This window comes from Pelodiscus sinensis, chromosome 13 (genome assembly GCF_049634645.1).
Source record: "Pelodiscus sinensis isolate JC-2024 chromosome 13, ASM4963464v1, whole genome shotgun sequence".
NCBI classification, from domain to species: Eukaryota; Metazoa; Chordata; order Testudines; family Trionychidae; genus Pelodiscus; species Pelodiscus sinensis.
Window position 1 is genome coordinate 16,967,984 of NC_134723.1, and position 144,179 is coordinate 17,112,162.

At 44.4% G+C, this 144,179-nt stretch overlaps 2 protein-coding genes across 2 annotated transcripts; both read right to left on the minus strand.

Moving 5' to 3' along the window:
- Positions 1 to 4,325: 4,325 nt before the first annotated feature.
- On the minus strand, positions 4,326 to 28,556 carry LOC102452661 (transmembrane protein 182-like). Its single transcript, XM_006130451.4, has 5 exons — positions 28,310 to 28,556; positions 25,001 to 25,118; positions 22,122 to 22,220; positions 16,591 to 16,728; positions 4,326 to 9,826 (listed from the first exon to the last, which is right to left on the minus strand). Exons 1-5 carry the CDS (start codon positions 28,460 to 28,462, stop codon positions 9,597 to 9,599), a joined length of 738 nt encoding a protein of 245 aa, XP_006130513.2. The 5' UTR covers positions 28,463 to 28,556; the 3' UTR covers positions 4,326 to 9,596.
- A 24,835-nt stretch (positions 28,557 to 53,391) lies between these two features.
- On the minus strand, positions 53,392 to 120,912 carry LOC102454649 (sodium/hydrogen exchanger 2-like). The gene is made up of 13 exons (XM_025188353.2): positions 120,565 to 120,912; positions 117,231 to 117,694; positions 114,467 to 114,717; positions 106,905 to 107,122; positions 88,072 to 88,268; positions 77,365 to 77,454; positions 69,072 to 69,142; positions 68,290 to 68,454; positions 66,885 to 66,996; positions 65,528 to 65,662; positions 60,778 to 60,844; positions 58,386 to 58,518; positions 53,392 to 54,869 (listed from the first exon to the last, which is right to left on the minus strand). Exons 1-13 carry the CDS (start codon positions 120,839 to 120,841, stop codon positions 54,845 to 54,847), a joined length of 2,205 nt encoding a protein of 734 aa, XP_025044138.2. The 5' UTR covers positions 120,842 to 120,912; the 3' UTR covers positions 53,392 to 54,844.
- Between the last annotated feature and the right edge of the window lie 23,267 nt (positions 120,913 to 144,179).

Here is a 144,179-nt window from a genome sequence, read left to right on the forward strand (position 1 = left end):
TCACAGGCCATTGATGCTATCCAGCGCCCACCCACTACACCCAATAACCAAAACGAGACCACAGTATTCCAGCCCACAGAAGACTAGACTCTCATGTGCCACAAACAGAGGTAAGGAGAATTCAAGGTGCATCACTTCCCAGAGCCCCACAATGGCAGGGAAATGACTGATTGAGATACACCTACGTAATCCTGGCAATTGACCTGCACCCACAAGCTGCAGAACAAGGCAAAAAACATCCAAGGGATGTATGGTGTAGGGTTTTGGTTTGGTAGGGTTCTGAGCTTACATTTGAGAAGCTACAATGAAGAAGTGTGCCTTGCCCTTGGAGCAGAAGGCAGTGATGTCTTTTAGTTCCCTTGGGCACTGGTTCCACAGACTTGAGCTGGCCCTAGGGGGCTCTGTCACTTGCACAGACAAGCTTTGCTGTGTGGTAGTAAGTTCCAATGTGCCTGGAGACAATGGTCCTCATTCCCCAGCGCTGGGTAAACTTTTAGCTATCCCAGGCCATGGAGTGCCTTGGATACAAGGATCAAGATCTTGCCCTGGACTCTTTTCTGTGGGAAGCCAATAGGGACCAAGTCTGTTGTACGTGCAGTAGCCTGGGTTGCTGAGAAGATGTGCTGTAGTGTTCTGTGTTAGCTGGAGTTTCCTAAATGTTGATGGCTTGGTGTATCACATTGTGATAGCCCAGCCAACAGGATAAAAGCATTAAGTCCTTGCCGTCCAGGACAGGGTGAAGGCCCTTAGCCAGCCAGAGATGGTAGTAAGAGTTACTTGCACACGTTGTTCTGTGAGCATCCAGGAGTACCCTTAAATAGACTGGTTAGTGCTTCCTTAATTTCCATTATTATTAGAAGGTGTAAGCTTACTTCTGATATGTGATTACTAAGACATGCAGTATCTACAAACATGAATCTACATGTTGAACATTCACCCACAACCTCAAGCATTCACCCTTTAATTGCAAACTAGACACACTAAGCATCCCTGATGTGACACCACTGCTCATCACAAGATCTGCTGTCACAAGCTGTGTAAGAGCTGCAGCATGTATAAGAGCTGCAGCATATGATTGGACAAGTCTTGCAGCCTGCATTCTCCACAGTATATTGAACACTTTTCTTTCTTGCTTTGAGAGATTTTATGCACAATACAATAGGCAGATTCTGACAGACACATTGCTAATGACACAGTCATATATTGTCACAGTGATGGAGCTAGTGATACCTCTGTCCCCTTCCAGGTCTCACTGAACACACATCCCCCCAGATGGTAAGCCTCTTGCCCAGAGGAGAAAGGGAGTGGGTGTGCCCTGATAGGCGGCTCCCACAATAGCTGGCTGAACTACAGCAAGAGCTGGAAGGGAGTTATCTAAGCAGCTGGCAGGGACCCAGGTTGCCATAGGACAGTATCTGCAAGAAATGTTAAATTATTTTCACCATTGCTCTTGCCCTTATCTTTCTTGGGACAGAATCTCTCACCTCTTCCAGCATTAGGAGAGGCTCTATGCATGTAGCTTACCAACAGCTTATTGCCCTGCAGGTCTGAGTGAGGTTCAGACACGTGCATTTCCTCCCATCAGAGACTTGCAACCAGTGAGCAAGCTTGAGCAAAATCCACTTTAAAACCAATTACTTATTTAACAGTTTTATTTATAAGATTTTAAAACAGAAACCAATCTACATGTATAGTTAGTCCTCTAGTCCTATGTTTCCCTGCCAGAGAGATAGGCTTTTTGTGTGTGTTACAGGAATGGAACTGAACAAAATCCTAAATAGCAAACAGGAACAGCTAATAGGGAGTTTCATGAAGGAGTTCTCCAGGGGAAGGAGGAGCAATTAGGGGCTTTTGGAACTGTCTGTAGTGTGTGTGTTTATGGGTTACATGCTGGTTGCCTGAAAGTTGCTGTGTGCTGAGTTTGTGTTTGTCTGTTTGTTTGGAGAGCCATGTGCTGAGCTGTTTGTTTGAAGGACTGTGTACTGAGGCTGGCAGTTAGAAGCTGTGAGTTTCTTAACAAGGATTTGAAAACTAGAACCCTCTGTTCATTGGTCAAGAGGATGGGGCTATCAGGAAGGCTAGGGCTGTATAAAGCCCACTAGTGAATGATCAGGGAGCTAGTGACCAGGGGCAGCTAACAGGGAGTTTAGAGGGGGAGTTGGAAGAGGGCTAGATACACCTGGTATTCTTTAAAACTTTTAAACTAAACTAAAACCAAAACTAGTGATTTAAATAAAAACCCTATCAGTAATCTATTTCTCTGTAGGAGAGAATGCAGGCAGAAGCCCAGCAGCAGTCTAGGGGTTATCCTGTTTATTGCATCCAATGTAGCATGTATGATTACCTGCCATATGGACAGGTGGCATATGTGTGCATTCAATGCAAAGAGCTCCTGGCCCTCAGATACAGGCTTTGGAGGCCAGAGTGGCTGAATTGGATGATCTAAGGCAGGCAGAGAAGTACATAGATGAGGCTTTCCAGGACATTGTAGAACTGTCCCACCTTTAGTCAGACAGGCCCTGTGCTGTTAAGGAGGGTGAAAGACTCAGGGAAGGAGAACATTCAACTGGAGCAGAGGGACTCTCCTTCCAGATGATGTTGTAAGATCCTCTCACACTGAGGATACATCCCTGGGAGAGGGGACCCCAGCCATTAGGAAAGACAGGTTGTAGTAAAGGGGTGTAGGGGTTAATTGCAGAAGAACTTTGTAAGTGCAAGTTTAGGGGTGGTGAGGCCTGCATTCTTTCCCCCCTTTCCCTTTTCCCTATATCTGATGAACCAGAAGCAAGTCTTTTGGAACATACGCCATTTAAGATAAGCGTTCTTGCCAGTATAACAAGAACAAGTACAAGATAAGGGTAAAGGGCAAGAACGCATAAACAATTCTGTTTACTCTAACATACTGATCATGTAAACAAGGCCAAAGAACAAGTAGAACTAGATCAGAACCAGATCAATAACTAACAGTTACATCAGCATATAATGAGTAACCCCTGAAAATTTCCAAACTGCAAAACAAGGCAAGAGAACTGTATTTAAGGCTGCACCAAAGCACAGCAGTTTGGATCTTACTGATGGGCTTTGGGTACCGGTGCCTCAGAAGCTGAGACAACCTCCCACTTCATCTGCAGCTGCCTTGGGATCCCCAGCTAGCAGGAAGGGACGTAAGATATGCCACTTCTTTGTTATGTTGCCCTTCTAGTTAAGGGATGCAGCTGTTAGCTATCAGGAAATAAACTACTTGTGTTTGACAGATACCTGTGTAGCGTCCTTTGCACTTTGAGAGCCTAGTGTCAGACATGAGACTTACTCTTGCTGACAACAAGGGGGATTCGATGATTAGAAATATTGACAGCTGGGTTTGCAATGACTTGGAGAACTGTTTGGTGACTTGCCTGCCCGGTGTGAAGGTTGCGGATCTCTTGAGATAGCTAGGTAGACTTATGTGTAGTGCTGGGAAGGATCTGCTGGTCGTGGTAAATGTAGGTACCAATGATACAGGTAAGGATATGAGAGAGATTCTGGAGGCCAAATTTAGGCTGCTAGGAAAGAAATTGAAATCCAGGACCTCAGTGGTAGCATTCTCTGAATCTATAGTGGTAGCGATAGTGACTATGAAATGCTAAAGGAGATTAGAGAGTCTATCAAAATTAAAAACTCAATAATAGTGGGGGATTTCAATTAACTCCATATTGACTGGGTACACCTCAGAACAGGATGCAGAGAAAAAAATTATTGATACCTTAAATGACTACTTCTTGGAGCAGCTGGCTCTTGAACCCACAAGGGGAGAGACAATTCTTCATGTAGTCCTATATGGAGCACAGGATCTGGTCCAAGAGGTAAATATAACTGGACCACATGGAAATAGTGACCATAATGTAATAAAATTTAACATGTCGGGGGGGGGGGGGAGACACCTCATCAGCCCAATGCTGTGGCATGTTATTTCAGAAAGGGGAACTACACAAAAATGAGATTAAACAGAAATTAAAAGGTACAGTGACAAAAGTAAAATCCCTGCAAGCGGCATGGACACTTTTCAAAGACACCATTACAGAGGCCCAACTTAAATGTATACCTGCAAATTTAAAAACACAGTAAGAGAATCAAAAAAGTGCCACTGTGGCTTAACAACCAAGAAAAAGAAGCAGTGAGACATAAAAAGGCATTGTTTAAAAAGTGGAAATTAAACACTAATGAGGAAAATAGAAAGGAACATAAACTTTGTCAAATTAGGTGTAAAAGTATAATGAGAAAAGCCAAAAGGAGTTTGAAGAACAACTAGACAAAAGCTCGAAAAGCAATAGTAAAATGTTTTTTAATTGCCATCAGAAGGAAGAAGCCTGCTACACAACCAGTGGAGCCACTGGATGATCAAGATGTGAAAGGAGCACCAAAAGACAATAAGGTCGACAATAGAGTCATTGCAGAGAAACTAAATGAATTATTTGCTTTGGTCTTCACGGCTGAGGATGTTAGGGAGATTCCCAAACCTGAGTCATTCTTTTTAGGTGACAAATCTGAGGAATTGTCTCAGACTGAGGTGTCATTAGAGCAGGTTTTGGAACAAACTGATAAACTTAACAATAACAAGTCCCTGGGACCAGATGGCATTCACCCAAGAGTTCTGAAAGAACTCAAATATGAAATTGTAGAACTATTAACTGTGATTGTAACCTATCCTTTAAATCAGCTTCTGTTCCTAATGACTGGAAAATAGCTAATGTGACACTAACTTTTAAAGGGGCTCTGGAGGAAATCCTGGCAATTTCAGACTGGTAAGTCTAATGTTAGTACTGGGCAAATTAGTTAAAACTATAGTAAAGAATAAAATTGTCAGACACATAGATTAACATAATTTCTTGGAGAAAGTCAACATGATTTCTGTAAAGGGAGATCATGCCTTACTAATCTGCTATAGTTCTTTGAGAGGATCAAGAAACATGTGGACAAGAGGGATCCAATGGATATAGTATACTTAGATTTCCAGCAGGTCTTTGATAAGGTCCCTCACCAAAGGCTCTTAAATAAATTAAGTAGTCATGGGGTAAGAGGGAAGGTCTTCTCATGGATTAATAACTGGTTAAAAGACAGGAAACAAAGGGTAGGAACAAATGGCAAGTTTTCAGAGTGGAGAGAGGTAACTAGAGGTGTCCCCCAAGGGTCTGTCCTGGGACCAATCCTATCCAATGTATTTATAAATGATCTAGAGTAAAGGGTAAACAGTGAGGTGGCAAAAACAGACTGTGAAGAGCTTAAAAAAGATCTCACCAAACTAAGTGATAGGGCAACAAAATGGCAAATAAAATTTAATGCTGCTAAATGCAAAGTAATGCACATTGGAAAAAATAATCCCAAATATCCATACAAAATGATGGGGACTAATTTAGCTACAACTACTCAAGAGAGAGATCTTGGAGTCATTGTGTACAGTTCTCTGAAAACGTCCACACAATGTGCAGTGGCAGTCAAAAAAACAAACAATGTCAGGACTCTTTAAAAGAGGGATAGAGAATAAGACAGAGTGCATCTCATGGCCTCTATATAAATCCATAGTAGAGAAATACCTGCACCTGAATCAGAATGGCTAGGGTAGATACAATGAACCTCTGGCACTTTCAATGGAGAAATCCTGCCACGTAAGTGGTTCAGATCTCTAGCGTGGACTCAGGCTATTGCAGAAAGGAGCTCTACCTAGTGGTGTGCACAGCAATTACTCTGCCTTGGCTATTACAGAGCAGAACCAGAAATATAATTGAAGTATATCACGTGCATTTGGCTCTAATACACAGGGTTCCTGTATGCATGAAAGAGTGCGCAGACTTCAAGATAAAAGTCCTATAATGGCCTAGTCAGGAATGTTCCAGTGACCTTTGGGCACCTCACTGGCTGTTTCAGTAAGTAATAAACTTAAAAAACAACAAATAGTCTGGTAGTACTTTAAAGACTAACAAAACATGTAGATAGTATCATGAGCTTTTGTGGGCACAGCCCACTTCTTCAGATGAAACTGACTGATTTTTTATTAACCCCAAATCAGCCTCTTAGTCTGAAAACTTACAACCGCTCATATATAACCTTGCCTCCTGATGATGATCAATACAGCCTGTATTTTAACACCTAGGACTCATTAATATTTCCTGCAGACTGTTGAGTGACTAGAAAATAAAGCGGGAAGTGTCCCAGATGTTAGAAAGAGAAAATGGAATTATTCATTGCTTACTAATGTCAAATGCTAATGGAAGAAAAGCATCCTTGAAGAGAACCTTGACGAAAATTCATTAGAGTGATATGAAATCACCAGCTTAATTATGCATTTTTGAAAATGTATTTATTAGGTCTGATTCTGATCCATTTATATCAGTTTTATACTCTTGTGAGTCCACTGATTTCACTGGAATTGTTTCTGATTTGCACTGGTTCATGTCAGATCAGAATCAGACCTTAACTTTGTCTCTATACCACTTCATCTTTTTGTCAACCTCTGTCAAATCTAACAGATAAAAGAGATTGAGGCACCCATCATTTCCAGACTATGTCACTAAACCCATTAGGTTAACTCTGAAAATTCCTCTTCAAAGGAAATGAATTCTCAAAGGGTAATTTTGTGCAAACAAGTTATCCTCAGTTTAGGAATACAAGCCTTGAGAAATAAACTAATCTTTTCTGTAGCCCAAAAGAATGACATGTTCACTCAATAGATAAGCCAGCCATAAATGTTGCATTTTAACACAGGATTTAATGAATTGCTTTATCATGTTACTCTAGTGTAATTTGCATCTATTGCCATGGTATCATGAGTCATGATGCATGCAAAACAAAAAGTTTTAAAACCCAAGTTATTGTGACATGACTCTAAGTCATGTGTTCGCTAAAAGAATGATTGAGTTTTAAACTATTGCTTATTCTAGACCTGATCCAGAATGAGTAGGTCTCCAAGGGACGGTTACTCCCCACGGCATGAATGTGTGATTAAACTAAATGTATTCCATAAATGCCTTGATGACATTAAACTAAATTTTTTAAAGAACAGATGGAGAAAGTTAATAAATATTTCATTCTGTGATATAAAATTCACTTCTATATTCACAACTTCAGGGATCCTTAGTTTTGTAGATATCAATAAGTCTGATGGATTTCTTGCTGCATGCTCGTACTTCTGCCCTGACGTCTCTTACGGGCTCATCATTTCTGCATGCTTGGATTGTTTTATGGGATCAGCGAAAGGCAAGTGACTGTAAATCTTGACCTCTCCTGCTCCCAGATTACATACTTTTATTCTTTGTGGCCATAAGTGTTCAGCTTCACATTGAATAGATAATTAAATGACAAAAAATATCCAAAGAGAGACAATTTATAGTGAGAAATTATCACCTGAAGAACCAATGGAGCATAGGCATAACTCTAACTGATATAATTAAAAAAACCTTTAAAATTGACAAATAAAACATTTAAATATCTGTGTATTTCTGAATGTCACAAAATTTCTATTCACTGGAGTAGTATAAGATATATCGTTCATATCCATCCTTATTCAAACAAAGCTCCCATTAATGGGGATCAATGAGAGCTTAACATAAGTGAAAATTACAGACTAAGTCTGTTATTCAGATGAAATAAGTATTCTTTACACTGGAATTACAAATTACCATGCTATACATTACATACCATGGATTTTGTAAATGAGTAATTTGAACTTGCTCCATTGACACTCGTAATATTTTAGAAAGTGAAATAATACATTATTTATACCTTTGACAATTTTCACTGTATTCTACAATAGATTTGCATTACATTATTAACTACATATAGTCAATAGCATAGCATATAGCTTAAAGATATATGTTTAATACAAACAATGGCATTCATGTAGTAAGCACACAATTTTGTGAGTTTGTTTCAAACATTATGCAAATCATTGAAACAAGCAAGGACTAAGCAAAACTTACTTCAAAGCATTGAGATCAAACCCTAAACATATAAGCTACGTCTACATTGGTATGATCTTGCGCAAATACTCTTTAACGCAAGAGTTCTTGCGTTAAAGTATTTGCACAAGAGAGCGTCTACACTGGCATGTGCCTTTGCGCAAGAGCATCCGTGCCAGTGTAGACTCTTTTTTGTGCAAGAAAGCTCCGATGGCCATTTTAGCCATCAGGCTTTCTTGCGCAAGAAATTCATGTTGCCTGTCTACAGTGGCCTCTTGAGCAAGAACAGTTGCGCAAGAGGGCTTATTCCTGAGCGGGAGCATCATAGTTCTTGTGCAAGAAGCACTGATTTCACACATTAGAACGTCAGTGTTCTTGCGCATGAACTCCCCGCCAGTGTAGACAGGCAGCATATTTTTGCGCAAAAGCAATCGCTTTTGTACAAGATTGCACCAATGTAGACACAGCCATAGTGACAGCACTAAATCTTATCATTACTCCAATTTTTTACAAATCCTCACATATAGTACAAATATAAACTAGTTTGCCATTTGAATCTCAACAGTCTTGCATATAGTGCATTCAAATTAGCATGTTTTATTGTTACTAACTTGCAAATCCTATGCACTTGAGTATTTCTAGACACTAAAATCTTTTATCTTCTTATTTGGGACTGTTCCTAATTCTGTTTGTACAGAGCCTAGCACAACGGTACCTGTTCTCAATTGGCCTCAAGGCACTACTAAAACAAACACACACAAATAATAATATTTTTGTGCCCATTCCCATTTCTCTACATTCTGTCCACTTCTTTGTCCTTGAACTGTGAAATCTTCATAGTGACAATCTTTTCTTTAATGTTTGTTTGGAAACACCTAGCACACAGTGGATAATACTGTAAATAACTGATAAATGATAGCAATCATATGATTTATTATACATGTAACAGATGTAACAGTTCACATGTTTAAAGTTCAGTATATGCATTTGTATTTGCAGGTTTGGGACCCTAAAAGAGCCAAAAAGATCTTGTACCTCCTGATACATCATTTTCCTGTTGTATTTGAAAGCTTTATTTTAGTTGTTCTTTAATGTTAATGAGCGCTTGCATGCTCAAATATCATCCTAATTGATTTTCACAAATAGACATTACAGAATATATCATTGCAGCCAGATTTTATTACATTTAACAAGAAATGAGGTGCTAGAAATTTCAACATAACATCCCTATCTCTCTGAATAAACATTGCAGCCCACAGCCAGTTTTTAGATGTACTCAGTCTATTACAAAATGAAGAGTATTATATTGACTTTTAAGCGAGAATTGAACCATCACTGCAAACTTTGGGTTTGAATCTGAACATTTATGTTTTTATAGGTCTGCATGTTTGTATTTGGACCTTTGGTCTTTCCCGTGGTAAGGATAGAAAAGATATTAAGTCCACATGCACATCTGAACAGCTAAATTTGGATATTTTGGCAGTGGGGTTTTGGTTCAAAATCATCTCTATCTGAAATGACTGGTTTTATATTTCCAGTGTTCCTAATCATCATTTGACCATGCACCTAAGCTACAAAAATTGTCTAGTCCCCAGAACAGTTATGTCCTCGCTTTCAGGTGGTTTCAAAGATCTATTCAGAGGGATGCTCAGCCACACAGCTTGTTTATTCCATTGCCTGCAGAATGCTTCGGCCAATAAGATAAAAGAGAAGTCCAGAAAGTAAAACCAAAGGCACTCCAGCTGCAGCAAACATAAAAGACCATCCATAGTACACAGTTACAGGGACATCTACCATACATTTTTCACTTCTTTCCAGAAGTATGTATTTTTGGAGATCAGCTGCAAACTCCTTCCACATCACAAAGAGAAATATGAGCAGGAAAAATAAGCCTCCTGAAAAGAGACAAAGATCAATTATTTTTAAGTGTGATCAGCATATGCATTAGTGAAATTGACAAAATGTTGTCTGAATCTGTACTGGCTATACATCTGTGTTTGTGTTTAAATAAACTGAATATGAAGAACTGGCATCTGCACTTATCAAAAAATACAACAAATTTTGTAAAGATTTTCTTTTCTTTTAAACAGTGTAGAATTTTATAAAAGAGTATATTTATTTTTTAAGATTATACGATTTTATAAGAATTAATCATGTTTCATAACAAATATAAATTCCCAGCAATGTTTTTACACTGAATCAAAGGAACATTTACATAAAGTCACCCTCACCACTGAGTTCTGATCATTCAGGCCACACTTTTTGGCTCCTTTATATTGGAGAGTATGGTGCTGGATGAGATCTGAGCCTACTCGCCAGGGTGAAATTCACCTCTGTGCAGAGCATCTTGTAAGTGATGCATAATATGGTCTTCCCATTTAGGTTCAATCATTGACATTGCCAGGCTCTTATTGATTTCAGTGGGAATAGGATCTAAAGCCATGTTATTTTTGAGAAATCAGTGCATTTTGTAATATTTTATCCAAATTTGGAAAATGTGTACCTTTTCCATTTTCATTAGAGAGTTTTATGTCTGGCAAGAGTGGAATGAAACATGGGCCAAGATGAAAAATAAATACTTCTTTTTATCGTCTGAGAGGAGGGAAAAAATCAGACATTGCAGGCAATACTGACTCTCCTTTTCACAAAAAAAGCAAAAATGCAGGGGTATGAATTTGAGGATGGTGAGATTCATTGTGTATAACATTGCTCTGTCGTTACTTCAGAGACCAGCTTGAGCCAACAGAATTCATGGTGGTTAGACAAGGTGCAGTAGCTTCTGAAACTCTGGTGAATGGCCTTTTTCATCCTGTGCAGTGTTTCACAAAGTGGGCTCTGGACCCACTTTGGGAAAACTGCTAATAGGCCCATGCCACTTTGTTCACCTAAAGGGTCCATAGCCATGGAGCCTCACATCTCCAGTTCACTGTTTCAAAAATATCATAGAAACATATTACTGATGTTAATATAATTAGGGCAGTGGTCCCCATTAGACAGTCAACATATCACGCAGAGTTTTGTAAAATATCACAGATTTGAAATAACCTACACCACCACAAATACTGCTGTATGCTAACTGCAGTAAGTGGTGCTTTTTCAATATAATAGTTAGAATAATAGGTAAAAGAATTAAATAAATAAATGTAAAGAGTCAGATTAAGCTTCGGGGATTTCCTGTATGAAAGCCTAATAAAAGGCCTATATGAAATATACAGGAGCCAAAATAATCTTTGGCTAAGTCATACTGTGTGTGTGTGTGTGTGTGTGTGTGTGTGTGTGTGTGTGTAGGAATGAAAGCTAAGTAGATAGAGTTGTCTTATTTTTATTAAAATTGCAGGCCAATCTCTCCAGGATCTGAGAATTATACTTTATGAACATACTGTATGTCACATTGTTCTATTTATTCCTGATGTTTTAGACTTACAAAGAAAAATTCCTACGTCTACTGGGAATGGATGTCAAGGAGTTAAATGCTATCTGCTCTAATACCCATATGTTCATTATAATTTTTGGTAGCACTTTAAATTAAGTGTCGCAAATAAGTAATTTACATGTAATATGACAGTTTATGCTTAAAATACCAATTATCTTGCTATAAGGAAATTGCTGTATATATAAATTAATAGTCACACATTCTTCACAAAATACAATATATTGATAAGAATGTAATTAAGTCTTTATTGCTAATGTAATTTAAAATTAAATTAATTGGATTGCAACTGTACCTCAGTAAGCATCCTTCTTAAGATCAATTCATACCTCATTAACATGCAATATCTACCCTAATACACCTAAATAAAAAAATATATTCCTGAAGAACATAGAACAATGATATGATAATATGTATATTTAGATCTGGCATGTATCTACTCTCTTTTATATATATAAAGCTGAAAGAAAAGAACTATCAAACTATCACCACCACAGGAAGGAATGAGAGGCCAATGAAGAGGAATGACTTCCAACATTCAGGTTCCCAGAGTGATGAACAGGAAAATGTCTTATTAGGCCTCACTAGAAAAGCCACCAGCTCTTCACACTTTGGGATTTGTTATTAAACAGAGTACTGGAAATGATGGCACCAGTGTAACAATGGAATCTAAATTAAGAACAATTTCACACTCATTGAATGTGACAAAAATTGAGTAAAATAAGCAATTTCTCCACTAGAATAATTACAAGTGAGATAGAGAAGAGTCCTGGCATTTACACCATCACAGGTGTAAATGGAAGAGGACAAATTGAATAGGAAAATAGAAGAGGAAGTGCAGAGAACTGAAACAGGAGTTAATAGCCCTACTTCAGGATGGCATCAAAAGGTCCAGCAGGGTCATGGGGATATTGAAGTTCTAAGATTTTAACTGGAATGAATAAAAATTGATCAAACTCTTAGTCCCTTGATATTTATGCAAGTGTCTATAAAACACTGTATGCCTCTTGCATAACAAATGAAATGAGGCACACAGCTATGCACTGGAGTGAGCAAAGGACCCACTTTGGGGGTTAGGTTAAGGACTGGGGATTGCTTTGTGCTGTTAGGGTTTTTGTGAATACAGTAATAGCTTTGTGGAGATGGGCTGGCAGAGTGCAGGGGGAAGAGATTACTAAATCAAACCATCTTCCTGCTTACATATATGGTTGTGTTCTTTCTGCTGTTGTGTATTGCGTCCTGGTAAGTATAAGCAACATGCTTGTCAAATGAGACAGTCTATATATTCTTTCTAATAGCTCTGTGGTTTCTGCTGGCTAGAAAATTAGCAGAGTGATCGTTTTCTTTGTCACCCTGTCTCCATCTGCCTCTATTCATTAGGCTGGTATGGAAAAAATTAACTGTGAAACTCAGTCGCAGTACTGATGAGGTCAATGGCATCTTCTGGGGAGTGGCTAATTGCAAGAAAATTGAACTTGTGGCATTAAATCTTTCTCCTTCATACCCTGATGACACAAGCTAGGGGCTAACTGCAAGACAACTAATCCCTCACTCTGTCTTCCCACTCTAAAGGATAGTAGCACCTTAATTGTGAGTAAATTGAAGTCTTACTCTGTGTCTTTCCTTCTCTTGTTTTATATGCTTGTGACACCTTTATAGCAGCTAATTGTAGGGGCAGATGAATGAACTCAGTCTCTAACTTTTATTCCTTGGAAGCTAAAGAGTCTTGTTCACCTTCTAGACTACTAGCTTCTTAAAGAACCTTATTGGAAGAAAATGGAGTACTGTTGACTTTCACCTGTCTTACATGGTATATTGCATTTATAAACAAAATACCTGGTGATTGCCAAATGTGGAGCTGTCATTTTGGAAAAAAAGGGATTGGAGTATTATATATAAAGAATTGTAGCCATAAGATTGGCATAGAGTTTGTCCTTAATTTTGCAAGAAGCTAGTACAGATTAATAAAAGCACACACACAAAACCTCAGACATCCTGTTCACAGCAGAACTATCTTGTAACATTGGAATGGTTCCTCTTAATTGTAGTCATTTGTAGAAATGGTCTGCTGTTAAAATATTCAGATCTGAAAGGGCATTTGTGTAAAAATGTACCAGGCAGGAATCATACAACAACATTTGGAATGGAGAAAAATGCAGACATACTAGATTATTTGTGTGCTGTTATGGAAGAGCTGGTATTGGCTCCTATTTTTAGGGTGCCTAATACTTTCCATTATAAAGTATTCCTAGTCTTTTCTTTGAGAATCTCAATTCTATTGTTTGCAGCAGGTCTTTGCTATTCCCCCAACAAAGCCCTCCTTACCTCTCCTCAACTCGACACATGGTCAACAGCCAGGTCACATGATCTCTTAATCCCACCATTTTAGAGCCTGATTCAAAGCCCACTACAGTCAATGGAAAACCTCCCATTGATTTCAGCGGCTTTGGATCAGGCCCATGCATTCTTACTGTTAAGCTTGCTTGCTAAATTATACATGGGAACTGAAACAGAAGGGGACACAAACACAGTCAAAGTCAATTCATTTCAAAACATAAGTAATGTTTACACAAAATATTTTTCAGTATTCACCCAGCCCCAGTAGTGACACAGTAATTATAATTAATTATATCATTGTCTGACATTCACTGAAACAAGTGAAAATTAGCCATTGGTTAGTATTTTTCCCATAGGATGCCTTTCAACTATCTACAGCATGTCAAATTCTAAAAAGAAAGATGATATCCTGGCTAGCTGCTCCTGTGGTTTAGTCATTTTTGGAAGCAGGTTGGCAAGGACAACTGGTTACTTGTGGGGCAAAGATCTACAAGTGAAACTAGCAATAAATGTCAAGTAGTTTCCGATTCCACCTACTGAGTTATCCTTCAGAATAAATCAAGCAAAATGAGCTGGTTCTTCTGAAAGAGCTCTAAGAATACCACCCACAGAGCACAAGATTTGTTATGGTAGCTGGCAGGCTATCAGACTCGTCCTCTAAAAGTACGGTAAATAATGAGAGGCCGTTCTTGGAAAGCTAACCCTAGGTATCCAATGGGGGGATAAAAACTTCGCTCTGTAACACTGAATTTCCCCTGCAGTGGAGGGGGATGCAGTCTGCTGGTGCCAATGGAATAATTTAGAGATGGGGCTTCAACTTCAGTGTCAGCACTATCCTCAAAGAAAACAGCAAAGCCATCCTGTATGTTCTCTTTCCTACAATGAGTATTTTGAAGTATAGCGTGCAGTTCTGTCGGTGATACTGATCATGCAGATTCCATTTTCTATTAGTTGTTAGGGGTATCTAGAATGTGGGACAGTTACCTTGGCTTTTATAGTCCTGTCAGTCTAAATAAATAATAAATGTACATAATAAATTCTCTGCTTTCCAAGGGAAATTTAGAAATATCTAATTTACAAAAATGTGCTTCCAGCATATTTCTATCTGTTATGTTAGGAATCTTCCAGGAAAGACTTTCACAGTGCTTTACAACAAGCATAAAGTAAGCTTCACAATGCACCTCTGAGGTAGAAAATTCTTATCTGAGTAAACTGAATATCACAGAGGTAAAGGATTAAATAATAACTTTCCATTAGTGGGAAAGGCAGGAATAGAACTGAGGAGTCCTGATTTCTAAACTCAAATCTAATCACTAGACTACATTCCTCTCTATAAATTACAAAAGATTTCACACTTCCGAGAAGAGGTAGCATTTGGGGAAGAAGGTTAATTAATATTGAGCTTCAGGCCACAAGTAGAAGGCAATGCCAGCTTCCTCTTAGATCATCAGACCAAATCCCACCATTCAAAGGCTAGAGAGTCAAAACATAGGGTATTTTCAGAAGAGATTATATTTTATGGAAACAAAGAAAATAACTACAGAGCAACGTATTCCAAATAATTTAGAGACTCGGTTTCAATACAAATCCAGAAATTTGGATGTTTATCAAAAACCATCTCATGAACTGCTGAGTAAATCTTTCTGGAAATATCAAAAGAATGATGATTTTTGCAAGATTTCCCATTTTTTCTATTCTTGTTTGTATCAAATATATAGTGATAATCGCTTAACAAGATATCTTCTTACCTAAGATAGCCGCCAAGGAACGGATTTAGTCTAATGATAGTTAAAAACAATGACTGCTACTTAAAATAATGACAGCATTAGCACAAATTTTATTCAATAGGAGCACCTTTGGCTAAGGCCAAGAGGTTATGTGGTGCACAATTGGGTATTTTAAGAAGTATGAAATTCTATGTTCTGTTTTTTAATTAAAAAGTTGTAAAAATAAAGATTAAAATAACACACCATTAATTAAATGTGGTGACTCAGTTTTATTCTTCTTTTTTAAGTACAGAACTTTATTTCCATGAAACCCACTGAACTTTTTTTTTAAACAGTGTATTTATCAATGACTTCAAATGGCTACTTGCTTCAACTTATGCATGTGCTTAAATGTTTTATTGAATTTGAGCCTTAAAAAGGTGTCCCAATTTAGACAGTTCCACTGTTTTTCCCTGATCCTACGAGTGACATACATATATTAAAAAAGTTAACCAAACTTTTGTTGATCAGGTTCATGTTTGGTTACAAGATTTTTTTATTTTTGGTCAAAGGTTTAAAACAATTATTTATTTCACTTAAATAAATTTACCAATCCCAATAAATCCCCCCTAAAATAATCCCACCAGTATCAAAAAGAGAAAGAAATAAAAAAATGAATTTTAATTCTAGGTGCTAATAACACTTCAGTGGAGTAACTAATAAGATTATCATGAAAGATGAATAAATGGATGTTTCAAGTTCATTTTCCTGACTTGATGACCCTTTATATAATTTTCAGATTTGACTATTTCCCTTACTTTTTACTTCATCTAGGCTCAGAAGTCTTTTTCCAAGTGGATTGCATAACAAAATCAGAGCCTTCCACAAGAAAAAGAAATGCATTTCTGAAAAATAAAGCCTTTTGTGACTAAGCAGTATACTTCTAAAACTTAATTTAAAAAAATTCATTTTTTAGATGGGAGGGAAAATAGAGTTTCTCCAAAGTCAGTGCTTATATCCTCATACATAATTTACCAGAGCGCATATCTTTCTACTGTTGTTCCTTATGGTTAGAGTTCCTATCCTTTTCACACACACACACACACACACATATATATACAAAGAGAAACTTGGTTTCAGCATTCCAGGCACTAGTATATCCAATTACCATGATTTGGCAGCTTACCAGATATGATGAGGAATCCACCTCCCACTTTATAGAATCTAGCATTGAAAAAGGGCGCACCACACACCAACAGGAATCCCCCCACCAGACTGGCAGCGACAGCTAGTATGATGAATGCAGTCCAGAAACCTCTGTACACTGAACAATAGGAAAGAATAAAGTTATAGGAAAGGAACGGAAAACCACATAATCAGATCAATTTTCAGAAGTCTGTGTGAAACTAATGCAAATAACTCCAACAACTCAGCAACCATAAAAATAATAACCTTGCTGTAATGAATACCAGGATTATGAACAATTTTAAAATATTTTGTTAGACTTACGGAATTGGCATACATGTTGAGAAGAGCTGTATCGGGCATGTTACTAACTCCCTAATATGTCCTCAGGTATACAATATGGCTGTGTCTACACTGCACCCCTTTTCCGGAAAAGGGATGCAGATTAGACCAGTAAGGATTACAAATCCGCGGGGGATTTAAATATCCCCCACGGCATTTGCATTTACATGGCTGCCGCTTTTTTCCGGCTTGGGGATAAGCCGGAGAAAAGCGCCAGTCTAGACGCGATTCTCTGGAAAATAAGCCCTTTTCAGGAGGATTTCATATTGAAATCTTGAAAGCAGGAATAAGAAATCCTCCAGAAAAGGGCTTATTTTTCGGAGAATCGCGTCTAGACTGGCGCTTTTCTCCGGCTAATCTGCATCCCTTTTCCGGAGAAGGGGTGCAGTGTAGACACAGCCTATATGACCAGCCCTTATAAGGATCACAGCCCTTATAAGGATCAGCTTCTGGGTCACATACATCATACCATAAATAATAGTCCTAGGCTGAATAGCAGAACTCTGATGTGTGTGTCAGGAAGGCATGACACAAAATGGTTCTGATTGCCAGGGTAAAATATGACACAAGCTGTCTGGGAAAAGCAACAAGCTTGGGGCAGGAAATATGCCAAAACTCATCTCCTCTTTTCTCTCCCTCCCACCACTTCCACTTAGTGATTGTTAAAAGTGCCCCAGTCATGAGTCTGGAGAACTGAGTTATATTTTACTATAGTACAGGTGAAACACAGAAAGCAGTAGTGCAAGTTTTTCAGTGTTCTAGGATGCCTTCCCTACTGACCTAGAAGGATCACAACTAGTGAAGGGGATTCAAATTCTTTGGCCCATTGAGTCTTGGATTTTCTGCTATGACTTCAACCAACAGGGCCAATTGGTATCAACTGTGTGTGGTGAGCACTTTCCAGCTAAGACTGGGCCTGATCACCAACTTATTTCACTGAACATTATCTGATGAGAATAACTTTCTGTGAACATCACCAACATGGGCCATATTCAAATGGGTGAAAAGGCTCTTTACCCTACCCTCAGTCTCTTCAGCTACCTTGGCCCCCTCATGATATCATCTTCCACTTTGTGTGTCAGGTTCATGATTCTGGAGAACTGAGTCATATTTTCCTACAGAGCAGGTGAAATGTGTGAAGACTCGAGCATGGGAAAATGGGCAATTATGTCATGATTCACATATGAAAGAAAAATTATATATGGCAGACACATTTTATTCATTTTAAACCAGGCTGACAAGGAATCCATTGAGTAAAAGAAGCTTGAATCTTTCTAGAAAGTCCATGATGCCTTTACATATCTTAACACCACATAATGGGGCCAAATGTTGCCTTTAGTTACATATTATTGACTATGATATGGTCCATAGTGAGTAACTCTTTCCTTGGGCATCCTCCTCTCTAAGATATTTTACATTTGAAATAATAATATTTCAAATAATATTTGAAATAAAACAACAATACTGTGCACTTTCTGTGTGCAGATCTTAAATATTTCAGAGTGAATTAATGTAGCTTCCCCAAACCCTTTTGGAACATAAGGTTTATTACACCCTAATAGGAATAGTGTTGTAAACCTGGATGTGAGTGGTCATATAATTAAGGCTAGCTCTACAGACAAGCAGAAGTGGAAGGACTTTGTTGCTGCCCTATGCGCCATTGGCGTAACGGGCAGTAAGTAAGTAAGTAAGCTACAGACAAGCAAGCAGTAATGGAGTGGATACTAAAGAGGGGTTAAGAACTACAGGGTTTGGGTTAGCGATCTATGCAGAGAACGTCCCCATACCACCACTCAAGCATTATCGCTGTGTCTCCTACAGAACAAAATGAGCTTACAGGCTCTGTGGAGGGTAACACATTCCTTTCACATAGGAGAGGGTATTTTTTCATATAACTTTTTGCTCACACATGGCACTTTAAGTAATCTAATGGCCTTTCAGAAGTCAGTCTCAGGAAAGATTCATAAGAGGCAGCTGAAAGCGTTTCATAGCAAGGACTGACAGGCAGGAACAGATGGCTTGAGAGCCCTTTATTTAGCTCAGAAAAGTTAGCCTGTTTATTAGTAAAATCATTCAGAAACTGGTAACCGTGACTGTCTCTTATAAGTAAAAATCCCTACTATTGCTGAACTAGCTCTTGCAAAATGTTTTTTTATACAGAGTCTATACTGGAGCTTGAAATATGCTACTCACTTTACTGTCAACAAACACATCATATCCATTTTATACCATGGTGTACTCCCTGGGGCAGAAATCATACACAGCACAGAAAAAAAGACAATTTTTAATGAATTCTCCATAAAAAACGACATTGCTAAAGGCTAAGGAAAAGGTCAAGATGTTTGTTTGTACAGTACACCTGCCCCAGGTCCCACGAGGCAAAGCAGAGTGATGTGTACTATTTAAAGAAATCAATTAATTTAAAAAAACACGGTGGATTAATTCTATTCGTTGCCATCAATTCAATTAAAATTCCAAATGGCAGCTAATTCATTGCAGAAATCCAAAAATATATGGAGGTGGAAATCAAAGGAAAACACTGGTGGGAATTTGAATTAGTTGATTTAACTGACTTTCTCTGCTTTAATAACAAGCTGATTTTGCTTTGCCAAAGTAGGCCTTTTAAGAAGTGTTTTTAGTCCTTTTTCTTTGAACAAAACCAACCAAAAACATGACAGCCTTTCACTCAATGGTAAGTCAGACACTTTGAGAATCATCCAGTGCTAGACTGGCATAAGCCCCACTGGCAGCTCTCTTGGGCAGAGCCCCCATCTCTCTCTCTCTTCTGACTGGGATTTTTCCAGGCTGCATTTCCTGGCCTACACTGTGATGCACCCAACAAGTCAGACTGCCTAACCAGCCCAGCACTTTGCTCTCTCTTCAGAGGCCACAAGCAGCATAATTTCCCACCGTTGTGAGTTGCCACACAACTCTATGCCAGCACATTTATTCCTAAGCAAAATGCATAACAGAAAAAGCATGTTAAAAACAATAAGAAAGAACCTACCCTCATGCCAATCACCTTACCAGAGATCACTACCCCCATCTCCCCAAAGGCTCTGGGAGGATTCATTCCTTCTAACCCCAAAAAGAGGTTTTCTGTGGTTACAAATACCTAACAGTGTTAGGCAGTGCACACCCATGCTTACGTTAACTTTGCCTTTAAATAACTCGGGTCTTTGAGCTTCACACTCTGGGAACAGGTAAGGTGGAGCTGCCAAATGCTGCTTTTTTGCATATCTGGAGGTGGAGAATTTGCATAGGGGGTGCTAGAGATTCCCCAGGCAAACCACTTGACACTTTGTCCAACAAGTCCCTTTTTGTCTGGCCCACTGCTCAGTGTAACCCTTTGAAATTCATAACACTTTGCAGGGCTCACATCCCACATCCTAGAGTGTCATATATAATCCTGAAACAAAAAACAGGACTGTGTAGCACTTTAAAGACTAACAAGATGGTTTAATAGGAGATGAGCTTTCGTGGGCCAGACCCACTTCCTCAGATCAAATAGTGGAAGAAAATTGTCACAACCATATATACCAAAGGATACAATTAATCCTGGCCCCCAATAACAAATGACCTTTGCATTTAATATGAGGGACTGTAATGATGCCTAAACTTAATTCAACATAATTCTTCAGAACTAGTGAAATTGCCCTGTCTGTCACCAAGGAGGACTAAAGTGCTCTGCATAAAGGGGTGCAGTATTTTCTCCAGGGGGAACGGGGAGAGGCAGCAAGTGGCTAATAAGTGATTCTCTGTCATAAAGTTCTTGGCCTGCTTCTGGAACAGGTCAGTGACAGTTGCCTGTCACCATGACTCAGAATGGTTCATAAAATCATGGTCTAACCCTCAGTCCAGATTCAGAGCCTTCTTTCTAAGGAGGCCAGCATGACCCAGGTCTACAACAGGCTCCCACTAGTGGGAGTTTGCTCCTAGGGGCTCAGGAAAAGTGTGCAAACAAAACAACAAGCTGCTCTTTTGTTGCCTGCATTCAGTTGCACTTCTTTCATCATGAATTCTAATAAACAACAGACAGTTTCCAGTGACCTATCCAAGTCTAATCTAGTGTACTTTCTACCATGGTGTGTTAGATTATCCCTGGTAGAGTTGAGGGATTAACAGCAAGAGAGCTAAGTGCCTACAGAAAACCCCCTTCACAAAGGAGGGCTAGATAATGATTTTATCATGTAAGACTACTAAGGCTTTTGTAACAGTGGGTGTGTATCCATGAAGCCACAGTTGTACTGGAAAGAAGTAATTTACTCAGAGCCTTCCTTACACATACACAGAATATGCAGATGTGTAGAGCGCCCAAAAATTTGGGGCACCGCTGGATCTTAATGTTCCCCACCTTACTTTTCCTATCCCTGGTCTGTGACTCTGCTTCCTGCAGAGAGGATCTAGTGAAAGTGAAAAGTCAGCCAGACCTTTTAGCAGAACACTGAACATGGGAAAGAGCCATTCAAGTAGGGTTGCCAGGTGTCCAGTTTTGAACCAGACAGTCCAGTAGTTGAGCTTTCTGTTCAGGAAACAAATTGAGAAAATAGAAATGAGAAAATATAAATGGCCAGTATTTTCTAAATAAGATATAATGTAGATTGTGATGTAATGTCAAGAGTGTCCGGAATTTTTGTTGAAACCATCTGGCGACCTTACATTCAAGTGGTAATGAAGCCATTTAACAGGCATTTGCCAACCCCAGGTATATACTGTCAGTATCTGAATTTACTGGATTAGTCTACAAGACTTTCGTTTAAAATTTGTTTTAAAAATATTTCACTAGTGTGTTGCTAAAGATTATAAAATCACATCTCTAATAAATCATCATCCTTCCAAGCTGCCATCATGCACAGGGACACTAGTTTAAGGATGGCCCGACATTTATGACACTCCATTGAAGGGTGTAGGATAGTTGTGCAGCATGCACATTCTTGCTGTCAGAAGGAAGCATCTGGAGAACAGTCCCCTTTGCTTCTTTCAATTGTGAGGCTGCAGCTCTGCCCAGGATGCATACAAGGTCTACAAAGGGGAGTGTGTCCCTCCTTTCTCTTATGCCCTATGCAAGTTTGCAATGGTTGGAAACAAAATCAAGGTTACCAAGGTAATTACAGTACAGATCCACACAGCACAGCACTCTATTGGATCCCTGTGAAAAGAAGAGGTGAACACAACTGGTAAGGTACCAACCTGCAGTTGCATCATAAGAAGGATGTGGGGAAGGTCCAAGAGCAATGGGCATAGGAAACAGGTAGCCATGCATGCAATATTTGGGATGTGCTTGGCTAGCTGAAAGAAAATAGAAAATAGATAGTATTTCACTTTTATTTTATGCAAAATGACAACCTTTTTACTCAGATAAAATGTACAATCCTGCAAAACCTGCTCATTGGTATTAAAGGGGACATGAAATATAAGTTGAATATGTTTTAAATGCAAAATGAGATAGACAGCTGGATTTGAGAACATTACAAACATTAACTTGAGCCAGACCAAATCATAGAAATAAGAATTTATTCAAATTAGAATAATTATTCCCATGTCTGAGTTGTTTCCCATTCTGCCTAGAAGTGACTGAAATATTTGGATACTAGAGCTACCTACCATACAGCATCTCCAGTTTCTGGGAGAGTAAAGCACAATTACAATGGAAGTGTCACATCCGTATTAATACCATTGAGGCTTATCAAGATTAATTTAAATAGAATTAATGTTAAATAAATTAATTAATGATTGGCCACTTATTTTTAAACATTCCCCAGTTCATAGGATAGTTTAAATAAGTGAAGACTAGTTCATGCTAAATTAACTATGGAATATCTATTGAATTAATTAGTAGATCCACAATAGCAGCAAATTAATTTGCCATGATCAATCCAATTATAATACCTAAAGAAATAATACAGATTTGCTAGTTATCTAATAAATGTTATTAAAATTATTCTAAATTATTATTAATTTCATCATTTTACTTCACATAACATCATATTACATAGTGAATCTCCATATAATGCTAATGGATATTAAGTCTTCGCAGGACATTTTTTTGACCAAAATAGTTTAGCAAATACAAATTTTATAATGGAGACAATCCTATCCTAAAATACGCAGTAGTTTTCAAAGATTAGGAATCATCTGAAATATTGATCATCATGATGTAAATTTACTGTGGGCTCCTGTCAGAGCTGAATTGTCAACATTATGGCTATATGGTAAATTTGCTATTAAGTGATTGCATTTTGTGGTGACCCCCACCATATGTAGTTTAGAGAGGGACAGCCATAAGACTCAGCACTTCAGGAAATATCAGGCACAGATGAACACTGAATAACTCAACTGAAAGTTGGTTGCCTGTTTTGTTGACTCTTCTGAGCCTTTGAATGCCAATCAGTTTCATTTTCTCTGATGTTATTCCATAATCCTAATGCAGTACTCCTGAAAGTGATACTGCTGACTCAGAAACAGACAGGCATATCTTGGTGACATTCGGTGCTTAATTGGTAAAGAAAGTGGTGCCACACCTTATAATGGTGTCTACTACACAGCATGACCCCTCACACACTGTACATGCCAGGTCATGCCTTGTACAGTACTTGAAGAGCTGCCAGGGCTGTGGTCCGGCAAGAAAAGAAGCCATCCAGGAGTCAAACACTCATAACTGCTCATCTCAGCCATTTCCTGAGCTCCAGCAAGCCACCACATGAATGAAGGTCTGGTGACATCACTGCCTGAGGGTTTGCCATCCAAGCATAGATATCACAGAAAATGGTGGACTTGACAGCCATAAGACCCATCACTACCAGAATAAGTATCATTTAGTAAGGCAGGGATGTGAACAACAACAATGTGGATGATTGGGAGACCTTAAGAAGCCTGGCTTTACACAGTACATAGATGTTTTACAGAGATTATTTGAGTGAACTCTTGTTAGTGCTTATCTAAGGTTTTGAAAGCTTCTAATTATTTACAAAGCAGGTATGACTGGGGCATCAGCGGTAGAAGTACTGCCACACCAGTGCAACCCAGTCATCTGTAGGAAAGAAAAAACAATTCAGTTTTCATGTTCCATTCAGTCCGTAGCAACTCTCCTGTTAACAAAGGGGGCTAGTATCAGCTGTGATGGCAGTTATTTCAGTTATTTGTTAGTTATTTGTGACTGAGACCACTAAATTCACTTCACATGGACCACCTCACAGCTATCAGACAACCTGGATTCTAACTGGCAAATCAGAGGTTTGCAAGATAAGACTTTACCATTCTGCTTAAAATTGTTTTCTAACAAATCAGCGTACTTCCAAAAAAGGGGGATTTCACAATCATCTGTGTTTACTAATAGTGGGTGTGCTGATTCTCCATAAAAAAGTGGAAATAGACATTACAGTAAAATAAGTGTCCTGGTCGCATTTACACACAGATTTACATAAGTCTGATCCTACTTAGCACCTCCTACATTGGCCTGAGTGCCTCCCGCAAACACCCTTCCCCTCCGACCCCCCATTGTAGTCAATGAAAATTGAGGGCACTGGACACCTCTTAGGATAGAGATGTTAATAGGGATAAAATGGGCAAAAAACCACAGGGCTGTAATCTAGCAGGCCCTTCTGGTGCCTACATGAAGTAGCAATAAGGCTATGAGTATACAATAAGGGTATGCTATTTTAAAAGAGAAAAAACGAGTGAGTCACTACATTTCTATAACGTTGTGGGAGACCATCTGAGACCAAATATTTCTGAGTTAAATGGGGGACAGAATGAGCTCCTGATCAGGGAAGTGTGGGATAGTATTGGTTTTGTCCTATTTTAAAATGGCCAAGCAGATCCTGTGAAACATAATATAAATGTAAAGCCAGCTTGCTCCTCAGTTGGGAGGGACCTCCTTCACTGACTTGCAGCCCAGATTTATTTTTATAGATCAATTATAATCTGGTAGCATTAGAGCTTTATAACAGAAATGCTGACACCAACCTAATCGCAGCAATGTGGACACCATAATAAACTATCAAGGCTGTTGGATCCATCTCCTTCAAGCATTTCTAAACAAAGCTGTAAAATGCATTGATAACACTCACTAAACCAGAAATTCCATATGGTCTCCTTATAATCCTCGCCAAAGAACCAGCATCTCCAAAAGAAACCTTCATGGTGAAACGTAAGGATTTCTTTCCTGAACTCTCTTAAAACCTCATCCTGTAAGAGAATAAAGAACAAGTCTATAAAACTGGAATACGTCTTTCCTATTAGCTTAGTTACTAGCAGGCTTTTTCGTTTGTTTTGCCTTTTCTTCCTTTCTTCCTTCCTTCCTTCCTTTCTTTCTTTCTTTCTTTCTTTCTTTCTTTCTTTCTTTCTTTCTTTCTTTCTTTCTTTCTTTCTTTCTTTCTTTCTTTCTATTTTTGCATTGTCAAAATTACGAACAAGAGTAACTCTCTATCTAGCACTTTGAATTGGATTCCATTAACACAGGTCTCCTTGGCTATGCAGAATACCATTGACAACAAGCTTTTTTCTGGGGTTTCTCTAACTTTCTGATAAGTAGAAAATTTCTTCAAGTCTCTGAGAAGTTAAAATATTATTTATCCTGTGCAGACCCCATCTTGCAGTCTTTCTGTACCCAAAATTACTACCATTTCTAACTCTCGCATTAATTAAACCCTTCTACTGGATGACCCTAAAAGCTCCCCCTCCTGGTCAAACCAATGTGAGCTGTGTTTAATTTCTCAGACAGAAGTTACGCCTTATCTATATCAATCTCCTCCTGAGCTCCACTATGACTGCTGAAACATACCTGTCTAATTTGCAACAATTTCTCATTTACAGTAACTTGCATGAAAGTTCTGCAGACATGAGGCACTAGTCACATTAGGAGCACTGTGCTGTCTATGATGTGAGTTAACATGTTAGGAAATAATTAAAACTAATTAAAAATATCTATCTTTATCCAGTACAGTTTGATGGAGAAGCAATATTACTGCTAAAGGGCTCACACCTTCTGTAAAGTATCACATGCACTGGGAGTTGAGGCACTCAGCATCTCAAAGATTAGCCGTTCCCCTTACTTCAAGGAGATGAAGATAGTTGTGGCCCAGCAGAGAAATATCAAGTCATTTTGAATTCCAAAATGCCAATACATGGTGTGACTTTGCTCTCCCCCTCCCCTCATGTCCATACAAAATACATCTTGTAACATATCATTAGAAATGTGATTATTTGTACTGAATGAGTATATTTTATTTGGGTTCATGTGTCATTCCTGTATTGAAGTTAGAAATATGAAGTATAAACCTGTTTACTAATCTAGACTTGCTAAGTGGTGGCCATTAGTAGTAATCAAGGAACTTAATGGCCTGGTACATTGATTAATGAGCCATGAATAGTCTTGTTTTTCCTTCAAGAAATGTGGCCAGGTCACCAGATGCTGGAACCCATTTTGGACGCTATACTTTTCTACTGGAAACATGAAAAGTTTAAGCTGAACACAAAGGATTCCCACCTTTGGCAAAAGAAAGATAAAGATGGAAAACCAAACAATAGGAGTGGCTGCCAGACACCTAGACACCTCTGCTTAGCACCCAAGATGACTGCTGGAAAAATCTAAGACTGACCAGGAAAGATCAGGCCCAAATTAAGAGACTTCCCAGCTCATGAGAAACGATTATTAGAATATTGTTAGAGTAAGAAATTGCATGAAAGAGGTTTTTGGACTATTAGGCTTAACTGGTATTTTTGTTTGATTATTGACTTACTTTGATCTGCTTGCTATCACTTGAGACCACTTAAATTCTACTTTTTATTCTTAATAAAATCACTTTTGTTTATTAATAAACCCAGTGTATATAATTGTTACCTACGAGGTAACAACAGCTGTGCATAGCTCTCTTTCATTGATAAAATTTATCACATAAATCATATCATCATAAATTTGACAGAATTTATAAGTTTGCTCTGTATAACACTTTATATATCAGAAGATGGATTTATCTGGGGATCTCCATAACCAAACCCGTTACACATAAGTCCTACTGAGTTGATCAAAGACACACTCCACTGGAACATATGGAAGAATTGCTTCTTTCAGAATCAGAGTTCAGCCTTTGACTGCCATGATATGAGAGACACACACCTCATCAACAGGATGCCTTTGCTGACTTGCTACATGTATATTAGTTTTAACTGCCAGTTCATAGCTAAGATACAATTAAAATGCTCAATGGACATATGAGGCAGATCCTGCCAATTTAAAAATGGGTAAAGATTGTGTCTGTGAGTGGAATTGTATGCAGCATAGAGCTGGGAGCAATAAACTATCAAATCAATTATTAAAAAACTCAAAAAATAATAAATGCTGCTCCAACAGGTACTTTCAGGACCCTGTATCTGTGTCCTATGCTAGACAGAGAGTTGGCCTAACTACATATCTCCATATCCCTTCTAGCCTGGATCCTTTTTTCATATTAGAGAAAACAGAGTAACTTGAAAATATTCTGAAAACTCCCATATTTATACTTCATTTCTAAGTGCAACAAAATGGAGCTGGACTTTTGTGTGTGCTAAGCTTTTGCTCTCTGCCCTCTTCAGCCTTATTGTACTGTTTGATACACAGAGGACTTCTGCTGGGACGTTTGCTTTCTGTATGAAGAGTCATCTGTCAATATGGCTTATGTAGCCAGAAACCTATACTTTATTTCAAAACCCTGGGATCAAGCATACTTATTGTTGACACTATAAAATTTTCCAGAAATAAATCACTAAACAGAAAAATCAAACATAATTGTCTTGGACTTTATCATAAAGAGAAGTATGAATAATGGAGGAATATTTCTTCAAAATGTTAATACCATACACACTGACCAACAAAAAAAAGAATTTTTAAGAAGAATGTAAAGAATCAGAGAATTGATCCAGCTTTCATTTCATAGGCTTTATTGAACAATTTCACGAGAAGCAATTTCAGCTCAAATCAGGATTTTGTAGGAGCTATATTAGAAGTTAGTGATAAAATATCAATTCTAATTCTATAAAACTCAGCATAATAGAGTTTGTCTTTAGTGGCAGATGCAGGTATCAGCAAATACATTTTCACTTTTCAACTTTCTGCCCCATAGCTGTCAGAAGACAGAAGTGTTTCCTGTAATGGGTTCCTATGCCGATTTTGCTTCAAATCTTTCATCAGTGATACCCTTCATTGAGATGCAGGTTGTGATTTTATAGTTTAGGCTGAGTTGAGCTCTTATAGATTGAATGTATATGCAAGAAGTACATATTACCATAGGCTTAAAACTATCAGCACCAACATTTGTGTCAGTTTTAAAACATTTCTATAATAAGTTATTTTTAAAGTGTATTTTTTCTTTGCAGAATATTACAAGATTTCGGGGTTTTACCTCTGTGGTGTGAAGAGTTTTATTTTCAGGTTCAAAGATTCCACATGTCTCTGTTGCTAGTAGCCAATAATCTGTCCCAAAAGCTATGAGAAACAGTAGAACACCAATGGCACCAAGAATTCCTGCTAAAAAGGCTGGCATTCCAGCCTTCATGGTGGAACAACAATAGGTAGTAAACTTGAAACACAGAAAAGAAGAAAATCACTTAAGTGTCCAACGTTTGAAAAGGCGACTGAAAGGAGGGGTAGGAAGAGAGGATGCTATTTTTGGACACGGATTAACATCGTTTCATGATTGGTTAGAGTTTCATGACTGGTTTGAGTTGCAGTAGCAAAAGGACTAATAAAAGCAGATGAGCTGGCACAACCAAACAGCTGTGGTATTATAGAAACATAATAACAATCTATAGAGATAAGGTATGGAGATTCCCAAATAAACACATGGGCATTCATTTTACAAAAGCAATGTGGAGAGTGAAAAAAACAGTGATTGGACTGGTGTCAAGCAGCTTCTATGAACTGATTACGGAAAATTGTCCAAGTTACAAGTTATTTTTATATGTGCGGGGGAGGGGGGAGACAGGCCATTTGAAAGTGGCACATCCACTATTTCCCAAGCTACTCCTTAATTCCTTCTGCTCTTGCCTCCTCTCCTCTTATCTGTCTATTAAAATAAACCACAAGTTTTTATTTCAGATGGAAAAAAAGTAGAGATCCACAAAGTGGTATTTACAATTCAGCTCATAGAATCATAAAATCATAGAATTGGAAGGGACCTCGAGAGATCATCGAGTCCAGTCCCCTGTCCTCACGGAAGGACCAAGCACTGTCTAGTTCATCCCTGACAGGTATCTGTCTAATCTGCCCTTAAATATCTCAGTGAGAGAGATTCCACAACATCCCCAGCCAATTTATTCCAGTGTTTATTCCAGTGACAGGCAGGAAATTTTTTCTAATGTCCAACCTAAACCTCCCTTGCTGTAATGTAAGCCCTCTGCGGTAATCTGCAGAGGCCAAGGAGAACAATTTTTCTGCCTCCTCCTTGTGACACCTTTTTAGATACTTAAAAATTGCTATAATATCCCCTCTCAGTCTTCTCTTTCCTAGATCATGTTTTCTAGTCCTTTAATCTTTTTTTTTTTTTTTTTTTTTTTTTGCTCTTCCCTGGACCTTCTCCAGTTTCTCCACATCTTTCTTGAAATGTGGTGCCCAGAACTGAACACGATACTCCAACTGAGGCCCAATCAGCATAGAGTAGAATGGAAGAATGACTTCTCATGTCATCTCTTTTAAAGTTTCTGTGTTTCAGAGACAAAGCTGCTCGTACAACCCTCCTGTTGTGAGCATGGTTAATCATGCCATGTAGTTACAGTAAGTCAAACCATAAACAGGCATTTAAATCAAGTACAAATGGAGAGATAGCAAAAGGGCTGTCCTTTTAGGTGGGTTTGAAAGGACATTCTCTTCTCTACTTTCCCCCCACAGAGGTGTACAACTACAGTGTTTGAGTTTGCCTCACCAACATCTAACTGTACCTTGAGGGAAATGTCCCCTCAGAAATTGGGAAATCCTTAATGAGCAGAGATTTTATTCTCATTTAGATACTGATGTTTTTTGTCTTCTTCTGAAGCATCTATTATAGGCCACTGCCAGGGACAGGATGAGAGACTAGGAGAATAATAATTTCAGAATGGCAATTTCAGTACGCCTGTGACATGCCAAAAGTGCTGGCACAAAGACCGAAATTCATTTTACGGAGAAAATTCAAGCTATCAAACCTTTCAAGTATATCAACACTAGTTCACTGTCTTCTGTCTGATACTCAGTAGTAAAATAGACTCCTCTCATATGGAACAAAACAATATCTTTATACTTAAAGTAGTGTGTGATGTCAGATTAATTTGAGAATCTGTTTATTTAGTCATTAAATTAAGTGCTGAAGGAGAAACTGAATTCATACTAAGAATCTAGGGATTTCTTAGTAATTTATTTTTTTACTGGATTTAGCCATTCCATAAGCTATATGGGCAAGTGAGGCCATCTCTTCTGACTTCTTTTAGGAACATGGTAATTTTTAAATGATGATAGGCTCTGTCATTGTTATTCCTTAAATATTTCGTGCAGAGTAGCTCTTAAATCACAGATTGAATATTTGTTCCTGGATGTAAAATTTCAAGAGAGGTGTCTCATTATAATTATTTATGCCTAGCGATACACCAGTCCCATTATAGAAACCAGGAGCAAATAGGTCCTTGCCCAGAAGAGCCCACATTCTAGCTAAAGACACGGCGGGCTACAAACATAATAGGAAAGTAAAGCAGGTTTACAGAAATGAGATGATGCACTAATTAGAAAAAGCCATGTGATCCATACCTCCATCATTAATTCTCCCCTGGCTAGTCTGTGGAAACAATGCTGAAGAAATACGCTTTTGGAGAGATATGAAAGAGATAAAGAAGTACTAAAAGAATATTTCATAGCTGGGGTATTAGGAAGCAAGAGGGAGGTGATGTGAGTGGGGCGTAGTGGGTGGGTTAGCAAAGTGGTCTGAGCTGTAGCCTGGAGCTGATTGAAGGTTGTGCACATAAGATTTTTATTTGACAAGTCTTTAAAAGGCTTGGATGTCTTTTTGTAGTGATAGGATGATGTGAGTGTCCCTAACAGAAGCAGGAGCAAGATGTGATCAGCAACTACAAAGCAGTAATGTTGGCTGTCCCCAGACACATGAAAACATTTTACAAGATAAGGCCTTAAGTCATCCCCTCTACCACACAGCTTGGGAGGTCGGGGTGAGAGGAAGATGAGCCTCAGTTATACACAGAAAGGCTAGACATGTTGCTTCAGGTGAAGTGAGATCTGAGGCCATTGCATTGTGTTCCCTGCTCTGTCACAGCACCACTTTCCCAGCATGCCAGTCAAAGGGGAGGAAGAATCAGGAACACACCACCCTACATGATATGATCCCTGCCTAAACCCACAGAATTTACATTGCAGTGTGATGCGGAAGTGAAAATCAGCTATGTGCCTTGCATACCCTGTGAGGTCACCATGGACCATTGGTACTATAGGAATCACTAGCTGCATGGTAGAGTTAGCACTTCTGAGTCTGCTGGAGATGAGGATTCTGGAACTGTACAAAGGATATTCCTACATGGGCAGATTTTTGCACCCGTTTTGCTTACCACATTTGGTGGTGGCTCTGTTGTACCCCATGCTCCCCCCCACACGCACACATATTTCCTAGCCCACCATGCAAGTGAAAGGATGGATAACAGAGGGCTGTTAAAAGCCATATCTGTTCAGTGTAATTTCTGTCCCTCAGTGCACTCATCCATGGATAGCGATGCTTGTGGGCCAGTTACTAGATACTTCATCAAGGGTACGTCTACACTACAGCGCTAATTCGAACTAACTTAGTTCGAATTAGTTAATTCGAACTAAGCTAATTCGAACTAACGCGTCTAGAACTAAAAGCTAGTTCGAATTAGCGTTTTGCTAATTCAAACTAGCGCGTCCACACTGATTGGACGCAGGGGGGCATTTAAGGGCGGCTGAAACTGGTTCTGGCAGGGCATCAGGTCAGTAGTTGCTTTGTGTGGCTGCTGTCTGAGGCTATCTGAGGCTCGAGCTTAAAGGGACCCCCCTGGACAGCCGGTTCTCAGCTTTTCCTGCTTGCTTGCCAACCTCGCCGAGGGACAGCAAAGCGTTGGTCTCTGTGCCCGTCTGTGTCGGTGCTTCCCTTTGGGGGGGCCGCCGCAGGTGGCAACATGGAGCCACAGCTCGCCCTGCACCTTCTGGTGCACGTTCTGGACTTGCTGCTGCAAGCCTGCCAGCAATGGCTCGAGGCTGCCTGGCACCACCTCGTGAACGTCAGCCCCCTGCCTCTCCACCTGGCCGCCCTGGGGGCCGTGGAGGAGCCGCGGCGGCGCCCCGGCACTGGCGTGCCCCGCCGCATCTGGCGTCTGGACACCAGCACCGACTGGTGGGACCGCATCGTCCTGGAGCGCTGGGAGGACCGACAGTGGACCCAGAACTTCAGGATGAGGAGGAACACCTTCCTGGAGCTCTGCGAGTGGCTTGCCCCTGCCCTGCAAAGAAGGGACACTCGCATGAGACCCGCCATCCCCCTCCAGAAGCGGGTGGCCATCGCCCTCTGGAAGCTCTCCACGCCGGACAGCTACCGATCCGTCGGGAACCAGTTCGGCGTGGGGAGATCCACCGTCGGAGCGGTGCTCATGCAGGTACGGCACTCGTCGGCCACCGAGCCGGGGGGGAGGGGGCCTGCGAGGAGGGGATGGGCCGCCCAAGGGACAAAGAGGGGGCGGGAGGAGGCGAAAGCGCCCTGCACCGGAGGGGTCGGGCTGTCCCGGCCGTACTACACGCCGCCGGGGGGGTTGCTTCCGGGAGTGGGGCGCGGGGCACTGCCAGGGCACGCACGCTCCCAGCCACCCGGGCGCCCCACTGATTGGCGCTTTGCTGTGTCTCTCTCCGCAGGTGGTCAAGGCCATCAACCGGGTGCTGCTCCGCAGGATGGTCCGCCTCGCCGACCCGGACGCCGTCATCCGGGGATTCGGCGCCCTCGGCTTCCCCAACTGTGGGGGGGCCATCGACGGAACGCACATCCCCATCCGTGCCCCGGAACACCAGGCATCCCAGTACGTCAACAGAAAGGGGTACTTCTCCGTGATCCTGCAGGCCGTGTGTGACCACCGGGGACAGTTCACGGACATTAATGTGGGCTGGTCCGGCAAAGCACACGACGCACGGGTGTACCGCAACTCCTCCATGTGCCAGAGGCTGCAGGACGGGACCTTCTTCCCCGACCGCCACATCAGGGTCGGGGACGTGGACATGCCCGTGGGCCTGGTGGGGGATGCCGCCTACCCACTGCAGCCATGGCTGATGAAGCCCTACACTGGGCACCTCAATCCCTCCCGCCAGGCCTTCAATGCCAGGCTGACCAGGGCCCGCATCGTGGTGGAGGGGGCCTTCGGGCGACTGAAAGCCCGCTTTCGATGCCTCCTCACCCGTCTGGACCTGGCCGAGCACAACATCCCTCCCGTGGTGGCGGCATGTTGTGTGCTCCACAATTTGTGTGAGCGGAAGGGGGAGGCTTTCCTGCCAGCCTGGATGGCTGAGGCTGACCGCATGGCTGGACACTACGGTCAGCCCCTCACCGCCGCCATCCGGGAAGCCCAGCGGGGGGCCATCCGGATCCAGGAAGCCCTGCGGGAGAGCTTCCAAGTGGAGGAGGACCTCTCCCTTGCATGCCCCACTGGGGCCTTCTTCCACCCTACCCCCCTTCCCCTTTCCCCTCCCTATCTACTGTCAAATAAAGACACCTGTTTTTCAAACAAAAACGTCTGTTTATTTCACATAACTGGAGTGGGGGGAGGGAGGAATGAAGGTGGGAGAAGGGAGGGGGAAACCTGGGACAAGGGAGCTGGAAGGGAAGGGGAGGGAAGGGAGGAAGGGAAAGGAAAGCTCAGGGGTGGGAGTCCGGCTGCCTCTCCCGTCTCACCACACTGCGGGTCCGGGGGCGTCGGTGGGGAATGGTTGTGGAGGGGGGGGCAGGAGGGACAGGGGGTGTGGAGGAAGCAGGAGCAGAAGCAGGAGCGGGAGCAGGGGGAGCAGGGGGAGCAAGAGGGGGAGCAAGAGGGGGAGCAGGGGGAGGAGGAAATGGGAAGCGGTCCAGCAGGCTCTGAAGGTGGCCTCGCAGGGCATGGCCCTGCTCCTCCAGGGCCTCCAGACTCCTCTGGCGCAGCCTGAGGACCTCCTGGACCCAGTGGTCCTGGAGACGGAGCTGTTGATCCAGGAACCGGAGATGCTGCCTCTGGTAGTCCTCCTGGTTCCTGGCTGTCCTGCTTGCCCAGGCACGGGCAGCTGCTGCAGGCGGTGTGGTGCGCCCTGCAGTCCCAGGTGCTGCGGCTGTGGTGCAAGAAGACCAGCACTCAATTACCCCAGAGGCCCAGGTGTGTGAAACCCAGCTCCCCTCTGCAAGGCCAGGGCCCCTGCAGGATCCCCAGCTGCTGCTCCTTGGTGGGCAAGGCCCAGGCGCATGGTCCCGGGGCTCCCTCTTGCCCCGGCCCCCCGTACACATAAGGGGAACACGAGGGTACTCACAGGTGGACGCCTCCCCGGCCTCAGACGACGCAGGCGAGCGGCTCTGTGGCGTGCCTCGGGGGTCCCGGGTCCTGGGCAGGTTGGCGGCAGGCTCCTGGCTCTCAGAGCCCTCTTCCTCCTCCTCTGTGTCCAGGAGAGGTCCCTCTGCCCCGGGGTCAATCACGTCCCGGGGGGCAGGGATGGCATGAGCCCCCAGGAGGCGGTCCAAGGCATAGAAGTGGGGGCAAGCCTCCGGGTCGGCCCCTGGCAGGCAGGCCCGGGAGTAGGACTGCCTCAAGTCCTTAATTTTCCAGCGCACCTGCTCCTGGCTGCGCTGGTGGCCCCTGGCGGCCAGGCTGGCAGCCATGCGGCCGTAGACGGCCGCATTCCGGTGGCTAGTGCGGAGATCGTGGGCATTGGAGGCTTCCCCCCAAACCTCGATGAGGTCCACGATCTCCGCACTTGACCAGGCGGGCGCCCGCCTTTTGCGCCCCCGGGCAGGCTCCCGGGAGCCGCCAGGCTGGTCCTGGGGAGCAGTGGAGGGCTGGGAGCCCTTGGATGGCTGGCTCATCCTGTGGCAGGTGCAGGCTGTGCAGGCATGGGTGCTTGCAGCCTTGCAACTGGCACAAAGTGTGTAGCCAGCCCGCGGCCCTTTAAGGGCTCCGGGGCCGGGAGGGGGGCAATAGAGTTTCCCTGGTGTTGGCCAGAGTGGCCACCAGGGAAACCTGGGAAGCCTTAGCCTCCCACTAGTTCGAATTAAGGGTCTACACAGCCCTTAATTCGAACTAGCTAGTTCGAACTAGGCTTAATCCTCGTAAAATGAGGATTACCTAGTTCGAACTAAGCGCTCCGTTAGTTCGAATTAAATTCGAACTAACGTAGCGCTAGTGTAGCGCCTAGGAAAGTTAGTTCGAACTAACGTCCGTTAGTTCGAACTAACTTTGTAGTGTAGACATACCCCAATTCACTAGATAAAGATTGCTAGTCTCATGTAGACCACAGGGACTGGGACCCAGGAACACTCAAATCCAGCAACATGCATAATATCAGAGTTTTCTGAAGAAATTCAAAATAAGCTAAATAGGTTCCCCACAGAGTTTAAACTAAGTTATGTGGTCCACCTCGAGATGTATGTAGGACATTCCCATGCAACAGGAACTATGTGCATGTATCTGAACACAGGGATAAATAGAATATTTCCAGCCTGGTTTTAGATCTCTCATCAAACCAAGCAAGTTAAGTTTTCAACTGAGAGCCCTGTAAAGCTCTAGCCATCTGACTCATGAGTCTGGTTTGAAGAAACAAAAATGCAGAGAAATGAACCATAGAATAATGTACTGTACCTTGAAGGAACCTTGATAAATTATCAAGTCAAGTGTCCTGCATGCATGGCAAGACAAAGAAGCATCTAGACCAGTGTTTCTTAAACTTTTTGAGACCACAGAACACCAAACAATAATATTTTTTATGCGGAACACCTATGAAAATTTTCTTCAAAAAAAATTGTCAGATAAAAAAAGACAATAACAAAACCACAGAAGAGGCCGCAGCACATCTGCGAGTTGTTCACAGAACATCAGCATTCAATGGAACATAGTTTACGAAACACTGATCTAGACTATGCTAGACAAATATTTATCTAACCTGCTCTTAAAACTCTCCAATAGATTTTACAACCTCCCTAGGCAATTTATTCCAGTGCTTAACCACCCTGGGTATGTTTACACTACAACGTTAATTCGAACTAACTTAGTTCGAATTAGTTAATTCGAACTAAGCTAATTCGAACTAACGGATCCAGACTAAAAAACTAGTTCGAATTAGCGTTTTGCTAATTCGAACTAGCATGTCCAGACAGAGTGGACCCTGAACCGGGGTTAAGGATGGCCGGAAGCAATGCCGGCAGGACATCAGAGGAGGACTTAGAGCGCGGAGATGCTGTCTCAGGCTAGCCGAGGGCTGTGCTTAAAGAGTCCCGACACCCAGCCCGGACAGACAGTTCTCAGGGGTGCCCCGCTTGCAAAGCAGTCCTGGCTTGGATTGCCCGGAATGCCCACACTGGGCACATCACAGCACTCGGCTATAAGAATGGCTGCACTTGCCACAGGCTGCCATCAGGGGAGAGGAGGCAATTGGGGGGCTGCAGGAGAGCTTCCACCCCCAAAAGCCCGCAGATCCTGCCCAGTCCTCCCCATCGGGAGCTCGTGCCCTATTCCTCCCTCACCTCCTTCCACTTACCCTTCCCTAGCCCCTCTTCTTGATGTACAAAATAAAGATAACGTGTCTTCCAAAATGGAATCTGTCTTTATTGAACAAAACTGGGGGAGACTGGGAAAAGGAGGTGGGAGAGGGGAAGAAAGAGGGTGGGAGAGGGGAGGGCAACTACAATGATGAGGGGTTGGGAACAGGTCCCAGATGAAGAGAGGCTAAAGAGACTGGGACTTTTCAGCTTAGAAAAGAGGAGACAGAGGGGGGACAGGAAAGAGGTCTCTAAAAGCAGGAGTTGAGTGGAGAGGGTGCATACAGAAAAGTTCTTCATTAGTTCCCATAAAGAAGGACTAGAGGACACCAAAGGAAAGGAATGGGTAGCAGGCTTCAAACTAGTAACAGAAAGTTGTTCTTCACAAAGCAAAGAGTCAACCTGTGGAACTCCTTGCTGCAGGAGGCTGTGAAGGCTACAACTAGAACAGAGTTTAAAGGGAAGTGAGATCAAGTCATGGAGGCTGGGTCCATGGAGTGCTATTAGCCAGGGGGTAGGAGTGGTGTCCCTGCCCAAGGTTTGTGGAAGGCTGGAGAGGGATGGCACGAGACAAATGGCTTGGTCACTGTCTCCGGTCCATCCCCTCCAGGGTCCCTAGGGTAGGCCACTGTCGGCAGACAGGCTACTGGGCTAGATGGACCTTTGGTCTGACCCAGGACAGCCATTGTAAGCTCAGGGCTCAGGGTCGGGGGTCTCACTGGACTCCCTTGATTATATTGCACACCTGCTCCTGGGTGGCCAGGCTGGCAGCTCTCCTGCCCTAGATGGCCACTTTCCTGTGCCTAGTGCGGAGATCGTGGACGAGGTCCACGATGTCCGCACTAGCCCAGGCGGGTGCCCGCCTCTTGCGGTCCCGGGCAAGCTCCCGGGAGCCGCCAGCCTGGGTCGGGAAGAGGGGGAGGGCTGGGGGGCATCGGGTGGGTGGCTCAATCCGTGCCAGGTGCAGGGTCTGCTGGCTGGGTGCAGCACGGGTAGTGGGAGCAGCATCTGTGCGCTCCAGGATGCAGCTTGCTTTTCATCCCGTTACCCAGATGCTGAGGGAATGTCTACACTGCAGAGTTTTTTCAGAAAAACAGCAATTTTTTTGAAACAACTTCACTTACGTCCACACTGCAATCACATTCTTTTGACAAAAAGTTGAAAGAACGGGAGGGTTTTTCTGACAGCAGTAAGCCTCTTTCTACGAGGAAGAACACCTTTTCTGAAAGACTCTTTCGGAAAAAGGCATGTATGGACAGGGAAGAAGGTTTTCTTTTTAAAGAAGAGGCCTCCAAGAAATAACATAGGTGCCCTGGTGGACACTCTTAAAGCTCGTAAAGCTGCAGGGACCCTGGACAAGCCTTGTGGCAGGAAGCTGGCCCTGGAGCAGCACCCTGACCACACAGCTCTCCTTGCCACAGGCCTTCTGACCCATGGGACAGCCACAAGCCCCCTGAGACCTACCTGGCCCTTGCAGGGAGCATGACCAGGGCTCCCAGGACCCATCAAGGGGTACCAAGTGTCAGGCCTGGAGCGGAGATCCTGTCCCTCCTCGAGCTGTGGGGGGAGGAGGAGACACTACAGGATCTCCACTCCAAACACCGCAATGCCAACAAATTTGGCCAGATGGCTGAGGCCCTGGTAATGTGAAGGAGCCCCACTAGGGCTATGTGGGAGCCAGAGAACGCAGCTCGTGCTCCGGGCCAGGACCCCAAACCTGCACCTATTACCAGGAGCTCCACCAGATCATGGAGAATGGGGAAGCCCTTTCCTCACCTGTGCTGGTTCACTCCAGCCTTCACATGCCCATCATTGCCCGGCCGGAGTTTGTGGAGGAGGAGAAGGATGAGGGACAGCAGGGGCAGGAGGAGGAGGATGACTGTGACGGGGCGGCACTGCCCCGCACTCAAGACCAGGGCAGCCACCTGGTGCCGGGGGCGGGGAGGGCTCCACCCACACAGCCCTACTAGGCATGCTCCCTGGGGAACGAAGGTATAAAAGCCTGCTGGCCTGCTCCCAAAGGAGACTGCAGCCAGAGAGGGAGCTAGTGCCCCACTGCGCAGACCGGACGGACAGAGAGGGGGTCGCCAGGCCTGCTGGATCCACCGCCGCCAGTCCCTAGCAAAGCTCGACCGTGACGACGGAGCCGCCAGCCGACCACCCTCGCCGTGACCCAGGCACTGACCGGCTGCTCCCCAGCCCCGACACAGACCGGGGACGGGCCACGACCACCACGCGACCAACGCCGACAGGTGGGACGCTACGGGCCGGGGGCAGGGGTAGGAAGCGACCCAGGGCAGGGAGCTGGAAAACCCCCTGAGGGCTCGGTGCGTTGCGGGGAGGAGCCCCCACCGAGCCAGGGGTGGGAGCCACCCGCCACTACTAGGGCCCTGGGTCGGGGCCTGGTGGAGAGGGAGGGCCCGGACCCCCCTCCCCCTGCTGCCCTGGACCCCGGCCAGTGGGGGCGGAGATAAAGGACTTTGGGATTAGGCCTCAGGGCCTGCGTATTGAGGACTAGGCAGGGAGGCCGTATTTCCCCTACTGCAGGGGCAGTGGACTTTGAGACTAGGCCAGTGGGCCATATTTCCTCTAAAAAAGGGGCATCACACTTCGAGCCTAGGCCCAAGCAGGCTGGATTATGCCCCAGATGAGGGCGGCAACCCCGAGCGTGAGGGGTGGCCCCCGACAATGACATAGAAATGTAGGACCATAGAGCTGGAAGAGACCTCAGGAGGTCATCAGGTCCAGCCCCCTGCCCAAGGCAGGACCAACCCCAACTAAATCAACCCAGCCAGGGCTTTGTCAAGCTGAGATTTAAAACCCCTGAGGGATGGAGATTCCACCACCTCCATAGGTAACCCGTTCCAGTGCTTCACCACCCATAGTGACGCTGTCCCTGGAGCCGGTACCGGTGAGCCTGGACATGTTGCAGGCATCATCTGATGCCGGGGAAGGATCTTCAGGTGAGTGCTCTCAGTTTGTCTCACACACAGGACAAGGGAGGCGGGTTCAGTGGGGATGGAGTGTGATCATCGCTCAGCCTGCTGGGACTGGATATGGTGCTGCAGTCAGTGCACACGGAAACACATGCAGTGTTATCGTGCACCACGCAGACTCAGTAAGCAGCCCCTCAGCATGACCACGATTCTGCTCACAGGCTGTGGGGAGGCCCCACACACATCTGACCACTGAGGTGGGGATGGCTTCCCACCACCAGACATTGCTGGAAGCGGGCGGGGGACAAGGGCACAAGCACAACCGCATGCACTCCGAGGAATGCTGCACATAGCACACGACCATGCCTGCACGCTCGAAGGACCACCTGCTCTCGCAGACAGCGCTGCTAGGCACAGGTGTGTGTGCAAGCCCCATGGAAGGCCAGGCTGCTCCAGGTCCCTCTCCTGCCCTTGGGATGCCACTGTGGCCAGATACTTCCCTTGCCTGCTTATCCGTGGGATGGGGGAGAGGAGGAAAGCATGGTCCCCTGGGCACCTTGGGGCCCCTGTGAGGCAGGACCTACTGTGCAGGCCACACATGGCCTTGCTCATGGGACATCACTGTCCTTGGCTCCGAGGACTGTTGCTCACTGCTCACACAGGAGGGCACGACCTCAGGGACAGTGTCTGCATGGATGACTGACCGCCTCTCCCTCTTTTCCTCCACAGACGGACCAGCCATTGCTGAAGGGCGATTCATACTTCAGAGGCAGCCACCAGACCCTGGAGGAACTGCAAGAACAGGAGGGTCCACAAGGACCTCATAAGGGAGCACATGACCATCCTGCGTGACATGCAGCAAACCCTGGCCCAAAAGATGATGCTGAGTGACACAATCACAGGTGGGACCAGCTTGTGTGGCAGGGTAAAAACATGTGTGCCGCCATCCGGGAAGTGATGGTATACCCAGCTCCTGTCCCCATTCTAGCCCTCCCCACTCCAGCTCCTGCCCCCACTCCAGATCCCCCTGCCATGGCTATGCCCCCTCCCCTGGCCATCCCTGACCTTGCTCCAGCCCCCAATCCTGCCCACCTCCTTATAGTCCCAGGCCCCAGTCACCCCCGAGTTTGCTGAGGTCCCCGGGTACAAGGTGGCTACCAGCTGCCCTACACACCACTCCCAGCCCTGAGTCCCCCTTCTCTCCTCCTCCCCCACCACTCCAGGTTCCCAGCCCCCTCCTCCCCAGTTACTTTTATTAGAAAAAAAATATATATAAAGACTGGTGACTTTATTAGGAGCATAGGGAAAGAGGCAAGGGAGGGTTATGCTGAGAAAGGTATAAGGGGGCAAGGCACAGACCCCTAGTGGGGAGGCCCTGAGGAGAGTTACTGGGGTCCTTGAAAGAAACTCTCCCTTAGGGGCTCCCAGATGTGCCTACCAGCCTGATGTGCCTGGTGGATGGCAGCTATCCTTTGCGTCCGGCCTCTGCCTTCCACCCCAGGTGGGAGGCCTCCCTCTTGCTCTCCATAATGTTGTGAGAATATAACACGCCGTGATCACCTCGGGGATGTTGTGCTCTCTCACATCGAGATGGGTCAGAAGGCACCTGAACCACACCTTCAGGCACCTGACGGTGCATTCCACCTGCATGTGGGCCCGGATGAAGTGTGCATTGAATCGTTCCCTGCTGGGGTCTAGGTGGCCAGTGTAGGGCTTCCTGAGCACCGTGGAAAAATAACCCTTCCTGTTGATGTATTGGGCTGCTTGATGATGTGGTGCACAGATCAGGATGTGGGTTCCATCAATCACTCCCCCATAGTTGGGGAACCCCAGAGCAGCAAATCCTGCAATGATGGAGTCCAGGTCTCCCAGGCTGATGACCCTGCACAGCAGGACAGAGTTGATGGCCCTCACAACCTGCAGAAGGAGACAAAGAAACACACAAAACAGAGAATGAGAGGGAGTGCCTGAGCCCTTGGGAGGTGCCTGCCTCTCCTTCACTCCCTCTGTCAAAAAACCCAGGAGCCACCTCTATGAGGCTGCCTCCCCAGCAGCAGGGCTGTGTGAGGGTGGAATGGCACAACCTCCCAGGGATGGGGCTTCTCCCCACCCTCAGGGCATCCCTGTACCCCCCTCCCTTTTCCCTAGGATCCCCCTTTCCAGTACTTCCTCCCCTCCTCCCTTTAAGGGACTGCAGCTCGAGCGTGCCTTACCTCCATGAGGAGGGCCCCGACAGTGGACTTCCCTATGCCAAACTGGTTGGCCACCAACTGGTAACTGTCGGGGTGGCGAGCTTCCAGACAGCGATTGCAACCCACTTCTCCAGGGGGATGGAAGGCTGTAGGTGGGTGTCGCATCCTCTGAGGGCAGGGGCGAGCCGGGCACACAGCTCCATAAAGGTGTCCATCCTCATGTAAAAGTTGTTGGGCCACTGCTGGTCATCCTACCGCTCCATGACCAGCTGGTCCCACCAGTCGGAACTGGTGTCCAGTCTCCAGAATCATTTATCCGCTGTGGGGAGAACATGAAAGGGCATTGCTCCTGAACCCAGGCAGAGTGACTCACTGATGAGCTCGGAGTCGGGCTGGGGCAGGACCATCAAGAAGGTCTGAACAAACTGCTGCAGAATGTGCAGCATAACAGTTTGGGGCCATTACATGCCCAGAGTATTGTTGTGGCATCCAAAAAAATGGGCAACCAAAACATGCACTGCAAATGCTTTGCTCTCCCTTGTAGAGGTAGGCAAGCATGCAGCAGAACATGAGAAACAGCTGTCCAGGGGGGTCCCTTTAAGTATACATCTCAGATAGCCTTAGACAACAGCACCTGGAAAAAACTGCTGACCTAATGCCCTGCCTGAACTGGTTCTGGGTGGTCTTATATGCGAGAAAGCATCCAATCAGTGTGAATGCTAACTTTCAAAAAAGCAGATCACTTTTTTTGATATACTTCTGCAGTGTAGATGCTCTCTTTCAGAAGAAAATTCCAGAAGATCTTTTCTGAAAGAAGCCTGCAGTCTAGATGTAGCCTAAGGGAGTAAGGGGAAAGTGTTTGCAATCTGTGCATGCCTCTCACACCAGCCAGGTGTAAGAGGCATGCACTGATTGCAAACATAGTTCCCACTAACGTGCGTGTCTAAGCAGCCCTGCACAAAAAAATCTTCCCCCGCCCACCGCCTCTGGAGAGCCACACTGCTGCATTCGTGTAGCCAGCAGCTGCTCTGGAGGGTGGGGCCAGCTGAGAAGGTGTGGTGAGGGAGCTGGTAGGGTGGGGGGCCAGGATCTGCTGAGGCCATGTGGCAGTGGGAGAGGCCTGCTCCGGTGGCCAGGGCTGCCACAAGGCATGGGTGGCTGGGAACAGGACCTGCTGCATGGTGAGGGGAGGGAGACAGGGTCTGCTCCAGCGGTTGGGAACATGTGTGTGTGTTTTAATAAATTGGGTACTACGGTGGCACATATCCAAAACAGCACACATGACCAAAACTCACTCTGCTCATGGTTGCAAAATCTTAAAGGGAACACTGATTGCCAAGTTTCCCCTCACTCCCTTAGCATCCGGGGAATGAGATGAAAAGCAAGCTGTGTCTAAGCACACGGCTGCTGCCTCCCCTACTCTCCTAACATGGCACCCTTGTAGGTACAACTTAAACTTCTTTATTTATTCTGTCATCAGAAGTTAAGGAGAATAATTTTTCTCTCTCCTTGTTATAACCTTTTAGGTATTTGAAAGCTGTTATATCCCCTTTCAGTCTTCTCTCTTCCAGACAAAACAAGCCCAGTTCTTTCACTCTTCCCTCACAGGTCACATTTTCAAGACCTCTAATCATTTTGTTGCTCTTCGCTATAGATTCTCCAATTTGTCCACATCTTCCCTGAAATATGGTACCCAGAACTATACATAATAGCCCAGCTGAGCCCTAATCAGTGCAGAAGAATTACTTTTCATATCTTGCATACAACACTCCTGTTTATACAGGAAGACTGAGGAAGGATTTGATAGCAGCCTTCAATTTCCTGAAGGGAGGTTCCAAAGAGGATGAAGAAAGGCTGTTCTCAGTAGTGACAGATGGCAGAACAAGGAGCAATGGTCTCAAGTTACAGTGGGGGAGGTCTAGGTTGGATATTCGTAAAAACTATTTCACTAGGAGGGTGGTGAAGTACTGGAATGGTTACCTAGGGAGGCGTTGGAATCTCCATCCCTAGAGGTTTTTAAGTCTCTGCTTGACAAAGCCCTGGCTGGATTGATGTAGTTAGGATTGGTCCTGCCTTGGGCAGGGGGCTGGACCTGATGACCTCCTGAGGTCTCTTCCAGCTCTATGATTCTATGATCATGTTTGCTTTTTTTTACAACACTGTCACACTGCTGACTCATATTTAGCTTGTAGTCCATTATGACCCCTAGATCCCTTTCTCTGGTACTCCTTCCAAGATGTTTCAGAGGGGTAGCAATGTTAGTCTGTAACTGGAAAAACTTAAAAAGCTACAAATAGTCTTGGAGCACCTTAGAGACTACCAAAAAACGGTAGATGTTATCATGAACTTTCGTGGGCACAACACACTTCTTCAGTTGAATGGAGTTTAAGGAGTCAGTTAAACTCCAGTCATCTGAAGAAGTGGGTTGTGCCCACGAAAGCTCATGATACCATCTACATTTTTTGTTAACTTAATTTGAAATAGTTAATTCGAATTAAGCTAATTTGAAATAACGCATCAATACACAAAAACTATTTCGAAATAGCACGTCCACACTGAGTGGAACCTGAACCAAAGTTAAGACTGGCCGGAACCAGTGCTGGCAGGGCATCAGGTTAGGACTTAGTGTGTGGGGCTGCTGCCTGAGGCTAACTGAGCTCCATGCTTAAAGGGATCCTACCCCCATCCCAGACAGCCAGTTCTCAGGGTTCCCCGCTTGCTTGTCTACCTCGATGAGGGACAGCAAAGCAGTCCTGTCTTGGAGTTCCCTGAGTACCTACACTCGGGAAACCACAGCACTCGGCCACATGGAGCCAGAGCTGCCCCTAGGCATGCCGGTGCGTCTCATAGGGTCGTTGCTGCAGGCTGCCATGCAGCGGGGTCCACCAGGGGGATATCAGGATCCAGGAGGCCCTGAGGGAGAGCGTCCACCCTGAGAAGTCCTCAGAACCTCCCCGGTCCTCCCCACCCGGGGCTCGTGCCCCATTCCTCCCTCACGTCCTTCCACTTACCCCTCCCTAGACCCCCTTCCTGACGTCAAATAAAAGACACGTATGTTCAAAAATAGAAACTGGGTTTATTGAACAAAACTGGGGGGATGAACCTCTGGGGAGACTGGGGAAAGGAGGTGGGAGAGGGGAAGAGAGAGGTTGGGAAAGGGGAGGGGGAAACCTGGGAGGAGGGATCTGGAAGGGGGAAGCAAGGGGAAGAAGGGGGAGGGGAAGTTCAGGGCTCAGGGTTGGGGGTCTCGCCAGACCAACCTGACTTTCATGCTAACCTGCTCCTGGGTTTGCATGTGGCCTTTGGTGGCCAGGCTGGCAGCTATCCTGCCATAGATGGTCACATTCCTCTGTCTAGTGCAGAGATCATGGACTTTGGGGGCATCCCCCCCAAACCTGAATAAGGTCCATGATCTCCACCCTGGACCAGGAAGACGCCCGCCTTCTCCAGTCCCTGTCAGGCTCCTGGGAGCTGGAAGACTACTCCTGGGGAGCGGTGGAGGGCTGGCTGCCAGTGGCTTGCTGGCTCATGTTTTGGGGCCACTGGGTTAGGGGCCCCGGTGGCCACTGCTGGCTCTGGGCTGGCAGGCTTGGAGCTGACACAAGCACTGTGGCCAGGGTCTACCCCTTTAATGTCTCCGGGCTGGGGGAGAGGAGAGTAAGCTTTCCTGATTGTGCCCAGCGTGGCCACCAGGGCTCCCTGGGAAGGGCTGGAGGCCCCCTATTTCAAATTAAGTGTCTATACAACACTTAATTCCAAATAGCTATTTCGAATTTGGCATTACTCCTCATGGAATGATGTTTACCAACTTCGAAATAAGGGCTCCACTATTTCGAATTTATTTTGAAATAGCGGATTGTCTGTGTAGATGCTATTAAAGTTAATTTGAAATAACTGTTGTTATTTCAAATTAACTTTGTAGGGTAGACATACCCTAAGAGTACATCTATACTGCGCGCTTATTTAGAAAAAAGCTATTCTGGAAGAAATACTCCAAAATAGCTTATTTCAAAATAACACCTCTACACTACAGGGTGAGAATTAGTCTGAGGCTGCTTCCCTAATGTGGATGTGCTACTTGGATTTAGAACCCCAGGAGGCACTGGGGAGTAATTACTTTGAATGGCCTTGGGGAGGAGCTATTTCAAAATAGCAGCAGTGGAGCATCTACACTACTGCTATTCCAAAATAGCTATTTCAAAATAGATGTTATTCTTCATGGAATGAGGTTTACAGAAGTCGGAATAAGCCATCGGTTATTTCAAATTTATTTCAAAATAACGGAATTGCTGTGTAGATGCTCACATCGCTATTTCAGAATAATGGCCATTATTCCAAAATAATACTGCTATGTAGATGAACCCTAAGGTGCTGCAAGACTATTTGTTGTTTTTAAAATCCTTCCTAGATTGTCTTTTCTCATTTTGTGTGTTCCTTCCAAAGTGGAGTACTTTGCATTTGTCTTTATTGAATTTCATCCTATTTACTTCAGACTATTTCTCTAGTTTGTCTATACCATTTTGAATTATAAACCTATCCTCCAAAGCAGTTGCCATCAGTAGCATTAATCTGATAGTGTCCTTTCTTTTCGGCACCAAAATAAACTTCTATCAGCCAACCAACTCCCCTTCTTCATCTGCTCCTTATAAAGGGTGGGACAGCTCGCTTAATCCACAACAGCTGGGCCAGCCCTGCTACGTTTGCAATTCTGTCCTAAGCCACATAATGGTAGCTTTTCCTTTCCATTAACCCTGTTCCTAACAGTTCCTAGTCATCCATCACACACATGCACACTTTTAAATAGTTGTGAACCCAGCAAAATATCGTCATCTTAGAATTACCTGACTAGTTTGTAGGCAACAACTATTGCAATTAGATTAACTCTTTAGATTGCACAGAAAATAGTTAATTAAATAAAAAATGGTAAGTATCCATCAATTAATCCTCAATAAATGTAATTTAAATCAGTTTCCATTTACTAATGTATAATACTGGCTAAATCTGTTTTAAGTGACAAGGAAAAGCAGTTCCCTTCAGTATTAGTGACCTGTTGCTTAAAGGTGAAACGAACTGGTTTTAGAAATCTTGGGGATGCTTTAAAAAGCTCAGTTAAGATATGAGTTTGGATTGCAGATGTGAGGTCCTTTTTGTAGATTGCCTTATATCTCAATAAATAATTATCTAAGATCTTTAAGTAAAAACAAAATATGGGCACTTGTTCTTTTTTTTTTAAAGGGTGCTAATGCATTTTTCCATAGTTTTTTGTATGCTTTCTAGTCAATAGCATGTGCTTTGAATTTTGAATGCTAAAACATAGCTGCAATCTAGTTCTTCCATTTGGAAAATTTCCTGGTTGAAACTTAATCCCTTTGGCAGAAAAATAGTATGTAAGTGAGAGAAATCATTGTGAGCACCCTGTCCTTGCTCTAGCTTGATTGTTATGCGCACAGGCATTTCCCAAATTCTTAACATACAGAATAGCAATTATTTTTAGAATGTCAAAATGTCTCTGTTTAATTAGCTTCCCTTTCTCCTCAGCACGCCCCATACATGCATTCTTCAGCATTAAGATCAGGAAAAAATCCTGAACCTGATAAACAACAAAACTCTGGGCTAGACTTCAGGCCCTCATTTACACTACGGTTCATTTCAGTAGAAAAGAAAGATTTGTGTTTTCAAACTATGCTTCTTCATTCATGCTTAGGACTCTAGTTGTTTTGATTTATCCATGGGATAATTAGAAATACTGAATCAGAATAGGGCACATCCTACATTTATATAGGGTCTGATTTTCAAACATATATATTTATATATATATGGATGGGATTTTCAGCCATTCCTAAGTGAGTTAGGAATACAAGTTAATCACTAGTCCCACCAGCAATCAATGAGATTTGTTCTCTTAACTCACTGGCATGTTTGAAAATCATACCCTATATAAATATATATATATTTACAGGAATTTCAGAGTTTGAATTCATTTTCCTCCCTTACTGTATAGGGATCATCTCCTTATCGATAAGTGCTTTGCAGAGCTGCTAGAAGAAGTTAAAGTTGTAATAGTTTACATCCTGGTAATAATTATGATGTCTCCAAAAAACGAGACACCAATAAAAAAGAAGCCCCAATTCAGAGACCCATCTTTATGAATTAAGAAACTGGTTCCTGATTCCTAGAGCAATTAGTGTGAAAAAATGTACAGACACACTGTCAAAAGCAAACGCTTGCACTATGTGCTTCAAAGTTTTGGATGTCAAGGAAGGTGTCTTGTGCACCCAAGAAGGTAGGTACCAACATCAGTGGCCACTTTTGAATATTTTGATCTTTACATTTAGAAGACTTCTCTACATTTTCTGTGTAAGCCAAAGAGAAATAACTCTATGAACTGCTTAGGGAATCAAACTGTTACAATTTATTTCCAAAAAGCCATGAAATATTCAATGATACAGTGAATCAATGTTTTAAACACTTTTTAAAGGACTAAAACTCTGCAAAGAATTAATTAGCCATGCACCGCAGCCCAGGCATTTAACAGTTTTCCATTCAATTGTTAGATTTCAAGACCACCAACACTGGATGTGGGCAAAGATTGCCAAATGTACTCTAGGCTGGAATTTATATTGGCCATAAGGCTAGGGCCACTGAGCAACTGGAAAATGCTTCATGAAAGCTTTGGCTCAGCTCTTATGCTTTGCTTAAAGAAGCTTAAAAATATTCCATACTTTCTGAAAGGTTAAATTAGGGGCATAGTGAATCATTGGGAAAATATGCACTGTATAAAATACTAGTGTTGCTCGGTACCTTAATGTGATTAATTTTGTTTTTTAGATCATAGAAGGAAAATGTATATGATTTATTTAAATGATTATATTTTTCAAAAATGCAGTGTTATTTTTTGTAGTTAATTTTTATTTTGGATTTCTAAAAAAAAAAGGATTGTTAAAATGTGTCCATTTTTTTAGTAATTTTTTAAAATGGGAATTCCATCAAGTGTATTTTTTCTTAATCCCTATAAACTCCTTTCATTCACTATGTTTTATTTAAAAAGAGCTAAAGTCAATTTGGTTTCCAATAACATTTTCAGACCTTAAGAATTGAGTTAGCTATGCCAAAACAGAAAACTACTACAAATTTCTCTTTTCTGAAAGGTTTATTGAGGAGTAATCCTAGTCCAAGTTCATCCTCTTTTTCTGGCTCATCCTGGTGCAGTGTCTTTTCACATTTGCTCAGTTATGTCAATTTTGAGAACTGGACTTAATTTGGTGAGTCTGTCTCTTTTCTGTTTGGTTCTATGAGAAACAATCCAGTTCTAGGCACATACCATTTTCCTGGCACAACCAAACCCTGAGCTTGCTTTAAGTTATGATGAGAGGTGATGCTAGTTCTTACCAGCTGGGAGGATATCTCAATCAAATAGAAAAACAGATAAGATCTCTAAAACAGTGTTGGACAACCTGTGAGAATGGGCTACATGCCGCCCATTGGGACTCCACCTGCAGCTTGCATGTCCCCTGTCATCCCCTCTCCCTCATATATCTCTAGCACACTGGGGCACCAGAGCCCCACACTTCCCACTCTTTCCCCTCCTTTCCAGCACTTTCAGAGTATGTCAATGCACTGATTCACCCTCTGTTCCCACTCCTCCTCCTCCCTCCCAGAGCTGAAACATTGCGAGTCAGCTATTCATGGTTGTCCAAGCTCTGGGAGGGAGGGGAAGGAGCGGAGGCGGGAATGCAAATCACTGGATTTATATGCTCTAAAAGTGCTGGGAGGAAGGGAGAGAAGTAGGAAGTGCGAGATTCTGGTGCCCCAGTGCACGAGAGAGGTATGAGGGCCAAGGGAAGGTAGTGGGGCCGAGGGGCCACAGGTGGCACCCCAGTGGGCTGCAGGCGTCTACGGCACACTGAGGTGAAAGAGGGCCACTCAAGTGGCCCATTCCCTATTCTTGGTTGCCCATTGCCGCTCTAAAATATTTTGGATTGTCTTTTCGGCAGATCACACAAAATGTTAACACAACAGAAATCTGTTTTACAGCCCCAGTCCTGCAAAAGTGTCTAGCTCTTGTGGCTCTGGTGAAAGCTTCAGAATGCGACCCCTGTGTACTCTAAAGCAGGGGTAGGGACATTTTTTTCTATCCAGCGCTGATGAGGGGTTTCAGTGCAGGAGGGGGCCAAGGGGTTTGGAATGTAGAAGCAGGCTCTGAGCTGGGGCAGGGGTTTGGAGTGCTGAGTCTGTGGCAGTTAGACTGTGGGAGGGGGGTTCAGGGCTATGCCAGGGGTTTGAGGTGAAGGACACAGTTCAGGCTCTGGCTTGGTGGCACTTACCTTAAGAGGCTTCTGATTGGCAGGGTAGCAGGGCTAAGGCAGGCTCCCTGCCTACCTTAACTCTACACTGCTCCCTGAAAAAGCTGGCATGTCCAGCTACTGGGCCAGTGGATCTGTGCAGTGCCTGGCCAATGGGAGCTGAGGAGCTGGCAATGGGTATGGGGGCCCCTGCACCCAGGGGCCATAAGGACGAGCCTGGGGCTTTTGGCCCATGGCACAGAAGCTTGCTGCAAGCCAGATGAAATGAAGCAGCGGGCCAGATCTGGCGTGCAGGCTGCAGTTTCCCCACCCCTGCTCTAAAGGCTCATAAAGTAGAAGGCAAATAAAAAGAACATCAAAACAATTATTTTGACATAATCTCATGATTTTAAACCCAATCTCCTTATTTTTGGTGAGCCTGACATCATTTTTGAAAACTTGAGGTTAGTGATACTAGTGAAATAATAAGCTTCATTTACTCCTTTAAAGAGAGAATACCAGCAGCAGGCAACATTAACTAGAGTTAACAATTACGTCAATTCAAAACAGAGCATCAGGTTGCTTTATATTAAAATAAAACAAGTTTATTAATAGAAGAGCAGAGGATAAGTGATGCCAAGTAAGAGAAATAAAGGCAGGGAGGATTAAAAGCAAATAAAAGTGAAAACCATCTCTCAGTCAGTACCTTCCATAGAACTACAAGATACTGGTTTCCTTTCTTGTCTTAGATAGAAGATAAAGATGGAGTCTCCCCCTGGACCTTACAGTCCCAAAGAATTATCTTTATTCTCAGAGTTAGGAAAGTCCTCTGTCTGTGTATTACTTTTCCCTAAGGTAGGCTGTCTTCTTACATAGGTTCTAGTAAACTTATATAGGGAACATTCATTACCTCACATATAAGATTAACACAGGGATTGTACATTATACTAATGACAAGCACGCTGTTAGTTTTCATATACTACTTTACAAGGACTATTTTCTGCAGACATTATTAGAATAATGTGGAAGGTGTGAATACAGAATCACTTAGATTCACACCCTCTGAAACTTCTGGCACTCACCACTGTCGGAAGACAAGTGTTGGGTGAGGTAGGCCATTGGTCTGAATCAGTATGGCCATAGTGATGTTCTTAACCAATCCATAATAAATTATTTTATTTAGATATTTCTGATGGCAATGAATTTGGGGGGAGGGGGAAGTGACCATTTCCATGGAAAATTTTGATTTTCAAAAATTGAATTTTCTGAAAAAAAAATCATTTCAACATAAAATTCCTGACTAGCTCTATTCACCATATATTGCAGCTTTGCAAAGAAATCCAAGCAGGTGGAAAAAAATTCCCATTTCATACGTTTCTTGTCCAATGAGAGTTTATTTGACAAGATATGAAACCCATAATTTAAAAGAAAAAATCATTTTTATTTCATATACCAAAAATATGCTAGTACAGTCATCACTACAGATACCATGAGCAAGAAAGACATGAGCCAAAAACACAAAACCATCAATTAGCCAAGGGGTTAAAAAAGTTTCCATTCTTTCGTTCAAAAATTTTTTCGCTCGATTACTGAATTCTCTGCATTTCTGCTCTCCAGATAAGAAATCTGAACACATCCATCTTTGTAAATCTGTACATAATTATACATACCATGTAAAATGTAAACAGTAATTTAAACAATAAAAAATGAAACTATAGGTAAATAAGAAGGTGGGACTCGCTTTTCGTTAAATATCAGTCACTAATTAATCAAAAAGTCATAAATGGACAAGCTTCCTTCAAAATATTAGCTCTCTGATTCTTCTTATCTCACGTGTACATAATTACTAGTGTCAATAAATAATGTAATGTAGTTGTAGCCATGTCAGTCCCAGGATATTAGAGAGACAAGATGGGTGAAATAATATATTTCATTGGACCAACTTGTGATGAGAGAGACAAGCTTTTGATCTTACACAGAGTTCTTCTTCATGTCTGGAAAAGGTCACAGCAGAATGCAAGGTGGAAGAGTTTGCTCAGTACAGGCAGTCCCCGGGTTACGTACAAGATAGGGACTGTAGGTTTGTTCTTAAGTTGAATCTGTATGTAAGTCGGAACTGGTGTCAGCCGCTGCTGAAACTGATCAGTTTCAACGGCGGCTGAATCTGGATGTCAGTTCTGACTTACATACAGATTCAACTTAAGAAACCCAGGCGTCCCCAAGTCAGCCGCTGCTGAAACTGATCAGCGGCTGATTCCAGGAAGCCTGGGGTAGAGCAGCTGGGGTGCTGCTGGGTTGCTCCAGTAGCGCAGCTCCTCCGCGCTACTTGAGCAACCCAGCAGCACCCCAGCTGCTCTGCCCCAGGCGTCCTAATTCAGCCGCTGCTGAAACTGACCAGCAGCGGCTGAATCAGGATGCCTGGGGCAGAGCAGCTGGGGTGCTGCCCGGTTGGTCCGGAGCAGCGCTGCGGGACCAACCCGGCAGCCCCCAGCTGTTCTACCCCATGGGTAGGCAAGAAAAGCCTGGTCTGCTGGGGGGGGGCACTAGTTGCACCCCCCCCCAGCAGACCAGGGAGACGGGGGTGGCGGGACTGCCCAAGTTCTCCACGGCTTTGCTCCGTCTCCCTGGTCTGCTGACCTGGGAGACCCGGAGCAAAGCCGCAGAGCACGCGGGCAGCGGGACAGTCCAGGCGCGCCGCGGCTGTCCCACTGCTGGCGTGCTCCAAGGCTTTGCTCCCCATCTCTCTGGTTTCTTGGTCAGACCAGGGAGATGGGGAGCAAAGCCGCGGAGCACGCCCACAGCGGGACAGCCCAAGCGCGCCTGGGCTGTCCCGCTGCGGGCGTGCTCCAAGGCTTTGCTCCCCGTCTCCCTGCAGACCAGGGAGACGGGGAGCAAAGCTGCGGAGCACGCCCGCAGCGGGACAGCCCGGGCGCGCTTGGGCTGTCCCGCTGCGGGCGTGCTCCAAGGCTTTGCTTCCCGTCTCCCTGCAGACCAGGGAGACGGGGAGCAAAGCCGCGGAGCACGCCCGCAGGGGGACAGCTCAAGCGCGCCCGGGCTGTCCCGCTGCGGGCGTGCTCCGCGGCTTTGCTCCTGTCCCCCTGGTCTGCTGGGGGGGTCCAGCAAAGCCGCTGGACCCCCCCAGCAGACCAGGGACAACAGAGCAAAGCCGCGGAGCACGCCCGCAGCGGGACAGCCCGAGCGTGCTTGAGCTGTCCCCCTGCCCGTGTGCTCTGCAGCTTTGCTCCGGGTCTCCCAGGTCAGCAGACCAGGGAGACGGAGTAAAGCCGTGGAGGACTTGGGCGGTCCCGCCACTCCCATCTCCCAGGCGGCGGCTTTGCTCTGGTGTCCCTGGTCTGCTGGGGGGGTCCAGCGGCTTTGCTGGACCCCCCCAGCAGACCAGGGAGACCGGGAGAAGGTTTTCTCGCCCTGGAGGACACGGGTGGCAACCCGCCGCCCGTGAGCTCCGGGGCGAGAAAAGCCCCGTTCGTAAGTGCGGATGCGACATAAGTAGGATCCGCGTAAGTCGGGGACTGCCTGTAGAAGTAGTTATAAGGAACTATTCATGTAGCCTGTAAACACTCTGCATACTAAAATCTGTAACCTGCTAACTTCCTCTTTTTGTCCTAAGATTGCAGATTCCAGCTACATACACACACACACGGTCTATATAAAATAAAATGGAAAGCAGATCCTTTTTTAAATTAAAGTGTCAGATTTTCATTTGCATTAAGGCCATTTTATACTGATCTGGCAGTGTAAAAAGAGGGCCTTAAAAGGCTTAGTTCTAAGGCCTATTTATGTCTGTTTTCAAACCTTTTCAACTGCCAGATCACTATGGAAGGGTGTTAGTGTAGAGAAACAGGCCCCAAATTTTTGTAAAGTAATTATAATCAGTAAAGTGTGATTAGCTAAAAATTGAATTATGCATCTGCTTTAGTGGTACAGTGTTACCCAGTGGAATATTACTGTACATGGAGGATAAAGGCTGTGCAAATCCATTGTATCATGTAGAAGAGGACTGAGGTCTTTGGTACATTCTTTATTTTTTTATATAGAGGCTCTATTTATTTATTTATTTATTTGTGTTCTGTTAAACTCCCCCTACCTTCTATCATGCAGATTAATAGGCAGAGAAGGAAATGGTTGATGTTAGTGATCGGTGAATTTAACATATTTAGAGATTTGGTTTGACTTGGTAAAGCAAAATTCTGAGGTTTGGATGCATATCTAGAGTTTCTAAGAATTAACCAAAATTATTTAGGTTTCCCACTTGCTCGATCCTCTTACATCCTGCCCCTTAATAGCTACCTGTGCTAAGAGGAGGACATTCTTCCTTCCTTTTAGGGGAGTCTCTCTGAGGACTTCTGTCTTCCAAAAAATCTTTTGAAAAGAGCCTCCTCACTCAAGCTTTCTTTATGTCTCTGGACCTCAGGAACAGAAATATTCTGAGGGAGGCTTTGCCACCTTGCCTCCAGCAGAAACACACTAGCCTAGCCTAGTGATTGTGCTCTGTTTTCTCCTGTTACTGATGCAGGATTTGGAGCTCCCCAGGTGCTGTGGATCATAGCTGGAAACCCTCAGATTTTTACAGAACCATGACCAAAAGGAAGAGGAGAGAGACTTCTCTCAGGGGAACGGTCCAGGTTTGCTTCATGGACAGATAAACTCTTGGATTAGTTCTTATTTCACCTTAAGCAGGTTTTTGGACCTGTTCTCAGCAGACGTGCAGTAGTTGTGGGGGGGGGGGGGGGGAAGAACCTCAGTCCAGCAAACTTCCTTCTCTCTCTATCGCTCCTTTGTGTATATTTCTCTGCAACAAATTTTTTATTTAAAAAAATCAGTAGTATATATAACCAGAGTTTTCTGCAGGAAATATTACATTGAATTCAGTAAAGCTCCCTCCCTCCCAACCCCCAAATACATTAGAAAAGCAATAAAAATAACTTTGTTCAATTTCAACCCTGTTGTGTTAGATTCCCTTTAATAGTTTTGTGTTTGCAAGACTTGCCAGTCCAGTAAGACATAGAGCCCGACCTTCAGGACACAGCTAGTCTTCAAATGCTCCAGGACTGATTTTCTTAGCGCTGAACCACTCAGTAGGAAGTACTGCTCTGAGTAGGAAGTGCAGTCCCCCATCTCATCATTGCCTCCCTTGCCAGCTTCTTCCTCTGCTTAATGAAACTCTCTCTTTAGTTCTAAAATTATTCTTAACGTTTAATCTAAATCTTCCCTGCTGCTCGTTGGGTCCCCACTGACTCAAGAGAATAACTGATCCCTATTCTTTTTCAAATATCCATTTCTGTGCTTGAAGTTACAGCATTTTTCCCTCTGCCTTTTTCTTAGACTAAAGATGCTAATATTTCCTGTTTCGCTCTGACTTTTATTTTTTGTTAGTACTGCTCTCTGAATTTGCTCAGGTTTCTTTATGTTCCTTTAAAAATGTGGTGTCCAGCAATAAAATCTGTTCTAACAGAGAGCCAAATGACACAGAGCAGGTTGCTTCCCCTATATATGATATACCTATTATTACAGCCCAGTATATGCCTACTCTTTTTTACAATTCACTTAGGGTACGTCTACACTACAACATTAATTCGAACTAACTTAGTTCGAATTAGTTAATTCGAACTAAGCTAATTCGAACTAACGGATCCAGATTAAAAAACTAGTTCGAATTAGCGTTTTGCTAATTCGAACTAGCATGTCCACATTAAGTGGACCCTGAACCGGGCTTAAGGATGGCCGGAAGCAGTGCCGGCAGGGCATCAGAGGAGGACTTACAGCGTGGAGATGCTGTCTCAGGCTAGCCGAGGGCTGTGCTTAAAGGGTCCCGACCCCCACCCCGGACAGACAGTTCTCAGGGGTGCCCCGCTTGCAAAGCAGTCCTGGCTTGGAGTGCCCGGACTACCCACACTGGGCACATCACAGCACTCGGCCATCAGCCCGGCTGCACTTGCCGCAGGCTGCCATCTGGGGAGAGAGGGCAATTGGGGGGCTGAAGCCCGCAGAGCCAGCCCAGTCCTCCCCATTGGGGGCTCGTGCCCCATTCCTCCCTCACCTCCTTGCTATAGGGAACTAGTTGCTATAGGGAACTTTCTGGGTGTCTGGCTGGTGCGTCTTGCCCACATGCTCAGGGTTTAGCTGATCGCCATATTTGGGGTCAGGAAGGAATTTTCCTCCAGGGTAGATTGGCAGAGGCCCTGGAGGTTTTTCGCCTTCCTCTGTAGCATTGGGCACAGATCACAGCTGAAGGACTCTCTGCATGTTGGGGCCTTCAAAGTATTGGAAGGCTTCAATATCTGAGACATAGGTGAGAGGATTATTCTAAGAGGGGTGGGCGAGATTCTGTGGCCTGCACTGTGCAGGGGGTCAGACTAGATGATCATAATGGTCCCTTCTGACCTTAAAGTCTATGAGTCTATGAGTCTATGAGTCTCCTTCCACTTACCCTTCCCTAGCCCCTCTTCTTGATGTACAAAATAAAGATAACGTGTCTTCCAAAATGGAATCTGTCTTTATTGAACAAAACTGGGGGAGACTGGGAAAAGGAGGTGGGAGAGGGGAAGAGAGAGGCTGGGAGAGGGGAGGGCAACTAAAATGATCAGGGGTTGGGAACAGGTCCCATATGAAGAGAGGCTAAAGAGACTGGGACTTTTCAGCTTAGAAAAGAGGAGACGGAGGGGGGACAGGATAGAGGTCTCTAAAAGCAGGAGTTGGGTGGAGACGGTGCATCAAGAAAAGTTCTTCATTAGTTCCCATAAAGAAGGACTAGAGGACACCAAAGGAAAGGAATGGGTAGCAGGCTTCAAACTAGTAACAGAAAGTTCTTCTTCACAAAGCAAAGAGTCAACCTGTGGAACTCCTTGCTGCAGGAGGCTGTGAAGGCTAGAACTGGAACAGAGTTTAAAGGGAAGTGACATCAAGTCATGGAGGTTGGGTCCATGGAGTGCTATTAGCCAGGGGGTAGGAGTGGTGTCCCTGCCCAAGGTTTGTGGAAGGCTGGAAAGGGATGGCACGAGACAAATGGCTTGGTCACTGTCTTCGGTCCATCCCCTCCAGGGTCCCTAGGTTTGGCCGCTGTCAGCAGACAGGTACTAGGCTAGATGGACCTTTGGTCTGACCCAGGACGGCCATTGTAAGCTCAGGGCTCAGGGTCGGGGGTCTCAGCGGACCCCCTTGATTCTCTTGCACACCTGCTCCTGGGTGGCCAGGCTGGCAGCTCTCCTGCCCTAGACGGCCACTTTCCTGTGCCTAGTGCGGAGATCGTGGACGAGGTCCACGATGTCCGCACTAACCCAGGCGGGTGCCCGCCTCTGGCGGTCCCGGGCAAGCTCCCGGGAGCCGCCAGCCTGGTCCCGGGAAGAGGGTGAGGGCTGGGGGGCATCGGGTGGGTGGCTCGATCCGTGCCAGGTGCAGGGTCTGCTGGCTGGGTGCTGGCAGGCTTGCACCTGGCACGGGCACCGTAGCCAGCCCGTGCCCCTTTAAGGGGTCCGGGGTCAGGAGAGGGGCAGACTAGTTTCCCTGGTGTTGGCCAGAGTGGGCTAGCCTCCCACTAGTTCGAATTAAGGAGCTACACACCCCTTAATTCGAACTAGCTAGTTCGAACTAGGCTTAATCCTCGTGGAATGAGGATTGCCTAGTTCGAACTAAGCGCTCCGTTAGTTCGAATTAAATTCGAACTAACGGAGCGCTAGTGTAGCGCCTATGAAAGTTAGTTCAAACTAACATCTATTAGTTTGAATTAACTTTGTAGTGTAGACATACCCTTATTCTCTTAGGGTATGTCTATACTGACACCGTACTTCGAACTAGGGTGACCAATGTAGGCATTCGAACTTGCAAATGAAGCCCAGGATTTAAATATCCCGGGCTTCATTTGCATCTTTCCGGGCACCGCCATTTTTAAATGCCCCGTAGTTCAAACTACCTGCCCGTGGCTACACGCAGCATGGACTAGGTAGTTCGAATCAAAGCTCCTTGCAGGAGAAATAACGGTAGTTCGAATTAGGAGCTTTAATTCGAACTACTTAGTCCGTGCCGCATGTAGCCGCGGGCAGGTAGTTCGAACTACTGGGCATTTAAAAATGGTGGCGCCCAGGAAGATGCAAATGAAGCCTGGGATATTTAAATTCCGGGATTCATTTGCAAGTTCGAATGCCTACATTAGCCACTCTAGTTCGAACTAGGGTGGCAGTGTAGACATACCCTTATTTACATCACATTGCTGACTCCTTTCGAAACTAAGGTAAACAGTTTTTCATCTACACAGCCAGGAAACAGAGTCAGACCCCTTGGTAGGAGGCCAGAAGCATGGCTATATTCTTACATTTCTGCAAGTGACCGTTTTTCTGTTTCTTCTTCCTTAAGCAATTCAGTGCTACCAGGCTGTAGAGGTGAGCTGAAGGTCATAGACTTTGATCGGCTGCATTTCAGATCAGGTACTTTTTCTGGATCCCTTACTGTGAGAGGAGGAAAACAGAGACTCTTTTGAGAAATTTTTCAGTCAATGGTAATGAAGAAATATTTAAAGCTAGTTTAAATTATTACCTGTACGTTGGGCTGAACTATCCAGTTACAATTATTATCTTTAGTTACAAAAACAATTAGCAGGCAAGAAGCACTGTTTTGATAGAAAGAAAAATATAATCTTAAAGCTGCTTTGAATTTTGAAATATGTTATTTAACCAGGAATCAAATACAGTAATTCTTTTGTCAGTCCCCACTAGTAACCACTGAATACTTAGTCAGTGTTGTAAGACCCGTCATTCATGCCAATGAGTAATTTTTAATGTTTTAAAGGAACAGATCATCTGTACAAAATGTATGACACATAAACAGTTCATGTTGGGTGCCCCCAAAACAAGCCATGTTCTATGGGAATTTAGAATTTATGGACTGAATGGAATACATTCTCTCAGTCACTCTCAAAAGTGGCCATCATGGCTGCGGGTGGCCTCCGGAGGCTTTTTCTTGGATGGAGGGAAAGCAAAGTTGTTGGGCCCTCTTTCTCCCCCCCCCCCCCCCCCCCGACTACTCCCCTCTGGAGACATGTGGGCACAACGCCAGAGGCACAGGCAGCCAGTGAGTTCATCAACAGCCCTGGGGCAGTGGGGCTCAGGCTTTGGGCTTCAGCCCTGCAGTGGTGGGTAACAGGCTCTAGCCGCACGACTTTGGGATCTGACCCTGGGCCCCATCCTCCACACCATGGAGCTTTGGGTTCTAGCCACAAGGCTTCAGGCTTCAGGCTCCAGTCCCCTGCCCCCCATCACCAATGACCCCCCATCCTGAGCTTAATTTACCTCCAGGCTTTCCAGGGCTGAATAAGTCTGCTGTGAAAAGTGATACTTATATGCTTGTTAATATCACTTTTCACAGCAGACTTACTAGCTAGCAGTAAATTAAATTAAAATGATTTGGATGTGTAAATGTGCATATCTATTTCTTTCTTCCTAAAGCTAATTAAGTATTTTAGACAAAAATGTGCAAGCAGACACCAAGAAGAGCTGGTGGCCACACTCGGTGGGCACCAAACAATTTGCCCCAAGAACCTGACCTATATCTATTGTGCATGTATTTGCTTCAGGCCACTATCTGACTTAGTGAGATAGCTGGGAACAGAACTGAGAAATTCTAGTGCCTACCTCTCCAGTCTGATCACTAAACCACATCCACATTTTTTCTGGGGAACAATGCTGCTTGAATAACTAAAATAAGCTACAATTTAAAATGCCTCCAGGATATAGTGACTGCACCAACTTTTCAAAGCCAGGCCTTCAAGTTAGTCTCCTACAGACCCGCACAATAGGCTTTTAAATAGGGCAGAGTACATTCTCACTCCTTTTCCTGTAGACTTTTACCCCACAATGAAGGGGACAATACGAAAAGCAGTAGGAACGCCTGGAACACTTAGCTATGAGTGAACATCTACTGCCCCACCTTTTTCATATCTGCCCTAGCTATGGGCATCAGAAGCAACGTTGCCTCATCTCTATCCTTAATCCCTCTCCTGTAACCCAGAAACAGTGGAAAGCTAGATTTCTGGTGTCTGTATATTTTAGCTGATAGTGCACATGGTAAGTCTGCATATTTTATTTTCCGATCTCTAATACATTAGGACTATATTTACAGCCCCCACTTTGCTTATGTGTACAACAGACTGTGACCAAAAAAGTGGGCATGTTCCCAACTTACATGTGAAAAACCCACATCAGCACATACAAGCTGGGTAGGTAATTGACTGACTGCCTCATTTGTGTGTACTAATAACTGTGTGTGCATAAAATAGCTGCCCACCCACTTTAGTAAGTGCAATCAGTTGCTCAGAGAAAAGAAGTTCCATGGGGTAGCCAAGTTAGCCTGTACAGGATAAACTTAAAAAACAAAACCTGGTCTGGTAGCACTTTATAGAGTAACAAAACATGTAGATGGTATCATGAGCTTTCGTGGGCACAGCCCACTTCTTCAGATGACCGGAGCTGTGCCCTCGAAAGCTCATGATGCCATCTACGTGTTTTGTTAGTCTATGAAATGCTACCAGACCAGTTTTTGTTTTTTAAATTTATCAGAGAAAAGAATACACTAACATGACAAATGTGCCCCCAGTGCACTAATGAATCCCAGCAACCAAGCCAACAAATCACTGATATAACACAATTTATTCTTCTTGAATATACCATAAGGGAAAACCACCATGGTCACTCATATGATTTCCCACTTACCAGTTAAGGACCGGCATAATTTAGGCTTTGTCTCAAATCTATGATGTGCAGAATAGGAGTCATCCTTCTGTGATTATGAAAGAAAGCCTGTAAATCTATAATGTATTATCTCCATAAAGGTCCTAAAGGACACTCATATTTGATAAATAAGCCATTCACAATCCCCATGCACTCTGTTTCCATTTGTTTTAATTTTTCCAGGAGAATACAAGAAAAACAAAAAGAAATGCTTCTACATATAGATTAAATACCTGGCATAGATTTCTGGGAGGAAATGTTTACAGACACTTATTTGTTTCATGTTGATGAAAGAGGCCTGAACTCTCAGGGAGTGATTTAGCAGATACAATCTGAAAGCAGCAGATCTGGAGTGATGAGGACCCAGCCAAGTATCTGAGCAGAAACTTGGCAAGGCCACATACATTTATTCCCTGGGTTTATGCCAAGTAGCCAGTGGAAAGCTTGCTAGGTAGTGAGCTCATGCTAATGAGTGCTCTCTCATTTTGCTTCAGCACTAATCTGCACTCCTGGGGAATTTCTATTAGCACAATGCAGCTAGAATTCTTTAGTATTGTTTTAACAGGAAGTAAATCCTTTATTCAACTATGATTTGGCTTGTAGGTCCAGAAACCCATGCTGCCAAATCTCTTCTGGCCACCTCCCAGCCCAGTTTTCTTTTGTTGGTGCGGGGAGAGCTTCATTTTTCCCTTTAACCAGTTACCTGATGCCCTCAATCCATTGTCTGCAGTTTTGTTGATTATTTTAGTAACAATGGCTTCCAGGGTTGAACAGCAGTAGCCTAACTCCCTGGAAAACAATCCTCAAGGGCATCCAAGGACTCTCAGAGTATGCTCTTTGCAGCCCCTCTGACACATTTACTAAAGGCAATATGTAATTTATGGCCATGCCTCACAGGCAGCACCAAATGAGCCACTTAAAGGGGAGAGGGCACTATATATGTGTCGGCAAAAAAACAGAGGGAAGAATTAGTGTAAATTTACAGGGCTACAAGTGCAAGTGTTTTTTTGGGAGCTGAATAATAATTATGTGTTTTCTAATGCTCTGAAATCACAACACAAGAATTTTTAGGTTGGATCATAGCTCTCGTGCAGTATAAAGAAACCCAAAACACGCACAGTAATATAGAGTGTGTATTGTGATACATATCTATAGCAAATGGTAATAGGAGACCTTATCCCTGAATTGTCAGCTCTCTTGAATGATTCTTTCCCCTGAAAGAGGGGGTAACTAAGATCTGAAATTGAATTTTTTTTTAGAAAAAGGATGGTTTTGGGGTTAAGCCACTGATCTAGCCCTTAGAAAGTCTGGGTTAAATTCTTAGCTGTAACACAGACACCTGAAGTGACCTCAGTTAATCTCTCTGTGGCTCCACTCCTCACCTGTGAAATGGAGTAATTAAATTTCTTTTCTCCATCTGGCTGTCCTATTTAGACTGTAAACTCTCCAGGGCAGGGTTCTTATGTATAGTATAGTATAGTATAGTATAGTATAGTATAGTATAGTATAGTATAGTATAGTATAGTAGTCAAGAACAATGGGACCCGGCTCATTAGCAACTACTCACATTAAAAAAAGGATTGGTAGAAACTTTTTGCATGGAAAGTGTATTGTAGAAAAAAAATAGCCTTTACAAAAAAAAACCCCTTGACATTACGGACATTTTACATTTTTCAAGAAAATTTCCATTATATTTTAACCAAAATGTTTTCAGAAAATTTTAGTTAAATCTATATATATATTTGTGTTTACTAAAATCCATATTTTGTTATTAAAAACTGGGTTTTTGGTCAATGAAAATTTTTTAGAATGATCTCAGATACTATTATAATTAAAATATTGCAATAAATTCAGGGGAAAAAATAGAAAATGGGTCAACTTTAAACTCTGCCTGTCAAATAGATGCATCTTTGAAATTTTTCATTAAATTTTTCACCTGTTTTTAAACAGCTTTAATGAGTAATTACTTTTGCATGTATTTGCCTTTTATTTTTTCCTGAGAAAGGTGCCAAGTACTTGAAAAATGAGGCTCCTAAGTTGTTAGAGCTGAGGGATATAATTCAAAGTTAATTTTCCCTAGTAATGTTTCTTTGCTATGTGACACAACATATTGCACCAGCAATAGGGGTGGTAGAGTGATCACTTGTACTTTGCTCCTAATTCTCTCTCAATTCTTCAGATTCTTGCTATCAGTCAAAGGGGATATACAAAACTAAAGTTTATTTCAGGTTTCTTTGATTTCAGTTTAGGTGTGTGAATATAATTGTAATAGTTCCATCTTGTGGTAAAATGCAGAATAGAACACTGCATGGAATAAGAGCACATACTTTTCTCTGGTATAATGATCTATAAACTGTCTCAAATAAAATCCTCAGGGTCAAATTTTTCCCCTGAATCTACATAAAGTAGAGAATGTGATCCTTACTTACACTTTAGTGTTCCTAAGTTCCAGCTAGACTTCTACAGAGTTTTCAATACTGGATCCCCTTTGAAGGAACATGGACCATGTGTATCAATTTGCCTTGAAACTCAAAGCCTAACTGACATAATCTGAAAATATTTGGCTTTTTAATCCGTTTTTATCAATGCATTTTCAATTTAATCCAACCAAAATCTACATTGTATACAATAAAATGATCACTCCATATCATTCCAAGTTAATATACTGAGACGTCTTTTAAAACATATTAGACATCTTCCCAGAATTTTCAGACATTAATCTCATTTCCTTCATTTCTTTTGCTATAAAAATGACATCAAAAAATTACCAAGAAAAGACCTTGATTATGCAAACAGTTACATAGGAGAGTATTTCTCTAGTGTGCAGAGTTACTCACCTGTGTGTTTCTAGCATCAGGGCCCAAGTATTTACATTTGTTCTCATTACAAAATCCAAAAACGGTGCAGTTAGCACCAAAACACGGTGATATGATAATTACTTTAACATAAAATTAACATGTTGTTAACTTTTACTTTATTAAATACTACTGCTAACTTTCAGATAGTTTTTTGTTACAATTAGCATAATGTAAAGGTATGTGTTGCAGTGCTACAGGCTACACTGAAATATGCATACTGTGCCTTGTGTCCAGTAATAAGATCTATCTACATAAATCCCATTGTGGAATTAGTGCCTTAATTGTATCTTGAGGTACCTCTTTCCCTCACAAAATTGAAATATAAGCATAAATATAGTAGAAGACATTTTGTTGATTTGACCTATCACTTACTCACCAGGTACGACACAAGTCTGAGCACATAGCAGAGTTCAGTCACTTTAAAGACCCAATACAATAATTTAGGGAAAGAATCTTCCCAAATTTAATATCATCTGCACTGCAATATCTAACAGGCACAACAGGGGATATCTATGATGGTGTGAAATGGTTAATCCCTGAACGTCCTTACTTAAAATAAGTCATCTTGCTCACATCATTCGCATTAGTTTACTGTACCTCTTTTTAAATTTAATTATATGTACCAAATGTTCTACAAGAACATGCCATGTTGTCTGCTATCTATTTTGGATTATAAGCATCAACCAGCTTGTATATGATTAAATTAAATCTTTTCAGTTGTTTGCTTCTGCAGCTAAAACACCTTTCTATGAATGAAGGACTAAATATAGAGGCTTTTGGTACATTACTTGATACCTTGATTGGTTCTGCAATGACAGGTTTTTCAACAGAGATCTGAGTGTGGAGTAAAGCTCATGAAGGTTTAGAGCTTCCTATGCTGTGCAAGAAATCACAAGCTAAATAAACATTAATCATTCAAACACCATACTTTTCCCCTCTGTTACATAATTGTTTTATTAAACACATTAAAGCTGCAGTTTGCCTTGGACATTTGACAGCAATTCTACAAAGCACTGAAGCATGTACTTAAAGCCCACTGAACAAATGCTACATGCTCTTTTTTCAGTGGATACGGACTGCAGAATTGGGGCTTTGGAAGCTAAATATTTTGGGCCTGATCTTGCTTGCATTAGTCAGTGGAAGTAATGGATGCCATGAAGTAGTCACAGGTGTTTGAATCATGTACAGCAACTAACAAAGTGAAATATTTTTTTTTTAAATTCAGAACATGAAGGCTCATGAAGTTATGCCAATGATAAATCTGGCCCTAAAGTTGGCTCTTAGGAATTATTTTTTATTTGCTTTTATTTCTTGAAGACTTCTCAAAACTTGCAAATAGTTTTTAAAAAATAATGGTAAAGCTCTGATATAAAAGCCTTACAAAAATTATTCTGACTTTCTGAAAGAGTTGTAAAAATATTTACAGTACATCTGGCAACATGCATCACAGCAACTTGTATCCCAAAATTTCAGCCTGTTATGAAATCCTATCAGAACTCCTCCCTCTTCCTATGAAAAACAAACCCTTATAACAGAAAAGCCAAGTGTTAAAACGGATAAGCAAACAATCAACACTGATAAAATATATGATAGTACAATTCAGTTCACAGTTATATAGAGGATTACTGCTCGTTTATTTGCCAGGGATCTGAATTTTTCAGATTACCCTAAGAATTTCATAATCACTAATATTCAGTACAAAAGTGAACAGACACCTTTGTTAAAAGGTACCAGAATCTCTTTTCTTTAAAATAACAACTTTCTGTAGTTTGGTGATGAAACTCCTCACCAGTCACCGCTGCATACACAAGAGAGTGAAAAGTAATCATGCATCATGCCTCTTTACAATGAAAACCTTCCCCAGCTGTCCATACCTCCTTTCTAGAGTGATCAGAGTCGCTTCTGTTCATATGGACTCGAAGGCTCCTGTGTCTAAGAATCAGGATTTCCTTTGCCTGCTCTGCTGTCCCACTTTCTCCAGGAAGGTTATGCCTGTTATATGCTGGGACCTGCTCACAGAAATCAGAAAACATATAGATCCAGCATCCACTGAAGTCAATGGGAGTTTTTCCATTGAGTGGGCTTTGTATCAGCACCATATGTCACAAAAATAAATTTCCCACATGTCAACTCTATTTTCACTTCCCCTGGTGTAGATATTGACTACGCTGGACATAATCCTGCTTCAGATGGGTGGCAAAAAACAGACCTTGACTCTTTTGTACCTGTTTTTAATTAATTTCCCCCAAAATCTTCTCTTGTTGCCTTTCTCAGCACAGTAACAAGACAGAAGGTGGTAGCTCTGTGCCAAGACGCCCACTTTTGCCCCACACCCCTACCAATTTGGTACTTCATGCCCAAGCCAAGAAAGCAAAGGCTTTAGTTGCATTTATGAAATCAGGCTCTACACACCATATAATCAGTGCTGGGCTGGGCTAGGGTAGGGTAGTACAATTGTTCTGCAAGGATTTCTCATACACCCAAGGGTGAATGTTTCATGGCAAAACTATTGAATATCTTTAAAATGTTATTATTATAGGGTCATTTAATTATTACTATAGGGTCATGCATCACTTGCTGAGGTCTTTGCATACACCAGGGGCTCCCTGCCCCTCCTCTGGTCCTCTCTCCACTGATAACCATATGTACCACCCATTCCCTTCCCTTTGGGGCTCCCTGAAACCCCCCACCACCTACTCCTTCCATGGTTCCCTCCCCTGACCAGAAGTTGTATTTGCTCCCTATATCCCCCACTTCTGAGTGCCCCTCTATTGCTCCCTTTGCCACATACCAGGGTCTGTGTGTTCTCCATGCCCTCCTTCCCCCACACTACAGTCTCCTAACCCAGGCCAGAGGCTCTGTGTGCCCTCCCATTCCCACTCTCCTCTCTATAGCTCCCTTCCCCCCACACCATGATCCCACATTCTCCCATCCCTGCTAGGGACTCTGCATGCACAGACATATTCCCTTCCTCGCCCCCTTTTCTCTCTTTCACGATGCCAGCATTTATAAATTGTATGGAGAGGGTGCACAGAACTAAAGCCATCTCGTTACACACACAAACAGAGAAATGCCAACAAAAGGAGTGTTTATCTTCACTTTGTTTAGAGGGAGACCTTTAGTAGCATATCCAAATCATCTCAATATCAGTGCATGCTGCTGAGAGTCAGAATAATAATATTTTACAATTCATATAACTGCTATATTGTAGCATGAATGGGAAAACCTTACTGTTCTTCTTATTCGGTATAGGTTTCTTGACAATATTTTCTGTATATTTTCCAGCACATCTGGATTCATAGAGTCTGATTCTTTGACCACTACGGTAGATCGGTGGCTGTCACTGCAAAGAAAACACCTGTGTTCTTCATCAATGCTTCATGAATGAGGTAAATTCCAAAGGCACGTAAAGAAGCTGACGTTACAATTAGCAGCTTGTTTGCTGAGCTGATAGACTACTACAAGGAAACTGGGCTGGTGAACAGCAAGATGCATAGTAGAGTAGAAATGTCAGAGTAGAGTAGAAATGTCAGGGGGAGATGGAATCACAGTCCTGTTACTTTAACTTCTGACATAATTGCCCAGACTTGCCATTATTTTCTCCATAATTTTTGAATGATTTTAAAGTTTGCCACCAAATGCATGTAATCTGTTCAGGTACAACATTGCGCACAACTTGCTGGGAGTTACACACACATGCTTGCCAGGAGAAAACTGTGAGTTTAGCTCCTCTGGCACAGCAGTGGGACAATTCACCAAAAGAACTTTCTTTACATCTGTCTAGGCTACATCATTTCTTCTCATGGAGCAGCCAGTAAGCAGGGGCATAAAGGGCAGGGAATTCATTAACTGTTCCGTCCAAGAGGATGGGCTATGCAGGTGCAGGATCCCACCCCCCCAGATCCTGAGTATCCACTGGGAAGAGAAAGTTATCCCTCATACAATGGATGCAGAAGCATTTACATTGAAATAAGGGTCAACATAGCTCCCTCAACATCTGCCCACAATCTGTGCTGATTAGCTATTAGGCAGCTGCGGCAACTGCAAACCATTGAGCTTCAGGTAATAATGCTGCTTTAAGATTTGATGTGTGAGGGTCCCCTCCCCTGCCCTCAGGTTATGTATAGCAAACCTCTTTCCTCCACCACACCCAAAAGTGAGATTAACTGTCTATGTTAACACCCCAAGCAGACAACAAACAAGAGCTGGTGACCCAGCTACTCTATGGAATCATGCGACAAATTCAACTTTCATTAGGAAATTTACATAAATTGATAAATTGATATTCCATTAGGGTTCTGATATAAAGTTATTGTACAACCATCATGTGCCAGGGGACTGACTAGCACTTTCATCTTTCAATGGGCGAGTCGCACAGAATGGATAAACCAAACATGGATTAACTGAATCTGGTTCAAATGGTTAAACAATAAAACTTTTACAATTTTTAAAAATATTTCTTTTAGTAATCTATATTTTACATAATGCCATGGACATGCCTCTGTCTGTGTTACAAATGGATACCAGTGTGCCTGTAGTCAGGATCCCCAAGCAGGGAATCAACCACCCATCAGCCTTTGTAATGTGAAGTGATTTGTGTGTGTCACTACACCAGGCCAGGGAAACAAACACTTACAGCAAAGATGTATGGGATGGCTCATGAATTAGCTGCCCTGCTTCCACTAGCTCAATGGCATGTTTCCTCTCTAGCTTTTCATAGAGCAGCACAATACTTGATTTTGGCTGGTCATACTCTCGGAGTAAGAACTTCTGAAGATATTTGCTGTTGAAATATTCCAATCTGTTCAGGGACAAAAAATAAATAAAATAAAAACCTCTGCTGTACGAATACTGCAATGCTCATGACTTGAAGGAAACAAAAATAAAACACTACTGTGCAGAACCTGCAATACTCTTGGAACAAAATTGCACTCTCTCATTCTTTCTTTCCCATGTCCCAGAACTGGTTCTGGCACCTGGCTGCTGTTCCTGTACATGCCTCATTTCCAGCAACTAGTGGGTCAGGAGCCCAACCCTGCCCTCCCTGCTTTGTGGGTGTGCAGATAATGCAGGGTTGTGCCCCACATGGACTAGATAGTGCAGCACATGAAGTTACAGCGTAGGTTATGGGAAGAGAAGAAAGGAGTCCTCTGTCAATGAAGTACCACCATGCATGACATCCCAGCGGAGGGAGGAACAGGAACAATCTGTTCTGATTTGGTGCCCAGACTACCTGGTCCCACCTTTTGAATTTAAGAAAAGAAAAACAAAGCTGTCCCTCTTTGTTTGTGGCTGTCATCTGCTTTACGACACATGGATGAATGAAGCTCAGATATCCCCCAGTGGAACCTATGGAAACAGAAACCAGACTCCTTTTTTTCAAACATGTAAGCAGTTGTATTTTTGGCAAATCCTTACTTGTCTTTCCAGTAATACTGTCCCCAGTGTCCAGATATATCTTCTATGCCAGCCAGCAAATGATCCAAGAACTAAACAGAAAAGAGGATTTTGCTATACACTGGTGTATTATTGCATATATGACGAACTCTGTTAGATAACATCAAAAGCCAGCAGAGGAAATAGGGGACATTTTCAGCTACGTATAGTAAACTGTAAAAAAGAACAGGAGCTGTCTACATGATTCCCCATTCAAACATCTATGCATATTTCTTGGTCCTAGAATACAGTGAGCGATTTGGTTTCTTTCTTTGCACAAGCAGAGAATAATCACTGAGAGGCATGTATCTGTTCTATATGATGCATGCAAGTTAGCCCATGTTCTGCAGAGCATGATTTGATGAGCTCTGGAAGCTTCATCATGAATTCTTGGAGAACAATGTGTTTCAATAAAGAGACATATTTGGTGTATAGGTGCTGACTACATAGGACTAGGTTCTACTAGACAGAGTAATAAACAGCTACTAAATAAAAATCAATGACTATATTGCATGTTAAACTCAAACAGCTTAGGTTTGTGTTACAAATTTTGAACGGGGAAATTTTCAACTTTAAAAATGTCTGAATTTCCCAAATTGCCTTTCCAGCTATCATCCTCAGTACAACAGGCTCTGCTAGGCCACTTTTTGTTCCTGTGCAGCTTCATCCAGCTGTAGTTAGAGAAATCTCCTTTTGCAGATAGAAACATACCAGGCTTTCAGCAAATAGCTGTTAATCCTGTGGCAGTGCTCTCCAATCAGTCTCCTCCACTCTGACTTGCCCTGCAGCTACTACACTGCAACCTAACATGGCTTCAGATTAGGGTTGCCAGATGGCTGAAACAAAACTACCGAACACGCCCCTCCCCCTGCATCGGGAAAAAATTCTGTTGAAGGGGGGAAAAAAGGGGAGGAGACCAAAGTTGCTGAGCAAAAAAAAAATTTAAAATAAACCAGCATTAAAACCAGCATGTTCCCTTTAAGTGCAGGGATAGGAACAGGGGAGTAGTTGAGCACTAAGACCCATGCTTACCTGGTTCCCCTAGGTCTTTTGGCCAGCAGCCATTTTGTGCCAGCAGCCTTAGGGAACCAGGTAAGCATGGGGACTGGGGGTGTTGGAGGCCAGGCCCTGAGTGTTTGTAGGGTTGCCAGGTACCCGGCACTTTCGCCTCCTGACCAGGGGAAAATTCAGAAAATACCGGACATTTTAGGTGTCCGGTATTCTCTGATTTTTTTTACTGGACAGGAGCCAAAAATACCAGACTGTCTGGGTGAATACCGGACACCTGGCAACCTACTTCAGATTTGTGTTGGGCTACACCTTGTCACAGTAAAGTAACTCAGCTGAGCTAAGAGAACTGAAAATCACATTCTTTTTGCCCATCAAGACGGGGTCTTTAAAAAGTGGCTTAGGAGGTGGAGTCCAGGACATGTTATGCCACAGAAGTTTTTTTCTTATTTCTCTGTTACATTTATAGGGTTTCATTTTTAACTAGGTAATAAATACTAATAAGACAATACTTGGTCTCCCAGGCTGAGGTTAGTTTGAGTAACAAATACCCAACCCTTCTTTTTTGGATAAGTAAGTGAATTAGGTCAACCATGTAGTTATTAAAAGGTAGGGGATGCCTGCAGATATTACTTTTCTAACCCGCCCTCACTTTTTCTGCTTTCAAATCAGCAAGGATCAGATGCCACTGACAGGTATGTATTATTATTATTTTATTATTATTATTATTTGTACAGCACTAGCAGCGTGGTGCTGGCAGGCAATTGATTCCTGTGTAGGGTGGCTACAAGCCATTCTGTACTTCATCTGGAAAAGTTCTGGGAGGGGCGGAGCTGGCAGTTCTTTCTCAAAGGGTGCTGGCCTAGATGTCTGTGAGAAGTTAGAACTAGCAGGGAGGAAAATAGGGATTGGACTGTGCATCACCTTTGCGGATGGCTCACATCCATTCTCAGCCTCTGTCACGGATTCCCCAAGGCAGTAGGTCGCACATCTACTCACATTCATGGGAATCCATTTTCATTTTTGCAGAGGCAAAAGTTCCAGCTGTTTAAGGGCTGCAGAATCAGAGCCACTCTTTCTAACACTAACACAACAAATGTTTAGTTTAAAAAGTCCTAAACTGAATCCTTCAGTCAAAATGGTAAAGTGGGATCCAAATGGAGTATTACAATTAGCCCCTCTGAAAAAATAAAGGAAGAAAGCTTCCTTTGGGTTCCTGTGTGCCTGCTTTCTAGCTACCTTGTGTTGTTATCTTGTCTACTTAATTAGTACATAGCAGTTTGCAGCTCAAGTTACCCAATAAACACATCTTAAAGATGATTTAGTATTCATGCGCTAACAAAAGAAGGAAGTGTTTCCTGTTTGCTATAGGAAAAGCCTCTTCAGCCTATTGAACTGTTCCATTAACCTTAGACAAAGCCCCATAACACATACTAACTGGGAGAAAGCCAGGCTTGTTTCCTACAAGTGCTTTCAAAGCAAACACCTGTGTTTTCATTTTGTTTGTTGTTGGTGCCATCATAAAGAGAGAAAATATTCTTTAGGAATCAGTACTCAGGTAAAAATGATTTACCACAACAAAAAAAATCTATTCATAACTAGCACTTTAACTTTGACAAAATGCTTCAACGGACACGGCCTAGTAAAAAATCCTACTATCATGATACCCGCTATTGTTTCAAGCAGGTACTCTGAACCTCTGCTAAACTGTAAGCAGAGCATTTCTCTAGCAAGCTGGAATTCTCTGTCTGCCTATCTGGTGTTGGCAGCTCTACATCACCCTTCCCTGGCCCCACAGCATAAGGGCAGATCAGAAGTGCATGGGCACTTGTCCAGAGCACACTGCATTCCAGCAATTCCAGCTGGCCTAACAGCCCATAAGGGAATTTAGACCAGCCCTGAGACTGGGACAAGTATAAAGCTCCCAACCTTCATTCCCTGCTCTCAGCTGAAATTTGCCTCAGCTGAGAATGAAGCCCATTTTATCCTGGAGGCAGGAGAAAAAGGAATTGGCCTGAAAGTTTAAACATACGGGCATTACTGATGACTCTGCCACTACAGAGTGACTATGGGCAAGTCATTTAGCCTCTCTGGGCTTGTTTTTCTTTTGTTCAGGTAATTGTTTAAAAGTGGTCTCGGGGAGGCTGTGTCTGGAATTCTAGTGTGTTCACTGCTTATATTTTAGAGACTGTTCATATTACACCATATCAGATCTACCAATGCTGAAACACACTAAATAATTTTTTTTTTTCAGTTACATGCAGACTCTATTGCTCACCACAGACATGGCTGATATCTAATCTCAAATAGGAAATGACCCAAGTCTACCAAATTGAATTAGTTTGGAAGTCTGTACCAATGTGTTGGGGAAACTGCATACACTGGCTTTTTAAGTGTAATAATCCCTTGCGGTTTGAAGCTAAAAACTAATATCCAATTAAATTTACCACTTCTTCAAGGCACAGCCTTACTCTGGGACTCACATGGCAACTTTTTGCAGGCTACTTGTGCAGCACTTGTGAAGAAACACAGACAGCAGGTTTGCAAAAAATGTTGTGGTGCCCAGAATTCCCACAGCCCACTCTGAAACTCAAACTCTCCCTCCCCTCCACCTACCTAAGGCCGTGAGAGGGAGTTTGGGTGCTGCACGAAGGCTCTGGACTAGAGCAGGGGATTGAAGGGCAGAAAGGGGCAGGCTCTGGGAGGGTGTTTGGTTGTAGGATGGGTGATGGTAAAGTTCTGTGGAGGCTTGCGTGCAGGTATGGGTCTGGGGTGCAGGCTCTGAGAGGGGATGTGGGTGCAGGTCTGGGGTGCAGGCACTGAGAGGGGATGTGGGTGCAGGTCTGGGGTGCAGGCTCTGAGAGGGGATGTGGGTGCAGGTCTGGGGTGCAGGCTCTGAGAGGGGATGTGGGTGCAGGCTCTGAGAGGGGATGTGGGTGCAGGTCTGGGGTGCAGGCACTGGGAGGGGATGTGGGTGCGGGTATGGGTCTGGGGTGCAGGCGCTGGGAGGGGATGTGGGTGCAGGTCTGGGGTGCAGGCACTGGGAGGGGATGTGGGTGCGGGTATGGGTCTGGGGTGCAGGCGCTGGGAGGGGATGTGGGTGCAGGACAGGCTGAGAGGTTCAGGCTCTAGGATGGAGTCTGGGTGCTGGCTCTGGCCTGGGGCAGGTGGTAGGATTCTTGGGTGCAGGCTCTAGGAGACAGCTTGGGGACAGGACTGGGGCTGGAGGAAGAAGATGCAGGCTCTGGAGGGAGTGGGGTGCATAAAAGGGTTGTGGGGGAGTTGAGAGGGTGCCCACTTACCTAGGGACACCCCTCTGACAATGGCTTGGGGGGGTCTCCAAGTGCTGCTGGCCCACATGCTCCCCCAGCCCCACTGCTCCTGTGCATCTCCCAACCTCACCTGCTGCTCCTGGGTGAATTAAAACAGAGGGAGCCACCACCACTGGCAGGGCAGCAGGATTAGAGCAGCACACGACACACAGACCCCCCACTCCTGCCTCCTCTTGGCCACAGGAACACACATGTCGGCAGTTGGGGTGAGTGAGGGTACGTCTACACTACAACATTATTCGAACTAACTTAGTTTGAATTAGTTAATTCGAACTAATCTAATTCGAACTAATGGATCTAGACTAAAAAACTAGTTTGAATTAGCGTTTTGTTAATACGAACTAGCATGTCCACATTAAGTGGACCCTGAACAGGGCTTAAGGATGGACGGAAGCAGTGCCAGCAGGGCATCAGAGGAGGACTTAGAGCGTGGAGATGCTGTCTCAGGTTAGCCAAGGGCTGTGCTTAAAGGGTCCCGACCCCCACCCCGGACAGACAGTTCTCAGGGGTGCCCCGCTTGCAAAGCAGTCCTGGCTTGGAGTGCCCGGAGTACCCACACTGGGCACATCACAGCACTCGGCCATCAGACCGGCTGCACTTGCCGCAGGCTGCCATCTTGGGAGAGGGGGCAATCGGGGGACTGCAGGAGAGGTTCCACCCCAAAAGCCCGCAGAGCCAGCCCAGTCCTCCCCATCGGGGGCGTGTACCCCATTCCTCCCTCACCTCCTTCCACTTACCCTTCCCTAGCCCCTTTTCTTGATGTACAAAATAAAGGACAATTGTGTTCAAAAATGGAATCTGTCTTTATTGAACAAAACTGAGGGGGACTGGGAAAAGGGGGTGGGAGAGGGGAAGAGAGAGGCTGGGAGAGGGGAGGGCAACTAAAATGATCAGGGGTTGGGAACAGGTCCCATATGAAGAGAGGCTAAAGAGACTGGGACTTCTCATCTTAGAAAAGAGGAGACGGAGGGGGGACAGGTTAGAGGTCTCTAAAAGCATGAGTGGGGTGGAGAGGCTGCATACAGAAAAGTTCTTCATTAGTTCCCATAAAGAAGGACTAGAGGACACCAAAGGAAAGGAATGGGTAACAGGCTTCAAACTAGTAACAGAAAGTTGTTCTTCACAAAGCACAGAGTCAACCTGTGGAACTCCTTGCTGCAGGAGGCTGTGAAGGCTAGAACTGGAACAGAGTTTAAAGGGAAGTGACATCAAGTCATGGAGGTTGGGTCCATGGAGTGCTATTAGCCAGGGGGTAGGAGTGGTGTCCCTGCCCAAGGTTTGTGGAAGGCTGGAGAGGGATGGCACAAGACAAATGGCTTGGTCACTGTCTCCGGTCCATCCCCTCCAGGGTCCCTAGGGTTGGCTGCTGTTGGCAGACAGGCTACTGGGCTAGATGGACCTTTGGTCTGACCCAGGACAGCCATTGTAAGCTCAGGGCTCAGGGTCGGGGGTCTCAGTGGACCACCTTGGTTTTCATGCACTCCTGCTCCTGGGTGGCCAGGCTGGCAGCTCTCCTGCCCTAGCCGGCCACTTTCCTGTGCCTAGTGCGGAGATCGTGGACGAGGTCCACGATGTCTGCACTAGCCCAGGCGGGTGCCCGCCTCTTGCGGTCCCGGGCAAGCTCCCGGGAGCCGCCAGCCTGGTCCCGGGAAGAGGGGGAGGGCTGGGGGGCATCGGGTGGCTGGCTCGATCCGTGCCAGGTGCAGGGTCTGCTGGCTGGGTGCTGGCAGGCTTGCACCTGGCACGGGCACCGTAGCCAGCCCGTGCCCCTTTAAGGGGTCCGGGGCCGGGAGGGGGGCAGACGAGTTTCCCTGGTGTTGGCCAGAGTGGCCACCAGGGAAATCTGGGGAGGGCTAGCCTCCCACTAGTTCGAATTAAGGGTCTACACAGCCCTTAATTCGAACTAGTAAGTTCGAACTAGGCTTAATCCTTGTGGAATGAGGATTAGCTAGTTCGAACTAACGGAGCGCTAGTGTAGCGCCTATGAAAATTAGTTCGAACTAACGTCCATTAGTTCGAACTAACTTTGTAGTGTAGACATACCCTGAGCGGCTGGAAGCCACTCTAGCCCCGGTTATGCTGCTGGTGGTGATGTCAGGGCTCCCACGCATTTTATATCGCCCAGGATGGCAAGCAGGGGCAGAGCACACAGAGCAGCAGAGGGGCTGGGGGATGCAGGGCCAGGCCACGAGTTTTGAAGGAGCCCACTCCAGGAATATTTACCAGCTCTGAACACAAACAGGGTAACAAACAGCATGGGAGTATTCTTCATAAGCCAGGTGAGGAGACCCTGTCTGTGAAGCCTGTAAAGTGAGCATTTCCAGTGAAAGAGGGGGCATCTGTGCTTATGTGGGCCCATATAGAAAACCATTACACAGCAGCCCTTCTTGGAGTCAGTAAGATTTTCATCCCTAGAACAGGATTAATTGCTCTTATTTCTGTGGCTTGAATCAAATGAGTCTGTCATGATTATGAGGGTTAGCCAGCAGCCTGGGGTATAAGAGGTTAACTATACCTAACCAGGTGGAGTGGCCAATAGGAATGAAGGTAGGAATTTCAAACTGGGGGACAAAGGAATTTGGGTTTTTCCCTCCTTTGGCTCTTGGTGAGTTCTCTCCAGCTATTGAGGGGGACAGACACTATGGCTACGTCTACACTGGCCCCTTTTTCGGAAGGGGCATGCTAATTTTGAAAGTGGGAATAGGGAAATCCGCAGGGGATTTAAATATCCCCTGCGGATTTAAATAAACATGGCCGCCGCTTTTTTTCCGGCTTGGGGAAAAGCCGGAAAAAAGCGTCTAGACCTCCAGAATAAAGCCCTTTTCCAGAGGATCTCTTATTCCTACTTCAAAGTAAGAATAAGAGATCCTCCAGAAAAAGCCGGAAAAAAAGCAGCCTATGCCTATGTCTCCCTCCAAGAAAAGACTCTTTCTTCACTTTCTGTAAGTAGGGTAAAGTTTAGGTTGTTGTTCTTGTTTTATGGTTTGGGTTTGGGATCTGATGTCTGTACACTGTGTAAAAGATGTTTTGGCTTTTCTTTGTAACTAAGTTCTAGACCCATGGAGTTCTCCATGAGTATATTTTGTTACCTTTCCATCTAGTCATTATGCTTGCAACAGGAATATTGTTGTAATAATAAAAGTTTTCTCTTTTCTTTTTATTAACCTGGCATTGGTTAATGGTGGTGTCCTGCTTTTTACGTTAGGGGTGAGATTTTCCCAAATGGTGTGTCCCCTGGTTTTCTTTATTAATTTGGGTGCTGGCAGCGGAAGTTTTATTCCCAAAATCTAGGTTTTAAGATTTTGGGGGGAAGTTTTATACCAAAACCTGGTAGATAAGGTTTTGGGGTATACTCGCTGGCCCCCACTTCTGCATTTATCATGCCAGAGTGGGGAAGGAGCCATGACAGAGTCTTTTCACTGACTTCAGCAGGGTTTGGAGCAAGCTGATGCTGAGGAATTTTAGCTGAGAGATGTAACTGCCAAGTATATGAATATTATATACAAAATACATTACCGCTAGACCTTCTATGATGTCCCAGACAGCCCCTGCAGCTTAGCCCTCAACCCATGTTTGGAGCAGTGTTTTCTTTTGGTGTCAGCTCTCTTCTGTTGGCGGCTATCCTGCTATCATTTGGTGGCAATTAGTAGCCAGCGAGAACACCCCCAAGGGCACCTAGCACACTGGCACCCTGATCAGCTTCCTGCGTGCTACTGCAATGCAAATAAGAAATAATACGAGGGCTTACTGCCTGCAACTGAACCTGAAAAGGAATCTGCATTCACAACACCCCACTGAACTCAGTAAACTCTACAAGGGTGGAGGGGTCCTCACCGGCAAATTGCTTTGCTCATAGGCCCTGATCCTGCCAAGCAAACTGAAATGCTATAATCACACATATCCTTGGGCTGGGCATAAAGAGCTGAACCACTTACCCGGATGTGAATCTGTTCCCCCACAGTGGGTGCACTTTCTCTTTTTCTCTTCACATCTAATAAGTCAACAAGAGGACGGATGGTCATTCCCTGCAGCACAACAACACGTAGACAAATCAGGCTGTCTTCACATCACATCAACTTCCAAAGTACCAGGACATTTTCTAGGTACAGATCTTTTTTGATCTGTGCTAAAAGTTTGCTGTTGAACAGCATCCCCAAGTCACCACAAAATTAGCATAACAACTAGGGTTGCCAGATGTCCAGTTTTGAACCAGACAGTCCAGTATTTGAGCTTTCTGTTCAGGAAACAAATTGAAAAAATATAAATGTCCGGTATTTTCTAAATAAGATGTAGTATAGATTGTGATGTAATGTCAAGTGTGTTCGGAATTTTTGTTGAAACCATCTGGCAACTCGAATAACAATCCAATACTTGCTGCAATTAATCCTGACTTGTTTGCAGTGAGAGGAGTTCTTTGGGCCATTCTTTCTCCTCAACTCTTTTTCATTAGGGCTATGTCTAGACTGCAGGCTTCTTTCGAAAGAGGCTCTTTCGAAAGCATCTTTCGAAAGAGCCTCTTTCAAAAGATCGCGTCTAGACTGCAGGCGGATCTTTCGAAAGAGAAATCCGCTTTTTCGAAAGAGAGCACCCAGCGAGTCTGGATGCTCTCTTTCGAAGACGGCCTCTTTACATTGAAGAACGCCTTCCTTCGAAAGAGGAACTTTCGAAGGAAGGCGTTCTTCCTCGTGAAACGAGGTTTACCGCCATCGAAAGAAAAGCCGCGTTCTTTCGAAATAATTTCGAAAGAACGCGGCTTGAGTCTGGACGCAGGGGAAGTTTTTTCGGGAAAAGGCTACTTTTCCCGAAAAAACCCCTGAGTCTGGACACGGCCTAGGAAAGAAAAATATGTGAAACCGCCATCAGCTTGAAAATCTGTTTACAACCCAAACATTTTATTTACCAACAGACAAGCTATGTTAAGTGATCCCAGGCCTACCACACTTTCATAGATTTTAAGGCCAAAAGGACTTGCTTTACCTCTTACATTATACAAGCAACAGAACTTCTGCCTCAAATCTACTAAAACTGCACAAAAAAATGATTTTTCAGTTTGGTGGCCAAACTGAAAACTCAGAAAAAATATCTGGAGTCAAAATGAATCTGAATTTTTTCCTTTTCTCTCAGCTAAAGAATTTTTAAAAAATCATTGCAAGGCAAATTAAACATTTTGTTCTATCCAATTTTTTTCATTTTATATGATGTTACGTTTTCAGGTGTGTTTTTTTAAACCCTCTTCAAAAATTCAAACAAATCTAGCTAAATTTAGAAAGAATACGTCATTTCAAAACAAAAAGTCAAAATATGATTTTAATAACATCTAAAACAGTTCATTGCAACTTAAAAAAAACTTTTTTTTATTTTTATTCAGCCAAAACTATTTGCCAAATTCAACCTGAATTCATTACACAATTTGGTCACCCTGAATCTTCATGTTGGGGTGAATAAAGTAGTCCAATGACAAATTCCACTTCTGCTTGAGCAAGAGCATATCTTGTAGAAAGAGCTCTATTTGAAATATAAAAACATTAATTGACAACTCTGCTAGTAGCACCTTGCAGGAGGGACTCGACATCTTGCAGAGCCATGCTAAGTGTTTGTTCATTGTGAAGTTAGTGACATCTTGATTTAGTGTCTCTTCCATTATTAATCTTTACTGTCAGTGTCTGTGATCTATGTGAATAACTGGTGTGGGGATGAGGGAGTGGAGTTTTTAAAAAACATTTCCATGACCTCCTGAATGAGAAATTCTGAAGTTTTGCTCTGATTATAATCCATTATATCTCTTACATTTTCCATTTTATTAAATGATATTCCTTTGCTATGCCTATGCCTGCAGTAGAAATGCTACAGTAGCTGATGCTCATGACTCTCTTGAATGTCACAAGAGTTGGCACAGAGGACAGCTTTAATTGCAAGAACAATTAATGTGTCATTTTAACCACTAATGTCAATACAGAATTCATCAACATTCAGTGTAAATAATATAAATCTTACAAATTTAGAAATAACACATATTGCAAATTAAGTGGTGCCTATGTAATTTGGCCTCTTGTCTTTTATTGGGGAAAATCAGCTGGGTTTGTTTTCATTTTAAATTGACAGTTCTGTGACTATGACTCCCAACTTCTCGCATACAGAGAGATTTCTACGGCTCTGATCCTGAGCATTATTTTATGTGAGCAGGCCCCTGTGCTTGTTCAGAGTCCCACTGATACCAACAGAGTCTGGAGAAGTTGGAGAGGGGAGAGGGAGGGAAGACTCCAGTAGCCACATGAATAAACTTGCCAGATTGTAGCCTTAGTTAGTACTGATTGATGGCTGTATATAACCTGAGTGAAATGTATTACTGGTGTCAATCCAGTTGCTTATGGACAAGTGTACACATCACACAAATAATCCACAACAAAAACCTTCACAATTTAACAGTTCCTTTTTAGCAATTTCATCAGGGAGTCACAGTCTGAAGAGGCAGAGAGAGTGAACTATAAATGGAGAACATGGCATTTAGTTTTTTAAGGACATTGAGAGAAAAAACAATAAAGCTCCTTTGTGGCATTCAAGGAACAAACCAAAGGCCTTTTTGAAGACTTTATGGTGCAAGTGACCTATATCAGGCCAGTCTAGAAGCACTGAGCACCTGTCAATTGCTCAAAAAATTTCACTAAATTATTGATCACTCCTGCTGTTACATTTAGGAATGTTGAGGATATTCTTTCCCTACATTCTGAAAGAACAAAATAGACATTGTGACTAGATTACATATTATATGGATATAACCATGCATGGTCACGCCTACAGCTTAAATGTAGTGTTTTATGTCTCGTAAAGACATTGCCAGATAATAAACTGTGGCTTTCCAAAAGAAAGGAACAATTTTTGCTCCCTCAAGATTCCTTGCACATCCCTTCATCCCTCTGCACCAGCATCAGGGCCAACCACACTATGCTCTGCAGTTTTCACTCAGTCTTTACTAACTTGTTCTCCCTGAGCTAAGGATTTGCACCATTATTATTACAATCCTTTATTTCTCCCCCCTTCCATCTAAGGTAAAATGCATTATGAAAAATGCTGGGGTAATCATTCCAGGCCCAGTTCTGCATCTGATATAAGCAGTAACACTGCCATTCAACACTGGGTAATGTCAGTTGTTTCTTGAAGCAAATTTAAATATTTCTGAGTCTTTGGGCTATCTCTGTTCCACAATGCCACAGGTACCCAGAGTTTGAACCAAGCTAGTCTTCATGAATACTAAGTTTCTTCTGAATGACTCAAGGTCAAAGAGTCATTCTGTTGACACATACCCACAGGAGACTCCCATCCTTTTGCATGGAGATGACATCACCATTTGAGCTCTGAGGTTACACAAAAGCCCTTCCATCCTCCTGAGAATTAGTTTCTGTGGAATGGAACTGCTGCCTTAGAGCAACCTTTGACAGGGACTCAGAGTCTCTCTGCAGGAGCAGTCCTGCCAAGTGACCGGATCTTTTCAATTTCTGACCCACATTTGCATCTTAAAACTTGTAAACCTGAACCCTGCTTCTCTTTTCCTACCCCCTGGCCTCCACTCACTCCATTCAGTCTGACAGACAGGACAGAAAATTATGCTCCTTGGTTGAGATACAAATCTAGCTGCCTGTGTGACTCAGCTTCAAGTTCACTCACACTGGTATTTCAAGATCATTACTGGTTTTGCCCAATTGATCATATCAAATATGAGGAGACATGAAAGCTTGGTTGTATGGGGTCAATTATAAAACATACCAGCAGGACTGAATTTACAATGGTGTCATGCCCATGCTCAAATGGGACCCCGGCCTGACCCACTCCATTTGTGCTTCACCCTGAGCTGTTAGCTACTCTGCACCCCCTGACCCTTCTCCCCACCCACTCCAATGCTCACTCCTCTTGCCCAGCTGACCCAGGGTTTCTTCCCGCCCCTACCCTCTGCAAGCACGTCTTGGCCAGAGGCCAGTTGGTCAAGCACTCTCCTCCACTCCTAAGTGTTAGGGGTTGAGAGGAGCCTTCAGCAGCTGCTGCTCCAGTGACTGTCTGCTTTGGGCTACCTGGGGTGTGGCCTGCTTCTTCCTGCCACTCTGCAGAAGAGCATGCTGGGAAAATTGGTGGCTGCCTTGCCCCAGGAAACAACTCCTCTCTGCTGTGGGCACCAGCACTAGGTGGACAGGGCCACTCTGTGCTCCAAAGCTTCCTGCTCATATGTTGGAGCATGTTCGCGCTCCTCGGTTTACTAGTAGTTGTCGAGGGTCACCAATTTCAGGGGTCCCTAGGCACATTGGTGGGCCAGGGGCTGCACAAACAATGCAGCAGGAGGCAGTGGCTCACTGAGGTAAATAGGATGAAGTTCAATAAGGACAAACGCAAAGTGCTCCATTTAGGGAGGAACAATCAGTTTCACACATACAGAATGGGAAATGACTGTTTAGGAGGGAGTACCGCAGAAAGGGATCTATGGAGTCATAGTGGATCACAAGCTATATGTGAGTCAGCAACGTGGCACTGCTCAAAAAAAGCAAACATGATTCTGGGGTGCATCAAAAGGAGTGTTGTAAGCAAAATACAAGGGCTGTGTCTAGACTGGCCAGTTTTTCCAGAAAATCAGCCGCTTTTCCGGAAACGTTTGCCAGCTGTCTACACTGGCCGCTTGAATTTCTGCAAAAGCACTGACTTCCTACTGTAAGAAATCAGTGCTTTTTGCGGAAATACTATGCTGCTCCCGTTCTTTTGCGCAAAAGGGCCAGTGTAGACAGCAGAGATTTGTTTTCCGCAAAAAAGCCCCAATCACGAAAATGGCGATCGGGGCTTTTTTGTGGAAAAGTGCATCTAGATTGGCCATGGATGCTTTTCTGCACAAAGTGCTTTTGCGGAAAAGCGTCCATGCCAATCTAGACGCTCTGTTCCGAAAATGCTTTTAACTGAAAACTTTTCCGTTTAGACTGGCATGATTTTCCAGAAATGCTTTTAACGGAAAAGTTTTCCGTTAAAAGCATTTCCGGAAAATCATGCCAGTCTAGATGTAACCAAGAAGTAAATCTTCTCTAGTCTGTGCTGATTAGGCTTCAGCTGGAGTATTGTGTGCAGTTCTGGGCACCACATTTCAAGAAAGTGGTGGACAAATTGGAAAAGGTCCAGAGAAGAGCAACAAAAATGATTCAAGATCTAGAAAACATGACCTATGAGGAAAGACTGAAAGAACTGGATTTATTTAGTTTGGAAAAGAGAAGACTGAGACCATGTCTATAGTACGAGATAAGGTTGAATGTATTAAAGTTGACTTTTTAGCACCCAATTTTGTAAAATAGAAGGTGCATGTCTTCACTGTGCACAAGAATTCAACATAGTTCTATGTACCACATCCCCAGTAGGGTGGCTACTGTCGACTTTGAGAGTGATACACTGTGGGTAGCTATCCCACAGTGCCTGAGCCCCTTTGCATTCTGGATTATATTCCCAGTGCACACTGGGACCAAACCTGTGCAGCAGGTGGTTCTGGGTACATGTTGTCTGCAGACTATAATGCACTTGTTTCCTCCCTCCCCCCTTCTTGAGAGCAATGTCAAACACCCTTTTCACATCTTTTTTTCCCTTGGAGACACCATTGCAACATAAGCATGGAACCCATCATGGATCACATTAACCTAGGTGTGCCTAATGCTGGTGTATGTCCAAAGCATACCTAGCATTCACAGGAATGAGGACAAATCTCAGGAGGCAGTGAACAATGCAAAGCACTTGAGTAGAGCAAATTACAAATGCTGCCAGCATTCAATCCTCTGGGCACAGTGGAACGCCGGTTCTGGTGCCATCAGACAAGCATAGACTTGTGTGACTGCATTGTGATTCAGGTATGAGACGAGCAACAGAAGCTCGTCCCTATGCGTAAGGCTACTTTCATCAAAGTTTGTGAATTGCTTTTCCCTGTCCTGACGCATAAGAATACCAGAATGAAACCTGCTCTGACAGTGGAGAAGTGAATGGCAATTGCACTGCCAGACAGCTACTCATCCGTTGAGAATCAATTCGGAAATCTACTGTGGGGGTTGTTGTGATCCAAGTAGCCAAGGAATCAGTACCCTTCTTCTATGGAGGGTAGTAACTCTGGGAAAGATGAAGCACATAGCAGGGGGTTCCCTAACTGTGGTGGAGTGATAGATGGAACGCACATCGCTTTTTTGGTACCTGACCATCCAGCCAAGAAGTACATAAACTGCATGGCTCTCCCCACACAGCAATGAGGTCCAGGATCTCCTGCACACTACATGCTGGTGCTTGTCTGTGAGCCTGGGAACTCATGGAGCTCATAGAACTCATGATCAAGTGTGCTGCTCAGGTGTGCTGGCTGCTCTGAGGTCTGCTTGCCATGCTGGCCACATAGGAAATGAAATTCAAATTTTCCCAGTGCTTTTCCTATTCACCTGGAGAGCAGTAGAGTTGAAAATCATGGACAGAGCTGTTACCTTGCGGCATTGTGGGACATCTCCGGGAGGTCAAGAACATCGACTTTCCACGCGCTGCATTTGCACTACCATAAAGTTGACCATGCAAGGTCAAATTTAGCAGTTACTCCTCCTAAAAGCTGCAATACAGAAATCTGTTTTAACGGCCCTGAAAGTTAACCAAATGGGCTTGGTGGTGTGAACTCATTGTTTAGAAAATTGACCTAATACAGCTAAGATCAACCTAAACTCCCAGTGTAGATCAGGCCTGAGAAGGGATATGACAACAGCTTTCAAGTACCTAAAAGGTTAGGAGAAAAATTATTCTTCTTAACCTCTGATGATAGGACAAGAATCAACAGTCTTAAATTGCAGCAAGGGAGGTTTAAGTTGGACATTAGGAAAAACTTCCTGTCAGGATGGTTAAACACTGGAGCAAATTGCTTGGAGATATTTAAGAGCAGGTTAAAGAAACATCTGTCAGAGATGACCTAGATGGTTCTTGAGGCCAGGGGATTGGGCTTGATGACCCCTCAAGGTCCCTTCCAGTTCTAGTATTCTATGATTCTATGGTTCCAATGCTGCCCAGATGATTAGCAGAGTGCCCACAGCTGGGTTTGTGTTTCTCCTGGTAGTGCACATTCACACATGCCTTGGTGCATATAACAAAATGCATTCTGCACACAGATGGAAAAAATCCACAGAAAGATGGAAATAATTAGCAGAAACATTAGTGACTCCAGCAGTCAGACTGCCTGTGGCAGTTCCCTCCAAGGAGATCCCTGCTCTGCACTGGCTGCCATGTCTGGGCTGGGATGCTGCCAGCAGGATCCCACAGTCTCGTAGGCAGCACTACAGTGACATGGCAGAAGGGGGACACTGGCAACACAGGGATAGATGGGCCAGTGTGTGTCTGGTGATGGCTCGTTTGTAAACAGGACCCATAGGCTGGGGTGCAGCCCCCCCCTGCCATGCTCTGCCCTACTGGCCCTGGCTGGCCCCTTGCTCTAGAAATTGATCTCCCCACACCATGTTTCTGGAATCTGTATGGACCTTGTGCACACGGGTGCAAGTTGTACATGGAGTTGTACAAAATGGTGTCACCCTTTACACCGACCTTACAGCTACATGCAGCAGAACTGCCCTGGGATCCATGGAGCTGCTCTTCTCAGCCAACTTTGCCAATGGAATGGAGTAAGGTGGGAAGGCAAGGCTAAGTTCATACAAGGAAGCAAGAGTATGTGCTTTCCATAAGTGGTTACACAGAAATAAAGGGTCTAAAACCAACCTTGTACTTTTAAAAACAGGGTATTTTAGGGATGCTTCTCTCTTGGGAGTACCTTGACCAGATAACCTGGACTTGCATCACCTTGGGCTCTGACCTGACATACCAATTTTCAAGCTGAATTAACTACACACAAGTGCATTTAAAGGAGGTCTGAAATTTGGGCTTTTAAACAGGAACCCTGTTGCAATCATGGAATCACTACTGAAGCATGATGACAGTACAGGATGCAAGGCAGCAGAGAATCAGGACCAAAATCTTTAGCAAACTAAAAGTGTCTAGCAATATTTTAACCACTAGATGGCACTTAAATGCCAAGAGATGTTCTCAATGTGCATTTTTCCTTAAAGGGAAGCACACAAGTTATAAATGGGCACCACAATCAAATAACATACAGTATTAGCATACAACTAAAATAATGGGAAATCTTTCACCTTCATTTACATATAAGAAAGAGGAAATAGGATTCATTTTAAAATAAATAAAAAGTGGGATGTTGTAAGAAGAGAGAACAACATATAGTGAAACAACAGAAACATAGAAGATATAAATGCCATGATTTCAAAACTCTAACTTTTTTAAAAAGATTGCCATTGGAATCCCAATGTAAAATTAGATCATTTAACAGCACACATGCTTGAACTGGGAATGGAGAGGGAGAGGGAATTCCGCCACATCCTCTGGGCTTAAAGTGGTTTCCCTTGCTTAACAGAAAAGCCATTTGCTTACTGTTGAATTCTAGGGGCCTCCATTGATTTAAATAGGTAGAATCCTCTATGGATGAAAGTTTCTATCTACATCCGATCTGCAATCTGCAAACATAGTCCATGGATATCTGTATCCAAATCATAATGTGGCTATCCACAGATTTGCAAACTAACTTCAGTGCATGAAAACTAATTGCAGATTCTCTAATTTACCTCATTTTAAGTAAACATGGAAACAAATTTTGAACCTAAATCAGAAGCATCTATGATTAACAGAGATTAACAATTGTGCAGTTAAGCTCACTGAATCCTTTTTCCTTATTTCATTTCTTATTACAAAACATGCAGGCTACGTCTACATTGGCAAGATTTTGCGCAAATACTTTTAACACAAGAGTTTTTGCGTTAAAGTATTTGCACAAGAGAGCGTCTACACTGGCATGTGCTTTTGTGCAAAAGATGTGCTTTTGCACAAAAGCATCTGTGCCAGTGTAGATGCTCTCTTGCTCGAGAAAGCTCCCATGTCCATTTTAGCCATCGGGCTTTCTTGCGCAAGAAATTCATGTTGCCTATCTACACTGGCCTCTTGCTCAAGAACACTTGCACAAGAGAGCTTATTCCTGAGCGGGAGAGTCATAGTTCTTGCGCAAGAAGCACTGATTTCTTACATTAGAACATCAGTGTTCTTGCGCAAGAACTCGCAGCCAGTGTAGACAAGCGGCAAGTTTTTGCGCAAAAGCGGCTGCTTTGGCGCAAAATCTTGCCAATGTAGACACAGCCCTAGATAAAGTCTGAAATGCCTGCAAAGTCCATTCAGTTGATGAAGTTTCTATCTTTTTATCTTACTAGCAAACTAATATATTTGAGTCACCTTGGTCTGTTAGACTAAAGTATTTGGCAAGTGTGTATATTATTTGTCACATCATTCTTGAGGAATTACATTTTAAAATCTACTCTTTCCACAACTGGGATGTAATAAACCATTATTTTGTTTGCTTATGATGTTTATTACTGATATAATTAGCCACACCTCCGCTCCTTTTTCAGCACAGGACACTATGGCAATTTAAAGCTAAAGGGTGGGGCCTTCATTTTATGAAACTGTCATCATAAATGCTAACACCTGCCCTTTTGTATGCATGTGAAGCTATTTCAGACATACATACCAAAGCCAAGATTTTTCAGTGACATGATTTTGATTGCACCAGTTGTGAGCATCATAGAGAGGCCTGATTTCCAAAAGGAACTGAGGCTCTTAAAATCAGGCCCTTCTAAGCTTTCTCATACAAATCACTAGTCTCTTTTTAAAATCTTGCCGTAAGTGGTAAGTGTGTTTAGAATGCTTCCTTTGTTCTCTCCCCTGGTGCAGAGAGAATTGACCTCATCCGGAGAAAGGTTTAACTAAAGTTCAATCTTACTACAAAGTCCAAATCCAAATATGCTCCCTTTGAAGAGGGAAGAGGCTAGTGCACCTGCGATGGATCACTGATGCTCAGAGGGCTTAAGAGAGGGCACCTGGGTGAGTCAGGGCAGATTGGGGCTTTTGCTACCTCAGAGAAGCAGAAAGTGTCTGCAGGTGCTCCCGGAGAATAGGGAGACAGAGCACTAGCTGGGTGGCTTGGGAAATGGGCGAAGGCACCACTAGAGAAAGAGGGAGCCTTGGGGAATGCCCCTGTTGAACAAACAGGCTACGTCTACACTGGCCCCTTCTCTGGAAGAGGCATGCTAATTTCAAACTTTGGAATAGGGAAATCCGCGGGGGATTTAAATATCCTACTTTCAGGTAGGAATAAGAGATCCTCCAGAAAAGGGCTTTATTCCGGAGAATCGCGCCAGTCTAAACGCTTTTTTCCGGCTTTTCCCCAAGCCGGAAAAAAAGCGGCGGCCATGTTTATTTAAATCCCGCGGGGGATATTTAAATCTCCCGCGGATTTCCCTATTCCAAAGTTTGAAATTAGCATGCCTCTTCCAGAGAAGGGGCCAGTGTAGACGTAGCCACAGAGATCTGGGAAAAGGCCGGGAGTGATGTGAGACTTTCATTAAGCCCTGGAAAGGTCCGATAACTTCATGTCCAATTAGAGTCCACACTAAATCTAAAGAGTATCAGTGCCAAGCATGTATTGGGAACAAAAACATTGTCAGGCACCGTGTAATATGTGGACTGGTGTAGGCATTCTGCCATATTGATAGTAGTCTTACCTGTACAAACACAGTGAAGAGAATAACTACAGTTGTGGCTGCAATGAAGAGTTTCTTCCTAGGAAATTCAGGGAGCAAGAAAACCAGAGAGAAACAGATGGCACCTCTAAGACCCCCATAGGCTATAATAAACTGATCTTTGCTGGTAACAGTGTTCACGTGTAATCTGTTCACGAAGAAAGTCAATACAAGAACCCCTGTAAAAGCAGGAAGATAGAAAATTACCAAGCAAGAACTTACACAGCATTCATAATGGTATGAAACATCTTAAAATAAGTGTCTACTGAGCTCTGAACAAATTATGCATCAGTCGTAATAGAGTAAAAAATAATTTGGTAATATATGAAAGATTTAAGACTAGATACACTGGGTTTCTATCTGTCTGGTACTGGCCCCAGAATAGCAAGTGTATTAATATACTTATTTTGACAGTTTAAAAATTCTTTTAAAAGTCTCCCTTGAATATTAACAGACAGTAATGCAAAGGTCCAAGAATTCATAGTCAACATTATAATAATGTGGAGTCTGACTCTGGGAATTGACCTAAACAGTAGTTGACTCATTCTAATTGGTAAGTAATTATTGGATTTTCTGGGTGATAAATACTCTCTCTAGTGCAAACTGGCAATGTGGTTTATTTTAATAATTTAGTTACAGATTACCTTTTGAACCTCATTTTCTTTTAAGCACAACTCAAACTAGAGCACAAAATATTTTATATATTTTGTAATTGCATAAAATTTGTGTATTTAGCAGTCTCTAATGCATAGACTTTTATACTATGTGAACTTTAAGTTTCTGAAAGGGTCCACAGCAATTGCTGCAATGTATAATCATTTGCAGTTTAACAGAGGCAAAAATCACAATAGGAGAAACTGACAATATCCCTGTTATAGAGATGAGAAAGAAACATGCATGTGGATGTAAACTAACGGCTACATCTAGACTGGCAAGATTTTCCGCAAATGCTTTTAACGGAAAAGTTTTTCCGTTAAAAGCATTTGCGGAAAAGAACGTCTAGATTGGCACGGACGCTTTTCCGCAAAAGCACTTTTTGCGGAAAAGCGTTCATGCCAATCTAGACACGGTTTTGCGCAAGAAAGCCCCGATCGATGGCGAAAATAGCGATCGGGGCTTTTTTGCGCAAAACAGTTTTTAGCTGTCTACACTGGCCCTCTTGCGCAAAAACATTTCTGGAAAAGGGCTTTTGCCCGAACGGGAACATCAAAGCATTTGCGCAAGAAGCATTGATTTCAGACAGTAGAACGTCAGTGTTTTTGCGCAAAATCAGGCGGCCAGTGTAGACAGCTGGCAAGTTTTTGCGCAAAAGCAGCCACTTTGGCGGAAAAACTTTCCAGTCTAGATGCAGCCGTAGTGTCTGAGTCTGACCTTATTAAAACTGCTGAAAATAAGGCCTTATTTCACTTATGCCAATGGAACATGTACTATGAGATCAGAATCAGGTCTTTAAAGTCTGAAACAGTGACTATAATTAAGCAATAATAACAGAGACCCTAGTCATTTCACTTCTTCATTAATTCTCATCTGCCACCCCAACATCATTGCTACTTTTTAAAATATGTCTTAAAGACATCATCTACCTTATTTGTTGGAAATTAAATTTTACAAACAACAATATACAAACATCTCCCCACATACTTCTAGTAACCAAAAATAACCAATTTCTATCACTCAGAAGAACAATATGGAAAAAACAAGAAATCTTGGAATATTCAGGAATAACAAACATGATTAACTGGAACTGTAGCAATAATCTTATCAGCCTCTTGCAACTTGAACAATCTAATTTACTATTTTTTCCTCCCCCCCCCCCCCCGCCTTCCTTTATTTATTCTTGGAGCTGGACTTTTAATACTCCAGTCATCTGAAAAACTGGGTTGTACCTATGAAAGTTCATGATACAATTTACATGTTTCATTAGTCTTTAAGTTTCTGCTAGACTATTCGTTGTTTTTTAAGTTTTTGTGGCAATAATATATTCCCAGCTCCAGAAGCACTAAGGAATTGAGGCCAAGAAAAGCAGATGATGACAAGAACTCCAGTTTTCATTTCAATGTTCTATCTAGCTGTCAATAATACGTTTCATTTAAAACAATGCTACATAGAAATGTATTTCAGAACCAAACACAGCCAGTAGTTCACACTCATAGTAATTTCAAGTGCCATCTTTAAATAGGAATGGTTTCTAATAAATATATTTTTCATTCATAGAGTTGATTATCATTTATGTCCCCTAAATTAACTCCAGGTTTGTTAGATTGAAGATGTAACCTATGATCAGCTATTTGGGCCAAACTATTTCTCCTTTTGGAGAAGCACCATAACAAAACAGATAGCAGAAAGCTGTAACTTGAAGAATGGCAAAATATTGGTGTCCTGGGCACTGCAATCACCCATTCAATTGCTTCATTTTTCTGAACTTTTCAAACCACCTCCAACTTATGCCAGTGCAACTCTGCTCTGCTGGCATCGGTGGAGTTATTCCTCATTTAGTGCAGTATAAGCGGAAGAATCAGAGTGGTTCCACTAGTGGGATGAAGTCCCAGAACTTGGTAGACATGCTCCAATAACACCAAAAACCTCTTGCCACAAAGACCTTTTCACAAGAACGTTATTCTCAGATTTAGGGCACATCTACATAGCACGGCTAAAGTTGAATTGAACTATACAACTTCAGTTATGTCAATTGCGTAGCTGAAGTCGAAATAGTTTAATTGAGCTTTTGGTGCTGTCTACACAGCAGGAAGTCGGAGGAAGAACACTCTTCCTCTGACTTCCCTTACTCCTCATGAAATGAGGGTTACAGGAGTCAGAGTAAAAAGTCCTCCAGCTCGCCATTATTTTGAAATAATGGCTTGCTGTATAGACGCGCTCTTTGTTATTTCAAAATAACGTTAATTATTCCAAAATAATACTGCTGTGTAGATATACCCTCAAAGTCCTCAGTTTGCAATAAAACACAGCAACAAGGGTTCTTATAGAAAAGAAAAGAACCGTGAGCAGTGATAAGTAGCAGGAGGGGCTAGCCCAGGGCTGGGCAAGATGCTGTCAGTGGGCCAGATCCGTCCTGCTTCGCACTTTCATCTGGCCCATGGCAGCTCCTGGTTCCGCCACTAATGCATTGCCTGGGAGCTGCCAGAGAGGCATGAGTCCTTTCAACTCCTGCTATTTTAAGGGCTTGTGCCTTCCAGGCAACCACTTGACAGGCACAAGCCCTTTAAATAGCAGGAATTGAAAGGGCTCACACCTCTCCAGCGACTCCCAGGCAACACATTAGCGGTGGGGTTGGGAGCTGCAAGCTCTTTCAATTGCTTCTATTTAAAGGCCTTGTATCTGCCAGCCAACTGCTACCACATTGCCTGGCAACTGCCCAGAAGGTGCAAACAGCTGGCAGTTCCACGTGGTGCTATGCACCCCTGGCAGGGCAGCGGCAGAGACAAAGACTTCATGTGCTTCCCCAACCCCAGGCCAATCAGGGTTTGTGGGATGGGGAGCATGCAAAGTCTCCTGGCTCCCTCCTCTCCGCCCGAGGCCCCGTTCCTTCTGGAGCAGACCACAACCACTTCCAAAATTCACAAAGTGACTCCTCCCCTTCAAAAATTATTTCCCACCCCTGGGTTAGCCACTCAGCCCTTATGGGTAAATATCTGGGTTGCTAGCTTGAGTTTCTACCTACGTTACCTTGGCTACACTACTATTTTTAGCATGCTAGCTTGATGAGAGCTAGCACAAGTGAATCTCTTTGGACTGGGAAGAAAAGGTTACTCACCTTGTGCAGTAACTTCTGTTCTTCGAGATGTGTGTCCCCGTGGGTGCTCCACTACAGGTGTCGGGCTCGTCCCGGCGCCGCAAACCGGAAACTTCTTCATAGCAGTAGCCCCCTCCGGAGGACCGCGCGTGCGCAGTGTGTCCCGCGGCGTTGGCGCCTTTTCTGCGTCGCACGGTCCGACCCGCCAGTTCCTCCTAGCCGGAACATCTGCAAGATACAAGAGAGATCTCCGAAGCAGGGAGGAGGGCGGGTCGTGGAGCACCCACGGGGACACACATCTCGAAGAACAGAAGTTACTGCACAAGGTGAGTAACCTTTTCTTCTTCTTCGAGTGATGTCCCCGTGGGTGCTCCACTACAGGTGAGTATGAAGCAGTCACCCTCGCACTGATTGTGCTTCGGATTTACTTGTGCACGGACGAAAGGACTGCTTGAGCGACTGCTGTGTCTGCCTCCTTGAGACGGTCAAGGGCATAGTGTCTAGCGAAGGTGGATGCGGACGACCATGTCGCTGCCCTGCATATGTCTCTAAGTGATACATTTTTCATAAAAGCCGTGGAGGCAGCCATACTTCTGGTTGAATGCGCGGTTAGCGGACAGGGCAGAGATTTCCCCCTGAGAGTGTAGCAACGGGTGATGCAGTTAACTATATGTTTGGAAATACGTTGGGACGACAGCTGATGACCTTTAGAGCGATTAGCGAGTGATAATAGCAAACGCGGAGACTTCCGGAATGGACGTGTTCTGTCAAGATAAAATGCCAATGCCCTTCTAATGTCCAGAGTGTGCCAGCGGGCTTCCTCCGGTGTAGCGTGTGGTTTGGGGTAGAAAGTAGGGAAGATTATAGGTTCATTGACATGAAAGGACGAGTTGACTTTTGGCAAGAAGGATGGATGACATCTCAGTGAGACTCCCTGCTGAGTGAACATCGTGTATGGAGGGTCCGCTGAAAGTGCTGCAAGCTCTGAAACTCGCCGAGCTGAGGCTATCGCCAGGAGAAAGGTAACCTTAATCGTGAGAATTTGTAACTCACAAGTCGCAAGTGGTTCAAATGGTGGGCGGGTAAGGATGTCCAGTACAAGGCCAAGGTCCCATGGCTGCGGGATAGGCTTGTGTGGTGGACAAATATTGGAAATTCCCTTGAGAAATTTCTTCGTAAGTGGATGAGAGAAAACGGAAAAGCTCTCTATGGGAGCGTGAAAAGCCGAAATAGCTGCCAAGTGTACTTTTAGCGAAGCAGCGGCCAATCCTTGGGAGTGTAAATGCAGGACGTAGTCCAGAATACGCTGGATCTGCACATTTAGGGGGTTAATGGCTTGTGGCTGGCACCAGGCTGAGAAGCGACGCCACTTATAGATGTACGATCGTTGGGTGCTGTGGCGTCTGCTTTGCACGAGTACATCCATGACCGCTTGGGAGCAGGTTAATTCTAGGCCCTGGAGCCAGTTAGGAGCCAAGCTGTCAGGTGCAAGCGGTCGACATCTGGGTGGAGAAGGTTGCCGTTTTGTTGTGAGATCAAGTTGTTGATCCGTGGAAGACGTTGAGGTCTGGACACCGACATCTGCATGAGTTGCGTGAGCCAAGTCTGGCGCGGCCAGAAGGGAGCCACCAGGATTACTGTCGCCAAGTCTGATAGTATTTTATGTATTACCCGCGGTATCAGCGGGATTGGGGGAAAAGCGTAGAGGAGATGGTACGCCCCCCAATTGAGAAGGAAGGCATCCCCCAAGGATTGGTTGTCTATCCCCGCTCTCGAACAGTAATAGCGGCACTTCTTGTTGTCGCGAGTGGCAAAGAGGTCGATCTCCGGGTAACCCCATGCCCGAAACAGATCGAGGGCTACCGAGTGAAGGAGCTCCCATTCGTGTTGGGAGTGGAATGATCTGCTGAGCGTGTCCGCAATTATATTGGTTTTGCCGGGGAGATAGGAAGCTATGAGCGCGATCCTGTGGCGGATCGCCCAGTTCCACAGGCGCACTGCTTCCGCACACAAAGTCCTGGACCGGGCCCCACCTTGCCGGGTGATGTAGTAAACCGTGCATATGTTGTCGGTAAGGACTTGTATGGTGGTCCCCTGTATGTGGTGGACAAAGTGGCGGCATGCGTTGAAGACTGCCCTGAGCTCCAGGAAGTTTATATGGAGTAGGGATTCCTGATGGGACCACAGTCCCTGAGTCCGGTAGTGCAACATATGCGCCCCCCAGCCTATTAGGGACGCGTCCGTGGTCAGTTGAATGGATGGGGGCTGGATCCGGAATGGAACGCCTGCTAGAGTATTGGCAGGTAGAGTCCACCAAACGAGCGATTTCCTGACTCGGGCAGGGATGGTTATGAAAGTGTTGATATTGGTAATGCCCGGTTTGTAGGCTATGTGGAGCCAATGTTGCAGACATCGCATGCGGAGGTGAGCATGGGCTATGACGTATGTGGTAGAGGCCATGTGGCCCAATAGTTTCAGGCAGGTAAGGTAAGGGACCTTCGGGGCCGTGAGCAAGACGTTCGATAGGTCTCGAATGGTGTCGGCTCTGTCCGTAGGCAGATACGCCATAGCAGTGGTAGAGTCTAGTCTGGCCCCAATGAACACGATGGACTGGGCCGGAGTTAGAGTAGATTTTGGCAGATTGATAATTAGGCCAAGGGTCTCGAAGATGCCTTTTGTAGTGGCAACTGCCATCTCGGCTTGTTCTCTCGAAGGTGCCGAGAGGAGGTAGTCGTTGAGATAAGGGAAGATGGTGATCCCCGCTCGACGGAGGTATGCCGCTATGACTGCCATGGTCTTTGAAAATACTCTCGGAGCTGCGGATAGGCCGAAGGGAAGTACCGCATATTGGTAGTGGTCGTCTCCGACGGTGAATCGCAGAAACCTCCTGTGAGCTGGATGGATAGGAATGTGGAAGTATGCGTCCTGCAGGTCGAGAGACGCGAACCAATCCCCCTTTTGTAGTGTTGGAATGATGGAACCCAGAGTAACCATCTTGAATCTGTATCTTCGCAGGTAGCGGTTGAGACCGCGAAGGTCTAGTATCGGCCTCCATCCCCCCGACTTTTTCTCTGTGAGGAAGTATCGGGAATAGAACCCCCTGCGATGGAATTCGGGAGGAACTATTTCCACCGCACCTATGGTAAGTAGGTGTACTACTTCCTGTCGTAACAGATTTTCGTGGGAGGGGTCCCTGAAAAGGGGTGGGGAGGGAGGGTTGGTGGGAGGCAAGGTGGAGAACGGAATGGTGAGTCCTGAGGTTACAATCTCCCTGACCCAGCGGTCTGTGGTGATGGCAAACCAACGAAGGGAGTATGGATACAGACGGCGGTTGAAGAGTTTGGTTACTCTCGCGTTGGGTTCTAGTTGAGGGATGGCCCGCAGATTCTCGATCAGTCCGTCAAACTTGCTGCCTAGATTGTTGCTGGTTGTTGGCCTTGTTAGATTGCTGGCGGCGACGTTGGGGGCGCTGCCTCTGTCTATGCTGGTCGTATGGCCTAAATCGTTGGTTGGTATAGTAGGAAGCCGAAGAAGGAGGCAGCCTCTGCCTGTTATATGGCCAGGCTCTCCTGCGCCTGAAGGGCGGGGTGTACATCCCTAGCGTTCGTAACGTATTTCTAGAGTCTTTTCCTGAGTGAAACACTTGGTCTGTGTTTTGAGCGAACAGGGATGCTCGGTCAAATGGGAGGTCCTCCACCTTAGGGTGTAGATCCTTTGGCACTGAAGCCAGGTGGAGCCAAGAGTCTCGTCGCATGACGATGGACGTCGCGGTAGTGCGGGAGGCTGAGTCCGCGATATCGAGAGATATCTGGAGCGCATTACGGGCCACTGTGTAACCCTCTTGCACTATGGCCTTCAGTACCTCCCTTTTGGAATGTGGGAGATGCTGTATGAGCGGCACTAACTTCGAATAGTTGTCGAAGTCGTGGTTGGCAAGATGGGCAGAGTAGTTTGCCATCCTCAATGTGGCCGTTGCAGATGAATAGACCTTTCTGCCTAGCAAATCCAAGCGTTTGGCCTCTTTGTCCGCGATGGAATTCCTCGCCTGCGCGGATCTCGCCTTTTGCTGTGCTGCGTCAACCACGATAGAGTTTGGAACAGGATGGGTAAAGAGAAACTCTGCATCCTTGGCATCGATAAAATATTTTCTGTCCGTGCGTTTGTTGGTAGGAGGCATAGACGCCGGAGTTTGCCAGATATCATTGGCTACCTCCAATATCGCGGCATCGAAAGGAAGAGCTAGCTTGGATTTACTAGAATGTTGTAAATTTCTGAGCAGCGGATGGTGTTTTGGAGGCGCCCCCGAGGTGCGTAGGTTCTGTGAATCCGCTACCCGTGTAAAAAGCTCATGGAACTGTTTGTAATCATCTGCTAGAGGGGGTTCGTCATTAAACACCGCATCGTCAGGAGAAGAGGAAGCGACATCTGTCGGGGAGGCCACTGACTGGCGTTCCGCCACTGGTGACTGAGTGGTATCGTCCTGTGGGACCGAAGTCGTGGACGCATCTCCCGTAGGCACTGGTGGGCGTTGAGCCGGTGGAATAGAGCCTTGGGTCTTTGGCGAATATATTTGCTGTCCACTCGGAGACAAGGGTGAGCGCCTCGATATTGATCGTGAACGCTCCGAATGCGGTGAGCGGTGACGAGACGCACGATGAGAGTATTGTGGAGAATAGGACAGAGTGCTCCTATGACGATAATAGCGGGAGCGGGTAGGTGATCGAGGGGAACGAGAGCGGTACGAGTAACGGTACGGCGATCTGGAGTAGTATGATCGGTGATAGTGAGGCGGTGTGATGGACCTTCTCGGGGATCTATAGTAACGGCGTGCAGGAGAGTACTCGTGATAGTGGCTCCGCCGTCTTTGAGGTGAAATCGAAGGTCCAGGCGAGAAGGCTGCCCTGTCCGAACCTGGAGAAGGGGTACGAGGGTAGTGTGTTTTCCTCTGTGCCTTCGTCGGTACCGCTCTAGAAGTATGGGGGACCGGGCTATCTGGGATCGAGATAAGTGAGGCCCCATCAGAGATTTCCCCTGGAAGGCGTGGTGATTGAGGCGCAGGAGGTGAGGAAGGCGGAAGCACTTCTTGTCCCGACACCTGAGGGTGTAAGGTCGTCGGATCCGGTGCCGAAACGGGAGACTGGGACGGCTCCTCCACTTCCAGTGATCGGTCGGTGCGGTGCGGTGCCGACGCGCCCTGAGGATGAGGAATGGCTGCGTCGCTAGGCTTTGGATGGGATCTGGGTGCCGAGTGTTTCCTCGGTGCCGTGTCCGGTGCCTTAGGTTGTTGCGGCTTAGGCTTCGGTGCCTGTTTAGGTTTCGGTGCCGGGCCGGCCACCGGTGCCGTCTTAGTCGGGGCACGGTCATGCGCCGACGGTGCCGATTGCCTCGGTGCCGAGGACCGCACCGAATCCGGCTGCGGTGCCGCTCGGAGGCTCGGTGCCGCTGATGATGGTGCCGACTCCGGACGGGTTGGCGGGGCCGATGCCCCAGAGAGTGCGGGGCTCGGCGCCGATGTGCTACGGGCTTTGGAAGGCTTTTCCATCGCCTGTGGGTGGCCCGACGCGGCTCTCGAGTCTGCCGCACTTAGGCTCCTGGACGAAGCGGAGGCCTTTTCTTTGGTCTTGTGCGTACCCTCGGTCTCTCGCTCCGTTGTCGGCGGCAGCTGGAGAGCCTTGTTGAAGAGGAGCATTTTAAGGCGCATCTCTCTGTCACGCCTCGTGCGCGCCGTTAGCTTGGCGCAATGGCCACACTTCTGAGGGATATGGCCCTCCCCTAGGCAGCGAATGCAGCGGGAGTGGCCATCCGACACGGGCATAGCCTCGCCGCATGATGCGCACTTCTTGAACCCGGGAGAACCGGGCATGGTTCGCTGTTCGGGTGTAACCCCCGGGATTAAAACAGGGGGTTGAAGTAACAGGGTTTTTTTTTTTTTTTTTAACAATTAACCAATCTACTAACTAACTAACTATATAAAACTGACTAACACTACGTTGGGAAGGGGCTAACTGGGAAAACAACTGAACATATATCTAATTTTTGACTAAACGATTTCTCCTCAGGAGAGGAGCGTGTTCCAGATCCGTCTGCGGCCGTGGACGGTTAGAGGAACTGGCGGGTCGGACCGCGCGACGCAGAAAAGGCGCGAACGCCGCGGGACACACTGCGCACGCACGGTCCTCCGGAGGGGGCTACTGCTATGAAGAAGTTTCCGGTTTGCGGCGCCGGGACGAGCCCGACACCTGTAGTGGAGCACCCACGGGGACATCACTCTAAGAAGAATCACACATCTAGCTCCAAGCACAGATATACCCTAAATATTGTAAATAGGTGAGCCAGGGACCCAAATGATTAATAAAATTCAACCTTAGATGAATTTGAACCCACTTAGTGCAGGGGCACCATTTCACATTATGGAGGGGAAGGGCAACTTTAACCATGATCCCAGGGGCTTCTTAGGCACTTAAAAACTCTAGTTTTCTGGCAGATAATTTATCAAGTAACTGACAGGAACCCTGTATCTACTTCCTATATGAAAGAAAGACAAATATTAGACCCACTCAGCTCTCACAATAATATATTCTGTCATCTTGTAGCAGGTCACTTAAGGGACATTGTTAAGTTTACAATTGTAATATATGTCCTTACTTTGTTATAACTCTGTGGAGAGAGAGACCCTGTGATGGATAGGAGGAGTGCTAACCGGCAGCCGGTGATTAAAGGGTTAAACTTAGGTAGCTAGCAAGGGTGTCGAATGGAAGCCAGAAGAACTAATGGGATACGGAGCTGAAATGTGAATTATATATAGATACCTTGCCCGCTCTCTTTGGGTAAAAATTCTAAGTTAATGGCTGGAGGGAGCAGATGTAGTAATCAGAATTACCATGCTTATAAAAAACATTGGACATGGGAGTGAACTGGGCCTTGAAGTACGGATCAGCATGGATTGTGAGTAGAGGGAAAACGTGTGTTTAGTCACAATCAGATTATTTTTCTTTGTTTTGCTGTCTGATAAACCCTCTCTGTGTAAAATCCATGTGCTCTCTCCCCGCCATTCACTATTTAAGCTGCGCCCAGCTCTTTCTCTTAAGATGCTCTTTTCTTAGTTGCTCTGTAACAACTAGCAACCACGTATGCTTTATCAAGTACAGCTTTTTGTTTTGTTAATAAAATCACCTTTTTAAGGCAATTATTTGATTATCGTGTCCTGGAAGGAAACAGGAGGTCTGTATCTGTGTATGCATGCCTAAGGCTGAGAGGTCAGCTACCACAGACTACAATTTGGTTTCTCTTTTTTTCCCAAATTCTCTTTGGTAAAAGAGGCAAGAGCTTGTGGATATCCCTCTGGAAGAAGTCCAAATGCTTCCTTCAAGAAGAAAGGGATCTCTGTTGTTTCATTTGGTGGTGACAGCTATCTCCCAAAGTCAGTAAATGCATGAAAAACTCTGGAGAGTTTCTGTTAACAGAGCCTATAGAGGCAAGGTATGCAAGGTTTCTTGTGGGTCCCCACCTTCTGCACTCAGAGTGCCAGAGTGAGGAACAGCACTGACAGACCCCATCAGAACTCCTGGGTTGTACCACTGTTCTGGGAGGCAATAGGGGCTAGTGTAGGGCTACTCAACACGTGTCCTGTTTGTTTGCAGCCCATGGTGTAGTTTGGGTTTTCGCGGGGCTCAAACTAGGGGGCTGTGTCTAGACTGGCCAATTTTTCCTGAAAATCAGCCGCTTTTCCGGAAAAACTTGCCAGCTGTCTACACTGGCCACTTGAATTTCCGCAAAAGCACTGACTTCCTACTGTAAGAAATTAGCACTTTTTGCGGAAATACTATGCTGCTCCCGTTCGGGCAAAAGTCCCTTTTGCACAAAACTTTTGTGCAAAAGGGCCAGTGTAGACAGCTGAGATTTGTTTTCTGCAAAAAAGCCCCGATCGCAAAAATGGCGATTGGGGCTTTTTTGCAGAAAAGCGCATCTAGATTGACCACGGGTGCTTTTCCACAAAAAGTGCTTTTGTGCAAAAGCATCCATGCCAATCTAGACGCTCTGTTCCGAAAATGCTTTTAACGGAAAACTTTCCTGTTAAAAGCATTTCCGGAAAATCATGCCTGTCTAGACGTAGCCGGGGAGAGGATGTTTATTCTGCGCTGATTGCATTTTTTTGTTTCCTATCTTTTGAGTGAAGTACCTGACAATGCTTTCAGGATCATCTAATGATCATTTGTTTACTTTAATAACAAGCCTTTTTGTTTTTTTAATCACCCGGCCTCTGTTTATAAACAAGCTGCCTGTGCTGTTCCAAATTTCCAGATTCATCACATGTCACACTCAGGGCCTGCTGTAGTTAAGAGCCTGGGTGAGTAAGAGGAGCGGAGGGTGGCTATATGGCTAAATGGTGCCACTGAGACAGTGCCCTTTGAAGTCAATGGGAATTGCACCTAATTATGTCAGGTCTGATTTCTGGTGTCGTCTTCTCTTTGCTCTGTTTACAATATTAAACCCTTTACATTTATGTAAGGAGTAAATAGAGAATTTGAGGTTTGCTGCCTTTTTTGGAACATCAGGTCAGTTTGTTAGATGCATTAATGATTGTTATTGCTATTATTTCTTACTCTCCTGCCATAAGGTATTTTCAAACACGGGAAGTCCAAATGATTCCGAATGCTTTTTTCATTTAATTGAATACAAACATTTTAAACAAAGAAAGCTATTTTCTCATAGTAAGACACTCAAGGATATGTATAATCAACCAATAATTGTGCTTCCAGGTGCATTTAAGGCTCTTTGTTATTAACTGAAAATCTAGTCACGTGTTAATAGCCAATAAAACATATCATGCCATCATGTCTTGTTAATCACTTAAATCCCATTTAAGTAATTTGTTTGATGAGCCTATTAAACTTCAGATTTTAACCACAAGGATATTTCTGGTTGCTTTAGTGCAGGGGTGGAGAATCTTTTCTGGGTCAGGGCCAATGACTTGCCTCAGGGGCCAGAATCAGGCAACCAGGGGTCGTACACAGCTCCCGGGCCTTAGGTTCTCCACCCTTGTTTAAGTAGCTTGTAAACTGATACTCTATGAAGCAGCTTTCACAAATTCTAGGTGCCACCTTTCTTGGCAAAATGTACTGTGCTTGTGACAACTTTGTACATTAATTTAAAGTTAAGTTATAAAAAGCATGCCTAGAAGAAAAGAGAGACAGCACCCGAGCTATGGGCTGTGCTGCGGGGTTAAGTCCCAATATCAAAAGGCCTGATTCTCCACTCCATTATGGGGTCCTTTCTACATGTGCAAAATGGTGGCCAAACACTCCCACCCTCTCGCCTTTGCACACATGTGAGTGACTCCTTGTGGTGCAGAGAGTGGAGAATCATGCTCCCTGAATCAGAACCATTTGCAGCCCTGTACTACGTTCACTCATTTTCCTGACCATTTACAATACTTGAAAATATCATTGGTGGTTGCACCTGCTTACATGTAGTCTGTTGTTTGTCTGGTCACTGTAAAATCTAGGCCCTGGTCTACACTAGGGAGTTATTTTGAAATAATAAGCGGAGCATCCACACTGCCAGGTCCATTATTTCAAAATAATAGGCTGATTATTCTGAAATCTGTACCCCTGCTTTCCTCAGGGAATAACGTTTATTTCAAAATGGTTATTTTGAAATAGCAGTAGTGTGGATGTTCTGCTGCTGCTATTTCGAAAAAGCTCCTCCACAGTGTAATTCGAAGTAATTACTCCCCAGTGCATCTTGGGGCTCTAAGTTGAGGTAGCATGTCCACAATAATGGAGCCTGCCTCTGACTAATTTCAAGGCTCTTCTGTAATGGGAACAAGCTATTTCAATTCTGTTATTTCGGGAGTTAATAATTCAAATTTCGTTATTTCAGAATAATTTCCTTGTGTAGACATGCCTTTGGGCATCATCTTTTTCAGAATTTAAGAAAATAATTTTTCAATTCCAACTGTATTAAGAAAGGATTTTTGTGCCTAGCGCTACCCTCTGGCTAAGAACTTGGACTTGGTCTCCCCACCTGGACTCTCTATTCTCAGGTGTGGCTTTATAAAGTAGTGACAGGGAAAGCAAGTTAGTCCAGTATCTTGTTTAACTTGCCCATTTAAATAGCTACCTTTCAAATGGCATGCTGTTTTCTGGCTGTCGTGCCTCTACATGATAAAAGTGTGTTGTTTCTCTAACAGACTGTATGAATTAAAGCGGTTGTGAAAGGTGCTCAACTGACAAACCCAGAAATGGAAGCCCTCTAACTACAGTTTAGGCAATACCTGTGCAGTAGCAGTGCAAACTTCCTCACTATAAGCCTTTAAGCCACGATTTCATCCTTAGAATTCTGAGCTGGCGAGACAGCAGCATTACTTAGGCATTGGAAGAAGCTGCTCTAAGTTACAGCCAGAGAGAGCTGCTCTGAACTGCTGTAGTATTGTATACTCCAGCATGCTAGAACTAAGGGACCCCATGCACTGGGGAAATTCTCGCAGTGTTGGCTGAAGGACTTTTTCAGAACAAAGAGCAGCCATAGCAAGAGCAAAATCCCTCCTATGTAAAACACAGTATACATTGTGCCCAAGTAGGTAAAGAAACAAGAACAAAGATAGTAGAACAATGGGGCAAAATACTAAGCTATATATCAGGGGTAGGCAATAAGTGGCATATGGGCCAGATGCAGGCCACCGAACACTTTGTTCACCCGTGCATCTGCAGACATGGATTGTGGTTCCCAGCCAATGGGAGCTACAAGAAGTGGCATCCTGGTTCAAGCCATTTCCCACAGCTCTCATTGGCCAAGAATGGTGAATCATGGCCCATAGGAGATGCAAACAGCCATACCTGTGGACACCACAGAGGTAAATAAAGTGTATGGCAACCAGCCAGTGATTAAACCCTGGTGAATTGCATTCAGCCTGGGAGCCACTTATTGCTCACCCATGGTATATATTAAGTCTCTATATTTGCACATTACAGGCGGTCCCCAAGTTACACGGATCTGACTTATGTCGGATCCACACTTACGAACGGGGCTTTTCTCGCCCCGGAACTCGCGGGCGGCGGGACCACCCAGACGCGCAGTGGTCCTGCCACCGCATCCTCCGGGGTGAGAAAAGCTGCTCCGAGTGTCCCTGGTCTGCTGGGGGGGTCCCTGGTCTGCTGGGAGGGGTCCCCAGCAGACCAGGGACACCCCGAGCAAAGCCACAGAGGCGGCGGGGTCTCGCGCCTCTGTGGCTTTGCTCCGGAGCAAAGCCTTGGAGGCGCAGGACCCCGCCGCCTCCGCGGCTTTGCTCCGGGTCTCCCTGGTCTGCTGGGGGGGGCGCAGCTACTGCGCCCCCCCCCCCCCCGGCAGACCAGGCTTTTGTTGTGGACGCCTGGGGTAGAGCAGTTGGGGTGCTGCCGGGTTGGTCCTGGGGGTACCTACCTGGCAGCGCCCCAGCTGTTCTGTCCCAGGCTCCAGATTCAGCGGCTGTTGAAACTGATTAGTGGCTGCTTCCAGGAAGCTGGGGGCAGAGAAACTCTGCCTTGGGCTTCCTGTAGTCAGCCCCTGGTCAGTTTCAGCAACAGTGGCTGAATCTGGAGCCAGTTCCGAGTTACGTACAAATTCAACTTAAGAACAAACCTACAGTCCCTATCTTGTACGTAACCCGGGGACTGCCTGTATTTGTTTATATACTGTCTTTAAGACAGCCTGCAAATTCTGGCCCAGGAGCAGGGCCAGATTAACTCTTCTGGGGTCCCAGGACTGTTAGATTTTGTGGGAGCTCCCTAGGTTTTGGGGAGGGGCCAAAAATGAGGGGTTTATGGGGCTGTGGGTTGAGACAAGATGGTAGGTATGGGAGGGGGTGAGGGCTCTAACTGGGCCTGCAGGCTCTGGGGTGAGGCTAGTGATGAGGCATTTGTAGTGTAGGGAGGGGTTCCAGAGTGGAGCCAAATGGTTTGGAGTGTGCGGGCAGGCTCAGGGCAGGAGATTGGGGTGAGAATGTGTATGGGATCTGGGTGAGAATTAGTGTGTAGGAAGAGGCTCAGCATTGAGGTGTGGGGTCCAGGAGCGAGCTAGGGTACTGGAGCAGGCTCAGACTTAGGGTTCTGGGTTGGAGTATGGGGTCTGGGAGGGAGTAAGAGTATGGGAAGGGGGTCAGGACTGAGGTGTGGGGCACTTACCTGGGGTAGCTCACCTTTGGTGTTGCTGGGGGGGGGGGACAGGTGACCCCATGCAGCTCACACTGTTCTATATTCATCTGCAGGCACCACCCCCTGCAGCTCCCATTGGCTGTGATTTCAAGCCAATAGGAGCTGTAGGGACAGAGACTCCAGACAAGGACAGTGAGTGGACAGAGCTTCCCTCTGGCACTCGCAGTGACGTGGCTCCAGCTGGGGGTGGGAAGAGCAGGAATGGCAGTGCACAGAGCTATTTGCCTCTTCCCCAAACCCCCGCTAGGAAGGGCTGGCTCAGAACACAGAGGCTTTTAGTGGCTACAGCCCAGAACTGGGGTGCAGGTACATACCCTAATAAGGTAATGCTGGGGGTATCACAGGGTTGCTAAGTAAAGAAGTCTACTGTGTTAAAAGTATAAGATGAGAGAAAAAGTAATATGGGGCCTCTACAGGGGAAGTGATCATCCACTGTTTGTTTTCAGTGAATCTCTGTCTGAACACTGCAGTGCCCAGCTCAGTAGCCTTGTTTAATCTTCACTTTTGCTGTTTCCAGGATATGATTTGTCCATTAACATTTCCCAGCTGTTCCTACATGAGAATTTACAGCTGCTGAGGTCTTGTTTCTTGTCATTTCCCTCCGATGCTGCACAATTTGATTATCCTCTGCAAAAAATATCTTGGTATAACTGCAGCTCCCCTCCATTGGTTATGTTTCTAGAAATGCTAATCCAAAACTTTCCCAACTCCTAGGCTTCTAACATTTTAAGGCCTCCCCATGCTCTTGTATACAGGAAAAATCTGTGTAAAAGAACAGAAAATCCCTGGACATCAGCTCACCGATTTCTTTCAGTTTTCCCATTTAAGGGCAATATTCCTCACAGACGAAGCCAGGGATTGTATCCTTCAGAATTGAGTACATGAAGGAGGTGTCTTTATCTCTAGGGATGTCAGTTTTGATTAGATGTATTCCTGGAGGTTTAATCGCATGATAGAACCTTTAATTTGGGATAATCCTGGAGGGGGCAGAACAACCCCACTTGTCTCTATATTGCTCTCTGCTGCCTTTAGCCCCAGCTACACTCAATGCCTCCTTCTCTGGAACTACCACCGGACTATAAAGATAGACTAAGGGAGGCATATGAAACTGGGGAAGCTATATGAGCACCTAAGATAGAGATATCAATAGATGTAGTGAAAATTCATGGTTATCACAAACCTAATGCTGGGAGCAGAGCAAGCAGCTGACAAGGACAGCGACATATTCAGAATGCTGATGCATTCCCATAATCTACAGCAGGTGTAAGTGCTTTTGAGGGCCCTCATTAGCTGGCATAAGTTAGAGCAATATAGAGAGTGCCTGAACTTGTGTCAGACACTAAGGCAGCCCCAGGGGCAGGGGCAGGAATGTAAAGTTGACATGGTTCAGTAAGACGGAATGACTGGAGCAAAAATGTGCTCCTCTCTATTTCTAGACAATAAGGAGATTTTCCTCCACAGTAGAACTATTCCAAACATGCTTGACAGGGATTTTACTGACTAAAACTAAAATAGCAAAATGTGGAGCCAGCAGGGTGCGGGTGGTGAAATCTGGCCTATGGTATTTATGGATCATACAAGACAAGTCATGTGTTTTGTGGGGTTGGTGACATGGAGGAAGTGACTTCAGAACTTATGCTGCCTGCCAGATTTCACTTCTCCTATCAATGCTGCTGGCCACTGACTATTATTCGCTGGTGAACTTCAAATCCATTGAGGAAAGCAAGCCAGACTGATTCCTTACCTCTAGGTGGACATGAAGGCACAGCCCATAATAAAGGGCAGTGCACAGCTATAAGACTTTCTTCCATAAGGAAGCGCAATAAGCTCCTGGAGTTCCAGGCAGAGACCTTGTGTGCCAGCTGTGACCTCCCTTTATGGGATACAGCTTGCTCCTCCTGCATGAGTGGCCAGCTCTACTGGACAGTGCATGGATGATTGGAGTAATGGATCTCCATCCTCCCTGCCTTTGGGGCACAGAGCAGGAGGGAGGGAGCCGTCCCTATGCTACTGTACGTGCAGGAACTGTAATTCTGTCTCCTGTTACCAAACAAGCAAGCGATGGGCTTGTCACATCCTCTCTGCCCACTGTACTTGTACAAGGGCCAGGAGGAATCTGGTCTGATTTTAGGCATTGTTCCTAATGTAGTTTTAATATAATTCCATCCCATATCTACTGTAAGAGATGACTACATGTTGTGTATAAAGACTCTGGATTGATCACCCAGCTACACAGACACATGTGGAAATTCACATTTCACTACAAAACACAAGCCTCTACTTCTCCAGCTTATAATACAGCTTATTAGCTCAGCCAGCAGACAGAACTGCTTATACATAACATCCAGTCCATAATCCTCCCAGCTATGAGCAATGATTCACATGCAATCAAGCCAATGCGTGACTTATTTCTTTCATCTAATACAGCATTTGCCTCTGAATACATGCTAGAGGAGCTGAGTACTCAGGAATCGAAGCCAATACTGAGGCACTCCTCTCAATCAATCTGTGTCCAGAGACCTATAAACACACTAGGAAAAGCCCATAGGATTTGTGCTTAAGATGATCAGCTCCAAAAACAACAAACTCCCACTAGTTAGCTCAGGAACCAGTTTATCTTATCCAATACAGGAACACTGGGAGTCAATCACATTTTCAAATGAAGGATGTGATAAAGTGAGCTGGAAACATGGTAGAAATACAAAAGGAAGTATTAAATAAGCCAGCAGTTATAATTACAGGTTATGTTCTGAATGCTAGGCAACTGGTACTTTTCAAAGAGTCACTCTCCTCCTCAGCTTAAATGAGATACATAATAAACTCAGAGATCATACATTTCAATCCCACAAAGGAACAGGATTTTTTCATCCTACCTAGTGCTCTCCAAATAAGACAGAAAATGATGGTAAAGCAAATATAAGACCAGCTCCACTCATGGTTGTCTCCAATGGTAGAGACCCCAAGAAAGATGAAGATAAGGGTATCACTAACACTGCTCCACATCTTCATAAAGTACTTGATTGTTGTGTGAGACTTCAAAGAAATGTTTGCCTCCACATAACGTTTCATGCCCATGGCACAAGCAATAATGCTAAGGAAAGAAAATAAAGCAATTAGACATGGTAGATAGACAAAAAATGTTTTATAGCCTTTCCAAGACAATGTAAGACTTGGTTTAGGGTACAGTGAAACTCACACTGAGTAGTAGTTTAATTCTCAAGTAATTCAATTGAAAATCAGTGAGACTACTCTATTTGATCAAGGGCATTTGTCTCTAGCGCTTAATTAATACATGCTAAAATATTACTTTTATTGTAAGCATATAGTGACATCTATAGTTAATATTACCCAATGCTTTCCATTATATGATCCTGTTTTCAGCTCCTTATAACTTTGCCAAACTTTAACCAATTAGGCTGAAAATTTCCACCCGGGGTGTCTGTCTCTGGCTGATGTTTTCTGCACAATTTCAGCAAAAAAGGTCCAGTTGTTTCTCAGAATGAGATTAGGGGAAATACATTCATTTGCCCATATTAAAGTATTCTTATAAATATTTTATTGAGAAGATCTAATACCTCTCCCTGGGCTACCTTATTTCTGGCATTTCCTACATTTTCAGTGTTTTACTTTGCAACTTGGCAACATTCTTTTAATGTAACATTTTAATATAATTATTAATATATGGAATATGTGACCTCTCCATCTTTCACTTCCTGTAATTTGTTTGTCACTAGCAGTGCAACACTAACAGATTCTAATCAAGACTTAACTTCAATTTTTGGAATAAAAAACTCATCAATATTAGAAACATATTAGGCCCGTTAGATGATAACCAAATTAATGTCCCTGGTATAGGACTATTCCCTATACACAATACAAATTGCTCCCTGTAGTACCCATTGTTATTTGTATTACCATGGTGCTTCAGGGTCCCAGTTATGGCTCATGCCCCTCTGTTCTAGGCTCTGTAGAAGTACGTAACAGGGAGATAGTGCCTGGCCTGAAGAGCTGCAGTGCAAATGAAAGACCCAAGACAATGCAGCAAACTGGTAGTAGGGAGAATAAGAAATGAGACAACACTGAAGAGACAGGAATTACAGAAGCAAATTCCAAATCAAAAGTAATTCAACTCACTCAATAGAGTTCACACAAGTATAAATTATACCAGAATCTGGCCTATAAAATGTTGATCCCTCAAAAGCAGAATAGCGAATTAAAAAAAAAAATCTCGAGAGCTTTTCCAGTGTTTGAGTGTATATCATGTCTTTTTAAAACTCCACCCCATGCAGCCCTGAAACCAGCTGTAACTCGCACATCTGTACGCCATGTAGGATCATGCATTCTCAGAGGCGCTGTGCTGAGAAGTAGCCTGTGATAAGGAGGACTGAGGAAACTGTCAAGCACAAAAATGTTCACCCAGATTCTACACTGTGCTATGAAGCTTTGGGAACTGTATTCTGGCCCTAAAAAACTGTCATAATCAGCCACAGGGAGATCACCCCAGTTTAGTGGGGCCTTCAGAATACAGAGACTTGAGGTAGCAGCTCATGTGCTGCTGGCATGAGGGGTTTGAAGAGGGCTTCTTCAAATCTGGCTGATCCATGGCTTCTGTGTCAGACTCTCGGGGCAATGGACAGACAGCACAGCACCCAGGAAGCCTGTTCTAAGCAGCACCAGAGACAGCCCAGTATGGGGGAAGCACATTACATCCCCATCTCCAGCCTGAATAGCACTCTACACTCTTTGGCCACAGCTGCGTTGCTGATCCCGTGAATCAGCTGAAGAACTACAAAGAGCTCAGCTCATACCAAAGAAATCTTACTGACCATGCCCTCTAGGCTGTGGGATGAACACAGAGCAGGACTTCAACTGGGCCACCGTACTCATGAGGAAATTAGAGATTGTCACTGCAGCAGTAACATTTTACCTCTTCCTGTACTGTTCTTACAAGGTTGTTTAAGAAGTGTAAATAACCAATTAAAAACTTTTACCCTTTAATTGTTCATAGATAATTGGTTCTCTAAACTACAGATACATGTGGGTTGCCTAATTCATCAGCTTTTCAAATCAATATAATTTCAACCTAGTGAACTCAGAAGGTCAAAGCAATTGAGGTTTTAAAGTGGGGGCTAATATTACTTGGGCAGAAACATTTTGTACTAAAGGTTGACGTACTGAATGCAAGACAAATATCAGTTTCTTAATTCTGGTCACTAGTGCTCGTTTGGCAACAACTCTCAGAAGCAAAGGGCCTGGTTTTCTTCTAATCTACATCAGTGTAACTCCTCTGAAGCTGTTAGCATTCCACTGAGATAAATCGGTGTGATCTACATAGGATCTAAGGGCATGTCTACCCTAGGAAATTATGTCAAAATAACTAAATTTGAAATAATAACTCCCAAAATAACAAAATCGAAATAGTTTGTCGCCATTAGGGGGAGCCTCGAAATTACTCTGAGGCAGGCTCCATTATTGTGAACGTGCTACTTCAACTTAGTGCCCCAAAAAGCACTGGGGAGTAATTACTTCAAATTATTCTGGAGAGGAGTTATTTCAAAATAGCAGCAGCAGAGCGTCCACACTAAGGCTATGTCTAGACTACATCCCTCTCTAGACAGAGGAATGAAAATGAGGCACTTCAAAAGTGCCCAATTCTCTTGTCACCAGCCTCCACCCTCCACTTCTACCAGTAAAAAACCATTAATTACAACACAGTTATTCCTGTTTTATGTTACTATTAGCAAGGGCAGAATGAAGCTCATTTTCTTGTGACCTTTCCTCCTCACCCCCCTTTGCCCCCCATCCACCGCTGGCTCAGCAACAGGTAATTAACAAACCCTGATAGACCCAGCTGTGTAGATATTTACAGAGCAAAACAATAAAGTTAAACTACAACAGCCATGTTTATTTCAAAACACCAAAAATACTGTATGGGCAAAATATTTTCAGGATCCTAACCTGGTATCACAGGCACGAGCATAATACAAAAAATGTGCTTGACCATATCTTTTTGAAAGGGTAGTTGAAAAGGCTTAGAGAACACAAATGAGCCTTAAGGCATCTTTGTACTTCTGATAGTTAATTCTTAAAGTATAACATTATTGGTAATCACATTTTCTTATGACAAGAATTGTCCAAGCAATCATGTTGATCCAGAAAAGAAAAGAAAATGGGCTCCATAATGGGTCCAGAACACTGTGACAGAAGAAAGCGCCATTAAGATTGAATGTCTTCTCTTTTCAGGCTGATTATTCAGCATATTTATTTCACTGTTCAGTCACATGATACTAAAACAGAGCCTTAGTTTACCTTTTCTCATGAACTATAATTTTTTAACAATACTGAAATATTGCTTTGTACTGGCCATTCTAGGAAACAAATGTCTGTAAAGTATAGATGATTCCTCTTTATATAAATCATAGTATCATTGGGTACGTCTAAACTACATGGCTCCGTCAATGGAGCCATGTAGATTTGTTTTTTTGGCAAAGGGAAATGAAGCCGCGATTTAAATAATCGCGGCTTCATTTACATTTACATGGCTGCCGCGCTGAGCCGACAAACAGCTGATCAGCTGTTTGTCGGCTCAGCGCGCTAGTCTGGACACTACCCTGTTGAAATGAAAGCCTTTTATCGACATCCCCGGTAAACCTCATCCTACGAGGCATAACGGGGATGTAGATAAAAGGCTTTCAGGTTGGCGCGGGAGCGTCCAGACTAGCGCGCTGAGCCGGCAAACAGCTGATCAGCTGTTTGTCGGCTCAGCGCTGCAGCCATGTAAATTTAAATGAAGCCGCAATTATTTAAATCGCGGCTTCATTTCCCTTTGCCTACAACCCTCATCTACATGGCTCCATCGATGGAGCCATTTAGTCTAGACACAGCCATTGATTTCAAAACAAATCATCCAGATTCTGCTGTATTATTTAGTAGGTGGATGTTTAATGTTTCATTTTCTTCTTATCAGTATAATCATTATTGGAGTTGTCTATAAGGCGAATATCTCTGGAATCTAGTTGCACTTTACAGTCACTAGGGAAATATTAAATATCTTTGCTTTTGTGACTGTCCACACTAGATGGCTCTGTTTCTTGAGTCAGGTTCAGAGACAGCAGATTGCAAACATTTCCAGGCAGATGGACTAGATGACCTTACACAGCCTTTTCCATCAATAAGGAGTTTGATTCTGATAAGATAAGATCTCTTTGTCCATTAGAAATAATAGGTCCAGTTTTGCATTTCTTCCTCAGACACAGATCTCACTGATGTCAATGGGAGTTTTGGTATCTTATTCAAGACTGAAGGATTTAGCCCATAGTTAATTATGTTCTTAAAGGCTAAAGTCAGATTCTTAACATTAAAAACTACTTAAATTACTACTTAAGGCTGTACTTAAAGACCCTAGATAGTTAGCTGCCTTTTGAAACTTGTAAAGGAGTTTTGTAAAGGTGTCTCCATTCCTAATATGAATCAGTCTCTTGAATCTTTTGTTAGACTGATACTGAAACTAATGTACAGAAGTGTTTTTGCAATATTTAAACAAAAATAATTTCTGGGTTTTATACATTGTTGTTAAAGGAGTCACATATTTTAACTCTAGTTCAGACATCAATATTTTGCATTTATCTTCTTGGCTATCAACCTCCAGTATTTCCAGACACATAATGTAGATACAGATAGCTCAACAAATGCCATGTTCCTCCTAAACAGCCTTATGACCTTTCAATATTGCCACTTCTCCATGCACTTTCAGTTATGGAAAAGATCATCTATTTCTATATGGTCAAATGCCTTTTCCACATCTAGAGAAGGTTTCTTCAGTGCCCCCTGCATTGGGATGATCAACTGCAAGTTGAACAACATGCATATATTTATCCTTCAGTTTTCCACTGACAGTCTCAGTGCTGCCAATCCCAAGCATTCAAAACTCACTAATTAAGCCCCCATATTCAAGAAATTGTCTTAAAAATCATTAGATTTTTTTAAATAAGAAATCTGGGGTTCTTTTATTTGGTTTCTGGTTTTTAGGGTTCATGCTTTCAAGATTTACCTACAATCATGGGAACCAGAAACATACTTTTTTAAAATAGCAACTAAGATTGACTCCAGGTGCTGGATCTTTAAAAAAATCCATTGAATGCCAAGAGACTTATAATGAAATCGCAACAGTTGGCAGGTACTTCCACTCATCAGGCTACCCGAGTGGAAGTACCTGCCAAAAAGCCCTAGCTAGGTCAGTATACACTACAATTTCAAACAGACAATCATTTGTTTATACAGCTCTGTATACTAAACACTGAAATGTAAGTACAATATTTATACTCCAATTGATTTATGTTATAACTATATGTTAAAAATGAGAAAGTAAGTATTTTTTCAGTAATAGTGTTCTTTGGTATTTTATGTCAGATTTTGTAAGTTTTTAAGTAAGGTGAATCTTGGTAGTACACAAAACAAATCAGACTTTTGAAAGAGGTACAGTTGTCTGGAAAGTTTGAGAGTCACTGGTCTACATAAACAACTTAATGCACAGCATGACAGTGCCCTAAAGAAATCAAACCCCCAAAGTGCATCACCCCACCACATAGCCACGCCCATAGTTGCACTCATCCTAGGTCATAAGCAGCAGAGCTGACAGCCTCCTCAGGTCCCTGGGCAGTGGGGGGGGGGGGGGGGGGGGAGGGACAGCTCCGCTCTCCTGGAAGGGTCAGGGCTAAGGACAGAAGGGACAGGGCTGAGGACTAACCAGAGCACTATGTGCACAGCCTATCACTCCAGTGGCAATTTAAAGGGCCTGGGGCTCCGGCCGCCACTGCTATCTCAGCCCCATACCCCTTTGAATTGCCTGGCCCCAGGGCAATTGCCACCTCTCCTCCCCACCCCAGTCAGAGGACCTGGCTACCAGCTAGCCTTTGCACTCAGTTATGCCACTGAAATCAGGCATAACTTCACTGAGAATGATTCTGAATTTACATCAGTTTAGCTAAGAAATGAATCTGGCCCCTGACATCAAGGTCAGAGTGTGTGTGTGCATGTGCATTGTGTGCACACGAGCGCGCCTGTCTGTCTGTTCATCCATCTGAAGTCAAACTGGTAAGGAGTCATCACACACATTGACACTTCATAATCTAAATGCAGGGGAAACTGGTGATAACAGATACCACTGTGTGGCATCAGTTGGCAAATGTGTTTTGTGATACTTACAGGATGTGAAAGCTTATCTGTGAATTGAGTTGATCTAGAAAAACTACGCCAAAACGCAAGGAACCAAATCTTGCCCTGGATAGACTAGGTCACTCTAGGAGAAGAAGATGGTGGTGAGAAATGATCCAGTCACCTGTGCAATAATAGCGCAAGATACCAAACACTCAGTGGAGTGCTATAGGCCTGGCTATTGTGCATTCAAGCTCTAAGGGCTGTAGCTCAATGGGCTGCTGGCCAGAGAGGCAGCTAGGTCTTCACCAGGTACCACATATGCTAGAGTGCACACAAAGTGGAGGAAGATGTGCAGTCAGAGAAGCAGTATGCAACCTACCACATAGTCATCCCAATCACCATGAGCAATCCTGCCTTCCTAATATTACCATCAAAAAACAAAGGCAGGGTATAGACCTAAATAAGCTATTCAGTAGGGATGGGCAAATCACTGGGGATCGAGTTAGAATGGATTCTAGCCCAAAACTTAGATCAAATCTAAATTTTGCTGATTTCCAAAGAGTCAAATCAACTATTTAGTGTACATCTTCACATCCTGGTATTGATTGGGACTCAAATTAGAAGTAACAAAATACAGCAAGAAAGCCTGTTCTGGCTTGACCAAAACTCAAAGCATCAGAAGTCTCACACATATTCACTGTGCAAATTTTCCAGACCCAAGACACTAAACCAAGCTTGAATAAACATCCAGACATTTCGATGCCTGACTGAACTGATGAATCTTTTGACATATGTCCAGAAATATTTATGACTTCCAGTTTAAAAATACACAAGTTGTTCCACTCTCTACACCCTGAAACTTTTTGTTTTAAACTTAAGTCCTCTAGCATTTCAAACCATTTAAAGTCAGATGCCATCTGTTCTGTGGGACACTGCTAAGGTCTTTTCTTTATCTTTCAAATCCTCAGATAATGTGAGCGTATTTGAATGCATATAATCATTTATGTGTAACTATATAACAGGGCTCATGATACCATCTACATGTTTTGTTAGTCTTTAAGTTGCTACTAGACTATTTGTTGGTTTTTAAGTTTTTACATGCAGTATAGTTATCGCCCAGAACTATTTCAAAGCCTTTTCCATGTTTTTGTTTTGCTTGGTACATAGATGCTTATCATGCATCTCAGACTAAGCAATGCTGATGTAACCCTGACTGACTGTTTGGAATATAGCCAAAAGCATTAATTGCATCAATAAGGAAACCTCTGTGTATACTTACGCTACAATACCAGAGAGATGAAACATTTCTGCAGTGAGATAGGATAGGTAACTGTACAGGAAGACAAAGAGGGGTTCAATTACACGGATATTCTTGGTAAATCGTGTGGTAAAGGCAGCAATCATCCCGAATAAAAGGCCTACCAATACCCCTCCTATTCCAACCACAAAAAATTTCCCAATTCCTGCAAATACATCCACGGTTTTGATTGTTGACATTTCACAAAAGGATCTAAACAGCTTGTACAGCACCTAAAGGGAGATGGGGACAAAAGGAAAAAGAGAAAAAAACAAACATTAGCTAGAGATGACAGCAGACAATGAAATATCATTTCACCACTTGTGCCTATATGGTGAAATACTTCTCTAGTTTTGTGACAATGACAGCCTGTTTTTTTACCAATAGGTTTTGCCTCATAAGTACACAAATACCCAATGAAAACAAAACAACTTATTGTATCAACATCAATGGGCTTTGACACAGAGCCTGAATAATCCTGAAGTGCGGCACTTTGCAGGATGTTGGACTTAAATATTTTCCTATAAGTTCTGGCTGGTGATTAAAATGGACAATTTCATTCTATTCTACAATCCAAATTTGATGTAGATTTTTTTATTCTCCCTCCCTGATTTTTTATTCTCCCTCTTCTTTACAGGGAAGATAAATTGTTGAGAAATGGACCTTAAATTTGTGTTTTCCTATAATTCTTCTATATAAACGAGAACAGTATGTAGTATAAAAGATACTGTGATAGGCAATGCCTGACTCCAGCTGCAGAATCTTATTTTGAACCCACCAGAAGAAATTGATATTACTGAGTCAGCATATTATGTCCAATCCTCAATGCCCAAACCTCACACAAAACAAAAGACTGGGCACCTTAGAAATATTAGAGACACTTTAGATAAACTTTATTTATTTATTACAATAATTTATTGAGTGCTGATAGTCTGCTCAGCATTGTACAAACTAGGGATGAAATAATGTAGTCTATTAACTGATTAACCGATAAGCAAAAGTTTATAGGTTAATGCTACAGCCACACTCATTTCCCTCTCCTCCCCTCCCCCCACCACCAATAAATTTTTTAGCAGTCTGGCCACCAGCCCAGCTCAGTCCTAGCTTGCACTAGATCTGGGAGTTCAGACATGCCCCCTAGACAGGGGCTGATGGCACCCCACGCTGCTGCCTCTCTATCTGAGGCAACAGCACAGGGCGACAGGCAGCCAGTCCGCGAGGGGAGCTGGTTTTTAAACTGGCTCCCCTTGCAGACCAGCTCCCTCCTGGCATCCCACGTTGCTGCCTCTGATACAGAGGCAGCAGTGTGGAGTGGAAGGGGAATCCTTGGGAGGGGGCCAGATCACACTGGCTGCTGGCTCTACCACCAGGGACTATAGACTAGTCAAATAACCGATAAGAATTCATGAGGTTACTTGACTATTCAGTTAACTGATATTTAACATTCCTAGTGTAAACTACACATATTGGACATTTCCCCTCTCACAGATCTCACTATTCCAGGGCTCAACTGTGCAATCTTTACCCACCCTGGTGAACACTGAAATCAGTGGGACTGCTCTTGTGTAATAGCTCATCACTGTTTAAATGCTCACTGTTATGTGAACCCTCTGTGCTTTCCCGGGATCCGTCAGCAGATCTCTCCCAGCCGCAGGGCTCCCCTGCTGCACCCCCTCTCCTCTGCTGCCAGGGCTCCATGGCTTTGGGGCCACCAGGGCTCTGCTGCCCCAGAGCCATTGAGGCTCCATCACCTTAGGGATGCAGGGGCCACTGCTTCAGCTCCACTCCCTGCCGCTTGGCTCCTAGAGCTCTGTGGTCCAGGGGCTCTCTGGTCCAGCACCATCCATGGTTCTGCTGGACCAAAGAGTACCAGACCTCAGAGGATTGGGGTTTAGTTCACAGCAGAAAAAAAAATGAGAAAGGTGAATTCTAAAACATACCTGTTCCTATTATGACACTGCAGCAAGTGACAATAACAATACTTTAAACAATTATAGGGCCTGCAAGGTGCTGAGCTGGCTCCAAAGAACACTTCATAGATCCACAGTTTTTAAGGCCTGAGGGACCATTACGACCACAGTCTGACCTCCTGCATAATACATCTCTGAGATGGGCTGATTTCAATGGGAGCTGAGGCCACTCAGCACCAGATTTATGTTTTCTTATGTCACCAATAATTACAGCCACAGTATATTTTTGCTTCAGTTCTTTCAATATAGTTTGTTGACTGGAAAGATCCCACTTGCAAAATCTAATTCCCATATTGATTATATTTCTGAAACAAAACCTGTTAGGCTTCTCCGCAAATTTTTTTTTTTCTCTCATATCTTTAGTGTCTTCAAGTGTCTATATTAACTGGAGGAGGAAGTTACTGAGAAAAGATTGTAAATATTATATTGTTAAATGTGTGTTTAGAACTGATCCTATTCTATAACCCTTTGCACTGCAGACAGTTAATGAGAAATCGCTATAAAAATCAATGGGCCACATTCCATGGACCTTTTCTATACTAGAAAAACGTACACTACTCTAATCATGACTGCTTCCCTATAAGGTAGAGAAGTGCTATTGTCCCCATTATACAGCTGGGGAGCTAAGGAACAGCAAGTTAAGGGACTTGCCCAAAATCATACAGGAAGTCTTTGACAGGACAGGGAATTTAATGAGGGTTTCTTGAGTCCCAGACTAGCACTAGGGACCATCCTTCCTCTATGCACTAAATACAAACCTAAGGAATAGTACTTACAACTGAGACAGCATCATTTAGGAGCGATTCTCCAAAAACCAAAATGTGAAGCTTTTCATTGACATGTATCTCTTCAAACACAGATAACACCGCTACGGGATCCACTGCAGCAATCAGACTGCCAAACAAGAGATTATGGAGCAACGATATATCTTGCAGGTGAAAGGATTTCACTTGGCATATCCCATACAGTGAGAAGCCAATCCCAAACACATTCCATATAGTTCCCACTACTGCATACAGAAGAATAGTCCCAATGTTCTCAAAAAAGGGACGGCTGGGCATAAAATAACCTGCATCAAGGACTATAGGTGGCAGTAAATAAAGAAAGAAGATATCGCTGTCCATGACCGGTGGGGACTTGTCATTTAAGCCATAGATGATTCCTCCCATGATGAGTCCCACAAATATCAATAAGCAGCTTTCAGGCACAACCGACGGCAGCTTGTTATACAGATGAAATGCTGGTGAAGGATAGAGAGATGACATCATTATCCAGAATCAACATAATACGCTGATATAATCATTTCATTACATTTTTCTAAAATACAAAAGAGAAATCAATCCACTTTGTAACTTTTTAGCAGCAGGTATTGTGAGGTGCGAACAGATGCTGTTAATAATAATAAATGATAATAATAATTTTCCAGCTGAAAAGTTACAGACTTAATACCAGTAGGAATCTTTAGGTGAGCATGAAGTAAATTTTTAAAATGCTTTAAATGTTGGTAAAATGCGAAGTTGATGAATAAATAGCATGCTTTAAAAAACTTAAAAAACCACAAATGATCCTGCAACACATTAGAGACTAACAAAACATGTAGATGGTATCACGAGTTTTAGTTGGCACAACTCACTTCTTCAGGAGCTACAGGACTATTGGTAGTTTTTTAAGTTTATTAAGTAAGGGTACATCTACACTAGCCCCCTAGATCGATATAGGGAGCAGGGGCAGCCCGTCCATATAGGTGAACTAGGCAGTCGCCTAGGTCGCCAAGTTAAATGGGGCGCCAAATGGTGGCGCAAAATCATTACGGGGTTTGGAGGTGGGGGCGCCGATTGCATGGTTCGCCTAGGGCACCAGTTGCTGGCAGGTAGTCTAGGGCCCTCCCTGCTAAGGAGGCTAATGTGGGTGACCGAAATTGCAAATCAAGCCTGGGATTTAAATATCCCGTGCTTGATTTACATGTTCCCGGCCGGCCACCATTTTAGAAATTGAGTAGCCCAAAGTAACTGCCTGCGTCTACACGCTGCAGTGAAATGGGATTCCAATTTAAAGCCCTAACTCAAATTAGTTGGTATTGCTCCTTCAATGAGGTTTACCAGCTAATTCGATTTAGGGGCTTTAAATCAGAATCCCGTTTCACTGCCGCATTTAGACACGGGCAGTTACTTCGGGCTAGTCAATTTCTAAAATGGTGACCGGCCAGGAACATGCAAATCAAGCGTGGTATATTTAAATCCCGGGCTTGATTTGCAATTTCGGTCACCCTCAGTCGCCTCCCTAGATCGATTTAGGGGGCTAGTGTAGACGTACCCTTACAGACTAACACAGCTACCCCTTTAAAGCTTTTTAGCATGCTATAGCACCTTTCATCCAGGAAGATCCCAAAGTGCTTCATAGATGTATATACTCTACTGAAATACAGCCAAATTTTGGGTGAAACCAGCCATCTCATTACATCACATCACTAGACAACCTTCTTAAAGGGAAGGTGAAGAATAGCATAGATCTACTTTGCACAGATCTAATCTAGAGAGATATTCCTACAACACAAGTCATGAAATGACAAACGGAAATAGACCAAACTCAAATGGAAAAACAAGAATTTTTTTTTTATCAAACATTTGTATTGATTGTTGGTATTACCAGAACTGGGCTCCTAGAGTACTAGGTGGTGTAGAAACATAAAACATAAGACTGTCTCTGCTCCAAAGACCTTACAATGTAAATAGGCATCAGATATTTCATATTTCTGAATAATTGCCTTAGGTTAAGGGGCTTCTGCAGTACTAATGAAGGGAGGGTGAATGGTGTTCGTAGCCTGTATTCATCATTTCCCTTCTGTCACTATATTAGCCTTTTGCCTAAAGTATTCATGGAGATGGGCTGGATCTTTGCTCCGCTCCTTATTCGTAACTCCACTGATATCAATGGGAGATCCATGTGCAGAAATGTGAAAGCAGGCACATAGTGAAGGATTATTATTCCCATTTGTAATTTGTTATTCCAGTTATATAACTGCACAATTCCAACTCCCATTATCCTTACAGGATCTCCTCTCTCCTAGATACAAGTGCACAGTTCTTAAGTTCTCCATGCATAGACTTCAGATAGCTTTGGAAAGTCACTGCCATTTGCACATGTAGTACTACAACCTAACAAGCAATTGTGTGGAGGGTTTTTTTTTCCATTTGAAAACATGGCAAATCAGTGTACAGTATGTGCAAAGAAACAATCAGACCAGGGGGCTCTTTACTTTGACAGCCTGTCTACAAGTAGCCCGACCTGATGCTCCAGAGATGAGAGGCTTTCCGTTTAAGCAGCTCAATGCCTCAGTGAAAAGACCTTGTTCTCTTCTAGCTAGCCCAAGATTTAAAAAATACTCTTGATAATCCACTTCCCACTGGAGCTTCCCCAGGTTATGAGAAGCTGGCTGGGAAGTGCACGTGTTGACAGACTTTTCTTATCCAAGGCATTTCAGTCAGACATTGGGCAGGATGGAGCACTCAGAGCCCTGGTCTATACTAGGGAGTTATTTCGAAATAACCCCCCTTATTTCAAAATAACAAGCGGAGCGTCCACACTACCAACCTCGTTATTTTGAAATAACAGGCTTCTTATTTTGACATCTGTACTCCTGCTTTTCTCAGGGAATAATGCTTATTTCAAAATAGTTGTTTTGAAATAGTGTTAGTGTGAATTCCCTGCTGCTGTTCTTTCAAAATAACTACTCCCCGGAGTAACTCAAAGTAATTACTCCTCAGTGCTTCCTGGGGCTTTAAGTCAAAGTAGCACATCCACAATAATGGAGCCTGCCTCGGACCAATTTTGAGGCTCCTCTGTAGTGTGGACACGCTATTTTGATTTTGTTATTTTGGGAGTGGATTATTTCGAATTTAGTTATTTTGAAATAACTTCTAAGTGTAGACATGCCCAGAGAGACTCTTGCTTAGGAATGGGAAGGGTTTTAGGCAAGGGCTTTCTACCCTAGCTGGGGCTTAGTGATAACATGTTCAATGCAGGGAACTAGTTCTCAGAATATCCCTCCCCTGTCTGAGCCCCCACCTCCTCCTTCTCCTGCTGCAGCCCAGAAGAAACCTGGCTCCTTACCTATTTTGGCCAGAGAAGCTAGCATGATCCAAAGCGTTATTTCAAAGGGAACCTGCACATGCTGATAATCCAGGGAGAAGAAGACTGTGTGCTCGGAGGATTCATTATTGTGGGTTTCCTGGGACTCCCAGCTGGCATTCTCTGGGCCAGTGTCGTCGGGGGGCAGCAGCAACGGTCCCTGGAGGGCACAGACCACAGGAGCACCCAGCAGCAAGCACAGGCAAGTGCCCAGCATCCATCTTGCTGCAGCCTCTGATGCCAGCCTCTTCCTCTCCATGTGCCCCGGGATCTGTCTGCCCTGGCAAGTTGGGGCTGGCTACTGCCCAGCTCCGGGCTGCTGCTGCTGCTGCTGCTTCTGCTCTGGCCTGAGTGGCTCCTGCCTAACAGGACTGGCAGAACGCAGCCTACCCTCCGTGCGTGGGTGTGCATGCAAGCAGGAGTCACTCAGCAGCCCAGCCAATCTCGGGGTTTGCACACAGAGAAAGTCTCGCACTCAGCCGCAAGGTACTTAGTGTCTGCTTCCAGGAAAGCCTTGCAAACATCTGACAAAGTGGTTTTTACCCATGAAAGCTTATGCTCCAAAAAATCTGTTAGTCTTTAAGGTGCCATAGGACTTCTTGTTGTTTTTGCAGATATAGACTAATGTGGCTACCTCTCTGAAACTCCTAGTGTGTGTGTGTCTGTGCATGTATGGGGAGAGGGAGAGAGAAAAGCTGAATCCTTAATGTTTTTAGTTTAAGACACACAAATTCTGCTGCTTAACTGGAGAGCAAGTCTAACTGCTCCTTCTGCACCCTAAAACCCCAGATCCTGAGGCAACAGCAAAACTGGATCCTCCAGGACCCTCTGTGGAAGCCCTAGAATTAGGTGGCTAGGGCCTCAAGCCAGCCACCTCCAAATGGAATTAGCTAGTTTCCAATACCAGCCCCCCCCCCCAAGTCTAGTTCCTCCACAGATTGCTGGTGTAGATGATGCCTCTGCCCAATGCATCTTCTCTTTGGTAAACCAGAGAGTTTGGCAAAGCACAGTATCCACCAAAAATAACTACAGCCAACTGATACAATCACTTAACAAAGCATGAAGCTGGAAGGACTAGGATGGAGGCTATCTCAATAATGAATATAAATTACAGCACTAGCTTATTAACGCCTCTGTCTGGAGCAGAAGAGAGAGAGATTTTTTCTGTGTTTCTTTTTATGCAAAGCACTCAGCTACCACAGGGATGAGAGGTGGGGGCATAGAAACTAAAGGGGAGGAGAGAGAGAGAGAGATGTCATTTAAATACCGTCCCTGAACTATGGTTATTGATTTCTTGGCCATTTCTTTTCAGAACAGTGCCTTCAGCTGCAGCAGCCACTGTGGCCACAGAGAAGGATCAGGAATTGGAATCTACTGACTTCAAGGGCTACTCTCCCACCCACTTTGGGAGGCAGTTTATTTGTTTGAGACATTATCAGACACATTAATAATGTGCAGGGTGAAACAAAGAAGGTCAAATTCTGCCATGGTTTAGTTTCATGAAAATTAGGAATGTTTCACCAGGGATAAATTTAGCCCACACATCACAATTAAAATCAGGGAGCCCCAGGCTGCTACTGGTCTAATCGATGACCCATTTTTTTCCTTCAGTTGCCCAAAGGACACCAAACCTGAGCTGCTAATGACATATTGGTGATCCATTTTTTCTGTAATGGAGAGCTGGATAGGAAACCAAAATCATACATGTATGTACCCTTTGTTTGTCAGTGGCACACCATGTCCTAATTTCTGACATTATTTTGAAAGGCAGAATAATAGGAATCTTGGGAAGCAGCGATACATTCTGAAAGCTTTCCTCCTTCCCCGTTTAACATGATTGTCTGCATTAATACTGAGCCTTGCTTTCCTGACTTCTGAGCAAATTGAGATTTCAAGAGTTTTGGCAAAATATTCTCCTTTGTTCAGAAAAAAATGACAGGAAGGAATCCTGGAGCAGGGAAACCCTATTGGGTTCCCTTTGTGCATTTCCCCATCATCATGCCTTGGAGTGGGGAATAAGGCTCATCACACTTTGGAATATATGTGGGTTAAGCATATGTGTACTGTTCCTTTAAATATTGAACAGGAAGTTTGGTGGTAGGGGGCTGAATTGATCTAGGCAGAAGCTTTACAGTGAAACTAAAAAGAGGCAGAAGAGTAAAGAACATGCGAATAAATGTCCTTGTTCAGTGTCGGAAGAAAGTGACCCTGTGATCATTTATATTTTTTCACATGACATGGGATGTTTTGCCTCCAGAATCCACCGAGTCTGTGATAACTCTAGGAGTAGGGTACCCCTAAGTAAAATGAGACACCAGCCTGTGTGGGGCGGGCTTGAGCTACCTGCTCTTGCCACTCGCCTGAGCCCTGAACCTCTTGGGGCTGTGGCTGAGTACCTGAACCCTGCTCTGCTTGTGGCTGGGGCTGACACCCAGAGGCTGGAGCTGGGTCTGACTGCCTAAGTTCCATGCTGCCCGGGGCTGACAGCCCAAGCCCTGCCACCCAATGCCTTGCATTGCCACTGAGCCCCAAATGTTCTTCTGAGCCCCTTCCTGGAATGCATCCCACTTTTTGGGGAAAAGAGGAGGTTACCTTTAGCAGTGACTAACGCTCTTCGAGATGAGCATCCCTGTGGGTGCTCCCCAGCAGGTGTTGGTACATCCCAGCACCACAGACCGGATTGTTCACAGCATTGCCTAGGGGGGCCATGCATGCACAGCGAGCAGGGCACGTGGCACCGCGCGGCACAGCCCCCTTCCCCTCAGTTCCTTCTCTACCCAGAAACCCAGCCTGATCCAGGTCTCCAAAGTAGAGGGAAGAAAAGGGAGAATAGTGGAGCACCCACACGGATGCTCATCTCGATGAACATCAGATACTGCTAAAGGTGAATAGCCTTCTCTTTGAGAGAGTGAGACGTCCCTGTGGGTGCTCCCCAGCAGGTAACTGCAAAACAATATGTCCTAAGGAGGTAGGGACTTCAGATCTGGCAGGAAAGCTGTAGATAGCACCGCTTTAGCAACCCTACTTGAGGACAGAGGTCCATGAGAAAGTGCGCAGTGTTTGGCAAATGTTTGATTAGAAACCCATGTGGCCAGAGCACATATGTCCTTGAGAGGAATCTTGCAGAGACAAGCCACAACCGTGTGCATGGCTCTGGAGGAATGGGCCCGTATTGAGGTGGGTGGCCTTAGGCGATTGTACTGGTAGCACATGCTGATGAAGTCAGAGATCCAATGTGATAATTTTTGAGACGATATCTGTGGTCCTTTGTTGCATTCTGGTATAGATATAAATCTTTGGGCGAAGATCCAAAAGGCCTCGTTCTGTGAATGTAAAAGGAGAGCCCTGTGGACATCCAGGGTATGCCTTTAAAGTATTGGCATGAGGTCTGGGAAAAGATACAGGTGAGTGAATGGTCTAGTTTATGTGAAATGAAGAGTGTACTTTGGGGAGGAACTTTGGATGGGTATATAGTGTGACTTTATCCTTAAAAAGGGGGGATCTTCCATCAAGGCAGCCATCTCTCCCACTCAGATATAATTGTCAGATGTAATATGTCAGATGTAATTGTCACTAAAATCCAGTTTTCATTGATAGATGGAGAAGCTAATGGCGCAATGGGCTCAAATGTAGGCTTGGGGAGAGAGTTGAGGACCAAATGTGGGTCCCATGGCTCATTCGGCAGGGTTATGTCCAGATGGAGGCCTTTCATAAAACACTTTGTCAACAGATGTGCGAAGATTGTGGTATCATCAATTTTTGTATGGAATGTTGTTATAGCTGCCGGGTACACCTTGATGGAGCTGATAGAGAGGTTCAACTGCTTTAATTGCAGGAGGCAATCAAGGATTACAGGTAATGGGGCAGTCATAGGAGAAATGTTGTGAGGGAGAGCCCAATGTATGAAACATGACCATTTGTCAGAGTACATTTTTCACGTTGAGGCTGCTCTGCTATGTAAGAGTACATTGCGCACCTGCTCAGAGCACTGTAACTTTATGCTTGAGCACCATCCAGGTACCAAGCTTTCAGGTGGAACCTGAGGTACCATGGGTGTTGGATCTGTAGCCTGGATTGGTATAGCAGCCTGGGATTGCATGGCAGGGAGATTGGCGGAAATAGGGCCATTCTCATGAGGAAAGGGAACCTCAACTGTCTGGGCCTGCATGGAGCTATGAGAATGACTCTTGCCCCATCCCTCCTTATCTTGAGTATTGTGCGGTTGAGGAGGAGAATGGGAGAAGGTGAGGCATAAAGGAAGGGGTGACTCCACTTGATGGTAAGAGCATCCCCAAGAGAGCCTTTGCCTATTCCAGCTCTGGAGCAGTATAAAGGGCACTTTTTTGGCACTTGTGACAAAAAGGTCTATTAGCGGATATCCCCCATTGACGGAAAATTGTTGCTAATGTCTCCTGGTATCTGCCACTTGTGCCTCTGAGGTAGGGCTCTACTCAGTGCATCGGCAGTGGTGTTTAAGCCACCTGAGGTAGCATGCAATTATGGTAATGCTATGCATGCAACACCAATTCCACAGGGCAATAGCCTCTGTAAGAGAGCATGGGAATGGGCACCGTGCTATCTGTTTAAACGTGCTGCTGACATTGTCGGCATGTATTGGAGCATGCAGTTTGTGGACCAGGTCCCTGATTTTTGTGAATCTGTCGAGGAGCAAGGAGACTATCACTGTCCTTGAGTCAAATTGTGCCCCTATAAACTATATGGATTGTACTGGTGTGAGCACTGACTTTGTTTCATTTATTACTAGACCCAAAGAATGGAAACAAATCATAACTATATGGGTATTGTGACAGGAATGTACTTCTGATTTCTACTTGATCAGGCAGTCATTGAGATAGGGGGAAATGATGATATTGACTTTCCTTAGGTAGGCAGTGACTACAGCAAGCATCTTGGAGAAAACCCTTGGTGCCATTGAGAGTCCAATGGTAGGACTGTGTACTGGGAGTGGTGTGTACCTACAACAAAGCAGAGAAAGTACTTGTGAGCAGGATGAATGGAGACATGAAAATAAGCTTCCTGTAAGTCGAGAGACAGAAACCAGTTGCCCAGCTCCAAAGCAGCAATGATGGTGGCCATTGTACCACCGTGAACTTTTGCCTTTTTACGTATTTGTTGAAAGCTTTAAGGTCTAGAATGGGGCACCATCCTCCATTCTTCTGAGTAAGGAAGTAGTGTGAGTAAAAACCACTCCCCTCATATCCCAGTGGGACTGCTTCTATAGAGACCAAACGGAGGAGATGGTCAACCTCCTGTTGTAAAATCTCATTGTGAGAGTGGACCCTGATAGGGATGTTAGCAAGTAGTTGACTAAAGTATCAAGTACACACTTCCCCCCTGCTTGCTGCCTCTATGACAGGCAGCAAGGAGGATGGAGGTGGGGGTGGGGGAACAGTAGCCGGTTCTGGGGGCAGGCAGCAGGGGAGCTAGGGAAAGCTGCCTGTAGCGGCACCCAGCCAGTAATCCAGGAAATACAGGACATTGCACATGTCTGGTATTTTCTGGATTATTTTACTGCACAGAGGGCCCAAAAATTGGACTGTCCAGTAGAATACCGGACACCTGGCAACCCTAGCCACGAACAGGGGCTTCTGGACTCGGCATGAGCCAGGACTGAGCAGTCCCAACTTACGCTGGTTTGGGTCATTTTAAAATGCAGAGCCGCAGTGCAGGTGGCTCCCAGAGCTGGCATATGCCGAGACTGCTCAGTCCCAGCTCGAGCCGGCTCATGGAGCTACCTCCACTGCAGCTCTGCAGAGTGGTCCTTATCAACTAATCATGTAGTTGATACAAATTGTGTACTGTTTCTCTAAATATTAAACAGGAAGTAGGAGTCAGGAGATACTGCAGGGCATACACAGAGCTCCACATAGCGAGCCATGACCTTGGCACATCCCCCAAGCACACAGCAGGTCTCAGGTGATTCATATGTGGGGGAAAACCTTCTTCCTGTGACAGATCAAGGTGGGGAAAAGCCCGTGAGGGAAACACCACAGACTTTTCGTTTCCCCTACACACTTTTTGACTTGGAGGGGTGTCTATGACAGCCATAGCAAGAGTGGTAAAGCGTAATCACCACGGTGCCATTGTTCACCAAACATCTCTCTGATAACAAACATGTATTCTCACAGCAAACCTGTGTAATGATTAATTTTGCCCCTTTTACAGAAATGTAAACTGAGGCACAGACAATAAAAAGAGACCTCACCCAGTAAGGCAGAGGCAGAAGTAGGAACAGAACAAACAGACTTGACTGCCGGTCATGCTTTGCCTTATGAGGTAATCTCTAACCAGCAGAAGCTTTTGGTTCTGAAAGGTGGATTTGGAACACGTGGTCTGTTTTTAGAGACCCAGGTAAAAAGAGCTTTGTGAAACAAAAGGATCCCTTTCGATTTTGCTACATTAGAAAATGCAAGAGTCATTTTTTCCAGTTGCACTCTTATTCACCCTAAGCAAAAACAGAAAGGTTTGCATAACAGGGAAGGGGAGAGCTGCAGAACAGAGCTCAATACTGCTTTCTGCAAAATGTTTTGCCAGCTAAATCAATGCCTATTTAATCAATCACAGCAAACAAAAATAGAAGTTAGAATAGGGAAGGTGTGGAGGGAAATATCAGAGGGAAATAATGTTAACATTTACTTGGCTACTTAAAAATAACAAATTATTTAGGCCAAAAGTTTAATACCAGAATCTTGAGGTGTGGGCACAAATTGCAGAGTGTGATTGCTTCACAACTTATACATTTAGAATGACCTAAACTGCACACTAAAAATCTGCCTGTCTGAATAACACAAAGTGTACTGTGGGAAAAAATCATAACTGAGAAAAGAAAGTTAAACACTTTTTGGCAGTATCCCCTGGAGTTTTGCATGAATTTGCTTCACTTGTAATTCTCAGACTGCATGAGATCATGGCCTTGATCCTGCACTGAACTCCAAATAGGCCCACATGAATCCCCCCTCCCATAACTGCCCCTTTGGGGTTTCTGTGTGCAATTAGGTCCTGATCTTGCAAAGGCTGGCACTTGCACTTAACTTTTCATGTTGATATCCTCTGTCAAATCACTGGTTTACTTTGGCAAAGCATCTGGAGATATAATGAAAGGCTCTTCATAACATACAATTTTGGGTATGATCTTAGTGGCCCTTTGTGAGTCTTAGAACTTATTTTAGCATTTCATTAAGATGACGGGTTTTGGGGTTGTTTTTTTAAAAATATTCTATTTTCAAGTTTGATACAAAACAGCCTATCAATTCTCTTGAGAATTCAACTTTTCAGTCTCACCTTTTATTGTGAATAAAGTCCGTCTGATTTTTTTTAATCTGCAATATGTATATATTTATCCCTCTTGTTTTAATGAGTATTGAACATATTGAACAATTTTTAATGTGGGTGTCATTTTGTAATATATTTATAGAAGTGCTTTTACTTTTTCTGATGCCATATTTTTTTCCCTAGATTCATAGGGTTCCAGGTCCAGATTCTAATCCTTTTACTTGCCAGTACTTTGCTCCACAGGCAACTCTACTGAAATTAAATAGCATTACTAGAAGAGTAAAGGACTTTTAATATGAGTATCAGAATCTGGGCTCATGCAATCAAATGTTTGTTAAATTAATCATTTTATCAGCTTTTATATAACATTCCTTAATTTCATTAGTGCCAGCTTCTTCTTATTCCTTACTTTTACAGTAAAGAAAAGAATAGGGGGAGACTTCAGAATTTATCCTTTCTGGCTCTTCGTTCTGCTGTTCTGGTAATTCACTGCCTTTAAGTACAGTATTAGGCACAGCTGGGCATATAACACATAACTTCAATTCTTCACTATGTTTATATACACAGCATGTAATGAAATATAAACAGCCTAAGCTACACCATATAATTTACATCAGCTACTGAAATTCATGCATCATATAATTTTGAGTAAAGCAGATATGGTATACATGGAAATGAGTTCAATAATGTGCCTTTTACCTATGCTCCTGGGGCATTCAGATCCAGAAAGCACTTAAACATGTGCTTAATTTTAAGCACATGAGCAGCGCCACAGTAGTCAATGGAATTACTCACATACTTATAGATAGGCACATGCTTCTGTGCTTTGTTGGATCATGGCATTATTACTCAGATGGAGAAATGTGAACCTCCATTTAGGTAGCTATATTTATAGTAGCCAACAGAAGTAAAATGCATGGCTTCTGTTTTCACTTATATTCCTTCTTTCTGTTATATTGGGCCCAAAATTCATTTTTAGTTGGGAAATGATCCATCTGCCTCTCAAGCCAGAAGTGCTAAAGTAAAGCAGCAAAACAAAACGTCCTTAAACTTTGCCTGTGGTTTTGCAAAAATAAAGTCACTATAGCTTATTATTGACCTTCATAGTGTTGATTTTCAAAGATGACTTTTACTTACTATAACAGCATACAACATAGGGGGAAATGTAAGCCCATGCAATCCCCAAATATAAAGTTCTGGAGAAAAGATTTATTATAACAGCATACAACATAGGGGGAAATGTAAGCCCATGCAATCCCCAACTATAAAGTTCTGGAGAAAAGATTTTGTTGTAACACAAATTTATTGTTGATGCTTATAAAACTTTATTTTTTAAACAATTCTTTCCCATGAGAGATTTTCTCTTGTGTGTGTCTTGCTGGCCTTTGCAACCCAGACACTATTGTGTCCAAACTTGTATTGGATGTGCACATGTTGCATTCATCTTCAAAATGAATCCTGTTTGGGCCATCCAAAGACCTATACCATTCCTGTTGTCTAGTGATCTCTGATGAGGACACTACAGTCATGGTCCCAAGCCATCCCATCCACAGCCTCCAAGAATGAAATGTCCTCCCAGCTCATAGGAGCCAAGCCCTCAATGGTGCAAAATTAATTCTGCTGGTGCAAAATTAATTTGCCTGCTACTGATCTCATATGCTCCCTGTGAGTCTTGTGGGATGAGTTAATTAATCTACAGCAGTGGTCACCAACCAGTAGAACGGGATCTACCAGTAGATCTTGGAGCCTCTGACAGGGGATCCTGACTGGTTTGGCCAGGAAGCTATCAAGCACTTGCGCTTTAGTTGCCCCTCCATCCACTGCCATGCTGCTCCTGCCCTCTGCCTTGGAGCTGTCCCTCTGGGAGCCTCTTGCTTGCTGTGAAGAGTGTGGAAGGGAGAAAAGTGGTGGTGCTTACATCAGGGTTTCCCTCCTTCCCCCCACTCCTGTAGCCCATCTCCACACAGAGAGCAGGGGGTGGAGGTAGGTTGGCAATGCAAATCTCTGTCACTCTCACACAGTGTGTGTGTCACTGTCATTTTCACAAACACCAACTGTCCTTCACTCTCATCTCCTGACCCAACACATATGTGGGAGTTGTCGTTACTACTTTTACTGCTTGCAGAGTGGGTTCGTTTTTGGTTTTTGACTGATCTGTGCATTTCATAATTTACATTTCTCTCTTACGCTTACATTTAATTCTTTGAGTAGTGAGTTCTAAAATGCCTAACCTGTCATGGCTGGAGTAATTATCCCTATAGTAATTGCTGCTCCTGAAAGTGGCTGGCATGTCCCTGCTGCCCTGAGAGAGGCAGAGCAGGGGGTCTCCACATGCTGTCCTTGCCTGCAGACATCGCTTCTGCAGCTTCCATTGCTCAGTAATGGGAAACCATGGCCAGTAGAAGCTGTGGGCTCAGTTCCTGTTGATGAGGGGCAGCACATGGTGCCATGGAGCCATTGCTGTTCATGCCAGTTGCTTTCAGGAGTGGTGCAGGTCCAGGGCAGGAGTAAGCCTGCCTTAAACCCACTGCTCCATTATTCGGAAGCCATCTCAGTAAAACGGTGCCCAGACCCGCCGCGGCTGTCCCGCTGCCGGCGTGTTCCGTGGCTTTGCTCCCCGTCTCCCTAGTCTGCTGGTTTCCAGCAGACCAGGGAGATGGGGAGCAAAGCCGGGGAGCACGCCGGCAGCGGGACAGCCGCAGCGCATCTGGGCTGTCCGCTGCCCGCGTGCTCCGCGGCTTTGCTGCCCGTCTCCCTGGTCTGCTGGAAACCAGCAGACCAGGGAGACGGGCAGCAAACCCCGTTCGTAACTGCGGATCCGACATACGTCGGATCCGCGTAAGTCGGGGACTGCCTGTATTTTGGGCTCGCTATTCCAATGTCCCGGTAAACCTCATTCTGCAAGGAATAAGGGACATTTTGGAATAGCGCTTTATTCCAAAATTTGGCACTATGTAGTCAGCACCAGATGACAAAATAAGGCTATTTCAAAATAGTATTGAAATAAGATACGTAATTTGCGTAGCTCAAATTACGTATCTTATTTTGAGTTATGGTGCAGTGTAGACACCCTGTAAAATAGCAAATAGGCAAACTGATCATTTATCTGTGTATGATTCTCAAAAATATTTATATGTCACATAACCCCACAGTTTGAGTTCTTTGAGACACCTCTGATAATTTACAGCAGGTGCAAATGGAATATTTTGAAACTTATGGTGTTCTGGTGAGAATAATGTCTGTCCCTTAAAAAAATTAAGGCACTTATTTTTCCGCATCTCTTTATTTAAATGAGCACATTATCAAAGGCCCCTATATTCATCCAAATAATGCTTCACTTTAAAATCTTTTGGAAATACAGATAGGTTTAATACAAATGTCTTCTCCTTTTGATCAGTCCAAAAGCTTGTTGTGACTTCAGGAAAACAATGATTCTTTTTCTTTCTACATATTACAGATAGAGGCCCAACTAAAAGAAAAGGGACTTCTCTGAGCTACCATTTTAGTCTCCTTTGTTTAGCCGATGCTTGCCTATTCTCCGAGTATCAGGCTTCTTTACACCACAGTGGCAATGCTACACAATGGACAAGGAAGATACCAATGAAGCTGCAAACTCAACCTCCAACTGAGTCTGACCTGGATTTGAACTAGTTTATTGTGGCTGCTGCCCGCTAGAGTTTTAGAGAGCTAATTATGTATGTCAGGCAACATGCATTGCAACTGGTCCTAAAATTAACACTGTTCATTTGCCAAAGTATTCTGTTGCACTGTTCAGTATAACTTTAAGGAATTTTCTTGGATGGGCACATGACCAATTATTTTATGTATTCAACAACGTAAACCATTCCCTCTAACTCTGATTGCTCTTACCATTGTTCTTGGCACATAACAGAGTTCAAAGATGTAAAGTAATGCCCTTGAGGGACATTATGTATCATGCTCTGGAATAGCATTGTCAGGGTGGAAGTCAATAAACAGTGCTGGCACTCATTTTGGGTGCATTGTGGGGGAGATGGGATTCAAATCAATGAGAAGTGCTAATACAGTTTGATGCGTTACGGCTTTTATAACATAACATCACTCCTGCCTGGAACTGTTAGCCAATTATCCTCACACCTGCAAGCTTTGCCAGCTGATGAGGACACGGGATAGCATCTATTTTGAAGTGCCTCGTAATGCATCTTAAGGTATCCCTTTAAGTTTTGATGTTGCTAAAGACTGCGTAAACAAGAGAATGTTGCATTTAAGGTAAGAAGCTTTGACATCAGGACATAGGACGGGAGGAATTGCCACAGAAGGGGAAAGCGGCCAATATTAGGTTGAGGCACACAGGAATGAGACAGCAGGAGGTGAGATATGCAGCTAGTAAAGCAGGGGTGTCACTCCAAGGTTTTGGTAAGTGGTCATGGGCCATGTTTTTCTATGGAGGGGGTGCAGGGTCTGGGACACAGGTGGTGTACAGAAGAGAGCTCAGGGTAAGAGACGGGTGCAGGAGAGAGTGCAGGGTCTGAGAGGTAGTTTGAGTGAAGGAGGGGATTTTGATCTGCGGGAGGCATACCTGGGTAGTCGACAAATGCCTTTGATGTCAACCGCGGAGTGTCCAGACTACCACGCTGAGCCGACAAACAACTGATTGGCTCAGCGCGGCAGCCCTATAAATTTAAATGAAGCGGCGATTATTTAAATCGCCGCTTCATTTTCCTATGCCGGGTAGTCTAATTTACATGCTTCTGTCGCCAGAGGCATGTAGTCTAGACATACCCACAGTGACCTGGGGCAGGAGGGGATGGTGACTTTAGGTAGGGAGTTGGGGTGCAGGAGGGGTAAGGTGTCAGATGCATGCTTTGGATGGGAGGCACTTATGTAGGTGGCTCCCAGCCAGCAGCCCAGTGGAACCCTCAGGCAGGCTCCCTGCTGCTGCATCTCCAGTCCATTCAAAGCATTTTCAAGCTCATTTCCTGCCAATAGGAGCTGCAAGGGTTATGTTAGGGTTGGGAGCCGCGTGCAAAGTCTCCCTCTCCAAAGTCTCTCCCCTAGAGGCACATAGCCCCACCAGCAGGCCACTTTGAGTGTTTTGAGACTGCAGCAGGCAGGAAGTTTGCATGAGGGTCCCAGCAGGTCATGGACTAGATCCAAAAGCTTTGCAGGCACGATCCAGCCCACAGGCTGGGTTTTGCCTGCCCATGTTGTAAAGAGTAAGCATGAAGGTAGGAAAAGACAAGACTTGGTGGCTGACAAAATGAGACACCAATGGTTGTTAAGTCAGACAGATCTATGACATGAGCCATAGCTCCTGTAAGTCAATGGAAAGACTCCCATTGTCATCAGTGGGTTTAAAACTATAATGGAAGAGAACTGTATAATCAAACCACAATGGTTACGTCTGGTAAGTGATTCACATACATGTAACAGATTATCTAAAAATGTAGGTACCTGCAGTACAAATCTTTAATTTTTAAAAAGTAGAAACAATGTTCAAGTCTCTGTTTTTAGTCTGTTTCACAATACTGGGGTTCTGCCTTATTCTCCAAAGCACACAGGACTTACTGTACCTTTCTGCAAGCACACTTCATTAGAAGCAAGATCCCATCCTGCCATGGAATTAGATTTGGAACAGATAGGTACTGTAAGGCTACATCTAGAGCGCCTTTCTGGGATACCAGAGGCCAAATTTCAGAAAAACCTCTTTCAAAAGAAAAGCAGAAAAAGATACATAAATTGCAGTTCGAATTTTGCGTCTCTTTTTCTGACTTTTCTTTGTACTCTAGACGTAGCCAAAGAGAGTGGGTACTCAGCCACTTTTTTCTCTTTTCTGCTTTTCCTCTTTGTAGAATAACCATAAACAGGTGAAAATGCCATTGAATTTATTCATTACATAAAGGGATTCAACAAATTTGTTGGCAAACTGTATGAGATCTGCGGATTGATGGTGAGCCATTTTCAGTATTTGATTTTCAGTCACCGTGCTGAGCTGATTAGTTGTGCTTGGTTAGGTAAGCCACGACTGAGTATGCAAACACTTCTTGGGCAAATACGCATGCATATGAATTTAAAATAATTCAACTTTTGGAACTTTTGCATAAGTGACTGTGAAGTTTGTATTTCATGCTAGTAAAACTTGATTTGCTTAATTCAGCAAACAGGAAAGGGAACACGAGTTGGCTAAATAAATTTATTTAAATATTCATAGAAACTAGGGGGCTGTGCCTCCTACTCACTGTACTCACCAACCTCACCCTCCCTCCTCCCCCCCATCTCTGGGGTAGGCAGGCTTGTTTCTTCCTGCAGCCACCAGGGAGGAGAGGGCCAGGGCCACAGCTTCCCTCACCCTGCCCTGGCCACTGTGGGGGAGGCCCCGCAGGCAGCCTGGGCCTCTGGTGCCCCTCCCCCACAGCCAGTATGGGTCTCTCAGCCCCTCTCTGGCCAGCAGAAAAGGGCCGGGGTGGTGCAGGCTGCGTTCTGAGCTAATGGGGTTAGCAGCAGGAAGGAGGAAGGGAGGAAGCTGGGTGGCTGAGAGGGAAGGGGCTGCGAGATGAAGGGTGACATGATGACGTCACTTTGTCAGGAAAAGGTTTCTTTAATACATAGAGAGATTTGTTTAAGGGATCTGTCCAGCTGTAATAAGTAACACAAGTTTTAATCCCTTTGAAACTAAAGAATGGACTCAGCTGTATTATACTTCCCATCTACACAACAGTATATAGGAAGCAATTGTTTTGCCTTTCCCCTCTTCCCAATCTTCTGAGGCAGAAAAGAACTTGGGACTTATTTACACAGGAAAGTTATATCCGGATAAGCTAAGGTACATTATCCCCATTTAACCCCCAGGGGGATATTCATATTCCAGTATCAGAATGGCCTTTTTTAACTTATGTTACTTAGGAAGGGGTTTAAGCTAACAAGGCACCATTATGCATGAATAAGCCATTCCTGTATTGGTATAACCAGTCAAACTTTCCTGCATAGAGTTTGCTGGAGAAAGCATCTGGCATGAAAAAGAGAAATAAAGGCTCTCAATTCACAGTTGCCCATATACTGATCTGTGTTGCAAGGGGATGTGGATTGCAACTGCTTTAAACACTAAGGAGAGGGGATCACCACATGGGAGTGTAAAGGATTTTTTATTCAACTAAAACTGGGAAGGGAGGGGAATCTCATTCATACACTCAATCACACTTACAGTCCCAGGCAGGATGATAAGGCGAGCAGAAGGCAGTTCATATTCTTTGATCTTCCCAAGTTGACTCTTAAGCTGGTCCGCTGGCCAGGCGATCCGAGCAGAGGGCGTTCTGGGAGGCTTCACTTGATGGTCCACCACCACTGTGTCTCTGTCCCTCTCTCCTGCAAGGATCAGCCACATGCAGCCTCTGAGTCTAGGCCTCTTGGGGCCGTGTGCACACCCTGCTGGGGGCCGTGTGCATTGTTGTTTACTCCTGCTGTTTACCTCAGACATTCTTCTGCACTCCCTCAGGGAAGGGGTAGGGGGTTAACAGACAACACTCCAACAGTTTAAGGAACCAAATAACATTAACAGGTGAGAAAGAACAACCACCATGTTAACTGTCCCCTTACTTCTCCTTTGCCTCCAACACCCCGCCCCTTGATCTATTGATCATCCCATTAGGTGATGTCGTTGGAGGGCAAAGGTTACCTGTTGAAGGCGTACTACTCTATTTACCAATCTACGAGTATAACAACATAGACATAAAAATACAATAAAGAACACAATTAACAATAACAAGAGTCCCACAATAGGGTGGACCAGAACTCGTAGGATAGATCTGGCAGATCCTGGCCACCCTTTAAAAATGTCTCACCAATGATGTTGAGTAATTTGAACAGCCTCATCCCCTATTTCTACAAGGCGTTTACTTTGTTGAATAATGTGTATTTCTTTATTTTTAATTTGTTGTGCCACAGCTTTGGCTTTCTTGAGACTATGTTGGGCATCTTTTTGTAGTTCAGCCCAAACAGCAAAGTTAATGCTTGGGGGGGGGGGGGGGGGTCGGTATGACCATATAACTGCTTGTACAGCCAAATTCACAACTGGAGGAGGCAATAAGGCAGGTGAAAATATACCATCCACTACAACCCCGATAACGTTAGATACACAACAAGTATAATTACTGGGTGCACACCAAGAAGCATTGGAAGATGGGGTCCACACCACTGCAGTAGATAAATTTGCTCGAACCACACACATAAATAGTGGACTAGGGGTCAATACCACTACCGGTTCTTGTAATCGCTGCAACACACACATGGTTTTGGCATCCCATGGGGAATAACAGTCATCTTTGGCTGGTGCTTTGGCAGGACATATCCATCGACCAAAGCTTGGGCTTACACACTCTTTGCCTAAATTTAAAAACCCCAGTTGTGGGTGGTGATGGCTGTGAACACTACGGGGAATCCATAGAGACGGTCCTAAAGCTTGGGGCATAGGAACCAGGGTACACAGGGTAAAGTGTGGGGACTTTTGGGGAACTGCCAATAATGACAAAACCCCTGTCCATGGCCCCTTAGGCACATAGGATATACGGTGAGCGTATTTCCAATCGATTTCAGTAAAATGCTGTTGCACCACCTCTGGAACCAAACCCTGGTCTAGGAGGGTACGTTGCTGAAACCAGCTTACAAACAAAACTTGCTGAACTGTTAAACACTGTTCTGCCCAAGAATGATTGACAAAAGATTTTACCAAGGCCGAAAGGGTATTGGTTAACAGATGGAGGGGTAGAACCCCCATTGAGGCAACAAGACTCTGCCCAGCTGCCAAGTCCTCTGAAATACTAGCAGCCGTTTTTTGGGCCTTTTGAAATAGGGACCCTGTGGCAGATAACTTGTTGGCCACTACTTCAATATCTACAGCATTTAAAATGCCTGCTCCCGTGCCCAAACCTCCCAAAACCCACCCTCCCAAATCCCGCTTAGCACGGTAAGGGGGGGTTAAGAGCTAATTTCAACCATGCTTCTACCAGGCGAGAACAATTGGGCCACACGGTGGACACATTAATTAAAGACATGTCAAATTGAATCCGATACAAAACCAATTGAGCCACCGTAACCGCTTCCGCCTGTAGAGAGGGAATTTGGGCACAAATTAGAGGTGACGGCGGAGCCCGCGGGACTATCCGGCCAGGTACCCATCCCCCCCGCAGTTGCAACAGCCATCCTCTAAATCTGCGGTTCTGGCCTCCACAGTTTAAATATAAGTTTAGAATACCTTTGACACATGGCTCTATCACTTGGACACTGCTATCCCACCATTGGGACCACAAAATCACCCGCTGCTGTGAGCTCAAGTTGGTGGAAAGAAAAATGGAGGAAGTAGTGGGATCCCACCTTTGAAGCCGGGCTCGAAGCCGGTTGAACCAATCACAAGTTGTAGTTCGTGCAACCATATTAGTGTGCTTACAGATTCCCTCCCACCAGATAGAGTTGCTTGGGTCAGCAAAAGATCCATTGCCATTCTGCCAGATCAGTTGAAGGGTTACTGGGCCTACCCATGGAACCCAAGGTGTACATCGTGTGTGTAGACGAGTATTATAATAATCTCCTATTCTTGATGGGTTCCCTCCCCAATTTGGTCCTAAGTGGCCACATGGGTCAATTATGGGTAAGGCGGTTCCATCAGCAGTGGAGGCAATAATTTGCAAAAAAAAAGGCCTTAAAGGAATGGAGGGATACTTGTCTACTGATTTACACCACAGAGTTGAATTAATGTTGGAATGGTTCACATGCGTGCCTGTTGTCTCATTCCACCATGGAGTCCGTTCTGCAGGTGGTGGGAAAAACTGCAAGTCCAAACGCCCTTGAGCTCCAGGATACTGGCACCATCTGTTTTAAAAGAAAACTCACATAACCAGATTAACATAAAGCATGGTAGTTTTCTTGAATCGCTGACACTCGCTTCAGTTGACCATGGTGAACCAAATGTTTTCTGGGTGAATGATTGTTTGGGCTTCTGCTAAGGAGGTGGCCTGTCTGTGGGTGGTGGGGTAACAAGGGCAGCCTGCTGGACAGCATCCAGCAAGGCTTCCACGTCTGCAGGTTCCCCAGGCCTCCATCTCCCTATTGCCTGCTGTATATACATTGGGAGACTCTGTGCAATTAGCCTTAATTCATCCACAGGTAAAGCTATTTGGGCTATGGACGTGGGGGTACCACTCCTTGCTGCAACAGGCACACCCCGACCACACAGACATGCCAGGAGAACCATCCTTTCCACAAACCTAGTGGGGTCTTCCCCCGGTGCGCAGCTGCTGAAACCAGTTCCGCCAGCAATGCTCGTGGTCCCACAGCTGATGTCATTCCCATCAGCATCTCAAATATATCTTTGTGTGTGGTATCACAGGCCTGGTGTCGGGCCACCCCCGCTAAGTCCCCTCCCAATCCGGATGCAGCCTTGAGTACCCGCCGAGCCTCTGTCATATTTAGGCTCTGATCCAGGCACAAAGTCACTAGATCTCGGGACCATCCACTGAACCCAGAACGAGAGGGTCCTCCTAAGGTTTTGGCCAACTCCACCGCCTGTGCAGGGGTCAACTCAGTCTCTGCTACTGTATGCCCAATATTCAGGGCCTCTCCTCCCCCTTGGGGCGTGGGCCCATAAGTCCGGACCACCCTCCGGATCGCTGCAACCTGATGTCTGAGATCTGGCCCTCCAGGGTCTGGATCTGGGTGATCCAGGTCACCCCAAGTATCCCCATCCCAATCTTCACCCCAGTCTAGGGATTGATCATTTCTCTTAGGAAGCCCTAAAGCTGCTACTCTTCCCTTAGAAAGCAGCCTTCCCTCTGGCCTACTCTCTCCCAAAACTAACTCCTTGAGACACTGCACCCTTTCACTTAAAGTTCTATTCTCCTCCTGGACATGCTCCCGTTCTTCTTCTGCAGCTGCCACTTGTATGGCAGCAACAGAAAGAGAAGAGGCTTGGGAACTGGCTGTAAGCGCCTGAGCTTTCCATATATCTCGTTCTTTCTCCAGTTCCTTCTTCTGTTCGTTCAACTGCTCCACATCCTGTGCTAGCTGACTCTTAGCTGCCTGCCACTGATGTACTGCCTGCCATAGCAGCCAAGCAGCTGCTCTCTCCTTACCTCCCTTGTCTGGCTTATACAACAACACATATTTTTCCATCATTAGTTCCAAATCAGTCACTGAAGCACCAGAGAGCACCGCCCCTTGAGTCCAGGGGTCAGCCCCTTTACTTTGGATCCATTCCCTCAGGGGTCCGGGCGTAGGTGCTGCACTCCACCCTTCTCCTCCCTTCTGGGAGTACTTTACACCTCCCTTTCCTTTACCCCAAATGGGCATCTTGTTGTCGGGAACCTGGACTGTGTGCCGTGGGTTGCTAGCCTACCACGTTACAACGCACCCCAGTCCCCCAAAGTTCACCGTCTCAACTTCCCGTGGGGAAAGGACTTTTACTTATCCCCTCCTCCCCGGCATCTCCACCAAAAATGTTGCAAGGGGATGTGGATTGCAACTGCTTTAAACACTAAGGAGAGGGGATCACCACATGGGAGTGTAAAGGATTTTTTATTCAACTAAAACTGGGAAGGGAGGGGAATCTCATTCATACACTCAATCACACTTACAGTCCCAGGCAGGATGATAAGACGAGCAGAAGGCAGTTCATATTCTTTGATCTTCCCAAGTTGACTCCTAAGCTGGTCCGCTGGCCAGGCGATCCGAGCAGAGGGCGTTCTGGGAGGCTTCACTTGATAGTCACCACCACTGTGTCTCTGTCCCTCTCTCCTTCAAGGATCAGCCACATGCAGCCTGAGTCTAGGCCTCTTGGGGCCGTGAGCACACCCTGCTGGGGGCCGTGTGTATTGTTGTTTACTCCTGCTATTTACCTCAGACATTCTTCTGCACTCACTCAGGGAAGGGGTAGGGGGTTAAGAGACAACACTCCAACAGTTTAAGGAACCAAATAACATTAACAGGTGAGAAAGAACAACCACCATTTTAACTGTCTATTTACTTCTCCTTTGCCTCCAACAATCTGGACTTCACTACAAGCTTATATCTGTATAACTATGTTGCTCAGGCGTGGGAAAAATCCATACCCCTGAGCAATATAGTTTCACTGACCAGCCCGCTCTGTAGAGAGCATCTCTCCAGGAGGAGGAAATCTCCCCCTGGGCACTAGAAGATCTCTCCCATCAACATTCAACATACAGTGGCTTCATTAAAGCATTGCAGCAGGCGCAAGGGCAGCTGTGCCGATGCAGCGTTGTACATGTGGACCTGCCCTGAGTGTGTCATTTACACAACTGCAACATGAGTGCGAAGTGGGTGTAAAACTCTCCCATTCTAATCTGGTCACATTTTACATGCACTCTGAACTGCTGTGAGTTCAGGTTCAAGTTCAATTCAAAAGTGACTTGGGCATAGAGCAGGTGTAAGTTAGCAGCCACCATTTTGGTCAAAGATGCCATTTTGGACCATAAAACAACAACTAGGAATCCATCTTGATGTCTCTTCTGATCCCTCCTTTCCCATGCTTTCCACCTGGTGGCAGGAAACCCTGGCAGTCATATGGATATAATCTGCCCAGTGACTGAAATCACTACACTAGTTACATCAAAATCTGCCCGACAACTGCAGATTTTATAGGGCTGCCTCTGGGGCAGCCTGGGGCTGCCCACCTGAGTGGCAGAGTGTTGCTGTTGTCTCTTAGAGTGGGTATACTGGTCTCATGCCTAGGGTAGCTGGGTGGGAATAGGCTCGCTTGCATGCAAGAAGTCGGTGGCTATCCACTGCTCCTTATTATCATCCTCATACTTGCATCCACGACGATGCAGGGGAGGGGAGGATAAATCAAGGCTTGTCATTGTCTGTGGTGGTTAGACACCACCACCGTTCCAGCTGCTGCTGTTCCTGGTTGCTGGTTCTGACCCCTTCTGACCATCCGGAGCTGTGTCACAAGAGCAAGGGAGAAAGCTGCAAGACATGGTACAGTGTTGGTGGCTCTCTATCTAGCCACCTTCCTGTCCTTTTGGGTCTATCTTGTGTCACAGTTCTGTTCAATGTATTCTGTTTCCTATATTCCTTTGTATCAGTGTAGTCCTTATAGATTTGTATGTCCATCAGTCGTATAGTTAATACTTACCTGTCATACCTTGTTTATCTCCCTTTTCCTGTTAATAAATTCCCTTTAGTTTACTACTCTTGGTCTGTCTTCTTACCTTTACTACACTGGCAGCTTCTTGTGCAAAAACTCTTTTGTGGGAGAGTTCTTGTGTAAAAACTCTTCCACAAGAGAGCATCTACACTGCCATGTGCTTTTGTGCTAGAGCATCTATGGCAATGTAGACGCTCTCTTGCGCAAGAAAGCTCTGATGGCCATTTTAATCATAGGGGCTTCTTGTGCAAGAAATTCATGTTGCCTGTCTACACTGGCCTCTTCTAGAAGAGCTCTTGCGCAAGAGGGCTTATGCCTCATGGGGAGAGGAATAATTCTTCTGGAAGAAGCCCTGTTTTCCAATGCAGTACTGGAAATTTACTTCTGGAAGAATGCTCGTGCAGTGTAGACAGCCGGCAAGCTTTCCCAGAAGAACAGCTGTTCTTGCACAAGAAGCTGCCAGTGTAGACGTAGCCTTAGAGTAAGGGTATGTCTACACTACCCCACTAGTTCGAACTAGCGGGGTAATGTAGGCATACCGCAATTGCAAATGAAGCCCGGGATTTGAATTTCCCGGGCTTCATTTGCATAAGCGGGGCACCGCCATTTTTAAATCCCCGCTCGTTCGAACCCCGTGCCGCGCGGCTACATGCGGCACGAACTAGGTAGTTCGAACTAGGCTTCCTAGTTCGAACTACCGTTACTCCTCATGGAATGGAATGAGGAGTAACGGTAGTTCGAACTAGGAAGCCTAGTTCGAACTACCTAGTTCGTGCCGCATGTAGCCGCGCGGCACGGAGTTCGAACGAGCGGGGATTTAAAAATGGCGGTGCCCCGCTTATGCAAATGAAGCCCTGGAAATTCAAATTCCGGGCTTCATTTGCAATTGCGGTATGCCTACATTACCCTCCTATTTCAAAATAGGAGGGTAGTGTAGACATACCCAAAGCTATTAACAACCCGATGATAGATGCGGTTGTGGGGACAGGTCTGACTGTTGAGATTCCTTGCAGCCAAAGTTTCTCGGCGAACACAGGGGTCAGCAACCTATGGCACTCATGGGGGCAGCTATGGGGGGAAGAAAACGTGGGGGGGTCCCCCTGCCCCAAAGCTACTTTGGCCCCTGTGTGCCTGGGTCCCTGGCAGGAAGGCAAGGGCACCATGGACTGGACCCCTAAGGGACACTGTCCCCAGCAGGGCTGGACACCCCAGGGTCACCCACCCACCCCCACTTCATCTATTTCCCTGACTCCCCCTCCTGCCATCTTGACCTCAGCCTATGTTTGCAATCCAGCATTGCACCCCCCACAAGATTAGAGCCAGCTTCCTGTGGGGAGGGGAGAAGCCCCAAGGCTCCACGCTGCAGCCAGTTTCCATGGAAGTGCGTGCATGCTGCTCCTTCCCTCCCCACAGGAAAAGCTGGAGCAGAGCCCAGGGCAGGAGACCCAGCAGGGCACACAGTAGAGAGAGCCTTCCTTTCCCCTCCCCCCCACCCCCCCCCCACCCCTTACCTGGGAAAGTGGCGCAGCCCAGGGCAGGAGGGTTAAATCTTGGCATGCCACTTTGGAAAGGTTGCCAACCCCTGATATAGAGAAATAAAGTCGATGATTTGACAGGCTAGGAAAAGAAGATGTAGAAAGAAACAGAAAGAGCGAGTGGTCATTCAGAAAGCCAGAGGCTTCTCACTTTGGCTGTGTCTACACTGGCCACATAACCCGTAATAGCTATGGAAATGAGAGAAGTCAGAACAGGGAAATGTGCGGGGGATTAAAATATCCCCCGTGGGATTTAAATAAACATGGCCGCCGCTTTTTTCCGGCTTGGGGAAAAGCCAGAAAAGAGCGTCCAGACTGGCACGATCCTCCGGAATAAAGCCCTATTCCGGAGGATCTCTTATTCCTACTTGCAAGTAGGAATAAGTAGGAATAAGAGATCCTCCGGAATAGGGCTTTATTCCAGAGGATCACGCCAGTCTGGATGCTCTTTTCCGGCTTTTCCCCAAGCCGGAAAAAAGTGGCAGCCATGTTTATTTAAATCCCGCGGGGGATATTTAAATCCCCCGCACATTTCCCTATTCTGACTTCTCTCATTTCCATAGCTATTACGGGTTATGTGGCCAGTGTAGACACAGCCTTTATGTCTACACTGCAGAGTTTTTTCAGAAAAAACGGCCATTTTTCTGAAAAAACTTCAATTACATCCATACTGCAATTGCGTTCTTTCGGAAAAAAATCAAAAGAACAGAGGGTGTTTTCCGAGATTGGTAAACCTCTTTGTATGAGGAAAAAGCCTTTTTCCGAAAGAGCTCTTTTGGAAAAAGGCATGTATGGAAGGGGAAGGGGGAGTTCTTTTGAAAGAAGAGGAAAGAGGAAAAAGCACAGTTGCCCTGGTGGCCATTCCGTCCATAGTAATCACAACTTAAATGCGCGATAGCGACCATTCAGTGTGGACACTATCTTTTGAAAAAGCAGATCGCTTTTTCGATGTGCTTTTGCTGCGTAGACACTCTCTTTCGGAAGAAGTTTTTTCGGAAAATCTCTTCCAGAAAATCTTCTTCTGAAAGAATCCTACAGTCTAGATATAGCCCCACTTATTACCACTTTAGGGACTCTTAGCCCCATAACTTTGCCCATAATTAAGCCCATAATCTACCATGACCTGAAAGAAGCTCATACCACCACAGTATGGCACCTTTTACTTGAGGTTTTCAAAGTGCACCTCCAGCACTGCTAAGTCTTTCCACACCACGGAAAGGCAGGTCATTTATCCATTGTATCAGCAGCAATAAACTGCAGTGCAAAGCAGTTAAATAAATATATTGTCCAGGGTCACAGAGTGTTATTTGCAAATCTGGCAGTGGAAAGCAGAAACGCTACGGTAGATTCCATTCCTTTACTCTAACCACTAGCACAGGATATTAGGTAATCAAATTGTTGCACAAAATAAAAGTTTTCAAAGAGAGATTTCAAGGCTCTATGCATAGAAAGTCAAAGATTACATTAGCCTCGCTTGCATTAGTAGCAACTTTACATAATGAGCGAACTTCCACATTCCAGAGGGAACTAGTGAAATCCCCTAATGCAAAACAGAACAATCAAGAAAGAATTGCCATACTTCCGTAACCAGCGTAAGGACCTCACCATCTGCCTGCTCAGAACATGAACTAAAACGT

Coding starts and splice junctions, on each gene's coding strand:
- LOC102454649 (XM_025188353.2), bottom strand. CDS start 120,841: ATGGAGAGGAAGAGGCTGGCATCAGAGGCTGCAGCAAGATGGATGCTG. Junction 117,695..120,564: donor AGCTTCTCTGGCCAAAATAG/GTAAGGAGCCAG, acceptor ATCCTTCACCAG/CATTTCATCTGTATAACAAG. Junction 58,519..60,777: donor ATTATGCCGGTCCTTAACTG/GTAAGTGGGAAA, acceptor CTCCTCTCACAG/TAAGGGATCCAGAAAAAGTA.
- LOC102452661 (XM_006130451.4), bottom strand. CDS start 28,462: ATGAAGGCTGGAATGCCAGCCTTTTTAGCAGGAATTCTTGGTGCCATT. Junction 16,729..22,121: donor TTCTTATGATGCAACTGCAG/GTTGGTACCTTA, acceptor CCTATTGTTCAG/TGTACAGAGGTTTCTGGACT. Junction 9,827..16,590: donor TGGATTCCTCATCATATCTG/GTAAGCTGCCAA, acceptor GTCTCTTTTCAG/GAGGCTTATTTTTCCTGCTC.